The 143,626-nt window shown below is 43.8% G+C and overlaps 3 protein-coding genes across 15 annotated transcripts; 2 read left to right on the plus strand and 1 right to left on the minus strand.

The window, feature by feature from the left end:
• Positions 1 to 7,174: 7,174 nt before the first annotated feature.
• On the plus strand, positions 7,175 to 98,339 carry SPEN (spen family transcriptional repressor). Of its 5 annotated transcripts, XM_047792018.1 has the most exons (15): positions 7,175 to 7,403; positions 29,350 to 29,670; positions 33,069 to 33,545; positions 66,843 to 67,003; positions 69,721 to 69,921; positions 74,742 to 74,893; positions 77,622 to 77,747; positions 78,094 to 78,207; positions 80,483 to 80,596; positions 83,056 to 83,156; positions 86,762 to 94,892; positions 95,306 to 95,806; positions 95,961 to 96,155; positions 96,496 to 96,654; positions 97,069 to 98,339. In XM_047792018.1, exons 1-15 carry the CDS (start codon positions 7,321 to 7,323, stop codon positions 97,198 to 97,200), a joined length of 10,968 nt encoding a protein of 3,655 aa, XP_047647974.1. In that variant the 5' UTR covers positions 7,175 to 7,320; the 3' UTR covers positions 97,201 to 98,339. The 5 variants fall into 5 exon arrangements, with proteins under 5 accessions (XP_047647974.1, XP_047647976.1, XP_047647975.1 ...); XM_047792020.1 differs by lacking the exon at positions 69,721 to 69,921 and having other exon boundaries at positions 97,069 to 98,337; XM_047792019.1 differs by lacking the exon at positions 77,622 to 77,747 and having other exon boundaries at positions 7,176 to 7,403; positions 97,069 to 98,336.
• A 1,179-nt stretch (positions 98,340 to 99,518) lies between these two features.
• Positions 99,519 to 134,350, minus strand: ZBTB17 (zinc finger and BTB domain containing 17). 7 transcript variants are annotated; one of them, XM_047792023.1, is made up of 17 exons: positions 134,226 to 134,350; positions 131,747 to 131,830; positions 111,817 to 111,922; positions 105,498 to 105,704; positions 104,438 to 104,626; positions 103,674 to 103,814; positions 103,252 to 103,377; positions 102,433 to 102,671; positions 102,212 to 102,354; positions 101,821 to 102,121; positions 101,451 to 101,538; positions 101,244 to 101,360; positions 101,027 to 101,147; positions 100,716 to 100,846; positions 100,186 to 100,395; positions 99,984 to 100,073; positions 99,519 to 99,906 (listed from the first exon to the last, which is right to left on the minus strand). In XM_047792023.1, the coding sequence occupies exons 2-17, from the start codon at positions 131,825 to 131,827 to the stop codon at positions 99,623 to 99,625; spliced, it is 2,574 nt and encodes an 857-aa protein (XP_047647979.1). In that variant the 5' UTR covers positions 131,828 to 131,830; positions 134,226 to 134,350; the 3' UTR covers positions 99,519 to 99,622. The 7 variants fall into 7 exon arrangements, with proteins under 7 accessions (XP_047647979.1, XP_047647980.1, XP_047647982.1 ...); XM_047792024.1 differs by lacking the exon at positions 111,817 to 111,922; XM_047792026.1 differs by lacking the exons at positions 111,817 to 111,922; positions 131,747 to 131,830; positions 134,226 to 134,350 and adding an exon at positions 111,729 to 111,803.
• Positions 108,368 to 118,740, plus strand: LOC125133648 (uncharacterized). 3 transcript variants are annotated; one of them, XR_007136489.1, is made up of 3 exons: positions 108,368 to 109,167; positions 109,766 to 111,264; positions 118,237 to 118,740. XR_007136489.1 is itself a non-coding variant. In XM_047792032.1 (2 exons), exons 1-2 carry the CDS (start codon positions 110,634 to 110,636, stop codon positions 118,323 to 118,325), a joined length of 720 nt encoding a protein of 239 aa, XP_047647988.1. In that variant the 5' UTR covers positions 108,368 to 110,633; the 3' UTR covers positions 118,326 to 118,740. The 3 variants fall into 3 exon arrangements, 2 of the variants coding, with proteins under 2 accessions (XP_047647988.1, XP_047647987.1); XM_047792032.1 differs by having other exon boundaries at positions 108,368 to 111,264; XM_047792031.1 differs by lacking the exon at positions 118,237 to 118,740 and adding an exon at positions 112,485 to 112,729 and having other exon boundaries at positions 108,368 to 111,264.
• Positions 134,351 to 143,626: the final 9,276 nt, after the last annotated feature.

Genomic DNA, 143,626 nt, shown 5'->3' on the forward strand with positions numbered 1-143,626 from the left:
GTCCTCACATGGTTGGGTCTTTGATCATTTTAGAGCAAGTTGATAAATTTTTATATGATGCCTTTAGGGAACATCACTTATCTTTTACGTGTGTGTTTTCTCATAAAGCAGTTTACTTTTAATAGTATGGAACTTGATTTGTTATCAAATTCTTGTTAAGTATCTGGTAACTATTTTGTCCTCCTGCTTAAATGGTGATATTAATTTATCTGCCCTATTGGCTAGGTTAGCGTTCAAAACCTGAGTCTGAAGCTCAGATGCTTTCCCCAACTGGGTTTCCATTATGCATGACTGAACTCTTTGAGCATGTCTAGCATGCTGAATATAGGCACATAGTGTGAAAATAAGACCTGATTAAAAACACATCTATTTTAATTCCCTTTTGCAAGTGGCTCTGCTTTAATGTTACCTTTTTGAATTATCTTTAGTATTCAAATGAGGATATTCCCTTCACCATCATTTATTAGAGGTGAAAGAAGAGATCACACCCTACTGTTTGATCTTTTCCAATAAACATCAATTATTAATTGTTAAAATAAAATTAAAAATCAGAGAATAAGAGTGGGTTGCCTTTATGTTAAAAATACACAAAAATAAATGCTTATGAAAAAATTCTGTCCTTGTAAATATTTGTAACAAGGACAGAAAGAGAGAAAAGTTTTCCCAGTGTTTCCTGATATGTTGCCAAAAAACTTGAAAAGCATTGGGAAAACCCAGCACTTCATTTGGGGCTGTGCAAAGGGCATGTGCTTATCAGTTTTGTTGTTATTAAGAGTTTTGCAATAGAAAAAGTCAGCAAAAAAGTGCAAAGAACTTCGTATTTAATATGCAGTCTCTGCGTGTTTGTTTGACTACAAGACCTGAAACTACAAATCCTGAAAATGTTATAAATTGATAATGGTATGTTTTTAACTTCAAATGATGCTTGCTTTTCGTATTAATATGATATTAGCAATCAAATCAATAGTATTCATGACATTTTTATGCTGTGTTACTTCCAAATCCTTTTGCATGTATTCTCATTTGATACTTCTTCCAACCTTAACCAGGTAGAGAAAATCGATATTTTTATCCTCATTTTGCAGATAAGCATATTGAGACTTTGAGGATTTAATTGATTTGCCTAGGCTATATAGCCAGTGACAAAATTGGAACTGGAAATTTTTTTTTTCCAGTGACTTAAAACCACAATTATTTATTTAGCTCATGGTTCTGTGGGTTGGAAAATAGGGCTTGGTTTGACTAGATGATGATTCTTTTTTTTTTGTCTTTTTTTGCTATTTCTTGGGCCGCTCCTGCGGCATATGGAGGTTCCCAGGCTAGGGGTCCAATCGGAGCCGTAGCCACCGGCCTACGCCAGAGCCACAGCAATTCGGGATCCGAGCCGCGTCTGCAACCTATACCACAGCTCACGGCAACGCAGGATCGTTAACCCACTGAGCAAGGGCAGGGACCGAACCCGCAACCTCATGGTTCCTAGTCGGATTCGTTATCCACTGCGCCACGACGGGAACTCCTGATTCTTTTTTAAAAAAATTTATTGGAGTATAGTTGACTTACAGTGTTGTGTTAGTTTCAGGTGTGGAGCAAAGTGAATCAGTTGTACATATACGTATATCCATTCTTTTTCAGATTCTTTTCCCATATTGGTTATTACACAGTTTTGAGTAGATTTCCCTGTACTGTACAATTGGTCCTTGTTACTTATCTGTTCCACAACGTTTCCCCTTTGGTAACCATATACTTGGTTCCAAAATCTTTGAGTCCGTTTCTGTTTTGTGAATAAGTTCTTTTGTATCAAATTTTACAAGAGTCCACGTATTAGTGATCTCATATGATATTTATCTTTCTCTGCCTGAGTTAACTTCACTTAGTATGATAATTTCTAGGTCCATCCATCTTGCTGCAAATGGCATTATTTCATTCTTTCTTATGGCTGAGTAATAGTCCATTGCATGTATGTACCACATCTTTATCCATTCCTCTGTGGATGGACATTTAGGTTGCTTCCATGTCTTGGCTATTGTAAATAGTGCTGCAGTGAACATTGGGTGAATGTATCTTTTCTAGTTTTCATTTTCTCTGGATATATGCCCTTGAACTGGAATTTTTGACTCTTAACCCAGAGGTACTTCCATTATAGTATCTCTCATTCATACTGTCATAGTTTTTCAGTTTTCCCCAAAGTTCAGGTCAAGTAGTGTTATGATCAGAGATTCAGTAAGGAGCACGATCTTTTTAGGGCTGCACACCTGCCACATACGGAAATTCCCCAGCTAGGGGTCAAATTGGAGCTGCATCTGAGACCTACATTGTAGCTTGCAGCAATGCTGGATCCTTAACCACTGAGCGAGGCCAGGGATCAAACTGGCATCCTCATGGATACTAGTTGGGTTCTTAATCCGCTGAGTGGCAACAGAAATTCCAAAATATACAGATTTTTTAAAACTCAAGAAGCTGGAGTTCCCGTCATGGTGCAGTGGTTAACGAATCCGACTAGGAACCATGAGGTTGCGGGTTCGGTCCCTGCCCTTGCTCAGTGGGTTAACGATCCGGCGTTGCCGTGAGCTGTGGTGTAGGTCGCAGACGTGGCTCGGATCCCGCGTTGCTGTGGCTCTGGTGTAGGCCGGTGGCTACGGCTCCGATTGGACCCCTAGCCTGGGAACCTCCATATGCCGCGGGAGCGGCCCAAGAAATAGCAAAAAGACCAAAAAAAAAAAAAAAAAAAGAAAAAAAAAAGAAAACTCAAGAAGCTAAAATGAACACCTTGCTTGCTATTTTTGGTGCCCCTAATTCTGAAAAATATTTTGATGGAACTAGCACTTCAAAAGTATCTGAGTATGAAGTGCTATCAAATGATGTTTAATGGGACTTTGCTAGCCTTTATATTGTTAAACAGACTTTCTGCAGCTGTTAGCCTACACCACAGCCACAGCAACACCGAATCTCAGCTGCAGCTTCAACTTACACCTCAGTTTGCAGCAACACCAGATACTTAACCCACTGAATGAGGCCAGGGATCCGGCCCACATCTTCACAGACACTGTCAGTTCTTAACCCACTAGCCACAACGGGAACTCCCTCTTTGGGAGAACTTCAAGTCAACCTTGCTTTACAATTTGTATGTTACTAATTTTCCACCACAGTTTCTCTTCTACCTCCCAAAAGGTGGGGGGCTTGAAAGTATTTACAAACATCTTTGCCCATTTCAAATTGTTTTACATAAAATTACATATCTACTCTGCTTTTATTTTTTTCTACATGTTTTAGCATTTATTGGTAGAAATATATCTTCAATGCATATACTCTGCTTTTTACATGGGGAAACAAAACTGCTCTTATAAGACCTTTAGGGTAATTTAAAAGAACTACATTTAAAAAAATCTAGTTGGTAAACATGTTCCTTTTAATTTTCTTTTTTCTTTTTTTTTTCAGGGTCACACCTGTAGCATATGGAAGTTCCCAGGTCAGGGGTCACATTGGAGCTGTAGCTGCCAGCTTACACCACAGCCACAGCAACTTGGGATCAGAGCCACATCTGTGGTTTATGGCCACAGCCCACAGCGACACTGGATCCTTAACCCACTGAGCAAGGCCTTGACCTCTGTCTTCATGGATACTAGCTGAGTTCGTTACAGCTGAGCCATGACAGGAACTCCATTAATTTTCATTTAATGTCTCCTTATTCTTGTACCATGGGGAAAGTATAAATACTTCCTAATTGGTTTTGCCTATCCTTATATTGTTCTCTGGGAGTCATAGATGGATATAAAATACCACATTTAATAATGACTCTCCTTTTTTTTTTTTTTTTTTTAGGGCCACACTGTTGGCACATGGAGGTTCCCAGGCTAGGTGTCTAATGGAGCCACAGCTGCCCACCTACGCCAAACCTCAGCATCACCAGATCCGAGCTGCATCTGTGACCCCACACCACAGCTCATGGCAACGCAGGATCCGTAACCCACTGATCGAGGCCAGGAATCGAACCTGCAACCTCGTGATTCCTAGCCGGATTCGTTTCCACTGAGCCACGATGGGAACTCCCCCTAATAATGACTCTTAACTCATCTCTCTTCTAATGATTTTGCTCTAAAAGGCCCACCTTTTTTTTTTTCAGCCTTTGAATTTTTTCAGCATGATTTTAACTCAAGGCTGCATTCAAGGTGAGATATGCCCTTTACTTCTCTAATTGAAAGCTGCTGTTTTTTGAATTCTCTTTGTGGCTGGTTTTAACGTGATGAGCTGAGCCACTTCTGTTCTTCCTGGTAACACGGAGAAGATTCAATTAATTCAGGGTCTATTCAGTTTCAAATAAGTAGTTTACATGATATTTTGAAATCTGTTTCAGAGTTTCCTTATGTTGAAGCAGGTTAAGAATCCTGTGTTGTCACTGCAGTGGCTGAGGTTGTTGCTGTGGTGCAGGCTTGATCCCTGGCCCAGTAACTTCTACATGCCAAGAGTGTGGTCTAAAAAAAAAAAAAAAATCTATTTTTTTGGTTGCTAATATTGAAATTCATGCTTTGTGGAAAAATGTTGGTCAGTTCAATACTAACTGCACCCACATACATAGAACTATATAGTTCGTGAGTTTAAATAACAGTGTGCTGGCCTGATAGTCTGTATGAGATAGTTGTGACTAAGAAATGGCCAAATGTCAATGGCTAATGCTACATCTGAATATAGTTTTATTTGCTTTTACTTTTTCAGAGGAATCAATTCCACACTATTTTCAAGAGCAAAAATTTCCATATCATTTAATGACTCTGATTTACATAAAGACAAATTTAACCTCTGGGGTGGTACTTAAAAACCTTAACTGAATTATGAATGAGTGCCACTATTATGGTAGTTTGTGGTAGTGCTCTTTCTGTCTCTAACTTTTTTTTTTCTTTTTAGGGCCTCACCTGCAGCATGTGAAAGTTCCCAGGCTAGGGGTTAGAACTGTAGCTGCTGGCCACAGCCACAGTAATGCCAAATCTGAGCCTGCGACCTACACCACAGCTCGCAGCAACTCCGGATCTTTAACCCACTCAGCAAGGCCAGGGATTGAACCCCTGTCCTCATGGATACTAGTTGGATTCATTTACCACTGAGCCACAACAGGAACTCCTGTTTCTAACTTTTCTGGACCCCCTCTTTCTGTTTCTCCCTCTTACTGACTCCCCCCCATTAAAAAAAAATGTGTATTGAACGATAATATAAACACAAGCCAGAAAAATAGCAAACAAACACAAAAAACCAAACAGTTAAATTACCTGGCTCAGAATCTAGAATGTTTAGAGGTAAATTGTCAGAATTCCAAAAATAATTTCAATAGATGGTAAGGTTATCCCCTGAGCTCTGCACATCTTTGTATTATATTTGTTGCAAATGTGTAAGACAGGGGCTTGCTTAGCCTCTGACGTCCTGAGAGAGTAGGGAAGAGAAATGGTCTCAATTGATTGGACCTGCTGAGATCAAGTTTAAGTACAGTATAAACTATGAAACCAAACATGGGAAGTTGACATGACTCTCAGTTTTATACTTTCTTTGACAAGTGATTAAGAATCTTATGTTAGGAGTTTCCGTTGTGGCACAGTGGTTATCGAATCCGACTAGGAACCATGGGGTTGTGGGTTCAATCCCTGGCCTTACTCAGGGGGTTAACGATCCAGCGTTGTGGTGAGCTGTGATGTAGGTCACAGACTCGGCTCAGATCCCGCGTTGCTGTAGCTCTGGCGTAGGCCGGTGGCTATAGCTCCGATTGGACCCCTAGCCTGGGAACCTTCATATGGCGCGGGAGAGGCCCTAGAAAAGGCAAAAAGACAAAACAAACAAACAAACAAACAACTTATGTTAGACTATATGGTGGAAAAAAAAATACTTAGAGCTTTACCATCTATGGAATAAAAGAAACAATTATGCACAGGAGACCTCTGGTATTAGTGTCGTTTATTATGCTGGCCATATTTTCCAATTCACAATAGTGGTTTGATGATAAGTTGGCTTGTATTTAAAAGCACAATGAATGAAATTGAATATTTAAAATCTGGTCTTTACCTGAAGCACTATACTTCTGATGTTTTATTTCTGTAGATTAAAAATGGAAAAGAAAATTGAGTTGCTGACTGTTCTAAACAGCTCCGTTTTTCTGGACTCAATACCGTTTCCTTAATTTTGTGAGTTTTCCCCGGGATTCTGTAAACTAAAAAGTTTAACTGTAGGCTTTAAAATGTAAAAGCCCTTAGGCCTGGAAAGGCTTGAAGGAGGTCTAACTTGCTCCTCCACTTAGATATTAAATTATAGTAAATCCGCTGAGGGTAACACTATCGGACATGTAACCGTCTCATTTCAGTTCTATTCCTGGTATACCGTAGCGATCAACAAAGAGATCTTGCAAACGGTTTCACAAGATCCCATATAAAATAAAGTTGCTTAATGTTACAAGCTAATGATTCTTGGGAGGGATGGGTTTCTGAAGCCCTCACAGCTTAGCTGGGCGGTGAAAAAGGCCGGCCTTGTTCTGACACTTTCCCAAGCAGGCGCAGATCCAAATGCCCGGAAATGGCCAGAAGCTGGCCAAAGGGTGACCAGGGGAATGGGTTCTGGCTTCTCCTAGGAGTAAGTAGCCTTGACAGCCGCTTTGATACGAAGCCCTGCCAATACCAATCCTCTTTCTCTCTTTTCTTCCCCCAGGCCGGCGCCTGAGACCCCTGCTCCAGGGGCTGGAGGCTGTCTCGGCCTCCGCACGCGCGGCGCCCCAAGCCTCACGGAGTGCCAGCCCCGCGGCCGGCTCCCCGCACGGCTGCGCGCCTGCGCACCGGGACCAAGCGCGCGAGCGTTCCTTCCTGGCTCTGCGTTCTTCCCTCTTCCGCGCGCCTGCGCGCCGGCTGGGAGGAACTCGGTGACTCGGCCTCAGCCGGCGGTCGGGCGGACGCGCGCGCGCCCGCGGTGAGGGGGGCGGGCCGCGCGCGCCGGTGGGAAGCGTCCGGCTGCCACAGCGCCAGCTCCGTCGTAGTCGCTGCCGCCTGGGTCCCTCTCGCCCCTCCTCCCCGCTCCCCCGCCCGCCGCGGCCCGGGCGCATGCGCCGCCGGAGCGCGAGGGTCGGCTTCGGGTGTGTGGTGGCGGCAGAGCCGAGCTGCGAGGCCCGAGAGTCAGAACCTGGGGGAGAGGGATGGTCTCTGCACGGGGGGGAGCCGGAGGAGCCGCCGCCGCTGCCGACGCCACCGCCGCAGCCGCCGCCGCCGCCGCCTCGGCGCCCGCCTCCCGGCGCTGACGGGCTCGTACGAAGCCGGCGAGGGGGAACCCGCACCAGCGGTCGCCGGCACACCGCCCAGCATGGTCCGGGAAACCAGACACCTCTGGGTGGGCAACTTACCAGAGAATGTGCGGGAAGAGAAGATCATCGAGCACTTCAAACGGTGAGTGACACGAGGCCCCGGGCCGCGCTCTCTCCTCGGACGCCAATGCCCCTCCGGCCCGTTGCCCGCCCCTCCCCGTGCGCGGAACTGGTGAGGGCACCCGGGCCAGACCCACGGACCGGTGCGGGGAGCGCGCGGCTGCCTGGACGCCGCTCGGCCCGCGTCGCGGCGTTGGGCCTCGGCGGCGGCAGAGCGGGCCCGGCTGCCTCCGTCCCCCTTCCCGATAAGGAGGCGGCTGTGGCTCGGCCTCTGCGAAGCCGGCTCCGGGAGGGTGCCCTCAGGCTGGCGAGGCGGCGGTGGGGTCGCGTCCTTGCGCGCCGCTGCCCGGGCTCCAAGCGGCTGCCCGCGCCGGCCCGGCCAACACTGTGGAACCGAGCCGCCGGCGGGCTGGGACCCGAACCCCTACCCCGCCCCGGGCCAGGCAACTCCGGAGTCCCGCAGCAACTCTCGCTCCTCGCCCTGCGGACGCGTGGACATGTCTGACCTAGAGAGGATTTTGTGTGAGAGGAAAGGTTATGCAAAAACAGAAGTCTGGGTAGGTGATGCAGGGACATCTCGGAAGTGCTGAGACACTACTGGACTCTAGGGATCTCTCACGGAAGGTTTACAGACCTAGAAACTAATTGGAAACGGCCAATGCCAGCGTTTTGGTTTTTACCCTTGTTTTTGCGGGGTTGGGTGGAGGATGGTGTCTGAAAATAAGTTGGTGCGTCTGTTTGGGCTCTTTCGCCTGCCTTCCTCCAGCCCGCTGGGGTCTCTGGGCCAGGAGGCTGGTGGGGACTGAGTGTTCGCGCTGGAAGAGCCACCTCCTGCAGCAGGGTCCCCGCCTCGCCGGCGCTCGCCAGCCTCGCGGTCCCCGCTGCCGCGGCCGCGCGGGCGTTCACTGCGAGGAGCCTTCTTTAAAAGGACGGCGTTTCCCTCCCGCCCAGAATCCCTTAATCAGTGGTTTTAAAAATGCAAGCTAAGACTAGAAGATGTAGCTCTTTTAAAAAGCTTCTTCCCAGAATATATATATATATTCATATTTGTTCACGCGATAGTGGGAATAAGCGTTCTTGATACATTTTACCTATTTAGTAGCTTTTAGCATTGTTTTTATTTTGTGGAATCTATGTGTGCCATAGCCGATAGAGCCCTCTCTCAATGTGAAATACCGAAAACGGCGGTTTACTTACACCGGTGTAAAAGGAGAAGGACTGTAGCAAATATGTGAATGTGCTCGAAAATTACTGTTTCTTCCGATAATCAAGACCTCTGAAGGTTTTAAGTTTGGTTTACTCTTAATTCCTCTTACTATCTACTGAGTGAAGGAAACTATGGAGCGCCCTTATTAGTGAGTCACCATGGGAAAAATAGATTGCGTCGCTTGCTCTTGAGCAGCTTGGATAAGGAAATGGAAGCAGCGACAGCGGAGCTCCGCTCTTTCAAATGGAGGATCATTGATTCTGTTGGTGGTTGCTGTTACTGGGGTATTAAATCTTCACTGCTGGAGCGCGCGTCTGCGCGTGTCCGCGTGTGAAAAGGAGCCGGGAATAGTGAGGCCATTCATAACCCGCCGAAGCTGTCCTCGGCAGGGCTGGGGAGGCGCGCTCCCAGGGACTCCTGGTGTTTACTACGTTGTGCTGAGAAACCAGGGAGAGGGAAGGCAGGAGCAGAAACTCGCCTCTGTCCCCTGTGACAAAGGGAAGATCTCGAGCTCAGTGGGGAAACATATGGGAACTCTCTCTCTGGCGCTGCTCCACCCCTTATCCCATATAGGGGCCCCATATTTAAAGTGTTTCGGTGGAAAAATCATTTAGGCGCGGGTTATTGAACTGGAAAAGCCACTTAGATGTGCTCACTTTTATCTCCTTGTGGACTTTCTCTGTAGGTCTCTGCCTGGGAAATTCGTAGGCACGGACGTGCAAACACGTGCATTTCAGCATTTGCTTTGCCCCCTCAGTGTTCTGTGGCCAGACGTGTCATTTTTCCTTATGCAGATTCTAGAGACGTTGTATGCCTGTCGCGGGGAGCTTGACCCCTCTGCAAGATGCGGGGTTAGAGAGGAAAGAGGAAATCATTCGAGGGAGTTTTGGCAGGTTTTTTAAGTGGATGGTGCTGCCGTCCGGCTTGTGTGAATGACTTTCTAAAATGGCGGCCAGGAGCCACTTTATGTGGGAATCGGCAGCGCAGATCTCAGAATGCACAGAGGGAGAAGCGGGCGGAGGATGCGAGCTGCCTTGGAAAGCGGCGGTCTGGAGGAACGTTACTGTATTAAAGAGGGCTTAGCTGGCACATTGCTCACGAGTGCATTTAAAGGAGTGTGTTACCTATTGGAGAGCAGGAGCAGATGCTGTTCATAAAAGCAGATTATTTTAAAACTAAGCAGACCGAGTGTCCCTCAAAGTCCTTTATTTTAAAAGCGACTTAAAAATTTTTAAACAAGTTTTACTTAGTACTTTGAACAGATAATTCAGTCTTAGTGGTTTAAAGAGTGTAAAAAGGTTTACAGAGAAAAATGTCCCCTTTACCCCGACCCTGGGAATCCCAGTTCCCATCCTCCCCTTTCCGCCCTCAGCCCTACAGGTAATCTCTATTTTTGGCTTATTTAATCAAACGTGTTAAACGTGTACAGGAAATGTTCTTGCTGATCCAGCTGTGGAGCTAAATGGATTTTGGAAATTCAGGGTCTTTTGTCATTATTGTAGAAAATGTAAAATGTGTAATTGCTGCTGGGAGGGAAACTCAGTCTGAATAATTTAAGTGAAAGGGATAAAGAGGCAGTTGTACCAGAATGATAGCAGTGAGAAAATTTAAGAATATTCACTTCTGAGGTCTTATAGAAATCAGAATGAGAAAAACCATGCAATACCTACATTAAAACTGAGGTTAAAGTGCCTACTTTTAGTCTTTTCCCTAGCTGATTTCAACATTAACTAATAACTGTTTTACAGGATTAAGAGGTGTACACTGGGAATACATTATATAAAATGTTTTCCAAATGAATGTTCTCGGTAACAGCCATTAGGCTTTTTTAGTAAGTGTTTGGGTTTTACAAAAATGACTAAAAGAGACGGCTTTGGGTGCAGGGCAGTTTAGAGGCATTTTGGGATGGGGAATGGTGGAGCCAGTTCTTTTATTTATATTTTGATTAGTGTTTTTAGTAGAAAATAGATTGAGAGAAGCTTGCTGATTTGGCTTTTTTTTCTCTCTGTGCCATGGAAAGACCAAACCTTTAAAGTGTAATCAGAACATTTTCAAAATTTGGCTTTACCTTCTTGCAATAAGAATAATCTATTGTGTTCATTATTTTAATATCATTCAGTATGCAGATTGAAAAGAATTAAATGAGTATTTCTGAATCACATTTTAGTTAACAAAGATCCATTGCAGCGACTGAATTTGCACAATAGAGAAAGGCCTTTCCTTTGTATGGTGTGTTAGCTGGTTTGGAGGGAGAAGGGAGGAGTTATACAACAATTGGTTGCTGTCTTAGTTGTTAGAGGAAGAGAGGTATGTGCAAAGGCGATTCCCAGAATTAGAATGAGTAAACCCTTTAAAGAACATAAAATTCTCTGTATTTTATTTTCAGGTTTGAAGTCAATCACATACTCAGGTTCTTCCCATTCATTCTCTAGTTTTAGACAATAAGTCGAAGATCATGCAGAGGTTGAGCAAGGTAGCACCTCATGGAAAAATTTTGTCAAAGAATGGAACCCATTTAAAAAATTGGGGGGGGGGGCTAATTTTAAATGTCTAATCCTTGTGGTTTTCCTGAGTTTAAATAGCTGGGATATATGTATGTTATGTTACATGAATTTGGATAGCTTTTACTTCTGGGACACAATATAAAGTATTGTGGTAGAGTTTCCTTGTCCTTACAATACTCTATTGCTAGAGATATTTTTAGTCTTAAACAAATTTGACTCACCCTAGCCTGCATCACTGCTACATCGTTTATTCTTTTGAGCTGAGCCAGTGTCTATGAAAAAACACCTCTGATTTTGAATGTTATAATTTTGAATATCTATTTGTGTGGCAGGCTTTTGCACATTAAAAAATAAAATAATTTTATAGTTATCTTGAGAAATAGCATTAAAAAATTAATTCAGAATGCTTAAAATGTGTTTTACTTCCTGAGTTAGAATGCCTCTGGCAGATTGGAGGAAAACGTAGGGCTTGGTGCCAGAAAGAATGTTTGACTTGTGTAGAGGGCACCTTTTTCCAGCTACCTTTCTTGTAGACTCTTGATGGCTTAGGTGTTGTATTGTTCGGGTATGCATATAAAAAGATTTCACGTTTGATTTGGTGAACGTTTTTTAATCCTGTGAGCGCTAATGCTTTGGGAAGACTTAGGTAGAAGTTACAGAGATAGTGGCACTGTGAAAGTTTTTCCAGCTAGTCTTCCAAGTCTCACTTTCCCTTTAGTTTGAAATTTTGCCTAAATTTAAAAGAAAAAAAAAACTGAAACATTTCATGAAAACTAGCATATTCCAGTTGGGGACTATATTTTGTTTTGCTTTTACTTTTAAGGATTTCTAGGGTTTGAGATGTAGTTAACTAGTCCGCCGTATTTAGAGTAAATATTATAGTCTGAAAATACCTTGAGTGTATGTATTTATTAAAATTGTGCTCCTGAGTGTCGTTATTGGATGATTTAAAATAAATGTTGTTCATCATCTTGAAACAGATATATATTAGTCTGCTGAATAAGGAGACTAAATACAGTAACAGTAACTTTTTTCTAACCTTACTGTTTGTTTTATTTTTATTTGTTCATTATTTGTGTTATAGCTACTCATATTTTGAAATAGCATATTGTTGTGAAAACCAATTAGAATGTTTAATCAGTTTATTAGAAATTATATAATTTTGTGTGCTGTCTAATTGCTTTTAGTATGTGGAAATATGCTTTGCATTGAAAAGATGTTCTTGGGATAAGTATATTGAGATATTCAGATTTTTTTCCTCCTTCCATGTGTCTCTGTCTGCCAGGTCGAAAATTATAAACATTTTAAAAAACTCATGATGGAAGGTCTCTGTAAAACCCTAACATAAATTTACTGAATTCTTGGATTTACTTACGATTTCATTTTGAGTATGAGGATGAATTGAAATCTAGCATGTCTAAACATCTTATTATATAAGAACTATTCTACTTTTTATAGTTAAGGAATATTTGTGGGAAGATTCAATGGAAAACATTGTTATTGCTTGTATTATATACTTGGTGCTAGATTTTTAGTCCAGCATTAAACTGTAGGAGTATGTGTGTATTTTTGTATCTTTGTATTAGATGCTGAATTTCGGTTACAATGACAAAAGAAATGAAGATTTTTCTGTTTATACTGTGTGTTGATTTTGTTATATTCTTACAGTGTTCATACATAGTATATGTATTATCATGTAGAACACATTTATAGTTTTTTAAATTCTTAAAATGAACTCCGAGTGATTTTTTTTAAAAACTTTCATCCTGTCATTTTATTCCTTTGATTTAAAAACTAGGATTTTTGTAATTTACTTAAAAACATTTTTGAGCTCCCAACGAGGCCCAGTGGTAACGAATCTGACTAGTATCCATGAGGATGTGGGTTTGATCCCTGGCCTTGCTCAGTGGGTTGAGGATCCGGCATTGCCAAGAGCTGAGGTATTGCCAATTCAGCTTGGATCTGGTGTTTCTATGGCTGTAGTGTTGGCCAGCAGCTGCAGCTCTGATTCGACCCCTAGCCAGGGAACTTCCATATGCCTGCAGGTGTGCCGCCCCCCCCCCCCCCCCCCCCCGCCAAATTGTCACTTTGGATTAAAAGAAAAAAGGTTTTAAAAACTTATTATATCAAAAAGATGTTAGAATCTTCAAAGAAAACTATTACCATTTAGAATTTTGGAGGAAAAAAATAGAATTTAGGAGGAGGTACATAAAAATTTGAATAGAAAAATATATTTTTCACTAACCTCGTAACCGAATTTAGTATTTCCTTCAATTATAAGATTACAGTGTCATCGTAGTACCGGTGTGGTAGTATGAGTAGTACCTGTGATAATTTCACCATCAGCACCAATCAGATGTATTTTCATATTTCACATTACAGTCGGTGCAGATACCTTGTTTATGCTCATTACAACTTGGAAATTACAGTAGCTATTAGACCTACTGCTAAATATTTGATGCATTAATAAAGACACATATATATCATATGATCAATATGTGTTGTGGATATACTTTTAAAATTCTACCTTGGAGAACTGTGAACTTAACATAGAAGTAGAATAGTAAATGAATCCCATGTACCCAGTACTCAGCACCAGTGACCATCAACCATGGGCCTAATTCTGCCTTATGAGAAAAAATAAAGCAAAGGAGGGGATGGAGAGTAATGGGGTTGGGAGTGATGAGGAAGGCTTCTTTGAAAAGATAGCATTTGATACACAGGAAAGAAGACCTGTCCACACACCAAGATCCACTTCTTGCTATGTTTATTTTTGAAATTTATTTGAATTAGTTCAGGAAAAGTACAAAGAACTCCCACATTCCCTTCATCCAGATTCCTCAGTTGTTAATATTTTGCCATGTTTGCTTCATTACCTTCTTTTGTCTTTTTCTGGCATGATACCCTTTCACCTGAAAATTTTCTGGTGTATACCTCCCCCAAGCAAGGACACTCTCCCCCATTGCACTGTACAGTCTTCTCAGCCAGGAAATCAACATTGGTACAACACTGTTACCCAATGCATAGACCTCATTCAAATGAGGCTAACCATCCCAACAATGTCCCCCTTTCCTTTTTGGTCCAGGATCCTAGCCAGTACCATGAATTGCCTTTGGTTGTCATGTCTCATCTAATTCTCATGTGCCTGAGTAGTCTTAAAGAGCAGAGTTCTTTCATTCTGCAGGCTGACCCTTGACCCACACTGTCCAGTATGACCTCATTGCCAGATCAGGTCATACATTCTTGGCAGGAATACCACAGAAATGATACTGTGCTTTTTCAGCAGAGTATTATATAAGGAGGCACACAGTATGAATCCACCCCACCACTGGTGATGTTAATTTTGATCACCTAATCAAGTTAGTGTCTTCACCATCTCCCCCTTTTTATTTGATGAGCATTTTATGGGGAGATATTCCAATATTACACTGATAGTCTCCTCCATCATCAGCCCTAAGCCCACCAGCCTTAGCATCCATTGATAACCCTTTACTGTATTATGTACAGCTATGATAATCTATTAGTATGATTTCTTCTAAGTATATTGAAGAAGTTCCTGCTGTAGGCAGGAACTTTCCACACAGACACACATGTATACTTTTTTTTTTTTTTCAATTTATTTTCCTTTTTTGGCCATGCCTGTGCATGCAGAAGTTCCCAGGCCAGGAACTGAACCTGTGCCACAGCAGTGACCTGAGCTGCTGCAGTGACAACGTCAAATCCTTAACCCATTGTACCATGAGGGAACTCCTCAATAGGTTTTAGTCCAGGGCTTCTTTTGATACCCAAATCATTCTAGATTTGACCAGTAGGAGCTCCTTCAAACTGGCTACTCTGTCCTTTTGATATCTTTCCATTGTTCTTTTAAGCATTTCTTGATTTCTGGCACAACAGAAACTCATCCTGTATTTTTCCTTCCCCAGTCCTGGAATCAGCCATTTCTCCAACAAGCTCTGGCTCCTTGTAGTGCAGAATGGCATTTAGAAACCAAAATCTGGGTACACAGTTTGTCCATTGCTGGAGAGCAAAGATGTGTATTGTTTATGTACACATGTACATATATATGTTTACACGTATATACGTATACCTCTATATCATATATTTTATTTAATTAAAAATTAAATTATAGTTGATTAATGATGTGCCAATTTCTGCTGTACAGCAAAGTGACCCACTCACACACACACACACACGCACATATATACACACCTTCCTTTTCTTATATTATCTTCCATCATAGTCTATCCCATGAGACTGGATATAGTTCCCTGTGCTATACAGTAGGACCCCATTGCTTATCTCTAAAGTAAAGCGTGTGTGTGCATGCTTTACTTCATACATTTATTTTTTTATATAATGCTTATCATATATGTTAAAACTACATTCACAGATGTGTTAGTACATGAAGATTCTTTCTAACCTCCCCATTTCCATGTTTATAAATTCCTTCTCAGACAGTGAGAAACCTGACTCCCATTATGCTTAATATTTTTACTTATTTGTCTAGTTACATTCTCAGTGTAACTAATATTCCATCCACTCTGCCTCCCCCACCTCTGGGCACCTTGCCCCTGCCACCTCTTCATGGAATCACACCTCTTTATTCTCTTTAAACATCAATATTGGGCGATTGGAAGGCGAAGCAAGGAAAGGAAGGTGGGGCTGGAAGTGACTTGCATGTTTTGCCTTCACTTTTTTCTCTCATAGGAGACAACTTCTGGATGAATGAATTACCTGCCTCTGGTGTCACTTGTAAGCAAATTTAGAGCTGCCCTACTTGTAAAATTTTAGTTTTGGTTCTACTTCCACTGCTGACATTGTGACATGAGGTTAATCACAGGATCAGGCTGAGCTTTATTAAGTGCTGATTCACTGAGAAGAGGAGGTAGTGAGAAGGGAATTTATTTTTTAGAAATAATGCTAGGTATCATTATTGTTCCATTTATATGGGTGTCAGTCACTCATTTTGTGTTGTGTCTCAGCAAAATTTTACCCTGACCTTACTTTCCGCCAAACCTTATTGACCTCAGCCTTATTTGCTTGTTTGCTTGTTTGCTTGTTTGTTTGTTTTTTTAGAGCCACACCCTTGGCATATGGAAGTTCCCAGCCTAGGGATTGATTTGGAACTGCAGCTGCTGGCCTACACCACAACCACAGCAACTCGGCATCTGAGCTGCGTCTGTGACCTACACAACAGCTCATGGCAATGCTGGATCCTTAACCCACTGAGAAAGGCCAGGGATAGAACCTGCCTGTGTCTGCATGGATACTAGTTTGGTTCATTACCACTGGGCCATAATGGGAACTCCTCTTTTTTTGTTTTAACTTAAAAATTTTAAAATTAATTTCAAATAAGTTTTAAATTTTAGATTTTAATTAATTGAATTGTTAATTAAAGTATAATTGACATATAAGGTTTTACTGGTTTCAGGTATACAACATAATGATTCAATATTTGTATATATTGCAAAACTGACCACCATAATAAGTCTAGTTAATATTCTTTAACATGTATATTCCAAAAAAACCCATTTTTTCCCCCCTTGTGATGAGGACTTCTTTTTTGGCCACCCTTCTGCATATGGAGTTCCAAGGCCAGGGATCAGATCCGAGCTGCTATTGCAACCTATGCTGCAGCTGTGGCAATGCTGGATCCTTTAACCCACTGTGCCAGGCTGGGAATCAAACCTGTGTCCTGGCATTGCAGAGACAATGCTGATCCTATTGCACCACAGTGGGAACTCCTGTGATGAGGACTTTTAAGATGTATTCTCTTAGGAACTTTCACATATGCTATACATTATTATTAACTGTAGTCACTGTGCTGTACATTATATCCCAATAAGTTAGTTCATTTTATAACTGGAAGTGTGTATCTTTTGAGCCCTTTCCTCCCACCCATCTCCCCACCCCACTCCCAACCATCAATCTGTTCTATCAGTGAGTTTTTGTAAGATTCCACATATAGAAGTGAGATCATGTGGTATTTGTCTTTCTCTGACTTACTTCACTTAGCATAATGCCCTCAAGGTCTATGCATGTTGCAGATGGCAAGATTTCCTTCTTTTTATGCCTGAATAGTGTGCTGTTATTACACACGCACGTGCTACATGTGCTGCATCTTCTTTATCCATCAGTTGATGGACACAGATTGTTTCCATGCCTTGACTTTGATGAATAAAATGCTGCAGGGAACATGGGGATGCATATATCTTTTCAATAGTATTTTCATTTTCTTTGGTTATATACCCAGAGGTGGAATATGGTAATCCTGTTTTTAATTTTTTGAGGAATGGGAGGAACCTCCATACTGCTTTCCATGGTTGCTCTTACTAGAGTGGCTACGCTCAGCTTTCTTTTTCTCCTCCTCCTACAGTACTCTTGGCCACTGTCCAAAGGGTTCCTTAAAAAGTTAAGAACCTTTTGTTCCTTTGCACAATCCCTACAATATATGGTATTATTTTGAAGTAGATCCAAGACATCTTATTTAATCCATAAATATTTCAGTGTTGATCTCTAGAAGATAAGAACTGTTTAAAGATAGACAACAATAGTTCCCTTTGTGGCACAGCGAAAATTAATCCGACTAGGAACCATAAGGTTGTGGGTTTGATCCCTGTCCTCCATCTGTGGGTTAAGGATACAGTGTTGCTGTGGGCTGTGGTGTAGGTCGCAGACATGGCTCAGATCTGGCTTGCTGTGGATGTGGTATAGGCTGGCGGCTGTAGCTCTGATTTGACCCCTAGCCTGGGAACCTCCATATGCCGCAAGTGTGGCCCTAAAAAGCAAAAAAAAAAAAAAAAGATGGCAGTGTTGTGGCATATCCCTATTTCAAATACGCAGTCAGTACTCAAGTTTATAGTTGTTTTCCGAATTTTTTTTCCTTTCTTTCTTTTTTTTTGTCTTTTTGTCTTTTTGTCTTTTCCAGGGCTGCATCTGCAGCATATAGAGATACCAAGGCTAGGGGGTCTAATTGGAGCTACAGTTGCCGGCCTGCACCACAGCCACAGCAATGGTGGGATCTGAGCTGTGTCTGTGAACTACACCACAGCTCTCAGCAATGGTGGATCCTTAACCCACTGAGCAAGGCCAGGGATGGAACATGCAACATTATGGTTCCAAGTCGGATTCGTTAACCACTGAGCCACAATGGGAGCTACTGTTTTCAGAATTTTTTAAAACTCAGGCTCTAAATAAGGTACACAGTATGTATTTTAAACAATTTATTGAGGTATAATTTGCATACAATAAAATGTATCTATATCAGATGTTGAGTTTGTTAAATTTTGAGTAATGCAGTAGTCCTTGTAATCACTACCACCACAGTCAAGATAACCATAATTTCTTTATTTATTGGTGAACATTTAGACTATTTAAGTCTTTTTTAGTTCATAGTTTTTAATTTCTCTCTCTCCTTATAGTTTATTAGACAGGTGCTTCAACCAGCCTAAGCAATGGAACCTATCCTTACAGTTTAATTTGTTGGAAACCAGGCTGATTATTTTGTAGATTTTCTCACAGTGTTTTGCTGATTGCATTCTTGTCTGGTGGTATATATTAACATCATCTTTTTCCTCTCTATTTCCTGTATGTTCACATGTGGACTTATTTTTAAATATTTGATAATTGTATTTCAATATGATTGGTTTCTTTGTAATTCTGTACATTTTATTTTATTTAGTAATATTCTGAGAAAGGATTTATATGTTTCACCAGGCTGTCAAAGTAGTTGGGGAAACAAGTTTAAGAAACACTGGTTTAGATAAACCATTAGGGTAAGAATAGAAGGCTGGCAGTATATTTAAGTACTGATTTTAGCTTTGACATAAAAAGGTTGAGGTTAAAAAGTTAAGAATCACCAAAACACTGGCTAGAAAACAAGCAAAGATAGTGTCCTATGAATAGCTTGATTCTTTACCCCCCTCCTCATTGTAAACTTACATGATTAGAACTGCTGTTTTTCTTTCTATTTTTTGTCTTTTTAGGGCCGCTCCTGCGGCATATGGAGGTTCCCTGGCTAGGTCAAATTGGAGCTATAGCTGCCCGCCTACACCACAGCTACACCAATGCCAGATCCTTAACCCACTGAGGGAGGCCCAGGATGGAATCCACATCCTCATCGATAGGGGTCGTTAACTGCTGAGCCACGATGGGAACTCCCTAGAACTACTGTTCTTGTGGGGATTTTTTTTTTTCTGTTTTTATATCCTTCCTCCCCCTCAGTTTTATCCTAGAAATCATGAGTTGTTTAGACTTTTAAGGTTGTTCCTTTTAGTCAGCTTGAATTCTTTCAGTGAAATGAACTTCGAACATATCCAGTATTAGAATTAAATGTCATAATAGATATTGATTTCTATTATAGGCGGGTCCAGCTTTAATCAAAGAGAACAAGATTTGCAGAAATCTCACTTTATAGAGAGTGCCTAAAATTCAATTAGTTTGTGATGCTATATATAAAATAAGACAAAATAAGACACTTTTAACTCCTCAGTAACACATTATCTAAAGTGTGTACATTTATTTTCTCCCATAAATTCAATGGGTTGGAGTATAAGGTTTCTAAGATTTTTTTAGTTTGGAAATCTTGTTATAGCTGTCATCCTTCATAATGCATAAAGGTCACTGAAATGTTGTGAAGCTTTTTCAAAAAGTATAAATGTTGGATTATAAAAGAGCTTAAGAGAAATAATGTATAGCCATCATATAAAACAGTAGTGTATCAGTTCATTTCAAATGAATCATTCTGCTAGTCAGCTTTGCTCTTCAGTCAGAAATAGCCTTCCCTTCCCAAAAGAATATGGAACTTAAGTGGCATTTGTAAAGTTTCAGGTTTTTTTTTTTGTATTTGTATTTTTTTTTTTTTTTGGTATTTGTATTTGTATTTGTTTTTTTCCTTTTTGACCTCACTCAAAGCATATGGGAGTTCCTGGACCAGGGATGAATCCAAGATCCTTAACCCACTCTGTCACAGTGGTAACTCCCAAGTAGTTTTAAATTATATTGCAATTAATTTTTAAAAATGGTATATGTGCTTTGTCATACTAATCTAGTGTGTATAAGGATATACTCTAGTTTTTGTTGCACTTATACCTCTCTTTTTCTTATGAAGTCACCCTTTCTAAAGTGGTTTTGACACAGACTGTTCCTTTGCAGCCTAAGTTTGGAATGCCATTCTAAAAGTAGATGTAAAAAAGGAACTTTCATTACAGCTGGGGGTTTCTCAGGGTTATGACATTTGATCTCCTTTGTGTTGATCTTATTGGAAATCAGATTTTTTTTTTTTTTTTGTCTTTATAGGGCCGCACCCATGGCATATATATGGAGGTTCCCAGGCTAGGGATCCAATCTGAACTGTAGCCACTGGCCTACGCCAAAGCCACAGCAACGCCAGATCTGAGCCGCGCCTGCGACCTACATCACAGCTCACGGCAACGCCAGATCCTTAAATCACTGAGCGAGGTCAGGGATCGAACCCGAAACCTCACGGTTCCTAGTTGGATTCATTTCCGATGCGCCATGACAGGAACTCCCGGAAATCAGATTTTAAAACCTTTTTGCTGTAGAAAAAGCTTTTTAATTCTAAAGCCTTTAATCAAACCTAAGGTGTTGACTGGAGAAGTTTGCGTATATAATAAATTTCAGGAATGACTGGCGTAAAGAGTGGTGACTTATTTCTTAACTTGATGGGCTTGATTTCATGCCAGAGTTCTTTATTGGGAAGCATGTTTCTGTGAAAGTTTATTCCAGGAGTTCCCCTCGTGGTGCAGTGGAAACAAATCTGACTAGGAACCATGAAGTTGTGGGTTCAATCCCTGACCTCACTCAGTGGGTTAAGGATCTGTCGTTGCTGTGAGCTGTGGTGTGGGTTCCAGATGCGGCTCGAATCTGGTGTTGTTGTAGCTGTGGCACAGGCTGGCAGCTGTAGCTCTGATTCCATCCCTAACCTGGGAACCTCCATATGCTGTGGGTGCGGCCCTTAAAAAAAAAAAAAAAAAAAAATTTATTCCAGAGAGTTCCTGTTGTGGCTCAGCACTAATGAATCTTGACTAGTATCCATGAGGACATAGGTTTGATCCCTGGCCTGCCCAATGGGTTAAAGGATCCAGTGTTGCTGTGAGCCGTGATGTGGGTTGCAGATGTGGTCAGGATCCTACGTTGCTGTGGCTTAGGCCAGTGGCTACAGCTCCTATTGGACCGTTAGCCTGGGAATTTCCATACGCTGCAGATGTGGCCCTAAAAAGGCCAAAAAAAAAAACCAAAAAACCAAAAAAGCAAAAGTTACCCAGAAAAGAGAAAGGAGTTTCATGGTGGCTCATCAGGTTGAGGATACGGCATTGTCACTCCTGTGGTACAGGTTTGACCTCTGGTCCTGGAACTTCTGCATGCTGCAGGTATTGGCAAAAAAATTTGTGAAACATTGCAATGAGTAGAAAAATCTGAAGACGTTTGTATATTGAAAAGTGGTAAAGAACCATTTCCTTAATCCGGAAATAGAAGTAGTTTTTAAAGATTTTACAGGAGTTCCCGTCGTGGCTCAGTGGTTAACGAATCCGACTAGGAACCATGAGGTTGCAGGTTCAATCCCTGGCCTCAAACAGTGGGTTAAGGATCTGGCATTGATGTGAGCTGTGGTGTGGGTCGCAGAACTGCAGCTTGGATCCTGCATTGCTGTGGCTCTGGGTAGGCTGGTAGCTATAGCTCCGATTAGACCCCTAGCCTGGGAACCTCCATATGCCACAGGTGTGGCCTCAGAAAAGACAAAAAAATAAAGATGATTTTACAAAGATAGTGGTGGATGAAAAGAATATGGAACTTATGTATATTACAAAAAGATCACATTTTTGTCTTGATTCTGTTCTATCTAAGCAACCATATATTATGAAATAAGAATAAAATCTAGTCAGGTGAAATATTAGAGGGAATTTATAAATTTCTCAAAGTCTTTTTTATTTTTATTTATTTTTTTTTGTCTTTTTGCCATTTCTTGGGCCGCTCCCGCGGCATATGGAGGTTCCCAGGCTAGGGGTTGAATCAGAGCTGTAGCTGCCAGCCTACGCCAGAGCCACAGCAACGCAGGATCCGAGCCTCGTCTGCGACCTACACCACAGCTCACGGCAACGCCGGAACCTTGACCCACTGAGCAAGGGCAGGGATCGAACCCGCAACCTCATGGTTCCTAGTCTGATTCGTCAACCACTGCGCCACGACGGGAACTCCTCAAAGTCTTTTTTAAATTATTATTTTACTAAGAAGTAACTCATAGACATTAATTTCTTTCTCAGCTGTAATAAATCTAGGTAGGAAGTACATTTTCAGACCCCTTTGCATTCATACCGGGGATTGTTGATGTGGATTTTTGTTAGTTTCTTGGCTTCTGCTACTTCAACTTTGTTTTCTCCAGCCTTTCCTTTTTTTTTTTTTTCTTCTTTCTTTTTTGGCTGCCTTACGGCATATGGAGTTCCTGGGTCAAGGACCAGATCAGAGCTGAGGTTACTTACCCAAGCTGCAGCTACAGCAATACCAGATCCTCAACCCACTGTGCTGGGGTGGGGATCCAACCCTTGTTTCAGTGCTTCCAAGACACTGCTGATCCCATTGTGCCACAGCAGGAACTCTCAGGCTTTCCCTTTTGATTAAGTTGCTGTGCTCCTTTTTTCTCTATCAGTTTTATTTACTGCCATTACTTTAAAAAATGGTTCATCATGGTTATTAGCATTCTGTTTATAGTTATACTCAAGCTTTTCCTAGAAAAGTGCTATGTAATTCAGGCACATATATGAAGTTATTCATGAAGTATTGTGAGAACAGGTGTCCAAATGTTAACTTAGTGGTCATCATGATTATCTGTTTTCCTGCACTATGTATTTTGACTCTTGGAGTGTAAACTCCTCCCCCCTTGTCTGAAGAAATACCTTAGGGATTCTTTCTAAGAGTGTCTCAAAGATTCAGGCTTCCTATTTTATCCAGCCAGTGTGATCTGAAAAATCATAGAATCTTTGGAATTCTTTCTCCTTGTAATTGGCTAATCTTTCAGAGGTTTACATATCAATTGAACACTATTTTTTGGTTAAAAATCAATTTTACTTAGTAAATAGCTTCTCATTAGGTCCGTGCAAAATAATGCATTTACATATTTTTTTTTTTTTTACTGAAGTAATGGTGCCTGCAACAGTTTTGAAGAATTTTGTAATTCAAGACTTTACTGAAAATACTGCCTTTTCCCAAGAATTGTAGTTATCAAGTTTTCATGTACAGGAATCTAGGTACTCACCATGGATTCCATAAACAGCTGACTATAGTTTTGTTGGTCGAATTAAGCTTATTTTTAGTCTGTTTTCTTAACCCTTTTCTAATTAGAACCAATAAGTTGTTTTTCATATTAATCTGTTATATTCATAGCAGCATTATTCACAGTAGCCAAAAGATGGAAGCAACCCTAAGTGTTCATGACCCATGAAAGGATAAACAGAATGCGTTATAAAATATACACAATGGAGTATTATTCAGTCTTAGAAAGGAAAGAAAAATTTTTTTGTCTATCTTTTTAGGACTGCACCTGTGGCATATGGAAGTTCCCAGAGGTCAAATCAGAGCTGTAACCACCAGCCTACGCCACGAGGAATCTGAACTGTGTCTACAACCTATACCACAGCTCACGGCAACGCTGGATCCTTAACCCACTGAACAGGGCCAGGGATTCAACCCACATCCTCATGGTTACTGTTCAGGTTTCTTACCGATGAGCCACAACAGGAACGCCCTCTTTTTTTTTTTTTTTTTTTTTTAAATTCAGCTATGGTTGATTTACAGTATTATGTTAGGGAGTGAAACTGACACATGTGCAATGTGGATGAACCTTGAAGACATTCATTATGCTAAGTAAAATAAGGCAGTCACAAAAGGACAAATATTGGATGATTCTACTTATATTAGTCACCTAGAGCAGTCAGATTCACAGAGACAGTGGAGTGGTGGTTGCTTTTTTATTGTTTGAGGAGTGCTGCAGTAAGCAATCTTGTACACGGTTTGTAGACGTGCAATTATACATGCTTGAAAAATTCCTATGAACGGAATTTCTGGGGCTGTATACTTAGTTCTTAATAGATACTATAAAATTGTCTTCCTAAGAAGTTTCTCCAATTTATACTCTTGAAGACAGTGTTAGGAAAGTGTCTGTTTTCTTAGACTATAACTAATATCGAGTTATTATTAAAATTTAGGTCTTTGTGTTCCATGGTACTTTTTTAAATTTGGATTTTTGAAATTTTGTGTGAAATTGAGCTGTCTCCCCCCCCCCCCCTTTTTTAAGCTGCACCTGTGATATGGAAGTTCCCAGGCCAGGTGTTGAACCTGTGCCACATTAGTGACGGTGCCAGATCCTTAACCTGCGGAACGACCAGAGAGTGCCAGTGTTTGTCTTATTTATTTATTTGTTGCTAATTTTTAGGGCCCTGCCTGGAGCATATGTAAGTTCCCAGGCTAGGGATCAAATTAGAGCTGCAGCTGCTGACCTACATCACAGCCACAGTAACATGGGATCTGAGCTGGGTCTGTGAGCTATATACCACAGCTCACGGCAACACTGGATCCTTAACCCACTGAGCGAGGCCAGGGATTGAACCTGTGCTCTCATGCATACTAGTCCAGTTTGTTTCTGCTGAGCCACAATGGGAACTCCTATTTAATTTAGTTTAATTTATTTATTTAAGTTTTTTATTTTTTCCATTATAGTTGATTGACTATGGGAACTCCTATTTTATATAAGTAGTAAATGTTAAGTAAATGTTGAAAGGAGATCAAATATCTCAGCAAACTTGGCATTATTTTGGATAGTTTTAAAATCCTCTCTTGGAGTGCTCTTGGGGCACAGTTGGTTAAGGATCCAGCGTTGTCACTGCAGTAGCTTGGGTTGTTGCTGTGGCGTGGGTGCAGCCAAAAAAAAAAGGAAAAAAAACTCTCTTACAAAGAAGAATTGGGAGTTCCCATTGTGGCTCAGTGGGTTAAGAACCTGACATAGTGTCTGTGAGGATTTGGGTTCGATCCCTGGCCTTGCTCAGTGGGTTAAGGATCCATAGTTACTGCAAGCGGCAGCATATATCACAGATGCAGTTTGGATTCTGCATTGCTGTGGCTCTGTCGTAGGCCAGCAGTTAACAGCTCTGATCTGACCCCTAGCCCAGGAACTTCTATGTGCCGAAGGTATGGCCTTAAAATACAGAAACAAAAAACTTAGAATTATAGTGTATGTTGATGAAATTAGTATTTTTGATGGTGAATATTTTGACCAGACACCAATTAAATATTTTTTTATTGTGTTTTTGAAGACAAACCCACTAGGATATTATATACTTCAGCTTGTAGCATTGAAGCCCAATTTCTTAGTTTTATGTTCATAGTTTTAAAATATTTTGTTTCCTTGATTCTTTAAAAGTTATAGATGAGTTAACTTGTTACTATGAGCAGTGACTGTAATTTAAGAAAATGATTTTTAGGAAGTCCCTGTGGTGGCTCAGCAGTAACGAGCCCCACTAGTATCCATGAGGATGTGGGTTTGATCCCTGACTTTGCTCAGAGGATTAAGGATCCGGTGTTCCTGTGGCTGTGGCCTAGGCCAGAAGCTATAGCTTCAATTCGACCCTAGCCTGGGAACTTCTATAGGCCACAGGTGCGGCCTTAAAAAGCAAAAAAAAAAAAAAAAAAACCCCAAAACAAAAAAGATTTTTATACATATTACTGGAGAATATTCCATAGATTCTCTGAAAGCCAAGTTTTGATCTAATAGTGGTTTTATCATTTTTGTTCTCTTTTCTTTTTTAATTAGTAAATATCAGGTAGATGTTTCATCTTGAATGCTTAAAGAATACTTGAATACTATAGGAAATGTGTTGTTTTGGAAATAGTAGACAAAATCAGGATATGACATTTACATTTACCAGCTGAGTTTTCTTGAATGTGAAGAATTAAGTACTTTTTTTTTTTTCTTTTTAATTTGGGAGTTTCCAGTCTTCTCAGTAGACTGCAAGACCTGAGCAAGTTCTCCTTTGTTAAATTTGGAGATGAGTTTGTATTGTTTCCATAGTGTTCTCTCCTTATATGAAAACATTGGGTATAGTCGGGAGTTCCCTTTGTGGCTCAGAGGTGACGAATCTGCAGCATCCATGAGGATGTGGGTTTGATCCCTGGCCTGGCTCGGTGGGTTAAGGATCTGATGTTGCTGCAAGCTTCAGCGTAGGTCGCAGATGCAGCTCGGATCTGGTGTTGCTGTGGCAGTGGTATAGGCTGGCAGCTGCAGCTCAGAAACATAGCCTGAAAACTTCTATGTGCTGCAGGTCCAGCCCTTAAAAAAAAAAAAAAAAAAAAATGATGGTTACCCTTTTGAGGAAGGAGGGCCATATTTGACTTTGTTCTACATGCATAATCTATGCATTGAGTGTTTGGTCCTTCTTTCAGTATAGCTTTTAGCTCTTTGTTATTCAGGATGCAAACTTAAATATTTGTTTTCCCTGCATTATTCTTTGGGTAACTGACTTTTTTTGAGGGAGAGTTGGCTGATAACCCTCCCCCCCCTTTTTCTTCTTTTTAATAGAAAAAGCCTATGTGGCTGTGGGCTTTGCAATGTGTTGTGTTTGTGTGTGTTAAAATATACTAAATATAAAATGTATTATTTTAACTTTTTTTTTGTCCTTTTGCCATTTCTTGGGCTGCTCCCGCAGCATATGGAGGTTCTCAAGCTAGGGGTCTAATCGGAGCTGTAGCTGCCAGCCTACGCCAGAGCCACAGCAACGCGGGATCTGTGTCTGCGACCTACACCACAGCTCGTGGCAATGCCGGATCGTTAACCCACTGAGCAAGGACAGGGATCGAACCCGCAAGCAACCTCATGGTTCCTAGTCGGATTCGTTAACCACTGCGCCACGACGGGAACTCCCTATTTTAACCATTTTTGAGTGTACAGTTGAATGGCATTAAGTATAGTTACAGTGGTATGTAACAACCATCACCACTATCTATTTCTAGAATTTTGTCATCCCATATGCAAACTCTCCAAGATTAAGCAGTATCTCCCTAGCCCCTGGTAACCTATATTCTAGTTTCTATGTCTATGAATTTGCCTATCCCAGATACCTCATGTAAGTGGAATCATAAACTATTTGTCCTTTTGTGTCTGGCTTATTTCATTTAGTATTATGTTTTCAAGGTTTGTCCATGTTGTAGCATGTATCAAAACTTCATTTTTATGTCTTAATATAATATTCCATTGTATGTATATACCACATTTTGTTTATCCCTTCATCCACTGAGTTGGATAAGTTGAGTTGTTTCTATCTTTTGACTTTTGTGAATAATGATGCAGTCAACATTGGTGCACATGTATCTGTTTGAGCCTACCCAGGATTGGAATTGCTGGATCATATGGTAATCCTGTGATTAACTTTTGGAGAAAATGCCAAACTTTTCTACAGTGGCTGCACCATTTTACAGTTATACCAGCTATGCAGGAGGTTTCAAATTTCTCCATATCCTTGCCAACACTTCTGTTCTGTTCTCGTTTCTAATAGCCATACTAGAGAGTATGAAGTGATATTTTATTGTGGTTTTGTTTTGCATTTCCCTAATGACTAATGATTTTGAGCATCTTTTTCTGTGCTTATCTGCCATCTGTCTATCTTCTTCAGTGAAGTGTCCTCCCTATTTTTGAAAAATGGGTTGAGTTGTAAGATTTCTTGTATTCTAGACACAAGCCCTGTGTTATACATTGGAAGGTATTTTTTGATGTTTATATGGGAAAGAACTATTTCAGTTTCTATAATTTCTCCCCAAATTTTAAAGATCCTTTCATCAGTTAATTTACCCAGAATAAGTTCTTCACGTCTAGTTCAGTTCCCTAATGAAACTGGATTTTAGGATTATGTTTCCCTTGTAAGAGGTGATAACTTAAGTCATTCTTCAGTAGAAGTATATGAAAGAAATGTTTTGCTTTCTGATAATGTTGTTAGTTTCTTCATAGGAATTGTAAAATTATGATCTTGGATTTTCAGCAGATAAGAGTGTTATATTTGAAAGTGCTGTGCCTGCCTTTCTAATGCCAATTATAAGTACATAAAATACAGTTAACTCCTAACGAAATTTGCAGAGTTTTTGTGAATTTTAAATTTTTAGATATACTTTTTACGTATATGTTCAAAATATGAAAGGTGTCCTAAATTTTTTCTTTACATGCATAGTGAACATTTTTTGAATAAAAATGAGAACATAGTCTTTCAAAAGATTTTTTGATTTATTATATGATGAACATTTTAATTATACATAAATTATAAGTTGTACCTTTTTCTTTTAATCCTCTGGAAGAGAATTAAATAGCAAAAGATTACATTAAAAATTAGAGGAGATTTCTTGTGGCACAGCAGGTTAAGGATCTGGCATTGTCACTGCAGTGGCTTGGGTCGCTGATCTGGCGTAGGTTTGATCCCTGGCTTGGGAACTCACATCCACGGGCATGGCCAAAAACAAAAAAATTTAGATTGACACTTGGAAATGCACAGAATATTCGGGATTTATTTTGCTTTCCATCTAGTAAGAAGTGTTTGAAGTCATCTCATTTTTTCAGTAAGATCATTTTCACTTAATGAATTAAATTAAAATGAAGTAAAATAACTACTTCTAGGAATAGTTTGTCCTTTTAGGATTTATAAGTTACTTTGATTACTGTGGTTATCTTAGGTATAGTATCCTTTTTTTTTTTCTTTTTCTTTTTTAGCGCCGCACCCACAGCATATGGAAGTTCCCAGGATAGGGGTCAAATCTGAGCTACAGCTGCTCTCCTACACCACAGCTCACAGCAACACCTGATCCTTAACCCACTGAGCAAGGCCAGGGATCGAACCTGCATCCTCATGGTTCCTAGTTGGGTTCGTTAACCACTGGGCCGCAAAGGGAGCTCCCTAGTATCCTTTTTTAGAAGGCAAAAATTCCTTAAAACTTCTGATTCATTTCAGCTAAGTGTTCTAGAAATGAGGAAGGTAGTTTAGTAAATACTATATTTAAAAAGAGGGCAATAAAATAATGTAGTTAAAACATTTGTAAATATTTGCCTCAAAAAAGTAAAATGTGAGTGTAAAAGCCATTTTAAATGTCATTCTGCAACCCTTCTCCCATACGTACATAATGTAAATTGTTTAAAAGTAAGAAACATTTTCAAAAACTATTTTTGGAAAATTATTGCTATGCAACAGTAATATTCACTTTATTTTTTTCAGATATGGCCGTGTGGAAAGTGTCAAAATTCTCCCCAAGAGGGGTTCTGAAGGAGGAGTGGCTGCCTTTGTGGATTTTGTGGACATCAAAAGTGCACAGAAAGCTCACAACTCAGTCAACAAAATGGGAGATAGAGACCTACGCACGGATTATAATGAACCAGGCACCATTCCAAGTGCTGCTCGGGGATTGGATGATACAGTTTCCATAGCATCTCGTAGTAGAGAGGTTTCTGGGTTCAGAGGAGGTGGTGGGGGGCCTGCTTATGGCCCCCCACCATCACTTCATGCACGAGAAGGACGTTATGAGCGGAGACTTGATGGGTAAGTTCCAAGGTTTCTGTAGGCAGGTATTTTGTATTTGATATGGTGAGAAACAGAAACTCATATTTAGGGGCCCCAGATGGATTTAAAGTTTTGGGCATTCTCAATGTTTCCTATTTTGGGTTGGAAACGGAAGTGATTTCTATCCCAGTGGCTGGTATCTTATGGAATCATAGAGGATATTTCCTGCAGCTGGTTGGATATCTACTCCTGAGATCTAAAATGGTGGAAGATTTTGTATGGCAGCGTCTTTTTTGGAGTTACCTGTCTTCTAGAATTAATTATTCCTTCTCTTGGATAATGTTAAGGCCTTCCTTGGATATATCCCTTCTACCTGATGGAGCTACTTGGCTGCAGATTTTCTGGTTGTACTAATTGGAATATTTCTGGAATATTAGTGCCTACAGATTCTTTTAGAAGTTGATCTCTGCTTCTCAGTTTTCACTACATCAAGTGTACAAATGAATTGGATTGTCACCAAAAAACCTAGCAGACCATATGATTCAACCTCTTGGATTCTACAAACAATATTTAAACCTGGAAATATGTACTTGGATGAAGAAGAGTGAAGGCAATGCTTGATTTTTCCATTTTGGATCTACACATTTTCCATGTTGGAATTATACTCCTTGATGGAATGGGGAAAAATCGAGATGACGGACGTTCCTAAATCCTGGAATATAGCCATTCTTTTCTAATTGCTGGAATGTATGGGATGTCATACAGTCAAGATTCCATTAGCCCAGGAGAAGAGGATTATTATCTTGTTTCTTAAGCAAGTTGCTGGCTAATTAAGGTACTTTAGCTTTGAAAACATGGTGACCATCAGTTGTGGATACAGCAATCAAAACTGACTGTGCTGGATGGCTACAAAGGCGAACTCTTGGCGAGCAGCTGTGTCTTCTTCATTTGGTGGAATCGTAGAGGATGTGTCCTCTTCTGTCAGCTGCCTGATTCATACTTAGGGCTGGAAATTTTTGTGAATGTGGATCAATTTATAATTTTCTACTATCTCAAGAAAGAAGTCTGGGGGTTTGAGAGTTACAGTTTGTCTGGGACTGCTTGCTTCCAGTGGAATTATTTTATCTGGTCATTAAGATTTTTTTTCCTTGTGGTTCATCTAAATATCATTTGACACCCTTGCCCATTAAGAAGGTGGATTACCCCCATAAGAGGGGCCAAAATTGGGGAAGTTATGTTCACAATTCTCTCCCTAGATTTAATTGGGATTATAGGTCGTGTTTCCACACTTGGAAAAGGTTGGTATGTCCTGACCTGTGTATATTAGCCCCTCTCTTAACCCAAGTCAAACTTTTCTTTTTTTCCCACTAACTCTAGAATTGTTTAGTACTAATAGATGAATCAAAGAATAGCTATTAGATTTCAGCTCTGCTAGCTCTTGTGCCTGCCTTCCGTATCTTCCTAATGAATAAGAACTTGCATATTTATAAAATATCAGCTGTAGCAGTTAATTCTCCTAGAACTATTGCCTATTGCTTCTGTTATATCATTAATAACAGCTCTTACTGATTAACATTTGATAGGGTACTCATTGAATTATTTATGAAATTTTCTCTTAAGTCTGAGAAGAAACCCTGCTTGTTTGTTAGACATGGAAGTATCTATCCAAACTCCAAAAACATAGTGGATAAAAAAGAGAAAGTCATTTAATACATTTAAGTAGGAAAGCTAATACTGAATTTTTTGCCATGCCAGTTGCTTTTCATAATAGCAGCAAAAAGCAAAAACAACCTAAGGGAAGGTATAGTTGCTACTAAGTGAAATGGTAGATGAAAATGAAGGTTAGTGGAGAGATTTGGAATCTAAGCATATATTATCAACATAGTATTAGTTGTAATAGTTTGCCATATATTCTTCTTTGGAGAGATCCTAATTCTTCTATATCTTTCATGATTCCTTAATCACTTTTGATAGAAGATAGATCCAAAAGAAAGGTTGAGAAGAAACTCAATCTCAAGTTTGAGATTCAAATGAAATGGTCTTTTAGGAACTGTCTTAAGTAGAGAATTTAAGATTTCTTTATAGGATTGGGATTGATTTTTAATATTGAAACTTAATTGCATGTGTGTAATTGTACATGCAACAGTTTTTGTACTCTCAGGTTGACAAGTATTCACGCCCTAAAGAAAAAAAAATGAGTTAAACCATTGCTAATAGCAATCTTTATTTATCGTATCTTACAGTTCCCAAAGTTGCATTATTTCATCATAGGCAATTTATGAGTATAGTAAAACCCTAAGAGAATATATTTCCTGTAACTATTAAGTATATACATTAGCAAATTGAATCATGAAATAGGCATTTAAAAAATTATGTGGAATTCGATAAAAGGAAATAAAACAAGTATTATTCTTTAAGTTTATCAGAGAATAGCATGTGGCAATCCAATATTTTGATGTCTTAAGTGGTTTTTTGGTTTGATTTTTTCTTTTTAAGATTCCACCTTTATTATTCAATGTGATCATTTGGGCACAGCAGTTTACATAATTTAGTAATTTTTATAATTATCTGATAAATTGAAATTTAATAAGAAAAGCTATACTTAAATTTTTTCCATACTTAGAAAATGCCCTCCTACTGCTGGGACATGGGCATGCATTCCAATGGGGCTTTCATGTCTGTGTTTAAAATACATCATGGAGGAGTTCCCATTGTGGCGCATTGGAAACGAATCCAACTAGGAACCATGAGGTTGCGGGTTCAATCCCTGGCCTCACTCAGTGGTTTAAGGATCCGGCGTTGCTGTGAGCTGTGGTGTCGGTTGCAGATGTGGCTCGGATCCCGCGTGGCTGTGGCTGTGGTGAAGGCAGCTATAGCTCTGATTAGACCCCTAGCCTGGGAACCTCCACGTGCCTCAGGTGCGGCCCTAAAAAGCAAAAATAAATAAAAAATATATATATCTAAATGCATAAATATATATATGCATATATCTCATGGAAATTTTGCCTGAAATATATTTGCAAAGTAAATAGAGTTTGTTATATATTTTAATCAGATGAAGGTATAGAAGACTTTGATATTACAATGATAGTCTCTTCTTGTTCCACTAAATCTTAAATAAAAAGGAGATGGCGTATGTATATTTCCATATGTAAGCCAGAAAATCCCTGATAAAAAGAGCAACGGATTTTCGGAACACTAGTCATGAAAGCCCAATATACCATTACAACAGTGATTGCTCAGCTGTGAAGATAATTTTTGGAGTCAAGTAAAATGTTAAGCTTGTTAGTGTATGCTTACTAAGTAGGTTAATGCTGTTTCAAAAATGACCAGCAAAGACAAAGACAGTGCTGAAGTGAATGTTTGCATGACTTGCTTTTAGTTTTGCTTTCCCCTTTCTGATTGATTAAATGTTTTTCCCCCCCTCCTAAATGCAGGGCTTCAGATAACAGGGAGCGTGCTTATGAACATAGTGCCTATGGACACCATGAACGGGGGACGGGAGGATTTGATCGGACAAGACATTACGATCAGGATTACTATAGAGATCCTCGAGAGCGGACTTTACAACATGGGCTCTATTATACTTCTCGGAGTCGAAGTCCAAACCGTTTTGATGCTCATGACCCCCGATACGAACCTAGGGCTCGGGAGCAGTTTACACTGCCCAGTGTGGTACACAGGGATATCTACAGGGATGATATTACCCGGGAGGTACGAGGCAGAAGGCCAGAGCGGAATTACCAGCACAGCAGGAGTCGGTCACCACATTCATCCCAGTCTAGAAATCAGTCTCCTCAGAGGCTGGCTAGCCAAGCGTCTAGACCCACAAGGTCCCCTAGCGGCAGCGGCTCTAGGAGTAGATCCTCCAGTAGTGATTCAATCAGCAGCAGCAGTAGTACCAGCAGTGACAGGTAGGTTAACAGCCTTTTGTTATAACAGACAAGCTGTTGAATAAATTGTCACAAATTCACTATGATCAGTGGTACTGGTTTTTAGTATAGTAATATTTTTAAGAGAAAATAATCTTGGGTCTGCATATAATGAGTGAAGAAACTTTGATTAGCTTTGTGGCTGTTGAATTAATCATTCTGCCAAGTACCGGAAGCTAAATGATGATTTGTAAACACTGTTTTTCCTCTAGATGTTCAATATTAAAATTGCCAAAAAGGAAGAACAATGGTAACTTTACTCATGTGGAGCAAATATTGTGCCACAATGTGTGGTATTTTTTAAAAGTTCTTGATTTCTTAGGTATATGATACTGTTTCTGTTATTTTGGTTGAAAATTTATAAAAGCTGTTTGAGTAAAGATGTATTGGTGAAATATATCATTGACACTTTTATTATCAATGACTAAGTTGATTTATGTACATTTTAACTAATTTTAACATCAAGGTGGTAGTCAATTTGTAAACTCAAGTTGGAAAACTTTCTTTGGCCACCCCACGGTGTATGGAGTTTCCGGTCCTGGGATCATACCAGAGCCACAGTTGTGACCTATACCACAGCTGGAGCAATACGGGGTCCTTTAACCTGCTCTGCTGGGTCAGGGATCCAGCCTTTGTTCTGGCGCTGCAGAGACTCTGTCCATCCCGTTGTGCCACAGCCGGAACTCCAGAAAGCTTTTTTAAAATTCAGGTTGTAGCTTTGCTGTTCACTAAGGCTGAGTAAGCTAATTTCATGATTTAGGAGTTTTTCCCAAAGAGTTTTTTTCCAAAGATAAACATAATAAATTGCAAGTACCCTTAACAGCAAACAGCTTGGAAGTTATGGTTATGGGTTTTGAAGTCATAGATCAAGATAGATGGTATAGCTTACTACTTTTATAATCTCAGACAGGTTCTTTAAGCTCTCTGGGTCTCAGCTTTTTCATCTTTTATAAGAACCGTGCTTCATAAAGTTATTGTGAAGATTGAAAGGAGAAAATATGTAAAGTGCTTAGCTTGATACCCAATATGTTGAATACATACTGCTTCTAATAATTGCTAGCTATAATTATTCCTACTGCTACAGATGTTGATATTCTTTGAGTATTTCCCATTTCTAGTTATTGTTATTCAACCTTTTAATCCCAGATATTATAATTTTAAATTTATATGGTATCTACTTTATTTTATTTATTTATTTTTGGCTGCTCCACGGCATGTGGAATTCCCAGGCCAGGGATCAGATCTGAGTTGCAATTGCATCCTATGCCGCAGTTGTGGCAACACCAGATCCTTAACCCACTGTGCTGGGCTGGTTATCAAAACTGTGTTCTAGTACTGCAGAGACACTGCCAATTCTGTTGTACCACAGCTGAGAACCCTGGTGGTTTGTATTTTAAATTTATAAAATATAGGAGTTCCCCAGTGGCCTAGTGGTTAAAGATTTGGTATTGTCACAGTCTGGCTCAGGTTCATTCCCTAGCCCGGGAATTTCCGTATGCCACAGATGTGGCCAAAAGAAGAAAAAAAAAAATTACAAGATAGAAATTCTCTGACTTGATTAAAATGCTTAGGTTATTTTTCCTTTAGTCTTTTTTTTTTTTTTGGCGGAGAGGGGGGTTGGGCGCACCTGTGGCGTATGGAAGTTCCCAGGCTAGGGGTCTAATTGGAGTTACAGCTGCTGGCCTACACCACAGCCACAGCCATGTGGGATCTGAGCTGCGTGTGCAACCTATAGCATAGCTCACGGCAACTCTGATACTTAACCCACTGAGTGAGGCCAGGGATCGAACCCACAGCCTCATGGATCCTAGTTGGCTTTGTTACCACCAAGCCACGATGGGAACTCCAGTATTTTCCTTTTTTTAATTGGCTGTATCCACAGCATATGGAAGTTTCTGGGCCAGAGATTTAATCCAAGCTGCAGCTGGGGCAACACTGGATCCTTTAATCCACTGTGCCAGGCCAGGGATCAAACCCACTCATCCACAGCCACCTGAGCTGCTGCATAAACACTGTGCCAGAGTAGGAATTCTCATCCTTTAGTATTGCCTGCTTAGAATTAATTTTAAAAAAGTAAATGATCATGTAATTGATGAATGGCTCCTTTTAGGTCTCCTAAATTTTCTAATTCAAAATAATAAATGGAAACATTTTATACATCTGTCTATTTAGATATAATTCAACCATCTGGAAGATGTAGCATTGTATAATGAAATAAGCACTTAGCTTAGGAAGTCAGGAGAGTTAAGTTTTGGCTCCAGCTTTGCAGCTCTGTGACATGAATGAAATCCTTAACTTTTTTGATTTCTTTCAGTATATTGTTGATTGACAGTATTCATTTGAATTCTATAAACTGATTATAAAATCTTGTCGTGATTCACCTTTTTCTACATAGAATTGCCTAAGATACTCAAGTTTTAGTCAGTTTCCGCAAACCTACCCCACTAAAGGGATGGCACTGCATTCCATAGGATCAAAACTTTTTCAAAAGCTAACTGATTGTGTAAGTGTTGGAAGTTAAAGGAGAAACATGATTCAAGCCCTTCAGGATGGCATTGTATTTTGGTGGGAATTACAGTGTTTTGGATCTGGCCCTTGGCATTGTGGGCTCAAAAACTTGAACCCAGAGGTGATCTGATGAATTCGATGGAGGTAATCCCTGTTTACGTAATCAAAAGAAACACTTATATGCTTCTGAATATTTACGTTCTGAATGATAACTGCCACAAATGCAGGATGAGCTTGGAAAATTTACATGGGGACTAAATTACAACTGTAGAGAATATTTCCTCTTCTGTCAGCTGTCTGATTCATACTTAGGGCTGGAAATTTTTATGATTTAGGGCTATGAAGGATATGTAGGACTTCAGCAAGCCGAGATGAATTTTAGGCTAGACAGGGAACATTGTGGGCAGAAGGAACAACTTGAATAGATACAGGTGGGTGGAAGAATGTTTTGAGAACAGCAAATAATTTAGAATGACTTAACCATGCTGATGCTTTTGGGTTTTATTCTTTATGCAGAGATGAACTGTTGAAGGGTTTTGAGAAGGGAAGTAGCTTGTTGAGATCTGTGCTTTAGAGAGGCATCTGGTGCCTTAGAACAGGAAAGGCTGAGATTCCGGTTAGGAGACCATTTCAGTATCTCGGAGAAGGAAAGCTTGGACCATGAGAGTGCCTAACTTGGGACAGGTAGGAGGGACATAGTATTGAGAACCAGATTATGTTGATTTATGAACCACAGAATGAACTTTTTGAAAATATAACCAAATGATGAGCCTTTGGTGCCATCCTGTAAGAACAGGGCCAGGTCTTCCCTTGTGCACACTGAGGAGCCAGTCAAGTGTATTGCCTGTCTCCCAGTATGTCAGCGAATAGTTGAAATACTTAGATATGATTCTTAATTAACATGAAGGTTAAAGCAGAATTGATAAATAGTTAAAAGATTTGGTCATTATATTATGACTGAAGCAAGTACAGAGAAATAAAATCCTTCGGTGTTCAGAGCATATTCATTATCCCTGGGTTCATCCCTTCTTTTACCAAATGTCCTCTTTTCCTTGTTGATTTCAGAGTGTAGTATTTTGAGATGTTATATCAATTCAGAGTGTTCATTGCCCTTTTGGAAAATTAAGTTCTATTTTGTAATCTTTAAAACTTGGTTGTGGAGTGGTGACATTCCAGGTTCTTTAAAAATGTTTAAAATCAGCATATTATAGTAGACAAACTACAGCCTGGTTTTATCTATAGAAATAAGTTTCTATACTGTCTGTATGACTGACTGGGAGGTTAATCATCCACCATCCCTCTTAATTGTTACAGCTTTGGTGTAGATTCCTAGCATTGCATTTCAAATGAATGGTCATAGGATTGATGATAGTCTAGTTGCAAAATCCTTATAAATGATATATCTACTGTTTCTGCCAAACTGTTCACAATATTTAACTGGTGAGAATGGGGGCTTAATGTTACAAGCTTTCCTATATGCATCCTTGTGCTTCTGTTTGTCTCTTTCTTTCTCTGTCTTGGTCAGTTAGGGAGTCAGCTTTTATTTTTCCAAACAAAACTTTAAATACATAAATTTCACAAAAGCATTTATTTTAAAAGCCCTTGGTTGAAGATGAACATATTTTATTTCTGTAGTTTCCTATTATTGGTTCTTGTTGGTGGTGGTTTTTTCCTGTCATGTGAGAATTTTCTTTAATACAGGCTAAAGGAATTGCAGAGTTTGTTGAAATTAAATTAGTTCATAATATCCTTCCCTGCTATATTGAAGTAGTTTTTTTTTTTTTTTTTTTTTTTTGTCTTTTTAGGGCTGCACTCTCTGCATATGGTAGTTCCCAGGCTAGGGGTTGAATCGGTGCTGTAGCTGCCGGCCTATACCACAGCCACAGTAACATGGGATCTGAGCCAAGTCTGCAACCTGCACAAGAGCTCATGGCAACACTGGATCCTTAACCCACTGAGTGAGGCCAGGGATTGAACCTGCATCCTCAGGTTCCTTCCGCTGAGCCACAACATGAAGGAAGTAGTTTTAACTGAGGTTTGTTTCTCAGTTGTTTACTTTGATCACAACTAAAGATGTTTAGGCTGGCTCAGGGTCCCTGAACTTGGATGGGGGAAAAATTACATCTTTTTACTAACTTGAAACTGAATTAAGCCTTATTACCTCCCAGTATAAAAGTAGGCAACAAAAACTAGTAAATTAACAGTATGATTTACTTCGTTCTCAATATAAATACACAAGTAATTTGTTATTACTGTAGTACAGATATCTCAAAATTGGGCTTATGTTGATTATTACTGGAAAAGAGTTATTAAATTCAGTGCTAGATATTGCTATTTAATGTTACTAAAGAGACATTCCTATATCAAAAAATTAAAACATTTTAATAACTATGTCCATATAATTCATTTCCTTTTAATTCCAATTTATCTTATTTTATGCATTTAGGAACATTATTCTGAAAAGTGATCCATAGTCTCTACCAGATTGATGAAAAGGGTGGTGGCTGCCCTTAGCCCTTGATTCTGCATCCTATGAAGGTTTACAGAATCAGTGAGGGGGAAATGGAGAAAAAGGTAATGGGAGGGAGTTGAGATTTAGATAATCCAAAACCTTTTGTTCTTGCATCCCTTCCCCCATGGTTATTTTCTTACCTTTTTTTTTGTCTTTTTTGTTGTTGTTGTTGTTGTTGTTGCTATTTCTTGGGCCGCTCCCGTGGCATATGGAGGTTCCCAGGCTAGGGGTTGAATCGGAGCTGTAGCCACCGGCCTACGCCAGAGCCACAGCAACGCGGGATCCGAGCCGCATCTGCAACCTACACCACAGCTCACGGCAACGCCGGATCGTTAACCCACTGAGCAAGGGCAGGGACCGAACCCGCAACCTCATGGTTCGTAGTCGGATTCGTTAACCACTGCGCCACGACGGGAACTCCTAAGTTTAACTTTTGAGTTTATATTCACTCATCCATTTATGTAACATATCTTGCCTTTTTTTTTTTTTTTTTTGGCTGCACCTGTAGCATATGGAAGTTCCTGGCCCAGGGATCGAACCTGCGCCACAGCTGTGACAATGCTGAATTCTTAACCTGCTGCATCACAAGGGGACTCCAACAAATAGTGCTTTTTTTGTGCATCAAATTTATGAAATAAGATAGCTGGTGGTATGGAGCCCTAGGAGTAGAGCCAGTTTGGATTAGACACTGGCTATGGCTAATCCAAAACAAAATCTACATATGTGTAATTAAAAGTTAATATCTAATTAAGTTAATCTTGAATGTCCATGCCTTTTTTTCCAGCTTTACCAAAGGCAGTCCCATCTTCTGAACCCTTAAAAATACTTTGGGTGTCTCTCAGCCTTTTATATAATCTTAATTTTTTCTATCGTAGTTGATTTCTCAGCCTTTTTCTTTTTCTTTTTTATGATTTTTATTTTTTATATTGTAGTTGACTTAACCTTTTTCTTTCTTTTTTTTTTGGGGGGGGCCACACTTGTGGCATGTGGAAGCTCCCCCTCCAGGGATTGAACTTGTGCCACAGCAGTGACAGTGCTCAATCCTTAACCCACTGAGCCACAAGGGAACACCCCCCCCCCTTTTTTTTAAGGACCGAACCCACAGCACATGGAGGTTCTTAGGCTAGGGGTCTAATCAGAGATATAGCAGCCGGCCTACACCATAGCCACAGCAATGCAGGATTTGAGCCACATCTGCAACCTACACCACGGCTCATGGCAATGCTGGAACCTTAACCCCATGGGCGAGGCCAGGGATCAAACCTGCAATCTCATGGACGAACCTGCACCGCCATGATGGGAACTCCTTTCTTTTTGTTCTGCTGAATCCTTTTGGTTCGTCTGAAGAAGAGTATGTCGGGAGTTCCCATTGTGGCTCAATGGTAACGAGCCCAAATAGTATCCATGAGGATGAGGGTTTGATCCCTGGCCTTGCTCAGTGGGTCAGGGATCCGGCATTGCCGTAAGCTGTCATATAGGTCACGGACAAGGCTCAGATCTGGTGTTGCTGTGGCTGTGCTGTAGGCCAGCGCCTGCAGCTCCAATTTCAACCCTAGCCTGGAAGCTTCCATATACTGAGAATGTGACCCTAAAAAAAAAAAAAGTCCGCTAACTACAGACTTTTATTCTTTCTAATCACAAAAATAGGCATTTAGATAGAAACCCTTAAAACAAATGTAGTAATCAGAATAACTACATGAGGAGTTCCCGTTGTGGCGCAGTGGTTAACGAATCCGAGTAGGAACCTTGAGGTTTCGGGTTCGATCCCTGGCCTTGCTCAGTGCGTTAAGGATCTGGTGTTGCCTTGAGCTGTGGTGTAGGTTGCAGACTTGGCTTGGATCCCATGTTGCTATGGCTGTGGTGTAGGCCGGTAGCTGTAGCTCTGATTCTACCCCTAGCCTGGGAACCTACATATGCCGAAGGTGTGGCCCTAAAAAGCAAAAAAACCCAAAAAACCCCACAAAACTGTATGGAATGAAATTTCCTGAATTTTTCCTTGTATAGTTTATTATATTACTAGAATTTCTTTTGAATTGTCTTAGGTTGGAAGATACAAGGAAGGAGATTGGAGGATAGGAAAGGGAAGCGAAAGACACAAATGAAATCATTTCTAGATCAGGAAAACTAACATGAAGTAGCCTTTGTAGTGTTTGTTTAAAGTAACAGGAAAGGGATAAGATCTGCAAGCAATCACACTTTTCAGCTCTGACACTGTGTTAAGATATGACATGCTTTATGCTCCTCTCTTGTCCAATATATAAGATTTCTATTAGAACGATTTACTTTTTATTGAAAGGGAAATGAAAAGTATTTCATATTGCTGGTGTTATTTGTGGAACATGTTTGTTTTATTTTATTTTATTTTTTTGTCTTTTTTGCCATTTCTAGGGCCGCTCCTGCAGCATATGGAGGTTCCCAGGCTAGGGGTCTAATCGAAGCTGTAGCCACTGGCCTACACCAGAGCCACAGCAACGCGGGATCCGAGCCTCGTCTGCAACCTACACCACAGCTCACGGCAACGCCGGATCGTTAACCCACTGAGCAAGGGCAGGGACCGAACCCGCAACCTCATGGTTCCTAGTTGGGTTCGTTAACCACTGAGCCACAATGGGAACTCCAACATGTTTGTGTATTTTAAATCATTTGTTTTGAATAAAATGTATTAGAACTTCTATAACCCTATTAATTTTTTTCTTAGACAATTTAAAAATATTTTATCTGGAGTTCCTGCCATGGCTAGTGGGTTAAGAATCTGACTGCAGTGCCTTGGGTCACTGCAGAGGCATGGGTTCAGTCCCCAGGCTGGCACAGTGAGTTAAAGGATCTAGTGCTGGCTACAGCTGTGGTGTAGGTCGGCGTCTGGCTAAGATTCAGTCCCTGGCCTGGGAACTTCTATATTCCTTGAGTGCAGCCATCAAAAAAAATTTTTTTTTACCTGAATTGTAGTTAAACAGTAATCAGAATATTGAACAAATTCTGGATTTTTACAACAGATAAAGTTAAAAGGAGTGTGACACTTGTAACTAAAAAAATGTTAGCAGGAAGTCCCTAATATAACAAGCTTTTTTTTTTTTCTATAAAGAGCAGTTCTACTAGGTGCATTTTTATAGCTTTACTGAAGGCAATCCCATCTTTTCACTTTGTGAATGAATGATCTAGATGTTATGGATTACAGTTTTCTAGAGGGGTAAGATTTATTCAAATATCCTTTCATCTATGATTTCATGAGGAAGTTTTGCAGTTATTTTAGTTGGTGAGAAAGAATTTCCTTTCAAGGTCATGTAGAAACATTTTCAGAATTGCTGTTACCCTGAAACGTCCTGAAAGAACATAGATGAGGCTGAAAAGATGGTTCCCAGTGATTACTGAATATGGTGGCATTGCTTGTATTAAAATGATAGTATACTTTTTCTAAATAAGCATACTATTTAGAATGTTGATTGGGGCAAGGAATGCTCATTTCATTAACTGGCTCTATTTGTTATTATATGTGTTATGTGCTAGGAACTGTCAGATATGGCACCAGTTTTCACAAATACATACATGAAGTGTAAGAGTCGGTTTCTTAAAGGTGTTAAAGAAATTAATAATTAACAATTTCTGGGAGGGATGATGGTTGCAATACTTACTTATAAAAACACATTTGTCTTGGAGTTCCTGTTGTGGCTCAGCGGAAACAAATCTGACTAGTATCCATGAGGACACAGGTTCGATCCCTGATGTTGCTCAGTGGGTAAAGGATCTGGCATTGCTGTGAGCTGTGGTGTAGGTTGAAGACTTGGCTCAGATCCCAAGTTGCTGTGGCTGTGGCATAGGCTGGCAGCTGTAGCTCCAATTAGACCCCTAGCGTTGGAACTTCCATGTGCTGCGGGTGCAGTCCTAAAAAGACAAAAATAAAAAAAAGAAGCATTACTAGGAGTTCCTGTTGTGGCTCAGTGGAAATGAACCCAACTAGTATCCACGAGGATGCTGGTTCAATACCTGGCCTCAGTCAGTGGGTTAAGCATCCTTTGTTGCTGTGGCTATGGCATAGGCTGGCAGCCCCAGCTCTGATTCAGTCCCTGGCCTGGGAACTTCCATAGGCCCCAAGTGCAGCTTTAAAACAAAAACAAAAACAAACAAAAAAGGCATTATTAAATAGCAGTAATTTCCTATCCCGGCTCAGCCAGCAGTAACAAAGCTGACTAGTATCCGTGAGGATTCGGGTTTGATCCCTGGCCTTGCTTTGTGGGTTAAGGATCCAGCATTGCCTTGAGTTGTGGTGTAGGTTGAAGACTTGGCTCGGATCCCGAATTGCTGTGGCTGTGGTGTAGGCCGGCAGCTACACCTCTGATTTGACCCCTAGCCTGGAACCTTCCTATGCTGCAGGTGTGGCCCTGAAAAGACCCCCCCCCCCAAAAAAAAAGTCTGAAATTTTATCATCAAAAGTGATCTTATCTATGATAATGAATAGTAGACATAATTTTGGATTCAGTTGGAAACAAAATTTGTTTTGTTGCACTGTAATTCTTTATTCTCAGATATAGTTTGTATTCAGGTTTTTTTTTTTTTTTTTTTTACGAAAATCATTAAACTAAAAATGATACCTTCTTTTTCTTTTTCTTTTTGCTTTTTTTTTGCTTTTGCTTTTTTTAGGGCTGCATTTGCAGCATAAGGAAGTTTCCAGGCTAGGGGTTGAATCAGAGTTGCAGTTGTTGCCCTATGCCACAGCCACAGCAACTCAGGATCCCAGCCAATTCTGTGACCTACACCACAGCTCACAGAACACCAGATCCTTAATCCACTGAGTGAGGCCAGGGATCAAACCCATGCATACTAGTCAGATTCATTTCCACTGCACTACAATGGGAACTCCTAAAAATAATGCCTTTTAATCTCAGAAAAAATGATATAATTGAAGTAAATGGTTTTGAGGAAATTGGTGATTAGGAACCATGACCCCCACCCCCCCCCCACCCCATTCTGTTTGTAGCTGCATAGGACTGGAGTTAGAGTAGAAATTAAGCTGGTCTTGGGAGTTCTCTTGTGGCCCAATGAGTTGTTACTGCATTGCTGCTGTGGTGAGGGTTCAATTCTTGGTCCAGGAACTTCCACATTCCTCAGGTGTGGCCAAAAAAAAATTTCTTTTTAATTGGCTTATTGCCTAATACAAGCCTTTCTCCTTTTTGCTAGTCTGTTTGTATCTGTCAATTTGACATGAGCACTTAAATTGAAATGGTATTTTCGTCATGGCTCAGTGGAAGCAAATCTGACTAGTATCCATGAGGACGTAGGTTTGATCCTTGGTGTTGCTCAGTGGGTTAAGGATCTGGCATTGTTGTGAGCTGTGGTGTAGGTTGCAGACTCGGCTTGGTCTTAGACTTGGCTTGTAGGCCAGCGGCTACAGCTCTGATTCAATCCCTAGCCTGGGAACCTCCATGTGCTGCAGGTGCAGCCCTAAAAAGACAAAAAAAAAAAAAAGTATTTTTATTTTTTGAGTGTGTAAAGAGAAGATATCTGTGCTCAGAGACCATTGAAACATAAATTTAACTAAAATATGATGATCAATGATTAGATATTTATTGATTTGAGAGATAAGAAACGAAGTGTATGTTTTGGAATCAGAGGACTTTCAAGGAGCAACAGTGAAGATTTATCAAAAAGCCTTTGAAAGAAGCCAGAGTCAAGGATAACAGATATTCTCAGAAATGATGTTTCTTTATATTTTTGCCCTTAATTTTTTTATTTAAAATGAAAACATGTACTTTTTTTTTTTGCCACACCCGTGGCACATGGAAGTTCCCAGATCAGCGATCAAATCTGAGCCACACCTGTGACTTATGCCACAAGTGTCATCTCCTGTGCCACAGTGGGAACTCCTATACTCTTAAGTCTGAGTGAAATATTACATTTTAAATATTAAGTAGCTGATGTATTTCTGGATTTCACAGCCATTCTTGGCCTGTTTTATTATTTTCTTCTGCCTCATTTTTACTTTTTTTTAGATACATGAAATAATCAAAAGGGAGAATGTCTTGCCAAAAATCAGCGTTATGGATAAAATGTATTCATTACTCTGGACCTTTCCAGATATTAAATTATTTTGAAATTTTCAACTCTTATTTGTGATGAATGGCTTTATTGACTATGTGACTATTCTTTCCCCAAAATATTGGGGTATAAATTCTTTTAAAAGTTACCTTCTTGGAGTTCCCACTGTAGTGCAGTGGGTTATGGATCTGATGTCTTTTCAGTCGGCTCAGATTTGATCCCTTGCCCGGCACAGTGGGTTTAGGATCCAGTGTTGCCACAGCTGTGGTGTAGGTTGCACCTGCAGCTGGCAATTGATCGCTGGCCTGGGAACTTCCATATGCTGCTGATGCCGTGGAAAAAGAAAAAAAACCCAGAAACTTGGAGGGAGAAGGCATATTAGTATGTCTGCAATCCTGGACAAAACTATTAGATTTGAAATCCACGTTAAGGAGTTCCCACTGTTGTTTAGAGATTTAAGGACCCAATGTAGTGTCCGTGAGGCTGCGGGTTTGATCCCTGGCCTCGCTCAGTGCGGTTAAGGATCCGGCATTGCTGCAAGCTTCAGCTTGGATGTTGCTGTGGCTGTGGTGTAGGCTGGCAGTTGCAGTTCCAATTCATTCCCTAGCCCTGGAACTTCCATATGTGGCTGGTGCTGCCATAAAAAGGGAAAAAAAATCCACATTATATTTTGTCTCATTGTAAGTGGGGCTGCCTTAAGTACTTTTACTTTCCAAAAGAAGTAGCAGTTGCTCATTCCCCCCTATTAATGTAGTTTTGGGGCTGTTTAGCAGCATACAATACATGTTTAGCTTTGTGGCTTTGGAGAGAAGTACACCCACCAGTACACATTAATATATATAAATATTTTGTTTTAGTTTAATGGTAGTATTTTTTTTTTTCTATTCCCATCAGTGGCAGGCAAACTGAAGAGCCCAAATTTTGGAAACACATTCCTTTCTAGGCTACTGTATAGCTATACTTTGTTTTGGGGCTGTAAGCTACACACCTTGGTCTTTAAGGGTCATATTAACCAGCCAAGCCTTTTTTATGCCAAATATGGAAAATGGAAGTGTTTGCTTTCTAATTGCTCTGGTGGGCTTAACTTCCATTACGGATATCTAGAAATAGATCTGTCCTTTCTATTTTTCTTCTTCTGTCAAGTACAGCATTTCAGTAAGGCTTTTGAGAGGTGTAGGTGTTGCTCTCATTACTGTTCTGGGTGGAAGAGGCTTGTCTTGTCTTGGAAACAAGTGCTGAGCTGATCGTATTTGCTGTATTGGGAACCCTGCTTTGATTTAAGATCTGCTGCTGCTAGGGAAATGAGAACAAGGCAGGCTTAGCTCTGAGAGCAAATGAGGAGAGCTCATCGTGTGCCGCCTGGGCAGCCAGTGTCTCTGAATGTTGTGGGGAAAGCTAGGAACTGCTTGTTTGTGACTCAAACTAGCCTAAACTGGAATCATCCAGTTTAAGTTGGCTGCTTGCCAGCTCCCAGAGGCTTCCTTATTTTGCCAGAGTTTCTGCCCGGCCCTCAGCCCAGGGGGTGGGGCTTGCGCTCTGTGACTGGGCGGGTTACGGGGAGGGGCCGCTGTGAAGAGGAGGCGTTTCAGGTGAAGGCTTGGGGAGCGAAAAGACTATGATTGGTCTTAGCCAAAAGGCATAGAAGCAATGGGGAGCGAAGACTAGAAGCTAGTGTGAACTCTGTTTTCAATACATCTTTCCGTTATTACTCCTTTGCTTTTAAAACTGTAACTTTCTGTCTTCTGCCCCACTGAGAATCAAAACCTTTTTTTTTTTTTTTTTTTTGGGAGAATCTAAGCGTTGAAAAACAGCTTCTGCACCATCGCTGCTTAAGTACATAGTCTGCGTTTGGTGATGAATTTATTACCCCCAAATTAGTTAATTAATTAATATCCAAAGTTCCCCAGGACCCTACTTTTAGTTGTTAGTTTGTTTGAAGTAAAGACGTCTCTCTCCTATACCCCTTTTCATACTTTCCACTTGGGTTGTCCTCGGGTTTATTTTAGTTTGATTGGCTGTTAGGTGGAAGGAATGACAATAGATTTCCTGGGGTAAACTTGTGACTTGGTATCTTGTGAGTTTTAATTTAACCTTGATGTAAATTTTTAAAATGTTGCTTTAAAAATTAACAAGAAAGTAATTCAGGTCAAAGTCCTAAACAACAAACTTTAAAAATGCTATGCCAAATTGCATTTGCTTGACTTGGACCCAAACTTTTTTAAAAAAATGCTTTTTTATGTCATGGCAGCTTTGTGCCTAGTGCTCTTTTTCAGTTTGCCTCCTGACAAATAAGAGAGTTAAAGGAAATAAGAGAATTAAACATGGCCTGATTCCTCTTCAGAGAATGCTCAGAAGTCACTAAGAAATATTAAAAACACAAATAAAAGAATACATTTATTTTTGTCTTTATCACTGCCAGGGCTGTGCAAAATGTAAGTTCCTATAACCTTGCTTATGTTTTAAACTTTTGGAATGAAATTGAAACCTCTATTAGTCTTTTTTCAGTTATGATAAAAGTTCACTCAGCAGTTTTAGAGACCTTGTTCTTGTCTTTTATCCTTTTTGTGTTTTCACTTGGAAGCTGTCTATTATGGTCATTCTTAGATGCCGTGACTTAATTTTACCCTGTCGTGAGCAAAGAGATATCTATGCACACAAGTAAGGGAAAATGTGGCATTGTCATCTCACAATAAACATGAGCATTTTCTGAAGCTCAGAATTAGCTAAGATTTCATTACCCGTACCCTCTTACTAATTTTTTTTTTTTTAAAGTCTGTCTTAGAGTACAAACAATAATTGCTTTTATCTATAAAGGATACTTTTGTAATTGCTTCTCCTGTGAGAAAATGGAAAGAGTATTCTTTGAAAATTTATTTACTAAAGTTATTACTCATTAAATTAAATCTTACTAAGGTCTTCTGCTGCTAGAAACTATATAAAGTCACTTCTATGGAATATCTTCCAGTCTACCTTGTAGGATAAATCAACTTTCTCTTTCCTGGTAAACAAGATAGTAAGTGAAATATATTTTAAAATTAACTTTGCAGAACAGTTATTTTTTTCCTAAGAATCTCAATCATACTTTTCTTGATATAGAAGAAATTAGAAATATATTCAAAGATATGAGGGTAGTAAGATATTTTTAGAATCAGGTGGGAAAACATTATAATTTTGTGTGTGTGTGTGTATTTTTAGGGCCGCACATGTGGCATATGGAAGTTCCTAGGCTGGGGGTTGAATCAGAGCTATAGCTGCTGGCCTCCACCATAGCCACAGCAATGTAGGATCTGAGCCGCGTCTGTGACCTACACCACAGCTCAGGGGAACACTGGATCCTTAACCCACTGAGCGAGGCCAAGGATCAAACCTGCATCTTCAGGGGTACTAGTTGGGTTCCTTATCAGTGAACCATGATGGGAACTCCATATATAGTAAAAGAAGGCTGAACCATTTTAGAATTTGATTTAGTTAATAACCTTTCGAGTTTTTCTTAATGACGTTAAATAAAAAAAAAAGCAAACTTTTTTTTTTGGCTGAGGCATGTGGAAGTTCCTAGGCCAGGAATCAAACCTGTGCCATGACAGCAACCCAAGCCCCTGAAGTGATAAATGCCAGATCCTTAATCCTCTGTGCCACAAGGGAACTCTTAAATTTTCTTAATGGTTTTTATATATACTGTAACAGTTATTTTAAAATGTGCCAAACCTCTGAAAGTGTTACCTCCCATAAATGGGATTTCTTTAAGCACTGTACTGGCTTTAACATGGTCTCTTATTTAAGGATGGTATGTTTGTTTATTGGGGAGCATTTTGGTTCTAGAACTAGGCTGTCCAGTACTGTACCCATTAGCTACATGTGGCTGTTGAGGACTCGAAATTTGGCTAGTCTATGCACTAGTACTGATCCATACCATAACGTAGATGAAACTCAAAAAAAAAAAAAAGCTGAGTGAAAGAAGATGGTATGAAAGACCATGTATCTTATGATTCTCTTCATATGAAATGTCCAGAGTAGGTAAATTTACAGAGACAGAAAGTATACTACTGGTCACCTAGGGCCAGGGGTGGAAGAGAATGGGGAGTGCTGCTAATAGGGATGAGGTTTCTTTTGAGGGCAATGCGGAACTACCAGAGTTACATTATGGTGATGATTGTATAACTCCATAAATATACTAAAACCATTAATTGTATACTTTTATGTTTTTTAAAATTCAATAAATTTGGAGTTCCTGTCATGGTGCAGCAGAAACGAATCTGTTTTAGGAACCATGAGGTTGCGGGTTCAATCCCTCGCTCAGTGGGTTATGGATCTGGCGTTGCTGTAAGCTGTGGTGTAGGTCACAGACATGGCTTGGATCCTGCATGGCTGTGGCATAGGCCGGCAGCTGTTGCTCTGATTCAACCTGTAGCCTGGAAACCTCCACATGCCGCTAGTGTGACCCTAAAAAGCAAAAAAAAAAGGTAAAAAAAAATTCAATACATTTTATTTTTTAGAATTTTTTCCCCATTATAGCTGGTTTACACTGTTCTGTCAATTTTCTACTGTACAAGGTGACCTTGTCACACATACACATGTACATTCCTTTTTCTCACATTATCATGCTCCATCTTAAGTGACTGGATACAGTTCCCAGTGCTATACAGCAAGAGCTTATTGCTTACCCATTCTAAAGGCAATAGTTTGCATCTATTAACCCCAAATTCTGAGTCTGTCCCACTCCCTCCCCCTTCCCCCTGGCAACCACAAGCCTGTTCTCCTTGTCCATGATTTTCTTTTCTGTGGAAAGGTTCATTTGTGCCATGTATTAGATTCCAGATATAAGTGATATCAGATGGTATTTGTCTTTCTGACCTCACTCAGTATGAGAGTCTCTAGTTCCATCCATGTTGCTGCAGATGGCATTATTTTGTTCTTTTTTATGGCTGAGTAGTATTCCATTGTGTACATATACCATATCTTCTTAATCCATTCATCTGTCGATGGACATTTAGGTTGTTTCCATGTCTTGGCTATTGTGAATAGTGCTACAATGAACATATGGTGCATGTGTCTTTTTCAAGGAAAGTTTTGTCCGGATATATGCCCAGGAGTGGGATTGCTGGGTCATATGGTAGTTCTATATATAGTTTTCTAAGATACATCTATACTGTTTTCCATAGTGGTTCTACCAGTTTATATTCTCACCAACAGTGCAGGTGGGTGGAGGGTTCCCTTTTCTCCATACCCTCTCCAGCATTTATTTGCAGACTTATTAATGATGGCCATTCTGACTGGTATGAGGTGGTAGGTACCTCATAGTAGTTTTGATTTGCATTTCTCTAATAAACATGATATTGAGCATTTTTTCATGTGCTTGTTGGCCATCTGAATAGATTTTATTTATAGTTTACAACAGTTGTAACTTTTAAATGGATCACTCTTATGGTATGAAATTATATCTCAGAACTATTTTTAAAAATACAGAATTTTGAAGTTAGAGCAAAAAAGTATTTAGTTTTTATGTTCACTGCATGCTGAAATAATATTTTGAATATATTACATTAACTAAAGTATTAAATGTCACATTCTTTTCAAAGTGGCTACTTAAAAATTTTTAATTACATTTTTGGCTTCTATTAAATGTCTGTTGGACAGCACAGTTCTACAAATGAGTTCTATCACTATAGAATGTCATGAAGTAATTTGTGCATCCATTTAGTGCTTTTCATTTTGTTTAAAGAATTAGAATCCATTATTTTTATTAGTTCTCAAGACTTCAGTTCTCATTGAAATTATGGATTAATGGAAAAGGCTCTTGGGACTTTTAAGCTTAAAATATAGACGGAACTACTTGCATATTGTGTCTTTAACATATTTGGTATCAGTCAGGCTACAATATTAAAATGCATGTGGATTTTTAGAGTGGCCAAAGGAATGTTTCAGCTGTTGAAAAACTTTGCTAGGTAAACCTAAATAAATTAGTTTGATCCCCCAAGAAGAAAATCAAGTCATCTTAACCAGAGTGTTTTTTTTTTTTTTTAATTAAAGAAAACCCCAAATCATAATCTGAAGATTTTTTTTTTTTTCTTTTTATAGCCACATATGCAGCATATGGAGGTTCCCAGGGTAGGGGTTGAATCTGATCTGTAGCTGCCGGCCTACTCACAGCCACAGCAATATCAGATTCGATCCGAGTCTGTGACCTACACCACAGCTCACGGCCATGCCAATCCTTAACCCACTGAGTGAGGCCAGGGATGGAACCTGCAACCTCATGGTTCCTAGACGGATTCGTTTCTGCTGCACCATGAAGGGAATTCCTGAAGGTAGTTTTTAAGTGATGGCTAATCAATAGAAGTGTAAAATGTGTCTAATAACATGGAATTTTGGTGTTGGAATTAGAATAAGACACACATTTAATAGATACTTGTGTTGCTTCTAGGCATGATTTATGTAACCAAAACTGGGGGGGAGGGGCAGAGTTCTATGATTCTTTGAATGTTATTTTCGATTGTGGGAGGGGCAGGGAGGGCAGACTGGCCTCCTCATTGTGCTGTGTCATGGTGGTTGGAGCCATTTGAACTATAGCTTTGTGTTTGTTTCTACTGGAAGAAACTGCAGAGGAGTTGTTTAAGCAGGACTTCAAGCTGGAGTTTCTTGGTAATTTGAAGTCATTTATAAATAAACAAGTGCATCAAACAGTGGATGGCTTTAGGCTTCTAGGTGGACAGTTAGGTGCCTTTCTAGCCTCTTGAATCTGGAACTGCCTTAATAGAACAGCAAACTTCTTTTTTATTCTGTATAGGAAGAAGATGTGATTAGTACCAAAGTTAAATTGGAAAGTCTGCAAAACCCAGAGTTCATATTTACTTTTGGTTTTGGTAAAGGCTGCATACAGCATTTGGATTAAAAAAAAAAAGCAAACCCCAGAATGGTTTCACTTGATCTGAGACCGTTTATGCCATTTAGTTGTTCATATAAGAAATATATCTAGTTTTATATACTTTGTGTGGTTAAGGAAATAAGAAAACCCCACTGTTAAACAGTTTAGATTTTTCCTCAGTGTGTCCCTTGAATGAAGTGTCCCATGGGTGTTCAAAGGGCTTTGCTAACATGCAGAAGGATTTCTTCTTCCTTGGGCAGGCGTGTTGTACTTACTTATTACTTCTAGGGCACATGCATGTTTGATGCTTTTTGCTTTACTTAAGTAGCAGGTTTTCTGGATTGCCAAGAATTTGATGACTCTGCAGGCCTAGGCTCTTTGGAATTTAAGCTAAAAGCACTCTTGGCCCTAGAGTAAGGTCTGTGTTTTGGACACAGTGAGAATATGTAGAAAAATAATTTTTTCACTGTATCTACTATGAATTTTGTACTAAAACAACCACATTATTTTTTAAATGCCCAAACTTGTAAGCTTTCAATTAAAAAAAAATTGTGGTAAAATATATGTAACATAAATTACCATATTAACCATTTTTAGGTGCACAATTCAGTGGCATTGAATATATTTGCTTTGTTGTACAACTGTTACCACCAGTTATCTCCAGAACTTTTAAGTCTTCCCAAACTGAAACGTTGTAACTGTTAAACAATAACTTCCCTTTCTTCTCTTCCCCAGCCCTTGGTAGCCACCATTCTACATTCTGTCTATGAATTTGTCCATTCCAGTTACCTCATGTGAATGCAATATATGTTATTTATCCTTTTGTGTTTGGCTTATTTAACTTAACACAGTGCTTTAGAGATCCATCAGTTTTGTAACAAATGTCAGAATTTTCTTCCTTTTTAAGACTGAGTAATATTCTTTCAGGGTTTTTTTGGGGGGAGGGTAGGGACCTTTAATTATGCAGAGGTCATTTTATGGATTAACTCTTTCCATATTCCTTTTAATTTAATTCGACTCAAAATTAGTAGTAAGCTTAAAAATGTAACTTGCAGGGAGTTCCCGTCGTGGCGCAGTGGTTAACGAATCCGACTAGGAACCATGAGGTTGCGGGTTCGGTCCTTGCCCTTGCTCAGTGGGTTAACGATCCGGTGTTGCTGTGAGTTGTGGTGTAGGTTGCAGACGCGGCTCGGATCCCGAGTTGCTGTGGCTCTGGCGTAGGCCAGTGGCTACAGCTCCGATTCAACCCCTAGCCTGGGAACCTCCATATGCCACGGGAGCGGCCCAAGAAATAGCAACAACAACAACAAAAAAAAAGACAAAAGACAAAAAAAATGTAACTTGCAGCTGTAATTGCATCCCGAAGAGTTACTTGTAGTTAATTTTTTGTGATGAAGCTAACCACGCAAAGCATACTTAAGCTCAATTTTAAACAGTATTTTCTGCCGAAATAAGGTACTCTTTAAAAACCAGTCTTTAATGAGTTTCTTTTTTCTTTCATTATATAGACTTTTGGGCTTTAGAATAGGGAGAAAAGTAAAATTAGCTGGTTTTTTTTTTTAAAGCAGGAACTCCCAATTTTTTTATTATTTTTTAATTTTATTTTTTATTTTTTTACTTTTTAGAGCCGCACCCACGGCATATGGAGGTTCCCAGGCTGGGGGTTCAGTTGGAGCTACAGATGCTGGCCTACGTCACAGCAACATCAGATCCAATCTGCGTATTCAACCTATACCACAGCTCACAGCAATGCCGGATCTTTAACCTACTGATCAAGGCTGGGATTGAACCCGCAATCAATCATGGTTCCTAGTAAGGATTCATTTCCACTGGGCCACGCCGGGAACTCCAAAACTAGTTACTTTAATTACCGTGGCTGAGTTTACCACTGTAGTGACCATGAACACTAAACCTATTTAATCTACCTATCAAGTGGAGCTAGTACTTGTCTAAGGTTTAGACATGCTTGATATTTATAGATGCTCATAGGTCAAGGCTAGATGGAAACTAGAACTCAAGAAAAGTTAATTTCTGGAGTTCTTGAGGCTCAGGAGTATTGAACCCTACTAGGATCCATGAGGATGCAGGTTCAATCCCTGGCCTCGCTCTGTGGGTCCAGAATCTGACATTGCTATGAGCTGTGGTGTAAGTCACAGATGTGGCTCAGATCCAGTGTTGCTGTGGCTATGGTGTAGGCTGGCAGCTGTAGCTCCAATTCAGTGCCTCTAGCCTGGGAACTTCCATATGCTGTAGGTGCGGCCCTAAGAAGTGAAAGAAAAAGATCCAGCATTGCCATGAGCTGTGGTATATATAGATCACAGACATGGTTCAGATCTAGCATTTCTGTGGCTGTGCTTGTAGGCCAGCAGCTTCAGCTCCAATTTGACCCCTAGCCTGGGAACTTCCATGTTCTGCAAGTGTGGCCCTAAAAAACAAAAAAAAAGAGAAAAGTTAATTTTTGGAGGTCTAGATTTCCTGTTACACTTAAAAATCATTAGGAAATAAATCATTAATTTTGTTGTTGTTGTTGTCTTTTTGCCTTTTCTAGGGCCGCTCCCGCAGCTTATGGAGGTTCCCAGGCTAGGAGTCTAATCGGAGCTATAGCCGCTAGCTTATGCCAGAGCCACAGCAGCATGGGATCCAAGCCACATCTGCAACCTACACCACAGCTCATGGCAACGCTGGATCCTTAACCCACTGAGCAAGACCAGGGATCGAACCTGCAACTTCATGGTTCCTAGTCAGATTCGTTAACCACTGCGCCACGACGGGAACTCCAAATCATTAGTTTTTATATCAGCAATAAAAACTAACTTCAGTAAAAAGAAAAATTGCTGCTGGTGGGTTATGGTTCTCTTTCTGTTTCTACCTGTGTCTATTAAGAGGAAATTTCTATACACACACACACCCCCACGCACGCACACCTATGTGCTGGAATATTATCCATAAAAAAGAATGAAATAACACCACTTGCAGCAACATGGATGGCCCTAGAGATTATCATGCTAAGTGAAGTCAGACAGAGAAAGACAAATATCCTACAATATCACTTATATGTAGAATCTAAAAATGATACAGATGAACTTATTTACAAAACAGATAGACTCACAGACAGAAAACAAACTTATGGTTACAAAAGGGAAAAGGGAGGGGGAGGGATAAATTAGAGGAGTTTGGGATTAACAGATAAACAATAAGAACCTACTGAGTAGCATAGGGAACAGCATTTAATATCTTGTAATACTCTATAATGTGTCCATGAGGATTCAGGTTTGATCCCTGGCCTTTTACGTTAACTGGTTCGGAATCTCTCATCTTTTTCTAAGGAACAAAGAGAACAGTTCTTTTCGTACTTTACTTCTTAGATCATATTTGTGTGTGTGTGTGTGAATTGAAGTCACAGAATATTTGGGAGTTTCCACTGTGGCTCAGTGGGTTACGAACTCGACTAGTATCCATGCGGATGCGGGTTCGATCCCTGGCCTTGCTCAGTGGGTTAAGGATCTGGTGTTGCTGTGAGTTGTGGTGTAAAAAAAAAAAACCCATAAAATTTACCATTTTATCCATTTTTAAGTGTACAGTTTAGTGGCATTAAGTACACTCAAACCTTGTTGTGCAGCCATGATCACTCTTCATCTCTAGAACCTTTATTTAATCTTTCCATTAAACAACTTCCTGTTCTCCTCTTCCCCAGCCTCTGGCAACGCTAGCATTCTTTCTCTCTGTGAATTTGACTACTCTAGATACCTCATAAAAACTGAGTCATACAATATTTATCCTTCTGCGACTGGCTTATTTCACTTAGCATAATGTCCTCAAGATTTGCCCAAGTTTTAGCCTAAGTCAGAATTTTCTTCCTTTTAAGGGCCGAGTAATATTCCATTGTATGTAGATACAAAGTTTTGTTTATCCAGTCATCTGTTGCTAGACACTTGGGTTGCTTCCCCCTTTTGGCTATTAAATGGGCTATGAGGAGTTCCCTGGTGGTTCAGCAGGTTAAGGATCTGGCATCGTCAGTGCCCCATTAAGCTCTTTGTGCACGATAGAAGGTTTTTTGGTTTTTTTTTTTTTTGATAGGCAGGAAATGGATTTATTAAGATAGGACACTTGTGAGAGATACAAGTGGGCAGGCCTGGAAGCTCTGCCCATAAGTTTTACGAATTTCTTCTGACCATGGTAACTTTGGTGGGGAGAAGTCTAATTTTGTACTAAACTACCATTTAAGTTCCTACACTTAGGGTAAAGAAAACTATTGAGCTGAGAAGCCATTTTTGACATAAATGGAATAGTTTTCATTGATGTAAACCTTACTAGAATAATGGTAGCAATACTGTATATTTCTCCCATTTGTTTTTCATAATTATAAAAGTTTTTTCTGCAAGTATTGTAAAAAGCTATTTGGGGTTTTCATTTTTGTCATGTTTTTCAAAATTGAGTGACTTCAGCATGTTTCAAATCCCAGCTTCCTCTCAGTCTAATTTTTAGAAGTTGACCTTTTTTTTCTGTAAATTTTAGCATTATTAGAAGATTTTTATGAAGTGATATATTAGTAACAAGGAAGAACAGTCACTTTAAGGATCCCACATTTGGCTTGCAGCTTAAAATTAGCATATTGGATTTTCAGAAGATAGGAAAGCAGTTAAAGAAGTAATGTAGGCCAGGGTTTCTCAACCTTGGTACTACTTCACATTTGAGGTCGGATAGTTCTTTGTTATGGGGACTATCCTGTGCACTATAGGATGTTTAGCAGCATCCCTGGCCTCTACCCACTAAATAGCAGTAAGCTTCACCCCTATCCACAATTGCGACATCCAGAAATGTCCCTTGGAGGCCAGAATTGCCCTGAGCTGAGAGCTATATAGGTATTCACAATTACAGGGTTTATGAATGAAATAGAATCTGGACTTTGATAGATATTTAAAGCATTGTTTCGTGTGTTTTAATTATGATTGTGTTTTCATCCCAGAAAATGTTTATTTAAAAAAAATCATCTACAGGAGTTCCTGTCATGAGGTTGCAGGTTTAATCCCTGGCTTTGCTTGGTTGGTTAAGGATCTGGCGTTGCCATGAGCTGTGTTGTAGGTTACAGATGAGGCTCAGATCTGGTGTTGCTGTGGCTGTGTTGTAGCCCAGCAGCTGTGGCTCCGATTAGACCCCTAGCCTGGAACCTCCACATGCTGCGGGTTCGGCCCTAAAAAGACAAAAGACAAAGAAAAAACGAAAACAAAAAACTACAAAGTTCTAAATGACAGGATCCATGAAGAGTTTTTTTTTCATAGTTACCAGTGAATTATTTTATTTTGTTTTATTTTACTTTATTTTATTTTATGGCTGTACCTGCAGCATATGGAAGTTCCTGGGCCAGGGGTTGAACATTCCCCATAGTAGTGACTGGAGATGCCACAGTGACAATGCCAAATCCTTAACCAGCTGAGCCACAAGAGACCTACCAGTGATTTTTCAGTCAAGTTATTAATGTGTCAGAACTCTAGGATCTTGGATAGAATAGCCATTATTTTTCTTGAATAAATAATGAAACATTAAAGAAGAAACACTTTGTAGTTTCCAACAAAGTAATATTTTATCAGAAATTTTCATTTCACTCTTAGATACTGAATGTAGGTAATACCTTCATTTTATTGGGCTTGGTGTACTTTCTTAGGCATTAATTTCAGTTGCTTACATAATTCAAATCAGTATTTTCTTGGAGGCACATCCATTACTTACTGTGCATCATGCTAGGCTCTGTTTAGAAAGATGAATCCAATCTTAGACTTTCAAGAAGCTGGTAAATGAATCATAATACAGACTGAAGAGGTTCGAGGTAGACATTGTAGGCTTAAAAATACACATTAACAAACTGATGAATGCTTGGAGTTCCTCTTGTGGCTCAGCAGGTTCAGGATCCGACATTGTTTCTGTGAGGATGTGGATTTGATCCCTGGCCTTGCTCAGTGGCTTAAGGATCTAGTGGTGTCACAAGCTACGGGATAGGTCCGCAGATGAGGCTCGGATCTGTTGTGGCTGCGGCATAGGCCTACAGCTGCCTCTCTGATTGGACCCCTAGCTGGGAACATCCATATGCTACAGGTGTGGCTTGTAAAAACAGGGGAAAAAAAAGAAAAAACAGTGATTATTATGGGGTGGGGTAGGAATGTCAACAGTTGCAGAGCTGGAGGTTAACTTGGAGCTAGCTAATTCTTGAAGGCAGGGCAGGCCAGGAGGAACAGGTGTCTTCAATAAAAATGGGTATGGACAAGAGCTCTCATGATTGCTGTGTGCTAGACAGAGTGCTAAGTACTATATAATCACTAACTCATTAAATCCTCACCACAGCCCCTCACCAGTGGTATTATCACTATTTACATAAAAGAAATTGAAGGATTAGGGTTATATCTTATATCTAATAAAAAAAAAAAGGGGGATGCCCATGATTAGAAACTGGTATAATACTCAGGTAATTAGATCATTAGTGGGTAGAATAAGTGAGTGATGAGAAAATGAGCAGGAGCAACTAGAAGGTTTGTGACCAAGTTGGAAAAGGTCCCCTCTTCCTTGTTGAACAATATGGACTTTATCTTGTATGTATTTGAGAGCTGGAAAGTTTGGAGGTAGGTAGAGAGCCATAGAACTGTAGAGTTAGCAGGACCTTTGAAGGTGATGAGGTCTGGTAATCCATTAGTGAAATTAAAGTTTAGGGAGGCAAAACGAGGTAGGGTACCTTACCAGACTGAGCAGTTGAGTATGTCCTTTATGATTTTCTTATAAAAAAAAGCCAGAGTTGCCATTGTGGCTCAGCAGGTTAAGAACCTGACTAGTACCCATTTGGATGCAGCTTTGATCCCTAGCCTTGCTCATCTGTTGTTGCTGTGAGCTGAAGTATAGGTCATTCACTTGGCTCAGATCCCGTGTGCCTGTGGCATAGGCTGGCAGCTGCAGTTCCGATTCAACCCCTAGCCTGGGAATTTGCATATGCCACAGGTGAGGCCCTGAAAAAAAAAAAAAAAAAAAAGAACCAGAGGCTTAATCCAGATTGTATCAGAAGGAGAGCTGAAAATGGAATTGGAATCACATAACTAGTGGGTATTTTGCTTTTAGTTTTGTTTAAACTTTCTGGACTCAGGACCGTTTTACAATCTTAAATTATTGAGCTTTCGTTTATTTTGTCACTTGTCATATTAGAAATTTAATCTTTTAAATTGAAAATTTTATTAATTAATCTGATATAACTTTGATTTTTTTCTTTCCTTTTAAATTTCAATAGTTTATTTGAGCAAAATTCTATTTGAATTGGGCAGTGCCAAGTTGGAAATGGTTAGGAGCACTCCACCAAGAGGTGGGACATACTTTTATAGAGGAAAGACAGATGCAAAGCAGAACAATTATTTGATCAGTTATAGCTTCAGTATTTGCCTTATTTGGAAAAGACTAATTGGCTATTTGTTATTGGTTGTCCTTAGGTTTGATTTCTTAACTTTGAGGCATTTATAGGCTTAGGTTTTGATTTGCTTACAGAGGTCTCCTTGTTTATCAACTCCCCCCTTTTTGTTTTCTTCTCATACATGAGAGTTTAACTAGGAATTTGGTGTTAGTGCCGCTCTTGGTGACCATCAGCTCGTTATATTCTTTTTGTCTTGTGAAACTCATAGGTTATGTCTGGTCTGTGGAAGAATTTTTTTTGGGGGGGCTGTTCTTCATCTCATTGTTTATCTTATATCTCTCCAAGTACAGTGAAACCATCTGATGTACTGCTGAATTTAAGACCCTTAAAACATGAATTTAGGACCCTTGAGAGAACAAGCCCACCAGGGAATTATAATAATACCAATAGAAAGAGACTGATTAAGCTCCTTAGGGTTCCCTATGAACCAAACAGGTTGGTATAAGATAAATCAAAGAATGTCCTTGAAAGGACATCTACCTGTTTTAAGTCAAGTGGCGTGTTCATTAATTTCCTGTATTTGCTCCATACTGGAGGTTTTGATCCAGGTACAGTAGGAGGTATTTGCTATGGTATAGACTTAATGGCTTGTTTTGCCAGTAAGCAATCTACAGTGATCATATCATCCCAAACCCCATTGGCAAGAAATTCTAGGGACTTTGGCTATGCCTCTATGGCCTTTGTGGTAGATTTAGTGGTTTTCGCCAGAGTTAGGAGCATTGTCTTCCTGTGTATTTACAGAGAGAAAAAGCAAGTGATGAAAAGGCAAAAGGAATAAAGTTTTCATATTGAATATAAAGATCTTCATCCAAGATCTTGGAAGAGCCATCTACCTTAAGATGTTGTCTGCTTCTGGCAAGGAAGCTCCATAATCAGTTTTTTTTTTTTTTTGTCTTTTGTCTTTTTTGTTGTTGTTGTTGTTGCTATTTCTTGGGCCGCTCCTGCGGCATATGGAGGTTCCCAGGCTAGGGGTCGAATCGGAGCTGTAGCCACCGGCCTACGCCAGAGCCACAGCAATGCTGGATCCGAGCCGCATCTGCAACCTACACCACAGCTCATGGCAACGCCGGATCGTTAACCCATTGAGCAAGGGCAGGGACCGAACCCGCAACCTCATGGTTCGTAGTCGGATTCGTTAACCACTGCGCCACGACGGGAACTCCCATAATCAGTTTTAATTTTAGCTTTCTAGCTGGTGTGGTATAGCTGTCTTTTAAAACAAAAAGTAGTGAGATGAGTGGCATTGTTTATCTTTTGGCAAACTTTAATGTCTAGTTTAATGTTATAGCTAGATTCTCTGTATTTGCATTGATTATAATTTTTTTTTTGTATGTGAAGTATAATGAAGAGAATGTGGCCGCACACACATATGTAATTGAAATAGGAAGGATTTAACAGACCTCCAAAATGATCTTAGAGGCCTACCCAATTGCTCAGACCACATGTAGAGAACTGCTGCACTGTAAAGATAAGATCATCTTGAAAATTTGGACCTGTGAAAAATTGGATCTGGAGGGATTATTACCTGGTATGGTGATACATTCCATTTAAGAAATTAGATGATTTTTCCCTTTCACTTAATGGAAATGCAAAGGACACTGGGCCTATTTTGAATTGCCCAAGCCTAATGGAAAGTCTGCATTTTGCGTCTTGTCCCTCTTTACTCAAGTTTGTATATTGATTATATATAGAGAAGAAATTATTAGCTACCTAATGGAAGAGGAGAGATTGTTAGAAGATTGTCACTTGAGATATGTTTACATTTAGCAAATGGGCCCTCTTAATTCGTTTAACTGCAAAATTTTTTTAGTCACTTAAAAATTGCTCCTTTTATTATTTATTTATTTGGACGTTCCTAGGCCAAAGGTCTAATTGGAGCTGTAGCCTCTGGCCTCTGCCACAGCCACAGCAAAACCAAATTGGAGCTGGGTCTGTGACCTGCACCATAAGCTCTCGGCAGCACGGTATCCTTAGCCCGATAAGCGTGTCTGGGGATTGAACCCGCATCCTCATGGATGCTATTCAGGTTCTTAATCTACTGAAGCACAATGGGAACTCCTAAATTGCTCCTTTTTAAAAAATCTATTTTTGGAGTTACTGTTGTGGCTCAGTGTTAACAAACCCAACTAGTATCTGTGAGGATACAGGTTCAGGATCCAGCATTGCCATGAGCTGCAGTGTAGATCACAGATGTAGCTTGGATCTGGCATGGCTGTGGTGTAGGCCGGCAGATGCAGTTCTGATTTGACCCCTAGCTTGGGAAACCTCCATATGCTGCAAGTGCAGCCCTAAAAAGACCAAAAAGAGAAAAAAAGAAAAAAAAGAGTTCCCGTTGTGGCTGAGCTGAAACGAATCTTGACTAGTATCCATGAGGATGCGGATTTGATCCCTGGCCTCGCTCAGTGGGTTAAGGATCCGGTGTTGCTGTGAGCTGTGGTGTAGTTTGCAAACGTGTCTCGGATCTGGCATGGCTGTGGCATTGGCCAGCAGCTGTAGCTCCAATTCAACCCCTAGCCTGGGAACCTCCATGTGCCGTGGTTGAGGCCCTAAAAGACAAAAAAAAAAAATCTATTTATGCCACACTTTTGTTCTATCTCTCAAGTTAATTTGGTCAAATAGATGCATAATATTCATAATCAAGTGTTTACAAATAATGTAGGGATATATATGTAGAAGTCAGTTATTGGATGTTACTCTTGTGTGCAAACGTATTTAGCTTGGAGTCATCTTATAAATAGCATAGTCAGTGCCTTGATATTTTCAGTGTTAAGATTCAAATGCTCACTGTAGTTTTGTGTATAAAGTGGCTGTTTGAATGGTAATGGTTGCTTATTTGACACCATAATTTGGTTTAAGAGAATCCTGGCATCCTATTATTGTGTTTGCTTATCAAGAATCGTTATGTAACCCATTGCTTATTGTATTTCTCCATTATGGGAATTTTGATCAGATCTGCTTCTTAGTTTTCTTAGTAATCTTAATTTAAAAATTATAAGCACAGCCTTAATTGTCATACATGCTCAGGAAAAGTATAATTAGATTTCCTTTAAATTGAATTTATTTCAAGTTCTTTACCATTTAGAACTTTAAATAATGTTGAAAAAGTAATAGTGATATTCCCAGGCAAATTAATTAATTAATTTTTGTCTTTTGTATTTTTATACCACACCCATGGCATATGGCAGTTCCCAGGCTAGGGGTTGAATCAGAGCTGTAGCTGCCAGCCTATACCACAGCCACAGCAATGGGAGATCTGAGCCTCATCTGTGACCTACACCATAGCTCAGGGCAATGCCGGATCCTTAACCCACTGAGTGAGGCCTGGGATCGAACCTGCATCCTCATGGATGCTAGTAAGATTTGTTTCTACCGAGCCATGACGGGAACTCCTTTTTATTTTTATTTTAAGATGATTTCACTGGAGTGTGGTTGATTTACTATGTTTTATTAGTCTCAGGCGTACAGCAAAGTGATTCAGTTATACATATACTATACCCATTCTTTTTCAGATTCTTTTCCTATATAGGTTATGACAGAATATTGAGTAGAGTTCTCTATTCTATACAGTAGATCCTTGTTGGGTGTTTTATATATAATAGTGTGTATATGTTAATCCCAAACTCCTAAACTCTCCCCACAGTTTTCTCTTTGGTAACCATAAGTTTGTTTTCAAAATCTGTGAGTCTGTTTCTGTTGTGTAAATAAGTTCATTTGTATCATTTTTTAAAAAGATTCCACATATAAGTGATACCATATGATGTTTGTCTTTCTCTGTCTCACTTCATTTAGTATGATAATCTCTAGGTCCAGCCATGTTACTGCAGGGGCGTTATTTCTTTTTATGGCTGAATAATATTCCACTTTACATTTGTACCACATCTTCTTTATCCGTTTTTGTGACAGTGGACATTTAGGTTGCTTCCATGTCTTGGCTATTGTGAATAGTGCTGCTGTGAACATTGGGGTGTATGTATCTTTTTGAATTACAGTTTTTTTCTGGATATATGCCCAGGAGTGGGATTGTTGGATCATATGGCAATTCTGTTTTTAGTTTTCTAAGGAACCTCTATGCTGTTTTCCATAGTGGCTGCACCAGTTTACATTCCTACCAACACTGTGGGACAGTTTCCTTTTCTCCACACCCTCTCCAGCATTTATTATTTGTAGATTTTTTGATAGTGGCCATTCTGACTATTGTGACATGGTATCTCATTGTACTTTGTGGGAGTTCCCTTCGTGGCTCAGCGGTTAGCAAACCCCACTAGCATCCATGAGGATACGGGATCGATCCCTGGCCTTGCTCAGGGGATTAAGGATACAGCGTTGCCGTGAGCGGTGGTGTAGGTTGCAGATGCAGCTCAGACCTGGCGTTGCTGTGGCTCTGGCGTAGGCCAGTGACTGTAGTTCCAATTGGATCCCTAGCCTGGGAACCTCCATATGCCTCAGATGTAGCCCTAAGTGACCAAAAAAAAAAAAAAAAAGAGGTCATTGTAGTTTTTGTTTTCATTTCGCTAATAATTAGCATCTGTTCACATGCCTATTGTGGCAGGTAAATTTATCCACTTTATTAAAGTTATTAGTTGATGTACCATTACTACCACTTTAAGACAATTTAAATTAGAAAGCTTCTAATTAACTCTTTTTGGCTTTCAAAAATGAAATACTATACTGCGTAAGTTTTGATAAACTGTTACAATTCTTCAGTTTTAACAAAATTATAAAAATAATAATTTTTTGTGTGTGTCTTTTTAGAGCCACACCTGTGGCATGCAGAGGTTCCCAGCCTAGGGGTTGAATCAGAGCTTTAGCTCCCAGCCTATACCACAGGCACAGCAATGCCAGATCTGAGCCACACCCATGACCTATATCACAGCTCACAGCAATGCCGGATCCTTAGCCCACTGAATGAGGCCAGGGATCGAACCTGCGTCCTCATGAATGCTAGTCAGATTCGTTTCCGCTAAGCCACGACGGGAGCTCCTAAAAATAAGAATTTCTTAAAGTTAAATTTGAGGAGTTCCTGTTGTGGCTCAGTGGTAATGAACCCAACTAGTATCCAGGAGAATGCTGGTCGATCTCTTGCCTTGATCAGTGGGTTAAATATCTGGCATTACCATGAGCTGTGGTGTAGGTCACAGACGTGGGTCTGATCCTGCGTTGCTGTGGCTCTGGCATAGCCTGGCAGCTATAGCTCTGATTCATCCTCTAGCCTAGGAAGCTCCATGTGCCCTCAGGTGTGCCCTTAAAAAAAAAAAAAAGCATAAAGTTAAACTTGACACAGATATTCTGGGTGTTAGGGTTTTCTTTCAGTTTATAGAACTGAAAAGTTTTTGGGTGTCTCTGTACAAATGTGAATTCAAAAGTTACGTTGTTTTATCTTTTCACAACTTATTAAAACTTTCCTTTTTAGTTATCACTTCAAATATGTTAGCAGGTATTTCTGCCAGTTAAACTTTACATCTTGTTTCATAATTGATGTGCTAATAGGCCAATAGGGAATTCACCAAAAGTGTGATGGCATTTATAACAAATTTAATTCTTATCACTGTTTTGTGCCCTTTTTTTTTTTTTTTTTAAAGGGTTGCACCCGAGGCACATGGAAGTTCCTAGGCTAGGGGTGGAATCAGAGCTGTAGCTGCCGGCCTGCACCACAGCAACTCAGGATCCAAGCTGTGTCTGCAGCCTACATCACAGCTCATGGCTGCACCAGATCCTTAACCACTGAGAAAGGCCAGGGATACAAGTCCTCATGGATATTAGTCAGGTTTGTTACCACTGAGCCACGACAGGAACTCCTGTTCTTTAAAATCATTGTTGCTATTGATCTCCTTCCTCTGCATTATAAAAATAAGGCCTTAAATAGAACTTTTTTTATTAGCTCGTTATTTTAGTACCCAGAAATTCTGCTATTGCCCATATTTACTTCTTTACCCACTACTTCTAAGGAATTTTGCTGTATGTAATATTGGTAGTATTTTCCCTAATGGTTATTTTATGATTCCTTAGAATTAAATTGGTAAGTCACATGCATATTCTTACTGTTGTCATCTTGTGGCCTTGTGAATAATCTTATATTGCTTGGAGTATAACAAACATATTTTCCTTCTGTAATAAAGACAGTTAATTTTATTATCTCTAATTTGAATGAAAGTATGGTGTCATATTCACTTAGTACCAGAAACACTAATTTGTTCAATCATCTAGAAAAAAATTTATTTTTATTGATGGGAAAACTGAAACCCAGTCATTTATAGCAGGCCTGGCAGTAATGACTTGTGGTTCTCTCTTGAGGCTTTTATCCATAGTAGTTTGTATTGTGTAACCTAAATGTCTCCTTTTCTCATAGGTTTATTTTTTTATGTTTCTAACTGCAGAAAACTTTGATAATCTCAGAGTTTTTATCTTTTGCGTTATGTGAAAGTTAAAAAATGCTGTGTAAATTCTAGTTTTTATAGTATTTATTTTTTTATAAGCAGTAGCAAATTTGTCTCAGATCCTAGGTTCACTTACTCGTCTAGCTGGTTTCTAGTTTATCTTGGATGTGAGAGCTGTAGTCTGAGTGCAAATGATAAAAACCGTCGGATCCCCCACTCCCTGAATTATTTGCTTCAGGGATTAAGACTTCCACAGTAAGGAGAGTGTGAAGCAGAATTTCAGAAACTTGGGAATACCAGAACCTGTAAATAGCTTTTTATTAATATCTTTGAGAAAGCTATAAGAGAAATTAAAAACATAACAATCTTTCACATGCAGTGCTGGAAAGATCATTTTATATTTCTCACATGGTTCTTAGGCATAGTAACATTATAATGTATATTTCTCTTATTCTGACCATGTTGGTAATAATTTCTCCTTGTCTTTCCACTCAACTGTCTCCTCCTTTGAAGTTTGTATTAACTTGAAGAGAGAGGAGTTCCCATTGTGGCTCAGTGGTAATGAACCCCACTAGTATCCACAAGGACGCAGGTTCGATCCCTGGCCTTGCTCAATGGGTTAAAGGATCCGGTGTTGCTATGAGCTGTGGTATAGGTCGAAGATGTGGCTTGGATCCCACTTTGCTGTGGCTGTGGCATAGGCCAGCAGCTGCAGCTCCAATTCAACCCCTAGCCTAGGAACTTCCATATGCTGCACATGTGGCACTACAAAAAAATAAATAAATAATTGAAGAGAGAAATTCAATTTCATTGACTCTCATTTCCGTATTATTTGCAAAGAGCCTAAGCTAACAAGACTCAAGTAACTTATATTTTTTATTAGTCCTTCAACAATTTTAAAATCAAAATTACACAGGAAATTATTTGAGGTATCTACTTTTTTTCCTAAAAATTAATTTTACCCATGAGGTGCGGTAGTAGTATTAATAATAGTCACAGAGCAGGGCCCCTTCATTTATTGATTGTGGTCATATCGGAAACTCTTTAAACCTGTGGGTTATTTTATTCTTAAGGCGGTGAGATAGGTAGTATTATTATTTCCATTTTACAGGTGTAGAAACAGGCTTATTAGCAAGAGGTCAGGTGACTTGTCTAAGTATACATGGTGTATGTCTGAGCCACAATTCAAGTCAATATCTCTGAATCCAAAACCCATATATTCACTCCTCTGTTAATTGTGTTTACTAGTCTTATTTCATTTGGAAAAAAATGTTCAGATTTTGTTCAGGAGACATTTGTCTTTAGGTGGCTCTGGTGGTAAAAGATTGTTACTTTCCCTTCCACATTCTCAGCCCAGTGTTTGCTGTCTTTTGCCATGTCTGAAGGTAAGAGTGATAAAATAGATGTTGAGAAGAAGGAAGGGTGTCCAGAAGTTTCAGACCTGAAATTTAGACATTTTAATTATTGCCACTTGTTTTTAAGAAGTTTTTTATGCGACTCATTTTCTGTTTGTTTATTGTTTTCACTAAAGTTTTCTTTTCGCCCTCTGCAGTACTGATTCCAGCAGTAGTTCAAGCGATGATTCTCCAGCCCGATCAGTTCAATCTGCAGCAGTCCCGGCGCCCACTTCGCAGTTGCTTTCATCCTTGGAAAAAGATGAGCCCCGCAAAAGTTTTGGGATCAAGGTTCAGAATCTTCCAGTACGCTCCACAGGTAAAATTTTGTGTTACGGTGCTTTCCTCTCTGCTACTATTGGGGAATGTGTGACTGAGAGATTTAAATTCTATACTTTGTATAGAACTTATTTAAATATATCCCTCTCTTATTCTGACTGTTGGTAATATTTTCTCCTTGTCTTTCAACTTTGTCTCCCTTCTTTTCTTTTTGTGGTTCATTGACATTTAATGCCATGTCAGAAAAAGTAAGTGGTTATAACTTCATGTAGTTTCTAGGTTGTTATTTATGTAAAGATTGCATGTTACTTTATTTATACTTAATCATATACACATACATTTACATATATTATGCATATTATATACATATACATATACACACAAAAATTGTATATTATACAGAGAAAGCATGGTTTATTTTTTAATAAAACTGCCTTTTGGATTAAATATTTTGATACTATGGAAAATTCGGTATGATGAAATTGTGGAAATACTATTTTTAATTAGATTTATATTGGTCTGGAGTTCCTGTGGTGGCGCAGTGGTTAACAAATCCAACTAGGAACATGAGGTTGAGGGTTCGATCCCTGGCCTTGCTCAGTGGGTTAACGATCCGGCGTTGCCGTGAGCTGTGGTGTAGGTTGCAGATGTGGCTTGGATCCTACGTTGCTGTGGCTCTGGCGTAGGCTGGTGGCTACAGCTCCCATTTGACCCCTAGCCTGAGAACCTCCATGTGCTGCGGGAGCGGCCCAAAAAATGGCAAAAAAAGTCAAAAAAAAAGGAGAAAGATTTATATTGGTCTGGAATCCTTTGTGAAATAACTTGGAAATTAAAAATCATGATAAAAAATACAAAAAAATTATGTTTGGATACCTATTTCAGAATACTAACATTTGAAATGAAAGTCATGAATAATGACGTATAGTTAAAAGCTCTGCTGTAGTCTTTATTCCCAATATTTTCTTTCTTTCTTTTTTTTTTTTTGGTATGTTTGCCTTTTCTGGGGCCACTCCCTCGACATATGGAGGTTCCCAGGCTAGGGGTCTAATCGGAGGTGTTGCTGCCGCCTACACCAGAGCCACAGCAACATGGGATCCAAGCCACATCTGTGATCTACACCACAGCTCACGGCAACACTGAATCCTTAACCCACTGAGCAAGGCCAGAGATCGAACCCACAACCTCATGGTTCCTGGTTGGATTCATTAACCACTGAGACACGCCGGGAACTCTCCCAATATTTTCAATTGACAACTGCCCATAATACGTTATTTCTGCATCAAGTGTATTGAGTACTATGTGAGCAACTATTAGTAATAATAGATGGTCAGACCAACAAAGACCAAACTAAATATTTCTTACCTAAGTGTATTTCAGTAATTATTTGTATTATTTATTAAAATAGCCTATTGGAGTTCCTGTCATGGTGCAGTAGAAATGAATCCAACTAGGAACCATGAGGTTGTGGGTTCAATCCCTGGCCTCGCTTAGTGGGTTAAGGATCTGGTGTTGCTGTGAACTGTGATTGAGGTCGCAGACGCGGCTTGGATCTGGCGTTGCTGTGGCTGTGGCGTAGCCTGGTGGCTACAGCTCCGATTCAACACCTAGCCTGGGAACCTCCGTATGCCGCAGGTGTGGCATTAAAAAAGGACAACAGACAAAAAAAAAAGAGAGAGAGAGAAAATAGCCTATAAAACCTACGTGCTGGGTTTATGCATAGAGATATTGTGACATACAGGTGTTGGTGAGCTTTTAATTTAGATTACTTTGTGATTTAGGAATGGACAGGGAGTAAAATTGGCTTGTCTTTCTGTACAATTTTTATTATAATGAAGCAGTTAACACAAGACCTCCAGATGGTGTAATTCATCTCTAAAAGGCCTTAAAGTTGTTTACATATTACATGCCATTTCCCACACAGTTTTATCATTGACATGATGCTTGGAAAACTAGAAATAGGGCTTTCTTTTTCAGGTCTTTAAGTTTATATATGCATATATATGTGTGTGTGTAAAGTTTTTACCATGAAAATTTTAAATATACCCACAGTAGAGGAAATAGCAAAATGAACCCCCCTTGCACCAAACCCCAGCTTAAAAAAATCATCAATATTTTGCCATACTTGCTTTATCTGTCTCCATCTTCTTTCCTGTTCTTGTTACCTTTTTATTGTCAAGTAAATCCCTGATGTTACATTATTTCATACTGACTTAAAAGATTGTACTTTTTTTTTTTTTTTGCTATTTCTTGGGCCGCTCCCGCGGCATACGGAGGTTCCCAGGCTAGGGGTCGAATCGGAGCTGTAGCCACCGGCCTACGCCAGAGCCACAGCAACGCAGGATCCGAGCCGCGTCTGCGACCTACACCACAGCTCACGGCAACGCCGGATCGTTAACCCACTGAGCAAGGGCAGGGACCGAACCCGCAACCTCATGGTTCCTAGTCGGATTCGTTAACCACTGCGCCACGACGGGAACTCCAAAAGATTGTACTTTTGTATGTAAAACATAAGGAAATTTTTCTGCATAACCATGATATTCATTTCTCACCTAACAAATAACTAGTAATATCTTCTAACAGTTTATTTTCAGAATTGTACAGTATTCTCTAAAATGCCTTTTTAAGAGTTATTTTACTTTAAAAAGTAACATTTTAATGCTAATTAGGTCAAAAATGAAGCTAAAGATTTAGTAGCTTACATTTTGAGTTGTAACTAAATTAGAAAAATAAGCAACTTGTTTTTGTTTGGGCATTTAGATACAAGCCTTAAAGATGGGCTTTTCCATGAATTTAAGAAATTTGGAAAGGTGACTTCAGTGCAGATACATGGAACTTCAGAAGAGAGGTATGGTCTGGTATTCTTTCGGCAGCAAGAGGACCAAGAAAAAGCATTGACTGCATCAAAAGGAAAACTTTTCTTTGGCATGCAGATTGAAGTAACAGCATGGATAGGGCCAGGTAAGAGATAGGCAATTGAGTGTTAGTGTAATTTGTATTCCATTTTATGAAAGGGCAACATGTTATCCTGAATGTGGATACCATTCCAGCTCTGTTTATTAACATACTTTCAGTCTCTTCTGTTTAAAGAGTGATTACCTTTTGTTGTTTAACTTAATAAAATACATTGTTTTGGTTAGGAAGAGGTAAAGATTGTTCTCTTTCTTTCCTTTTTTTTTTCTTTTGTCTTTTTTGCCTTTTTAGGGCTGCATATGGAGGTTCCCAGTCTAGAGGTTGAATGGGAGCTATAGCTGCTGGCCACGGCCACAGCCATATAGCACTGTGGGATCCAAGCCACGTCTGCCACCTACACCACAGCTCATGGTGACTCGGGATCCTTAACCCACTGAGTGAAGCCAGGGATGGAACCCGAAACCTCATGGTTACTAGTTGGGTTCATTAGCCACTGAGCCACGATGGGAACTCCAAGATTGTTCTGTTTCTGTCGGGGAGCAATGCTAATTTGTAGGAGTCCTGAAAGGCAGAGTAGAGCCCCTTGTTGAATCCTGCCTTCTCAAAAGGACTGAAGTGATTGAAATAAGATTATAGTTCCTAGGAGAATGACAACAGAATTATCCTGAATTAGAAAACAAACTACATCAATTTGCAGGACTAGTTGAACCAGTTTTATTTCCATTGAAACTGGACAGTGGACAAATTGGATCTGTTATTCTTGCTTTCATAACCTTAGAAGACAGTGACAGAGGGGGAGGACTAAGTCTTGTAAGTGCAACTATTGAAAATTTCAAGGGGATATTATATTGCTGGAACCTACCTATAAGAGCTCTCTGTTCTAAGGCAGGAAGTCTTGTCAGGCATGACTTCGGTTAGTGTTTTTCCTGTTTCAGAACCACCTGTGGTACTTGTTTAAAATGCAGACTCTTTGATTCTACTTCAGCTTACTGGTTCAGAATTTGCATACTCAAGTTTGGGAACCCCTGATTTAAGGCAGTTTGTGAGTAAATTTTAGAGGGGTGAATAGAAATGTTAATAATATGCATTCACATTATGTAGCTGGTGCAATTGAATTTTTAAGCCTAAGATTTTGAGTATAATTTATAGGGTAAACATAGCCTGTTTTCTTGGAATATTCATTTTTTTTAACAATTAAGAAAAATAGAATTTCCTTGCGAAGAATGTGTAACTATTACTTGTACATTAAAACAGGCACAGAGTTAGTTATTAGAGTGAAGACTAAAATGTGCATACTTTTATGGTAAAACATAGGAGTTAAGGAATGTTATCTTTTCAAAAGAATTGTAGGTTATACATTCCCTACTTTGTGAAGTTTGAGATGTATTGCCGTAACTTACTGGGCTAAGAGCAAACTCAGGTTTGTTTTTTGTTTTGTTTTGTTTTTGTTTTGGTCTCTTTAGGGCTGAATCTGTGACTATGGAAGTTCTCAGGCTAGGGGTTAAATCAGAGCTATACCTCCTGGCAAACACCACACCATAGCAACTTGGGATCCTACACTATAGCTCATGGCAATGCTGGATCTTTAACCTACTGAGCAAGGCCAGGGATCAAATCTGTGTTCTCATGCATACTAATTGGGTTCATTACTGCTGAGCCACCATGGGAACTCCCAGGAATGATATTTAGGAATGTCATATAATCTATGGAAGGTTTTAGAGCCATATATAATTTTTGACTGGTGAGGATCTAATTCAGGGGCATTATCAATAGATGACCTTCTAATCTCCAGGTAATGGAGTTAGATTGAGATTGTTTCTGTAAAAAAGCATTTTTATCTAATTAGTTAGCATCCAGGGTGTTAATTGGTTTTAACTACCTGCCACTGAAGATTTTAAGATGTTTAATTTGTTCAGGCATAGGAAAATGGAAGGTAATTTTTCCATATGCAGCAGCATTGAAATAACCAGTTTTGTTTTGTTTTTGGCTGTTCCCCATGTTGAAAGCCAATGTAACTGGAAAGCAGTTTCTTTTTTCTCATTTTTTTTGGCCATGCTAGTGGCATGTGGAAGTTCCCAGGCCAGGGATTGAACCTGCACCACAGCAGCAACCCAGGCTGTTGCAGTGACATCGCTAGATTGTTAACCTCCTGTGCCACAGGAGAACTCCTGAAATAGTGGTTTAATGGTTTTTTTTTTTTTCCTTTTTAGACTGCTCCTGTTGCTTATGGAAGATCCTGGGCTAGGGGTCAAATTTGAACTGCAGCTGCAGGCCTACACCACAGCAGCACTGGATCCAAGCCACATCTGCAACCTACACTGCAGCTTGTGGCAATGACAGATCCTCGACCCACCAAGCAAAGCCAGGGATTGAACCCAACACCCTCACAGGAACAACATCAGGTCCTTAACTTACTGAGCTGCAGTGGGAACTCCAGTTTAATGGGATATTTGAAAACTGAGTATGGAGACTTCGTTGGAATTATGCTGTTGGATAGTTGTTATAAATGTTTTATATTGAAATTTATGGAGCCGATTGCTTCTTTAGGTCAAGGACCTCATGGAATTAAAAAAAGATCCAAATCCAAGAAGCCCAACTTTGCAGATAGATATGGCTCCTAAGATTGTGCTTTTTTGCTCCTGTGCACAGCATTACAGTCTCCTAAACCTGAAATTGTAGGATAAAATCGTTTTTTCTTTTTTTAAATTACTTAATGAATTTTATTACACTTATTGGTGTACAGCAATCATCACAACCAAAGGAAAACAAAACGCTTTTAGGACCTCAGAAAAATTCACTAGAAAACTAAAATTGTTTTTTCAGTGATGTGTAGACATTAAGACTTAACACTGGTCATGAAGCGTAAATAGATTATTACAGGTGGAAAAGACACCCCCCTCCCAAACTGAATTTCCAGTTTTTTACTGAGCTATTTATTCGGTGGAAATGAAGTCATTACAGATTTAAATGGTTGCAAATCATGCTTTATTGTTTTGACTTTTTTTGAAGTACAGATCTCAAGATGAGTCTTAATTATTTTTTTCTTTTTCTTCCTTTAAATGAAATATTCCTAAGTATGTACCCTCTATTAGTTTTAAGAACACCTAGTTGAGCTTAAAATGAGATAAACTCCCTTGAAATAGGCTGAAAATATGGAGACAGATGTATGAACCCTGGGAAGTTTATGGGTCCATGTTACTGAAAGTACGTACTCTTTGCTGACACAAGTAAAATTAAGCTGAAATAAACTGGAGTCAGGAGTGAGATGTATTCTGGCTGAGTTCACTCTAGAGTTCAGAAATAGAGTCTTTTTAATACCAATGTTGTCTTTGACATCAGTAATGTTTTGGTGGCGGTACTAACAGTTTGTTTCAGCCAAGTTGATTAAATATTAACTTTTTTGGATGGCTTTGTTTCTCAGTAAAAAGAGAGAGAACATACAGGCTTGATAATTTTTATTAAGAAAGTGTTGGGAGTTTTCTGGTGCCCTGGTAGTGAAGGACTTGATGTTGTCATTGCTGTGGCTCAAGTTTGATCCCTGGCCCGAGAACTTCCACATGCCATGGGCATGGCAAAAAAAAAAAAAGAAAAGGAAAGAAAAAAGAAAATGTTGAATGTCCCTGCCCTAAACCAAGTTAATTAATGGAGCTTCAGAGAACACCTATGATTGAATTAGACGTCGAACCAAGGCTTTTGATCATAAGAAATGGAAACCTTAAGAGTCGTTTAGGGACTTCCTGTCATAGCTCAGCAGTTAATGAACCCAACTGGCATCCATGAGGATGCAGGTTCGATCCCTGGCCTCACTCAGTGGGTGAAGGATCTGGCGTTGCTGTGAGCTGTGGTATAGGTCGAAGACGTCGCTCAGATCCATCACTGGTATGGCTGTGGTGTGGGCCGGCAGCTGCAGCTCTGATTTGACCCCTAGCCTGGGAACTTCCACATGCCTTGGGTTTGGCCCTAAAATGACAGGAGATCAAAAAAAAAAAAAAAAGTGTCATTTAGTTTCTTGCTGTTTGTCATTGAGTACCATACAACATCAGAAGATTTTCAGAAGTGTTACTTCAGTCAGTTTTCATACAGTTATTATTCTTGTATCTAAAAATTGCTGTGTTTAGACAATTGGGCATGACAAACAAAGTACTAAATGTTTTATAAAATGTTTAAAAGTAAATTAAACAAATAATGAAGCTGGACTATTTTTAGCTGATTTTTATGTGTATTTCAGATTATACTTTATTTTATTTATTTATTCTTTTGTCTTTTTAGGGCCGCACCTGCAGCATATGGAGATTCACAGGCTAGGGTCGAATCAGAGTTATAGCCACAGCAGTGGGGGATCTGAGTCGCATCTGCAGCCTACATCACAGCTCATAGCAACGCCAGATCCTTAACCCACTGAGTGAGGCCAGGGATCAAACCCAGGTCCTTAGGAATACTAGTCAGATTCATTACCACTGAGCCACAGTGAAATTCCCATGTTGTAGTTTTATATTCCACATTCAGAACCTGCTACATACTTTCGGAACCTAAGATTAGATTCAGATAATTACCATTTTTTTTTTCAGGGGATTAAGGTGTGTTTCTGTGTTAGTGATTCTTTTTAGAACAAATCAGTTTAGCAGATTAAAATTCAGTCTACTTTTCTATTTTAAAGATCAAAGTGTTAACTTTCCCTTAATTTCTTGGACAAGTTTCTTTAGCCTTTGTATTCCTCCTTTGCTTTGGAGCTATTTCTGATAGTGTGTATAATTTTTCAGATTAGGAATATTTAGCCCAATATTTCAGAGATTTAATTTCTTATTTGTAGATTTTTCCCATGATATATGAATACATATTAAAAAACTCTGTCCCTATCCCATTTACAGAAACAGAAAGTGAAAATGAATTTCGCCCTTTGGATGAAAGGATAGATGAATTTCACCCCAAAGCAACAAGAACCCTCTTCATTGGTAACCTTGAAAAAACCACTACTTATCATGATCTTCGCAACATCTTCCAGCGCTTTGGAGAAATTGTGGTATGTGTTTTTTTTTTTTTTGTCATAAAACATAAAGCATAGTACAGATTATATATTGGAAAAATGATATTTAGATGGTGTAATGAATATTTTTCTCACTTGCCCTTAACTCCTACTAAAACGTGATCTGGAAAAACCCACTGCTTTATGTGTGTATTTAAAAATATATAATAGGAGTTCCCATTGTGGCTCCGTGGGTAAAGAATCCAACTAGTATCCAAGAGGATGGGGGTTCGATCCCTGGCCTCACTGATCATCACAATGTTGCCAAAAGTCACAGATGGAGTTCCCGTCGTGGCGCAGTGGTTAACGAATCCGACTGGGAACCATGAGGTTTCGGGTTCGGTCCCTGCCCTTGCTCAGTGGGTTAACGATCTGGCGTTGCCGTGAGCTGTGGTGTAGGTTGCAGACGTGGCTTGGATCCTGCATTGCTGTGGCTCTGGCCATAGGCCAGTGGCTCCAGCTCTGATTAGACCCCTAGCCTGGGAACCTCCATGTGCTGCGGGAGCGGCCCAAGAAAAGACAAAAAATAAAATAAAATTAAAAATTAATAAATAATTGTCTTTATTTTGTTTTCATATATTTTTCTTGCCGTTTTTCTTATCTTTGCGCTTCGGGTGCTATATTAATACTGTCTTCAGTTGTGTGGATTGAAAGGAAAATCTGGAGAGAAAACATGTTTGTAAGAAAGAAACAGAAGATTAATGTATGATTATTTATCAGAATGCACATCAGAAGTATCTTGGGGATTACTAGAATGTGGATGCCATGCTGGAAACCCATCTCTATTTTGAAATTTTAATTAGAATCGTTTTTTTTAAATTATGCAAGTCACTGTTAAAGAATAAAAGGATTTTTCTATTCCCCATGACTTAAAAAACTCGAATCCGTTTATAGTGGAAGTAGTTTGGTTGCAGCTTTGTACCCTTAAGATATATACTGTTTTGTTGTATGTTTGAAAAAATAGGGAAATTAGTTTTTGTTTTCCTAGATTTTCTCTGTATTACTGACAATGAAGAAGGTACTGTAGTGTATTGGACTTTAGAGACTAAAAAAAATGTTTTGGGTAGAAATAGTTATTGTTAATCTTTTAGTGTGTGTGTGTGTGTGTGTGTGATGTCTATTTGTCCATCCATTTATCCATCCTTATTTATACACTAATGCTCTAAGCAAAAGATCCTATTTGTCCATCCATTTGTGCTTTTGGCTGATCTAAACTTCATCTTAGAGAGGCTGGGAGCAAGAGATTGAAGTGGTTGGTAGAAGTGAAGAAAAAACAGAGAAGCTATATGTTTAGAGAAATATACCAGCAAAACATTCATCTTTCTTTTTCAGTTATTTTGATTTTTCTGAGTTATCTTGTTTTTATGAGAATACTTTCAATCGTACTTTTATTTGAATGTAGCTGCTACTGTAAATTTTAGAGGAGTATAAAGAGTTGTATTTGGGCACATGGATACATTTTCTTCACCAATGTTCCTATAAATGGGATGATTTTTATGTTCTAAGGGCTATGCCTGTCAGTAAGGTGGACATGTCAGTATTCTGTTTGAAAACCGTAATCTTACTATGTATGCAGTTGTTCATGGGGGTCACTATTTTGATGACATACAAATTTTGGGAACATGGTCTCCTGCTTATCGATAACAGATTTTGCTAGAACCAGAAGAACCTATTTAGTGAGTCTACCCACCAGTATTCTTTGGAAACATTTCTCTCAAATGGAGTTATCCTGGGTTATCACATTCTATGTAATGATGAAAACAGCTCCTATTTACCATTACTTAGAAGCATTTGGCATATAATGTTTTTTAAAGGACCCATCAAACAGCTCTTTAAATGCATTACTCATTTTGCTGTGTTTCAGGTTTTGATTATTGACTTGTGACCTTTAAGGAGGTTTAGATAATCACAATACATAATCTGCATTATATGGCCCAGCTCATTATTGTTTAAATACAAGTTTTGCCATCCAAGTGTCTGGTTTCTCTGGACCATTTTCATGTGTAAGCCAGGTTTTTTTCACTACCTCCTCTAAGTAGGCAGGACTGGAGTATCAGATGTGGCTACAGGTTTTGAGCATTCCAAAGAGACGGAGGTATCCCTTCGTAGAGCGTTTCTTTACTCCAGGGATGGTATTCTGATGGATCTTCACAAAATAATTCGCATATTCATGTAATCCATTTATTCTAGGTAAGAGAGATTATTACCAAACTAGGCTTAATTCAGTTAAATATACTGGTAAAATGAGTCTTCAATATAGGATTGAATATTTTAAATCACCTTTGAAAACTTGATTTCTTTATCAATCTTACTCTTCCCAGATACTATATTTTAAATGGTTTGCTCCTCATAAGGACTTTAAGTATTGCAGAAGGGAATTATTTCTTAGGTTTTTGTTAAACAGGCTACCTTTTTTTCATAACATAAATTTCTCTTATCACAGGTATTGTGGATTTAATTTGAGTTTTGAGTTGCATTGCAGTTGCTCTTCTGCAAGGAGCTTCTTCACATGAGAAGGGTTTCGTGGTTTGTGACAACAAATGCTGTGAATGGTTTTTTTATACTATTAATCTACAGTTGCATTAAGAATATATAATTGTAACTAAGAAAATGGTTTTCACGAATAAAACTGTTTTGAGAAATATATAGCTCCTATGGACTTGGTTTATTCTGATTTATTTCCTTATTGGCATATCACCAAGTGGTATACATTGGCTTTTTTCAGGATATTGATATTAAGAAAGTAAATGGAGTTCCTCAGTATGCATTCTTGCAATACTGTGATATTGCCAGTGTTTGTAAGGCTATTAAGAAGATGGATGGGGAATACCTTGGAAATAACCGCCTCAAGGTAAAGGAACTCACATAAGTTATTGTGCCATTGTTAATACTTGCCTTTTTTTAAGATTTGGAGTTATTTGTGCATATATCTGATTAGTTCACATTTTAATAGTATAGTTAGATAACTTCATGGTGATAAATTTCCCTGCATCCTCATCCTGTTATACTATATCTGAATTAATACTCGCTTAGCCAGGCAGGATAACCTCTGTGTACATTTCTGTTTGATTTTACGTGATGGTTTCCACTTACGATGTTGGTTTGATAAGGTTCCTACAGAAGACAAGTTTTCTGAGAATTTTGTTGTTGAATAATTGGTGACTTAACTAATAGATGTTTTTACCTTTCATATTCAGCTGGGTTTTGGAAAGAGCATGCCCACAAACTGTGTGTGGTTAGATGGGCTTTCTTCAAATGTGTCAGATCAGTATTTAACACGACATTTCTGCCGTTATGGACCTGTGGTAAAGGTAGGTGGAAGGTTTAAAGTTATCTCTGGCTCTCTTTCTTGGTATTTTGTCTTTTCAGTCTCAATTTCTAGTGCTGACTTTTTCCTTAGTAACTCATACATTAAAATTCTCTTTTCCAAAGTTTGGTGTTGAAGAGCATTTGCATCTCTTAGCTTATGATATGACTGAATATTTTGAAAAACTATCTAGAACCGACCGAGATGATTAATTTTGGAACTAATCTGCATAATGCTGTTAAGTAGAATGTTTCTTAGGGATTGCTATAATTTTATCTCACGTTAAAATTAGACTGTCTAAAAAAACTAGACAGTCTAATTATGTAATTATTCACGTTCACACTAATATGTAATATGATTTGATTTTAAAAAAAAAAATGGCGATGACTTTAAAGGGACACTCACACAATAGATTATTCATCTAAACAATGTTTGTTGTGTAATACACTTACAAACATAACAGCAAAAGGGTCTCTGTACCCCATTCCATGATGTGAAGGTCAAGTTTTTAACGTTTTGAAACTAGATTTACACTGTGGTGTGTTGCGTAACTGACGTTACCTTCTTTTCTTTTTTTTTAAATAGCCCCACCCACGGCATATGGAAGTTCTCAGGCTAGGGACTGAATCTAAGCCACAGCTGCGACTTGAGCCACAGCTGTGGCAACAATGCCAGATCCTTTCACCCACCAGGGATTGAACTCACACCTCTGCTGCAGTCGGATTCTTAATCCAGTATGCCACAGGGGAAGCTCTGACATTTCTTAAATGTAGCTTCTGTTGTTTGGAGAAACACATCTTAAAGGCTCTTAGTATATGGAGTTCCTGTTGTGGCACATCAGAAATGAATCTGACTGGTATCCATGAGGATGTGGGTTCAATCTCTGGCCTTGCTCAGTGGGTTAAGGATCTGGCTTTGCTGTGATCTGATCCCTGGTGTAGGTTGCAGATCCCGCGTAGCTGTGGCTGTGGTGTAGACCGGTGCTGTAGCTCTCATTTGACCCCTATCCTGGGAACTTCCTTATGCTGTGGGTGCGGTCCTAAAAAACAAAACAAAACAAAAAGGCTATTAGTATAAGTTAAAAAATCTAGCAGCTTTAAGACATAGTGCTATTCATAACCAAAATTCACCAAAAAAAATTTTTTTTTTTTTGGCTGCACATATGGCATGTGGAAATTCTTGGGCCAGGGATCAAACCTGCACCACAACAGCAACCCAAGCAATGACCGCACAGGATCCTTTAACTCATTATGCCTGCCACAGGAGAACTCCAAAACTTTTTTCTTTTTTTTCCTTTGCTATAGTATAGTTTTTTTCTTTTTTTCTTTTTTTTGTCTTTTGTCCTTTTTTGTCTTTTAGGGCCACACTGCTGGCATGTGGAGGTTCCCAGGCTAGGGGTCTAATCCGAGCTACAGCTGCCGGCCTACGCCAGAGCCACAGCAACACCAGATCCAGGCTGCATCTGCGACTTACACCACAGCTTGCAGCAACGCCGGATCGTTAACCCACTGAGCGAGGTCAGGGATCGAACCCGAAACCTCATGGTTCCTAGTCAGATTCATTTCCACTGAGCCACAATGGGAACTCCTAGTTTTTTCTTTAAAAAAATTTTTTTTTTGTCTTCTAGGGCCACACTGCTGGCATGTGGAGGTTCCCAGGCTAGGGGTTGAATCGGAGCTGTAGCCACAAGCCTGTGCCAGAGCCACAACAATGCAAGATCTGAGCTGTGTCTGCTACCTACACCACAGTTCATGGCAACGCCAGATCCTTAGCTCACTGAGCGAGGCCAGGATTGAACCCGCATCCTCATGGATGCTAGTCAGGTCTGTTAATCACTGAGCCAGTGGGAACTGGCTTTTTAAAAGTTTTTAATTCAAGTATAGTTGACATACAGTATGAAATTTACTGTTCATTAAGTACTCTTTACATTTTTTCCCTCTCTTTCAAGGGTATTGGTTTTTTTTGAGCCATAACTAGAAGAGTGCGTACTTAAATACAGTACAGCACTCAGTCAACATGGAAAATAAAGTAAAATGCTAAAACAAGATAAAGGCATAATATACTTCAAGCTACAATATTCACAATTCTAAACAGTCCCTACACATTTTATTGTGTTTTCACTATAACGTGCATCATCAGGGAAAGCTTTAAACATTTTCTAGAATAAAAAAAATTTTTTTTGGTCAGTGTATTTATGACTTAGGATTTTATTAGGACCGATGCTAAGTCTAGTGGATGAGGCTCTTATGGTTTTTTGTTTTGTGTTTTGTTTTTTACAGGTGGTATTTGATCGATTAAAAGGCATGGCCTTGGTTCTCTACAATGAAATTGAATATGCACAAGCAGCTGTAAAAGAGACCAAGGGGAGGAAAATTGGTGGGAATAAAATTAAGGTATGCAGCATGACTTTAAACAGAAGCAAAACAAAATCATGTTCAGATCCCAACTTCTTGATAATCAGTGTTTTGTTTGTTTACAGGACATGCAGCATATATCCTCATTTTTTAAGGGGGATATTGTAGTTTGTATATTTGGCTACTTAAGGGCACAGGATGTTCTAAACCATTGGCTATAGAACTTTCCCCCCAAATCCTCTCATTCAAGGAAGTGTGCTTCTCTACATCCCGGGTACCCGGTACTCACATGTAGCCCACAATCACCTGTGGGTATGTGCACACCCACTAGCTCCAAGTGTCAGTCAGTCCAGCTTTTGGAATGATCCTCTCTTTTATCTTCTTTCCTCCTCATGATCTTTTGTCTGATATTTTCCTTTAAACACTTTTGTTCATGGTAGTTCAAAGGAATTTGTGTACTTAGTAACTAGATTGAAATCAGTCTTTCAGTATATTGATAGAAAATGGGTATTATGCTTTAGTGACTGAGGCCTGGCTGTGAATAAGGTTTGTGTTCTTCCATATTTTATTTTATGTCCTAACTGTGGTTCCAGCAAATTTATGCACAGCAGATTACTGGATTTAGTTGGTCTTATCTAATTGACAACTGCCAGTTATCTAATTGACAACCTAGAATCCTAATAGGTATGTTCCAGTTTTCCATTTTGCTTTTTCTACTTCTTCAGGATTGTGTTCTGGAACTTTAGCCTGTAGTTTTCTTTTTTGGTAGTATCTTGTCTGGTTTTAGTATCAGGGTAATGATGATTCTTTATACATAGAATATCTTTGGGAGTGTTCCTTCCTTCTTCAGTCTTTTGAAAGAGTTTGAGAAGGATCAGTTTAAGTTCTTTGTATGTTTGGTAGAATTCCCCAGTGAAACCATCAGGTCTTATACTTTTGTTTGTATGGAGGGATTTTTTTTTTTGTGCCTTTATTAACTTTCTTTCTTTTTCCTTTTTTTTTGTCTTTTTGCTATTTCTTGGGCCATTCCCGCGGCATATGGAGGTTCCCAGGCTAGGGGTCGAATCGGAGCTGTAGCCACCGGTCTACACCAGAGCCACAGCAACGCGGGATCCGAGCCACGTCTGCAACCTACACCTCAGCTCATGGCAACACCGGATCGTCAACCCACTGAGCAAGGGCAGGGACCGAACCCTAGTCGGATTCGTTAACCACTGCGCCACGACGGGAACTCCTTTTTTTTTTTTTTTTAATCAACTTTCTTTCCTTCCTCTCTTTCTTCCTTCCTCCCTTCCTTTCTCTCTAAAGTGTAGTTGATTTACAATGGTATGCCAATTTCTGCTGTACAGCACAGTGACTCAAACATGCGTAGTTATACATTCTCTTTTTTTAAAATATTTTCCATTATGGCCTGTGCCAGGAAATTGGTATAGCCCTGTGCTACACAGGAGGACCTGATTGTCTGTCCATTCTAAATCTAATAGTTTGCATCTATTAACATCAGACTCCCAATCCATCTCACTCCCTTCCCCTTGGCAACCACACGTCTGTTCTGTAGGAGTTCTTTAATTTCAGACTTCTATTTCACTTCTAGTGATTGTTCAAGTTATCTATTTCCTCCTGATTCATTTTAGGTGGGCTGTATGTTTTTAGAACGTTGTTCATTTCTTCTAGGTTTTGAATTTGTTGGCACATAATCATTTGTAGTATTCTCTCTCTCTTTTTTTTTTTTTTTTGCTTTTTAGGGCCATACCTTCTGCATATGGAGGTTCTCAGGCTAGTGGTCCAGTCAGAGCTACAGCTGCCTGCCTATGCCACAGCCACAGCAACGCAGGATCTGAGCTGCATCTTCGACCTCACAGCAACGCCTGATCCTTAACTCACTGAGCGAGGCCAGGGATCGAACCTGCAACTTCATGGTTCCTAGTCAGATTTGTTTCCCCTGCACCACGATGGGAACTCCTCTTATTTTTTTATTTATTTAATTTTTGGCCGCACCTATGGCATGTGGAAGTTCCCACGTCAGGGATTTAATGTGCACCACAGCAGTGACCCAAGCCACAGCAGTGACAGTGCTGGATCCTTAACCTCTAGGCCGTCAGGGAACTCCTGGTTTTTTAGTAGCATGTTGTTTGGTCTCCATGTGATCTTTTTTTCCCCCTCATTTCTTTTTCTTTGGCTTATTTCTAGTTTCATGGTGTTGTGGTCAGTAAAGATGCTTGAAATAATTTCTCTACTCTTAAATTTGTTGAGGCTTGGGACTTTAAATTACCATTATCAAGATTTCTGTAGAACTTGAGAGCAATTTGATGTTAACAAAATACAGTTTTAGTTATGTAGACTGTTTTCCTTAAATGAGATAAGTTACTCTTTCTTGAAATTTATCCAGAAGGCTATATTGGGAAGATTGGGATTATCAGATTTTCAAATTTGATAACATTTTTCATCATTAAAGCATGAAACTTGCATTAAACAACCGCTATTTTTTTTTTTTTAAGGTGGATTTTGCAAATCGGGAAAGTCAGCTGGCATTTTATCACTGTATGGAAAAATCTGGTCAAGATATCAGAGATTTTTATGAAATGTTAGCAGAAAGAAGGTATGTATTTTAAACATATTAGCATAGCTTGATTTTAAAATTTCTAATACATAAAATTTAGAAACTGTTAAATGCCCTGTATATTTAGTAATGACAACATCCACGTTGTCATCATGCATGAGGCCATAGAATGAATTTGAAAAAATAAACCTTTCAAAAGACTATCAAGAGCTTTATTTAAATTGTTATCTCAGGAGTTCCCGTCGTGGCTCAGCAGAAACCTGTATCTATGAGGACGCAGGTTAGATCCCAGGCCTCGCTCAGTGGGTCAGGGATCTAGCATTGCCATGAGCTGTGGTGTAGGTCACAGACGCGGCTCGAATCTGGTGTTGCTGTGGCATAGGTCAGCAGCTGTGGCTCTGATTAGACCCCTAGCCTGGAAACCTCCGTATGCTGTGTGTATGGCCCTAAAAAATTGTGAATGAGTAAGCCAAAGTTTATATAAATTGGTAACTTTAGCTGTGTAAAAAGGAAACCTTCTCCATGTTAATATTTTCATTGTAATGAAGTATTTGATATTTTTTCTGCTACTTGTGTGAAACATTACAGTTCAAAATCATTTAAGGTCTCACGATCTTAAGCTATCTCTATAGTGTAAGATTCCCCCAAACTGTTAATTGATTCTTTTTTAGACCAAATATATTAAAACATCCTGGCAATGTCACCAGTTGATCACATTTGAAAATGGAATATGATGAAGCTCTTTGTCCAAAGCTTCAGCGTATGATGAAGCTGTTTGTCCAAATGTCCCTCTGTGTTTAAGTCTCCTGGAACGTTACCACTAGATCTCCACCCCTGTATATGTGTGTTAGACAGAAGACTTTTGAAAAATGCCTTTAGACTCTCAAATTCAAGTATGAAAGGGCTCTATTACAAGGATGAGCCAAATCCTGATCGTGAAATCTATTGAATGCATTTCCTTTTTACTGCCTCTTCTTACCACTTCATTTTTGTTTAAATCACAGAAGGTATATATTTCTTTTTCATTTTTCCATGGAGCATTGTGTACTGATCATTGAATATTTGGGAGATTCTTTTAATGAAAAAGGTCCCCTACAGCCAAATTTCTAAAAGCTTGAACTTCTAAGGTTTTAATGGTTTTTCACCAGTGGATTGAAATCCACCTTCTGAATTTTTCTGTTACTTGTGTGTATGGGTGAGGGAGCGAGACGGAGAGACAAAGAGAATGAGCATGTAAGAGAATGTCTGTTTCTTTAGGGAGGGTTTTCCATCCTGGCTTCCCCCCACATAGCAATCTGAAGTCATTGTTAATATTTTAAATGCTTATAGGACTTCTTACCCATAAGTGAATGGAAAGTGTGTTGATGGTGTAATGGCACTTAAGACAAAAATTCCATTAAAATCCTCTGTGCTTATGTTAAATATTTTTCAAAGAACAGTAACTTGTGAGGGTTGGATAATGCAATGTGGGTGTTAATTTTTGTACATTATCACTTATATTCATTCATTTCACTGATGATCTGGCTCTGGCTTTGTTCTTTGGTTCTTGCCTGTGGTTATTTAACCCTGTTAAATGGTGTTCATCTCCTAAAGTAGGAAGAGGAGGATGTGGAACTTCATTGGCTTGTCCCATTTGGTTTCAGATGGCAGTGCTTCTGAAATGCATTTCCTGCAATAGAATTTGAGGACCTTTGCCCTTTCCATACAGTGGAAGGAAGTCATCCTGCTGAATAGATAATGAATAAATGAAAAAAACAAAAAGAAACAACAGAAAAGCCACTTTACCCCTAAAGATAGTTCAGCTCAGGAATGCAAATGATGACCCATTTACAAAGGGCTTTTGCAACTTAAAAGTAGTATTTCTTGGAGTTCCTGTTGTGGCTCAATGGTTAGCGAATCCAACTAAGAACCATGAGTTTGAGAGTTCAATCCCTGGCCTCGCTCAGTGGGTTAAGGATCCGGTGTTGCCATGAGCTGTGGTGTAGTTTGCATATGTGGCACAGATCCCATGTTTCTGTGGCTCTGGCATAGGCCAGTGGCTACAGCTCCAGTTAGACCCCTACCCTGGGAACCTCCATATGCCACAGGTGTGGCCCTATAAAAAGACAAAAAGACTAAAAATAAAAAAATAAAAGTAGTATTTCTTTTATTCCCTTAAATACTGCGTCAGGATTATAGAGCCAGGACTCTTGTCAGGTGTTACTTATGGTGGGATCTGAAGATCAGATGACTTTTATAAGGTTATAGGCTTCTAAGCAGCTGGGCTGGGGATAAACTCAGGGCCCCTACCTGCTAGTGCATTGAGCCATATACTTTACCAAAGTGATTCTCAAGGTGAATTTATAGGGTCACATTATGCTTTAAATGAATTTCCCACCTACTTATGGTAGTTTGGCTATTATGCAGTCATGGAAACAGAGTTCTCAAAACCTGAGCTTTAAGAGGAAAATTTATTTTACAAGTAAGGAGACCCAGCCCAGGGAGACTGGCCCCTAGTGTTTTTTTTTTTTTTTTTTAAATCCGTATCGTACAGGTACAGGTTGCATAGTTGGGAAGATTTTAGTTACATTGCTATCTGTCTATTCAGACAGTACCTTTGTTTCCCAAATTGTAGTAAGAATATCTTTTGGCAAAAAAAGTAATTATGGGAGACTTAGAAATGTGGGATGTTAGGAGTTCCCATTGTGACAGCAGTAATGAACCTGAATACTATCTATGAGGACTCAGGTTCGATCCCTGGCTTTGCCCAGTGGGTTAAGGATCCAGCATTGCCATGAGCTATGGTGTAGGTCGCAGAAGTGGCTGGGATCCCATATTGCTGTGGCTGTGGCGTAGGCTGGCAGCTGTAGTTCTGATTCAGCCTCTAGACCAAGAACCTCCATATGCTGCAGGTACAGCCCTAAAAAAAGACCAAAAAAAAAAAAATGTGGGATGTGATACTATTTAATACTAGTGCTCATTGTAAGTCATGAAAACTGATAACAAAAGAATAAAAAGGGGGTGAAGTACTGCCATCCAAGTCCAATAGAAGTGTTATGCAAGCTGCATATGTGGTTTTACATTTTCTGGCTTAAAAAGGTTGAAATTGGAGTTCCCCTTGTGCAGCGGAAACAATCCAACTAGGAACCATGAGGTTGCAGGTTCAATCCCTGGCCTCGCTCAGTGGGTTAAAGATCAGGTGTTGCCATGGGCTGTGGTGTAGGTCACAGACACAGCTCAGGTCTGGTGTGGCTGTGGCATAGGCTGGCAGCTGTAGCTCCGATTGGACCCCTAGCCTGGGAACCTCTATATGCCGCCAGTGTAGCCCTAAAAAAAAAGTTGAAATTAATTTTATTCAACTCAGTATATCTAAAATATTGTTTCAGCATATAATCAAAATAAATTATTGAGGTATTTATTTTTTTTTAAACTAAATCTACCAAATCCAGTGTGTATTTACACTCACATCTCAACTTAGACTAGCCAAATTTCAGGTTCTTAGTAGCAACATGTGGCTTATAGCTATGGCATTGGACAGTGTAGGTCTAATGATGAAATAATGCAAAGATTTTTAGAAGCGAGACTTTGTAATCTCGTTTGTATGATTAATGTGTAAGTGACAAGAAAACAAAAAACTAATATATTGTTTTTTTGTCTGTTGGCAGAGAAGAACGAAGGGGATCCTATGACTACAGCCAAGAGCGTACATATTATGAGAGTGTTCGTACTCCAGGCACATATCCTGAGGATTCTAGACGAGACTATCCAGCTCGAGGGAGAGAATTTTATTCAGAATGGGAAACCTACCAAGCAGACTACTATGAATCACGATATTATGATGATCCCCGGGAATATAGGGATTACAGAAATGATCCTTATGAACAAGATATTCGAGAATACAGTTACAGGCAAAGGGAACGAGAAAGGGAACGTGAAAGATTTGAGTCTGACCGGGACAGAGACCACGAGAGGAGGCCCATCGAACGCAGTCAGAGTCCAGTGCACTTGCGACGCCCACAGAGTCCTGGAGCATCACCCTCACAGTCAGAGAGATTGCCTAGTGATTCCGAGAGGAGGGTTTACAGCCGATCCTCAGACCGGAGCGGAAGCTGTAGCTCACTTTCCCCTCCAAGATATGATAAACTTGAAAAACCTCGTTTGGAGCGGTATACAAAAAATGAAAAGACAGATAAAGAACGAACTTTTGATCCTGAAAGAGTGGAAAGAGAGAGACGCTTAATAAGGAAGGAGAAGGTGGAAAAGGACAAAACTGACAAGCAGAAACGAAAAGGGAAAGTTCATTCCCCTAGTTCTCAGTCTTCAGAAACAGACCAAGAAAACGAGAGAGAGCAGAGCCCTGAAAAATTAAGAAGTTCTAATAAACTGGGCAGGGAGAAAGCTGACAAAGAAGGAATAGCAAAAAACCGCTTGGAACTCATGCCTTGTGTGGTTTTGACTCGAGTGAAAGAAAAAGAGGGGAGAGTTATTGACCACACTCCTTTGGAAAAGCTGAAAGCCAAGCTTGATAATGACAGCATCAAATCTTCTGCCCTAGATCAGAAACTTCAGGTCTCTCAGACTGAGCCTGCAAAATCTGAGTTGTCTAAACTAGAGTCTGTTAGAATGAAAGTAGCAAAGGAAAGGGGGCTTTCAAGCCACATAGAAGTGGTAGATAAGGAAGGCAGGCCTAAACCCAGGAAGCACCTAAAACCTGAGCAGAGTGCTGACAGCGTAAGCGCTGTGGATCTGGAGAAGCTGGAAGCAAGAAAAAGACGTTTTGCAGATTCCACTTTGAAAGTAGAAAGACAAAAATCAGAAGTCAAGAAAAGTAGTCCAGAGATGGAAGATGCTCGAGTGCTTTTAAAGAAGCAGCCTGACTTATCATCTAGAGATGTCATTCTGCTGAGGGAAGGGGAGTCTGAAAAAAAGCCTATGAGGAAAGAAATTCTTAAAAGAGAATCCAAAAAAATCAAACTAGACAGACTTAATGCTGTTCCCAGCCCCAAAGACTGTCAGGAGCTTGCCAGTATTTCTGTTGGGACTGGCTCAAAGCCCAACTCAGACCTCCAAGCAAGGCTGGGAGAACCAGTAGGTGAATCTGTGGAAAATCAAGAAATCCAGTCCAAAAAACCCACTCCCTCAAAACCGCAACTCAAACAGCTGCAGCTATTAGATGATCAAGGACCAGAGAGAGAAGATAATAGGAAAAACTATTGTAGTCTTCGTGATGAAACACTTGAATGTAAAACGGGCCAAGATAAACCACATCCAGCAAATGCTGAAGAAAAAATTGGCATTGATATTGATCACACACAGAGTTACCGAAAACAAATGGAACAGAGTCGTAGAAAACAGCAGATGGAGATGGAAATAGCCAAGTCTGAAAAGTTTGGCAGTCCAAAAAAAGATGTGGATGAATATGAAAGACGTAGTCTTGTTCACGAGGTAGGCAAACCCCCTCAGGATGTCACCGACGACTCTCCTCCCAGCAAAAAGAAAAGGATGGACCATGTTGATTTTGACGTCTGCACCAAGAGAGAGAGGAACTATAGAAGTTCACGCCAAATCAGTGAAGATTCGGAAAGGACTGGTGGTTCTCCCAGCGTCCGACATGGTTCCTTCCATGAAGAAGACGACCCCATTGGCTCTCCTAGGCTGATGTCAATAAAAGGGTCTCCCAAAGTAGATGAAAAAGGTCTCCCCTATTCTAATATAATAGTCAGAGAAGAGTCCTTGAAATTTAATCCTTACGATTCTAGTAGGAGAGAACAGATGGCGGACATTGCCAAAATAAAGTTATCTGTCTTGAATCCTGAAGAGGAATTAAATCGGTGGGACTCTCAAATGAAACAAGATGCCAGCAGGTTTGATGTGAGTTTCCCAAACAGCATAATTAAGAGAGACAGCCTTCGAAAGAGGTCTGTGCGTGACTTGGAACCTGGTGAGGTGCCTTCTGATTCTGATGAAGATGGTGAACACAAATCGCACTCACCCAGAGCCTCTGGATTGTATGAGAGTTCCCGGTTGTCTTTTTTATTGAGGGACAGAGAAGACAAACTACGTGAGAGAGATGAAAGACTCTCCAGTTCTTTAGAAAGGAACAAATTTTATTCCTTTGCATTGGATAAGACAATCACACCGGACACTAAGGCTTTGCTTGAAAGAGCTAAATCCCTCTCTTCCTCTCGAGAGGAAAACTGGTCTTTTCTCGATTGGGATTCCCGATTTGCTAATTTTCGGAACAACAAAGATAAAGAAAAGGTAGACTCTGCTCCAAGACCTATTCCATCCTGGTACATGAAAAAGAAGAAAATTCGGACTGATTCAGAAGGAAAAATGGATGATAAAAAAGATGACCATAAAGAAGAAGAACAGGAAAGACAAGAGTTATTTGCTTCCCGTTTTTTACACAGCTCAATCTTTGAACAAGATTCCAAGCGACTGCAGCATCTAGAAAGAAAAGATGAAGAATCCGACTTTGTTTCTGGCAGGTTGTACGGGAGGCAGACATCTGATGGAGTGAATAGCACGAGTGATTTCATTCAAGAGCCAGTAGTTCTTTTCCACAGCAGGTTTGTAGAACTCACACGAATGCAACAGAAAGAAAAAGAAAAAGACCAAAAACCCAAAGAGATGGAGAAGCAAGATGATACAGAGGATCATCCCAAGACCCCCGAATCTGCTTCTGAGAATAAAGAGTTGGAACCGAAAACTCCGTCTTCGATTGGACCTCCTAGTGTCACGGTTGTAGCTCCAGAGTCAGCATCATCATCACTGGAGAAGACAGCTGCTGAAAAAACAGGGGAAGTGCCCTCAGTGACAGAAGAGAAGACCACGGAGCCAGCCTCTGTCTCGGAAGAAGCAAAACCCGTCTCTGAACCGGCTCCCATCGCTGTGGAACAACAGCCTGAACAAGTGGACTCACCTCCAGGAGGGGACACCAGGAAAGATGTTGCTGAGACTCCTTTAGCTGTTGAGGAAAGTTCATCAGTTGATCAGCTGCCTTATCTGGATGCCAAGCCTCCAACTCCCGGGGCCTCATTTTCCCAGGTAGAGCTCAGTGTAGATCAAGAACCTGGCAAAACCCAAACACCTTCAAAACCGATTCAGAAGCCCGAGGAAGCCGATGAGCCAAAAGTGGAGAAGCCAGACTCAGCTGCTAATGTTGAACCTAGTGCAAATCCAACAGCTGAAGTTGTTCCTGAAGTTCTGCCTCCGGCTACTGAAGATGTAGAGGTGGATCCTCCAGTGGCTGCAAAAGATAAAAAGCCGAACAAAAGTAAACGTTCCAAGACCCCCGTTCAGGCAGCTGCAGCAGGCATCGTGGAGAAGCCAGTCACAAGGAAGAGTGAGCGGATAGACCGTGAAAAGCTTAAGCGGTCCAGTTCTCCTCGGGGAGAGGCACAGAAGCTTTTAGAATTGAAGATGGAGGCAGAGAAGATTACCAGAACTGCCTCTAAAAACTCAGCCGCAGACCATGAACACCCTGAGCCAAGCTTGCCCCTCAGCCGAACCAGGCGCCGGAATGTAAGGAGTGTCTACGCAACCATGGGTGACCATGAGAGCCGCTCTCCAGTCAAGGAGCCTGTTGAGCAACCCCGAGTGACCAGGAAGAGACTGGAGCGGGAGCTTCAGGAGGCGGCAGCAGCTCCCACAACCCCTAGGAGGGGGAGGCCTCCGAAAACACGCCGTCGAGCTGACGAAGATGACGAGACCGAGGCAAAAGAACCAGTGGAGACAGTCAAACCAGCCGAGGGATGGCGATCTCCACGGTCCCAAAAAGTAGCTGCTGGTGGCCAGCAAGGGAAAAAGGGGAAAAATGAACCGAAAGTTGATGCCGAACGTCCTGAGGCCACCAGTGAGGTGAGTCCCCAAGTAAATGTGAAAGAAAATAACACGAGATCCAAGGCTGATAAAGAAGAAGCAGGAAGTGAACAGAAACGTGACAGAAAAGAAGTAAGCACAGACAGAAATCCACCCGAAGCCCCCCCAGTTGAAATGGTGGAGAAGAAAACAGCCCCTGAGAAAAACTCCAAGTCAAAGAGAGGAAGATCTCGAAACTCTAGGTCAGCGGTGGACAAATCTGCAAATCTGAAAAATGTGGAAGCCACTGTAAGTCCCACTGTGGTGGCCAGCCCTGTGGGGCTGCCCGTGGAGAAGGAGGCTGGGGTCGTGGGAGTCTCCTCTGAGAAGAGCGAGAGCCCTCAGAAGGAGGGTAGTTCATCATCACTGTTGAGCAGGGAGCCTGCCGAGCCCAACAAGGAGCCAGAGAGGGAAGATGTGTCTGCCTCTAAGGCATCGCCGGAAGCCAATCAGTTAGCCAAGCAGATGGAGCTGGAGCAAGCAGTGGAGAACATCGAGAAGCTCACAGAGACCTCCGCCCCCTCGGCTTTCAAGGCGGCAGCTGCAGATGCCTCAGAGGGCCTCTCTGCAGGGGACAGGGACAAGCCTGCACACCAAGCCAGCGAAACAGAGCTGGCTGCGGCCATCGGTTCCATCATCAATGACTTTTCTGGAGAACCAGAAAACTTCCCAGCACCGCCCCCTTACCCTACAGAATCTCAGACAGCCCTGCAGCCTCCTGAGGAAGGACTGGAGCCTGAGATGCATGAGGCTGTGTCTGGCATCTTGGAGACTGAGGCTGCTACAGAATCTTCTAAGCCACCAGGCAGTGTGCCTGACTCCTCAGCAGGCCTAGCAGATGCCAAGGAAGCCAGAGGAAACAGTAGTGAAACCTCCCATTCAGTGCCAGAAGCCAAAGGATCAAAAGAAGCAGAAGTTACTCTTGCTCGGAAAGACAAAGGGCGCCAGAAGATAACTCGATCGCGTCGCAAAAGGAACGCAAACAAGAAAACAGGGAGCACTACAGAGAACCATGTCTCTGAAGCTGACCAAGTTCAAAGCAAGAGCCCTGCAACAGATGAGGGAACAATAATACAAGCCCCAGAAACTCCACAGGAGGAAAAGCAGAGTGACAAGCCCCAGTCCACTCCCCCTGAGTCATGTGCTTCTGACCCAAGCAAGACTCCACCCCAGGAGACTTTGTCCCAAGAAAGCAGTGTTGAGGAAAAGACTCCAGCCAAAGCGACTGTGCTCCCAGACCTTCTCCCTCCCTCACAGCCAGCCCCCTCAGATGAGGAGCCTCAAGCCAGATTCAAGGTGCATTCCATCATAGAGAGTGACCCAGTGACCCCGCCCAGTGACTCAAGCATGCCCACACCCCCCATTCCTTCTGTCACTATAGCAAAACTCCCAGCCCCTGTCACTACTGCGGGGATCCCACACCAGAGCCCCCCAGCCAAGGTGACAGAGTGGATCACGAGGCAGGAGGAGCCTCGGGCACAGTCCACGCCATCTCCGGCCCTTCCCCCAGACACAAAGGCCTCTGACATAGACACCAGCTCCAGTACACTGCGGAAGATCCTCATGGACCCGAAATACGTATCTGCCACGGGTGTCACTTCCACAAGTGTCACAACGGCCATTGCAGAGCCTGTCAGTGCCACCCCTTGCCTGCATGAGGCATTGCCCCCTCCAATTGAATCCAAAAAGCCTCTTTTAGAAGAAAAACCGGCAGCTCCAGTAACTAACACCACTGACACACAGGCCTCAGAGGTTCCAGTGGCCGCAGACAAAGAAAAGGTGACTCCAGTCATTGCTCCCAAAATTACTTCTGTTATTAGCAGGATGCCTGTCAGCATTGATTTGGAAAATTCCCAAAAGATAACTCTGGCCAAACCAGCTCCTCAAACCCTGACTGGCCTGGTGAGTGCCCTGACCGGCCTGGTGAATGTCTCCTTGGTCCCAGTGAATGCTCTGACTGGCCCGGTGACTGCCCTGAAAGGCCCCGGGAAGGGCCCAGTGGCCACGCTGAAGGGCTTGGTGAACACTCCTGCTGGCCCCGTGAATGTCCTGAAGGGACCCGTGAACGTTCTCACGGGCCCTGTGAACGTTCTCACCACTCCAGTGAACGCCACCGTGGGCACAGTGAGCGCTGCCACTGGCGTGGTGAGTGCCACCCCAGGCACAGTGACAGTCACAGCAGGCGCCGTGACTGCTGCCTCTGGGGCTGTGACTGCCGCAACAACAGGTGCTGTGACTGTGGCAGGTGCAGTGATCGCACCTTCAACAAAGTGCAAACAGAGATCCAGCTCTAATGACAACAGTCGGTTCCACCCAGGGTCTATGTCGGTGATTGACGACCGCCCGGCAGACGCGGCCTCTGGCACTGGGCTGCGTGTGAACACTTCAGAAGGGGTTGTACTCCTGAGCTATTCGGGTCAGAAGACGGAAGGCCCGCAGCGGATCAGCGCCAAGATTAGCCAGATCCCCCCAGCAAGTGCAATGGACATTGAGTTCCAACAGTCAGTGTCCAAATCCCAGGTCAAACCTGACTCCGTCCCGCCATCGCAGCCTCCACCCAAAGGCCCTCAGGCTCCTTCGGGCTATGCAAACGTGGCCACGCATTCGACCCTGGTACTGACTGCCCAGACGTATAACGCATCTCCCGTGATTTCATCTGTCAAGGCCGACCGGCCGTCCTTGGAGAAGCCTGAGCCCATCCACCTCTCTGTGTCCACACCTGTCACCCAGGGCGGCACAGTGAAGGTCCTCACCCAGGGCATAAACACACCCCCGGTGCTGGTGCACAACCAGCTGGTCCTCACCCCAAGCATAGTCACCACTAACAAAAAGCTCGCTGACCCCGTCACCCTCAAAATAGAGACCAAGGTCCTTCAACCAGCGAACCTGGGCTCCACTCTTACTCCCCACCACCCTCCTGCGCTGCCCAGCAAACTGCCTGCGGAAGTGAACCATGTCTCTTCGGGGCCCAGCACCCCGACAGATCGAACTGTCTCCCATTTGGCGGCCACAAAGCCAGATGCTCATTCCCCTCGACCTAGCGGGCCAGCTCCGACCCCGTTCCCCAGGGCGTGCCACCCCAGCAGCACCACGTCCACCGCGCTCTCCACCAATGCCACAGTCATGCTGGCTGCAGGCATCCCTGTGCCTCAGTTCATCTCTAGCATACACCCAGAGCAGTCTGTCATCATGCCGCCCCACAGCATCACCCAGACTGTATCCCTCGGCCACCTGTCGCAGGGCGAGGTGAGGATGAGCACGCCCACGTTGCCCAGCATCACCTACAGCATCCGGCCAGAGACGCTTCACTCTCCTCGGGCCCCCCTGCAGCCCCAGCAGGTAGAGGTCCGGGCCCCGCAGCGTGCAGGCACCCCCCAGCCAGCCCCGGCCGGTGTGCCCGCCCTGGCCTCCCAGCACCCTCCTGAGGAAGAGGTGCATTATCATCTCCCTGTTGCTCGAGCTGCAGCCCCTGTGCAGTCGGAGGTGCTGGTCATGCAGTCTGAGTACCGACTGCATCCATACACCGTGCCGCGGGATGTGAGGATCATGGTGCACCCTCACGTGACGGCGGTCAGCGAGCAGCCCCGGGCAGCAGATGGGGTGGTGAAGGTGCCCCCAGCCAGCAAGGCCCCTCAGCAGCCAGTGAAAGATGCTGCCAAGACGGCAGATGCCAAAGCTGCCCCCGCCCCAGCCTCTCACGGTGAGGCCCGCATCCTCACAGTCACCCCCAGCAACCAGCTCCAGGGACTGCCCCTGACCCCGCCCGTGGTGGTGACCCACGGGGTGCAGATCGTGCACTCCAGCGGGGAGCTGTTTCAGGAGTACAGGTACGGAGACATCCGCACCTACCACGGCCCGGCGCAGCTCACACACACGCAGTTTCCAGCTGCTGCCTCCATCGGCCTGCCTCCCCGGACCAAGGCTCCCACTCAGGTGAGCGTGCCCGAGATCTGTCTTCCGGTCCAGATGGTGGAGGTGCCAGCAAGGTCCCTGACGTGTGTTGTTCTTGTGGATTTAAAGAGGAGCGTTCTCAGTGTGGGGCTGAAGGGATCAGATCACAGCTTGGAGAGCCCAGGGAGTGGGTGGAGTGCTGGCTTTTGCCTGCATGGGTGAGAAGGAAGGGAAGAGGTGACTGTCTTGGGGGACAGGACTGGGGAGAGGTGATCTCTTACCAGAATCCTCAATCCTGAATGCCCACGGGCACCGCCCATCATGTTAAAGCTCCTTCTGGGGGGCCTGGCGACAGGAGATGGCCCTGCAGCTGACCGGCCCAGGGGTTGGGGGCAAGATGTTGTTTGTGCATAACAGGCTCTGACTCCGACCCTTTCTCTCCCCCCACCCCCCAGGGTGCCCCTCCTGAAGGCGAGCCCTTACAGCCCACTCAGCCTGCGCAGTCTTCCCAGCCTCTCCAGCCTGTGCAGTCTGTCCAGCCTGCCCAGCCCACTCAGCCCGCCCAGCTCAGCCAGCCAGGCCAGCCACCAAGCAGCAAGATGCCTCCAGTCTCCCAGGAGGCCAAGGGGACCCAGACAGGAGTAGAACAGCCGCGCCTCTCCAGTGTACCTGCAAGCAGGCCAGCTGAGGCCCATGGCCAGGTCCAGAGGGCGCAGGCGGAAACGAGCCAGACCTCCTATCCCTCCCCTGTGTCTGTCTCCATGAAGCCTGACCTCCCGGCCCCTCTCCCCACTCAGGCTGCCCCAAAGCAGCCACTGTTTGTCCCCACAACCTCAGGCCCCAGCACCCCTCCAGGACTGGCTCTGCCACATACTGAAGCCCAGCCAGCCCCCAAACAAGATTCCTCTCCGCACTTGACTTCCCAGAGGCCCGTGGATATGGTCCAGCTTCTGAAGGTAAGCCTGGGGAGAGGGGCTCCCCTACCACCCTCCAGGCACTTGTGCTTGTTTGGTGTCCTAAGATCCCTGCTTGACTGCTGCCTAGGGCCGTGGCCAGCATGGCTGTGTTCTCCAGCCTCGAGCTCACTTGTCTTTGTTTCCTTATGAGCAGAAGTACCCCATCGTGTGGCAGGGCCTGCTGGCCCTCAAGAACGACACAGCTGCTGTGCAGCTCCACTTCGTCTCTGGCAACAATGTCCTGGCCCACCGTTCCCTGCCCCTCTCTGAAGGCGGGCCCCCTCTGAGGATCGCCCAGCGGATGCGGCTGGAGGCCTCACAGCTGGAGGGGGTTGCCCGAAGGATGACGGTAAGACTCGGGGCCCAGGCGAGCAGCTGCCCCACCCACCGGGAGGGAAGGCACGGGTGGCCCCACTGCCTGTGTCTCAGGCTTGCCATGGGGCGAGGTCGTGGCATTCTCGGAGTGGGTGATGAAGAGCATGTTCTGTCTCCACTGGGGATGTAACGTGCCCCTAGACCCAGAGATGAGGCTTTTTTCATTCAACAAACAGAGGGATGGGCTTCAAGGTCATCTCAGAAGTGGGGGCTTTTGTGGATCTAGGGGTCGAATCCCTCTGTCGGAAGGGCCTCTGCTGGGGCTGCTGTTTTGTGAGATGAGTCCTGATCACTGCCGGCTGTCTCTTCCTCAGGTGGAGACAGATTACTGTCTGCTGCTGGCTCTGCCCTGTGGCCGTGACCAAGAAGACGTTGTGAGCCAGACTGAGTCCCTCAAGGCTGCCTTCATCACGTATCTGCAGGCCAAGCAGGCGGCAGGGATCATCAACGTTCCCAACCCTGGCTCCAATCAGGTCAGCCCGGGGTCCTTCCTCGGCAAACACACACGTCTCATCTGGTGACGTATGGCTGCCAGTGCCAGCTAGAGGAGTCCAGGGAAGTTTCCCAGAGGAGGTGGACAAAGGGACAGGCAGAGTGCATGGGTGGGTCTGCCACTGCCCATCCTGGAGTCAAGCAGTGGCCAGCCAGACAGCAGAGGTTTTTCTTTAGCTAAACAATATAGAAGAGGTGTGTAGCGGTTCGTTTTCACTGGGTTTTCTTCTGGCAACGTCTCAGAGGCACTGGCTGGTTGGGAGACTGACTCAACCTGGCTCTCTGTTGGGCCTTTAGGGCCCCCAGTTGGAAATGTTTAAGGGAAGAAGGGTAGTGTGTGTGTGAGGGGGTGAGGTGAAGATGGGGTCCCATTTTTCTCTTGTCCCCTTTTCCAGCCCGCCTACGTGCTCCAGATCTTCCCGCCCTGCGAGTTCTCTGAGAGTCACCTGTCCCGTCTGGCCCCCGACCTCCTGGCCAGCATCTCCAACATCTCTCCCCACCTCATGATTGTCATCGCCTCTGTGTGAGCCACTGAATGGTCGCCACGTGGTGTATCTTCCTGAGGCTCTGCAGCAAAAATAAACACAGGACAGCCCAGCCAAGTGGAGGAAGAAGCTGCCGAGGGGGACAGACTCCACTGCCTGACGGCCAGCCTCGCCTTCCTGCCCGCCCGCCCGCCCTCCCGGCTCAGTCGGACAGACCCCTCTGGGCAGTGGTGCTGCTACTTGTATGTTTACATGACATTTAGCCCAAGGACAGACCACCAACCGATGGACTTGCAGACACCTTGAGGCTGGGTTTCTCTTTTTGGAGAAAAGGAACAGGGCAGTGGAATTAATTTTTTTGTTGTTTTTGTTTTTAAGAAACAAAACAGAACTGCCTTTGCACTAAATTAGTGACTTGGACTTTTGCACAGTGAAGACAGGCTGTGACACTCTGGATGTCTTGGTGTATGTAAACACACATCGCAGACTCTCACGCAGGACTCTGTGAACTCTGCTGAAATCTTGGGGTCAAGGAACATTTCATTGGGTTGTTTCGTCCCCACTCCTTCCCTTCCCTTCCCCTTGCTCATTTGGATGTGTCACCTTTCTTAATTCTCCTGCTGCCACCATCTTTGATTCACCCAGGATGTACAGTTTACAATCAAAAAAGAGCAAACGGAAGGATTTTCTTTCTTGGTGGAATATACAGAACTTGGGATGTGTGTATATATAAATATATAATATATATAAATATATATAATACTAAAAAAAAAATCAAATTCCCCGACATACATTTTTTTTAATCTGTGCCAAAAATGTGTTTTCAGAGAAGATCTTATTTTCATACTCAGACTTTGTATTGTCACTCATTTGTATAAGTGCGCTTCGTTACAGCACGGGCCCTGCCCCCGCAATTTGGAAGTGTCACACACACACACACAAGACTGTACAAAAAGACTGGCTTCCCTTCCTATGACCTTGACCTCTCCCCCAACTTCCTAACACTTATTAATTTATGAAACTTTTTCTCAGCGCAGTTTTGTTTTGTGTGTCCATTGGATTACAAACTTTATTAAAAAATACAAAACACGTCAAGTGTGGATGTGATTGTCACTTGGATGGGAGAACCAAGGGTCCTTGGCTTATGGGAACAGCTAGTCCTTATCCCACTCCCACCAAACCTACATGGGACCTATTGCCTTTCTGCCACAAATCTTCCCGAAAGATAATTGTATCTTGTATGCAAGTTTTTCATTTTTTGAACCATTTTTCAGTGCTGTGGTGTAGATTGGACACTTCGAATTCCCCAATTGGTTCCTGGGTAAACATCAAAGGCACTTCAGATTTAGATAAAGAATAAAGCCACCTCCCACTCAAATTCAGAAACAGTGTAAATGGGCTTTGGGGTCCTGTCTCTTGCCCCTGCCTCCTCCAGGTGTGGCGCAGGCTGGCCCTGCAGCGACAGAGGCACAGCCTGGCCTCAGGTGCTCCGGAGAGAATGGGATGAGTGGGCCAAGCTTCCCCTGCGGCTGGGGAGGTGGGCATAGGGGGACGGAGACACACAAGGCCTGGAAGGTTGGTCTCACTTGCAGGATCCCTGGGGCTCTTCCAAACAGACCTACGTACGCTGTGCACGGAGACGGTACCGTCTGCAAGGGAGGGAGTCCAGCTGCTGGAAGCGAGCTGCGCGGAAAAGCAGCCGCAGTGGCAGCTTGCGTCTCCTTACTGACAGGAGTGAAAGTGAGCTGCGTTACTGTCCTGATGGCTGATTCCGAGCAAGTAAGCGTCCCCAGAAGATGACACCAGCTTGGCCGTGATCTTCCGGCCAAGGTAACCACGAAGTGGATGTGGAGCTCTCCCACTTTCCTAAGCCCACTAGAAGCGGGCTTGTGGCCTGCTGGCTCTGGTGCTGTGCCTACCCTGCTACTCTGACTGCACGGGCCCCTGTGCTGGGCTCTGTATGGGTGGCCTGGATCCTGTGGCGATGCTCTGCGGGCCCAGCTCTCAGTCCCTGGGGAGAGGGAGCAAGGTCACAGCTGTGCTCCATGGCAGAGAGACGGAGAGGGGAGGTCCGGTCCCCAGGCCGAGTGGACGGGAAGCCTCACGAGGAGAGCAGGTGAGGGGATGGGGCTCGTGGAGCCGAGCTTCTCCGGCCTCGAGCATGCTACCCCGGCTCCGACTCCTCAGGCAAAGCATCCTAGACAGCTCCCGGGCCTCCAGGCCCACTCTGCAAAGGGACAGCCCAGCCTTCCCAAGAAGTGGGTCTCTGCCAGCTGGTCCCTGGGTGGAGCAACCCTTTCCGTGGCACCAGCCACAGCTGCCAGCTCCCCACCCCACCCCCCAGGGAGCTGTAGGCAGCATTAGAAAATAATCAAATTTATTCTCTCTACGGAATGGGGCCACCCCTCTCAGTTCTAGGGTGCCATCCATCCTTAAATAAACAGTCAGGAGGAGGGGTGCCTGCTCACTCAGCAGGCGGTGGACATTCAGGGGCCGTGGGGGGTGTCTCTGCCAGGGCAGGCTGCCCATCAGCCCCGTCCCGAGGGCGGAAGACCAGCTCCCCAGCCTGCAACACCTGCCCGGCCGGCCACGTGCTGCCGGGCCCGTACTGCTGGTAGAAGTCCGCGTCCGTCTGGAACATGACCAGTGCCTGGGCGGTGTGGATGCGCACGTGCTGGGCCAGGCTGTTGGCATCCAGGAACTTATCCCCACAGGAGTCGCAGGCGTAAAGGATGTGGGTGTTGGGATCTGTGGGAAGTGGGGTTGCAGTCAGAAGAGGAAGGGCCCCGGGCCCACCAGCTTTCCCGGCAGGGAGCCCCTCTCACCTTCTTCCTGCACTTGCTTCACAGCTTTGCTGATCTCGGCTTTAAGTACTTCTGTCTCATCGGCGGTCACGGCGGCCCCCACGGGCACCACTGTGGGCAGAATCGCAGGGCCTGAGGTCAAAGTCACCTGCTCCTCTGCCACCCAGAGGCAACCCCTCCTGTAACCACCCCCTGCTGCCCGGTGGGCTGTGACGGCCCCCACCTGTGAGCTGAGTGACAGCCGTTGCCGCGAGTGCCTCTGTGGCCAGCGTGACCATGTCATCGACGGTGACCACGCTGACCTCACCGCCCTCCTCTGGCTCCAGGATTTTGATGCCTGCCTTGCCCTGGTGCACGGTCTTCACGTGGGAACGCAGGTTGTCCACCCGGTTAAAGCCGCGACCGCACTTGTCACACAGGTAAGGCTTCTCTCCTGGGGGGGGAGGCAAGGTTCTCTCCTGCCATTGGGGGGGTGCAGGGGGGAGGACCTCAGTGGCCTCCAGTTTCCCCAGCAGCCCTGTCTTCCAGTAGGAAGCGCTCTGAGGTGGGCCACCTGAGCCACAAAGACGCCTCCAGTGGCCCCCGCCCCTCCTGGAAACTGAGAAACTGGGGCCTGCATTTTGGAGTTGAACTGCTTCCAAGGCCACCTCCGGCAAGTGCCAGCACCCAAGGCGGGGGTCTGGGGCTCCTCCCACTCCACCACCTGCCCCAGAGTCAGGGCTTGGGACGGGGAGGCGAGGGGCACCCACTCACCAGTGTGGATGATGATGTGCTTGGACAGGTCGCCCACGTTGACGAAGGCCTTGCTGCACACGCTGCACTTGTGGGGGCGGATGTTGTCATGGTGGCGGATGTGATTGGCCAACTGGCTGGACTGGACGAATCTGCAGAGAGAGAAGCTTGCACCAAACAGCCCGGGCCTCCGCCGAAGCCTCCGCCTCCGCGTCCCGATGGGAGGAGCCCTGGGACCAGCGCCTGGGCTGGACGGCAGGCGGCCCGACTCCCAGCCGGCCCCAGGCTGGTCCCTGACCCGCTCCCTCCACAGCAGGGGGCGGGGGCAGGACCTCTTGCCGCAGCGCTCGCAGACGTAGGGCTTCTCCCCGGTGTGCTGGCGCACGTGGGCGATGAGGGAGCTGGCCTGAGTGAAGGCCTTGCCGCACATCACACACTGGCACGGTTTCTCACCTGGGCAGGGAGACAAGGGACGCAGGAGGAGGCGGTGCCCCCTCTCCTCCGGCGTGCCCGTCCCACCCGCCCCTGGCTCCCGGGCGGCTCACCCACCCGTGTGGATGCGGACGTGCCGCTGCAGGGCGCCGGGGTCCGCGAACTGCCGCTGGCAGTGGACGCACACGTACGGTTTCTCCCCGCTGTGAATCCGAAGGTGCCGCTTCAGGTTCCCTGTGGCGAGACCGAGGTGGGGCCGGGCCCACGCGCCGTGACGGGGGACAGGGGCGGGGACGGGACGGGGACAGGGCGGCCTGGCCCTACCTGACGTGGTGAACTGCTTCCCACACTCCCGGCACTTGAGGGGCCCGTCGGCGATGTGGATCTTCAGATGGGCCTTCAAGTTCCCCACCTGCGCCAGGCGGGGCGTCAGCGACACCCCGGGAACCCGCTCTCAGCCCCACAGCAGCACCTCCCGCAGGGGCCAAGCCGATTTTCCCAGCCCCCAGCCCCGGCCTTCCTCCAGGCCGGCGGAAGAGGGCGACCCCCGCGCCCCGGCCCACGCCGTGAACCTGCCCCCGCCCTCCGCCCCCAGCTTCCTCAGCACAGCGGCCAAGAGCCCCTGTCCCCACCCGGCCCGTCCCTCGTGGGCCTCAGTCCCCGGGGCGGAAGCGGCCGGCGCCGGGTCCCCGACCTGGTTGAACTTCTTGTCGCAGTGAGGGCACTTGTGCTCCTTATCGGTGTCGTGGGTCTCCAGGTGGCGCATCTTAGACGTGGGGTCGGAGAAGGAGCGGCCGCAGTAGTCGCACTGGTAGGGCTTCTCGCCACTGTGCACCAGCTGGTGCCGCTTGAGGTTGCCTGACGTGGTGAAGAGCTTGCCGCAGTCCTCGCAGCGGTAGCGCGCCTCGCCCGAGTGCCGCTTCTTGTGCAGGTTCAGCAGGCTGATGAGCCGGTAGCTCTTGCCGCACTCCTCGCAGCCGTAGGGCTTCAGCGGGCTGCGGCGGCAGGCGAGAGCGGGCTCGCGGGGTGGGCGGGCGGACGGACCGACGGACGGACGGACCGCGGGCGGGCGGGGCGGGGCCTACCTGTGGGTCTTCTCGTGGGCCTTGCACGCAGCCGGGTCGGAGAAGGCCTTGCTGCACTCCCGGCACGAGAAGGGCTTCTCGCCCGTGTGGATGCGGATGTGCCGCTTGAAGTTGCCCGTGTGCGTGAACTCCTTGCCGCAGTCCTGTGGGCCGGCGGGCGGGCTGTCAGAACCGGTCCGCCCCCGCCACCCCCCAATCGCCCCCCGATCGCCCACGCGCACCTCGCACTTGTGGATGACCGAGCCGTAGGCCTTGGACTCCGTGCGGTCGCCGTAGGTGCCGGAGCGCAGGCCCCGCGCCTCGGCGCCCAGCTCCTGGCCCGAGTCCGTGCTGGCCGACTCCTCGCTCTCCTCGGGGGCCTCTCCCTTCTCCAGCGGCGGCCCCTCCTCCTTGACGGCAGCGGGCGCGGCGTCCTCCTCGTCCCGCTCCTCTCCCTTCCTGGCCGGCTCCACCTCCATTTCTGCGCAAGAAGGGCCGGCCCTGAGGCGCCTGGGAGGGCGAGAGGGGCCTCCAAAGGGACACGACCTCGGGGCCAAGCGAGCGCCAGGAAGCGCCCCCGGGCGTCTGCTCACCGCCGCAGGGTCTGGTGGCCACAGGTACGTGGTCCCCAGCAGCGGCCAGGGGACGCACAGGGGACACCGCTGACCCAGACATTTGCTGCTCGGAGGATGCGGATGGGCCTCTGGCCACCACCGTGGGCCCCAGGCTGGTGACACGGTGGCAAGGGTGCCATCAGCCAACAAGCAGTGGAGCGCAGGGAGTGGGGTGAGGTGGGGTCGGCCCTGGGCTGCAAGACTCCCCCAGGTGCTGAGCCTGGGGAAAAGCAGCAGGGCCACTGCTGGGCCGGGACCTTTCTGTGCTAATGGGAGACACGGCCAGGGTGCACAACCAAGAAACTGATAACCAGTTCAAGAATGAGAAAAGATGATGTAGGTTCAAGAGCTGAGATCAAAGAGTGACTCAGAGTGAGACTGGCTGAGGCAGGAGGGAGAGGCTGTGTGCAGGGGACGCGTGCTGGCTGGCCCGGCTGCCAAGGGTACCTTGCTCCGAGCTCTCTGACAAGGCAGCCTCAGCCTCAGCAGCAGCCATGCCACTCGTGGGGTCAGGCTTGAGCTCCACCGGTGGTGGCTCCCGAGGGGCATCGGCCTTCTCCGTCTGCTCTGCACCTAGGGTAGGGGCGTGGGGGCAGCGGAGGCTGGATTGGGACCCTCTGTCTGAAGGCCAGAGGGCTCCCCTGGACCAGGTCCCTGGAAGCAGCTGTGGCCTGGGGCGGGGGACATGCCTCTGAGCTCAGGCTGCTTGTGCTCCTGGAACAGGCGCCCCAGAACCAATAATAGGCTGGTCAAGGGGGGCAGCTGCCTGTACCTCCCTCCCACCCTCCCTCCCCCAGGAGCCTCCTGGGTAGGGCCTGCACTGCTGGCAGGTGAGGGACCGCCAGCCAGGTCCTAGCATCACAACGCACCGCTGGCCATGCTCTCGGCCTGGCCGCCTCGCTCCTCTTTGGGCTCCCTGCCTGGGCCCGTGGGTGGACTGCTTCTGGCCGGGTCCAGCTCACTCAGCGTGGAGGCAGCAGCCTTCTCCTCTTTGGCTCTCTTGTCCCCCACTGGAGATAGAACAAGACAGACCTGCCATTTCCCATCAAGTGCCCACTGTTTGGAGGGGGGGAGGTGGCCCAGAACTTGCCAGCTCTTCCAGACCCTCCCTGGGGACACAACTAAGTAGTGGTTATCAGTCTGCCCATTCACCAGATTACTGACTCCCCGCCAGGCTGTTGGCTGGGCCTGGGGTGCAGCAGTCCTGGCTGCTGCTCCCATGGGGCTTGCGACTGGTTGGGGGACAGACCTCACAAAAGAAATGACACTGATCAGAGATCTACACTTATAAGGAGAGCGTGGCACTCAGAAAGTGCCACAGGAACCTGGCCCACCCGGGGCATCAGGGGGCCTTCCTGAAGCGGTATGGGGAGCAGGAGGAAGGACGTGGGAGAGGAGAGCTGCCGAGGAGCGAAGCCCTGTGCAAAGGCCTTGAGCCCGGCACTGCTGCCTGGTGCCCTCGTGCAGCGGAGCACAAGGGAGATGCAGGCCAGAAGGGCCCTTCTGAGGGGCCCCTCCTCAACAGCTCCCCACAACACAGAGGAGGACCCTGACAGAGAGAGGTGACACAGAGGCAGGGGCAGAGCTCCCATCGAAAGTCACCTGCTCAGGAACAGCCTGCCGAGGATCTTACCCTCCACTGCCGAGGCCTCCACACTCTCCCCCGGGCTGGTGGCTGGCTCGGCCAGTGACTTGAGGGCATGGCAGGCGGTGATGATCTCCTGCATCTGCAGGAAGCTGGCCACAGCCAGAACATCGTCCACGTTCTCAGAGCTCAGGCTCAGCTTGGCTGTGTACATAAACTCCAGCACTTGTGCCAAGCCTGCCAAGGACATAGACAGCCATCACAGACCACCCTCAAGGCCTGGCACCAGCAGCCTGTCCAGCCACTCTACTCGGTGGCAGGATCCAGGGATTTGTGGAAAGCTGAGTGGCAGGCCACCATCTTGCCAAGTCCTGTGCCAGCAGAGGTGGACAACCTGGGGCTTCTTGGCCCAGACATCAAGCCGTCTCCAAAGAGAAGTCCACCCGGAGAGGGCAGGGGGTGGGACGCCCACCTGGAGCACTCTGCCCAGCTGCTACGCTCCGCCACTGGAGGACAGAGTGCGTCACCCCTGGTTCCCATCAGGGCTATACCACAAACTATCTGACCTCCAGGCCAGTCACCTGACCTCTTGGGGTCTCAGTTTCCACATCTGTAAAACGAAGGACCAACACCTTGCCCGAGTTTCTGGCGGCATGTCACACCATTCTGGGTTGGGAACCCGAATCTAGGACCAGTTAGTTCCTTCCTCATTACGAAGAAGACCTTCCTGACACCCCGGCTGACCATCCCCATCAAGGCTGGCACCGGTGTATGGGGTTCGGGACTGACGCAGCAAGGGAAAGGGTCCAGCCTCCGAGTCCACCTGCTCTGTGGCCCTCCTGATGAGCTTGTCCTGTGTTCACTCTGGCCTAGACCTTATCACGAGTCGTTCCTGCCAGCTCTCCCCTCACCACCCTGTTCCCAGTAGTGACAGGCCAAGGTGGTAGGAGTGTGGTGCCCACCCACTCGTGGCCTGTGTCCTGTGCACCCCATGGCTGGCAGGTGCTGCTCACAGGACGGCAGGGGCTGTGTCAGGAGGGGCTGGCATGGCACGGGGCCACCACAGCTTATGCCCCTCCGCAAGTCGGCCCTGGACCCAGCGGGGTACCTGCCGCGTTACTGATGTCCAGGTGCACCACATCCTTCTGGTCCACGAAGAGCATCTTGAAGTACTCGCTGCAGGCTGCCAGCACGGCTTTATGAGCCTTAAAGTCAACACCGTCCACCACAAAAGTGCAGTCACACAAAAGCCCCAGTTGCCGCTGCTGGTTCAACTGCTCCAAGACGTGCTGGCTGTGCTGGGGAAAATCCATGGCTGGGGAGAGCCAAAGGGCCTTCGTGTTAGCACAAGGGAGGACCCACAGGCCCCGACAGCAGCCCCAACATGCCCAGATGAGAAGTGGGGAGATGGGGAGGACGAAAACAAATCCACAGAGGACAGAGGCGCCAGGTGCCTCTGCAAGCCCGGACCAAACTGGAGCTTCTAGATTCCTGGGCTAACCGGCCAGGAGAGCTCCCAAACCTCCAAAGGTGTGGAGGGACCAACACAAGACACTGACTACTATTAGCATTTCAAAAAAAGAAAGACAGAGTCACTAAACAGCTTTTACAAAAAGCATGCATAACACATCTTAGAATAAAGGACAGATCCTTCAACTGGATACATGTGGTTTTATGAAACCCTTCTGTTTTTATTTTTCTCTGTGTCTCTGTTTTTATTTTTCTCTGTGAAATACGCGCTTGGTTCATCTTCCGGCATTTCAGGAAGCGGCCCCTCTCCCATGGCACCCACAGGGCTCTGGGCAAGCTCCCTGTCCTTGGCAGAGCCTGGCCCTGGGGGGCGAGGAGCCCTCTCTCCCCCTCCCCGATTCATGGGCGCAGGAAATTACAGAAGGTTGATGAGCCCTCTGCTTCCAGAAACTTCTCCAGGCTGTGCCCGGAGGAAGAATGAACTCTGATCCTGACCCCAACAGCTGCTGGCCTGGCTGCTGTTTCTCTATCAAAGGCGTCACTTACTGCCTGGAAATCCCACAACTGCCTCAAGTCAAAAATGCTCACAAAATCTCCACGACCTGATGCCGACCTGATGCGAATCATCCTGAATTGCACAAGCCATGTCTAAATCGGTATCTAAAAACAGCTCTCCCGCCCCCACAGCACCACACCAGAGTTCGTCTCAAGATGAGCATTTTCTAGGGAAAAGAAACCACTTTCCAAGTCAACATCAACGCCCACTCCCGGACCACGTGACAAAGACCCCTGCAGGGCTGGGCTGTCACGCCCTGGCCCAGAATCAGATAGATGGCAGTGGTTTCCTTTTGCAGCTCTCCCAGAACCCCCCTCTGAGGCCTGGGTCGGCTCTGAGCCGCTCCAGGCTGTTGCTGGGAGAGAGGGAGGGCGGGTGAGACGGACACGTGCTTTCAGCCTCAGGTCTCAGCAGCCCCTCACAGGCTTCGGCTCTTCCCCGGTTACATCAGCCTCTTGGGGCTGAGTCACCGCTGCAGCTCTGCAGCCACAGTGACCATGTATGGCTGTGTGGCTGTGATGAGACACCACCAAAGCCACACCCCCATGCACGTGGCTCAGCCAGCACAGAGCAGCTTTGAAGGACGCAAAGCCCACCCACCCTGTGGTGTCTGGAATCTTTACCAAAAAAGTGGGGGGATATATTTGCTAAACTGGGGGAAGTCACCGAGTAGATGGGCGGGGCTCCACCAAGTAAGTGGCAACAAGCTGTGTGCCATGGGGTGCCAGTCCCTGAGCCAGTGAGTGCACAGTCGCTGCTACTGGAGACTGGAAGACACCCTTTCGTTTCCTCCAGTCTCCCCGGCATGCCCCTTTGACTCCAGCCTCCACACACAAGCTCCCAGCCAGAGGCACGGCTTCTTGGATCTCTCAGATCATAAGTGCCTGTGGCTCACCCTCTTAAGTGTGAGCAGCAAAGAGCTGGAAGCTGGTCCTGGAGTCAGGAGGTCAGGCATGGGGCAGCTGGCCCTTCTGCGTCTGCTGAACAAACTGCTCAGCACCAAACCAGCCGGCACAGCACGGAGCCACCAGAGCAAAGGCTGCTATATGAAGGCATCCTTCTCCCGGTGTTCCAGCCCTGGAAAATTCCATTCGTGACCTAGAGGAGTGCAAGGGAGAAGCTGGCCTGTTCTGTTCCTGAGCAGGTCGGAGCTAAATCAGGGACGTTTTGGAGGACATGGAAGAGAACCAACCCATGGGCTGAAACCCCAGGCCGGGGCCCTTAGGCCCGGGACCTAAAGCGGGTACACACCAGGCAAGATGTAAATGGAACCAAAGGGAGGTGGCAAGCAGGGGCCTGGGCCAAACCAGCCTCTGAGCTGTCTTCTCTCTGCCGTGAAGGCCGTGTGAGCTGACCCGGGTGTGTGTGGGGGGGTGCGCATGTGAGCACATTCACCTCCTGTCCTCAGGAGCTCTGGGTGAAATGCCTCCCAAGCATAGAAAGGGAGGGCCCACCAGGGCCTCCTCAGTCAGCTGCGGCACAATGGCCTTCAGAATCAGGCCCAAACCTTTCCCTCCTGGCAGTGGGCCTGGGCCCCTCACCTTCACCAGGAGCCAACCAGAAAACCGAGCTGGGAGGAAGTCTCTCCCAGGCTTCGAAATGACTGGGGAGCCTCAGCTGAACACCTCCCCCACCCCGAGCTACAGAGCTGTTTGCAGGCCCCTGGGCTGGAGCCTGCTGCAAGCAGGGCCCTCTAGCCAGAAAGCGATCTGACTTGCTGGGAAGATAAACGTGAGAAAAGACTCCTGGCCAACAGGGTGGAGGGGACCTGCCAGCTCAAAGGTCAGGTGATTACTGGCCTTGCCTGGAGCCAAGGCCGCAGCAAGGCCTTGTGTGGCCACACCCCCAACGCTCCCAGGGAAAGGCAGCCAAGCCCAGGTCTCCTGGGTGGACACGCGGGGGCTGGGGGGAGCTCATCTCCAGAGGCTGGGGGGTGGGGGGAGTGGGTAAAGGTCCCTGGAGAGCCTGGATGGTGGCGGTACCTCCAGGCCCCCACCCGCCCCTAGCACGGGGAGCAGCTGTGAGCCATGAGCAATGTTTTCCACCCGAAGTTAACTGCAGTTTTCCGTGCGAGATGCCCGCCCAGAAGTGGGCTCCTCCCCAAATGTGGGTGTCGGGAGGAGAACACCAGAGGCTTCTGGAATCCCTCTGAGGCAGCCTCTGAAGCTGTTCCAACAGAGAAACAGCCCTAAAAGAGCATCTGTTCTGACAAAATCAAAGAATGGATAGAGAGAAAACGGGAAAGGACCCAGGGAGGGAGAAGCGGGGAGCAGTCAGAGGGCTGGGAGGAAGGAAGAGAAGAGGGGGCATCTCCACACACAGATTGGCAGCACTAAACTCTGCTCACAAGCCCATCCTGTGACCGCCTTGCAGTGCGAGCGCCCGAGGGGCCTGCAAGTGCTAAACGGCCCGTCTGTCTGTGGGCAGCGCTGTGGCTCTTCTGATGGCTCACCCCCAGGGCCAGGCGGGGCGCAGGGCCCCAGGCTGTCTTCACCCACTCCCATCCACCAGCAGGCTGCCTGCTAGAAAGCTCCAACAGCCCCTCTCTCCCCAGGGCGATGTGGTGAACGGGTGAGGGGCCTGCTGGCGGGTCCTCCCCTCCGAAAGGCTGGGCAGGAGCTGGGCGGCCCCATCTCCAGACCTGGTGAACGGCTCTTGCGTGACGTGCAGGCCTCTGGCCGCCTCTTCCACACGCCACACTGAAAGGACCCTGCCAAGATCTGGCCGAGCTTAGAGGGGACCAGGACAAGAGGTGAGTGTGGGGCAGGAGGCACCTGCCTGGACCACACCGAGGGACACGGGGACGCCAGAGGCGGGCCGTTAAGTGGGAGCTGCCCATTCTGAGGAGACGTTAAACACAAAAATAAGATCAGCAGCCAGTAGACTTCTGGTTACCCAGGCTGGGGATCAAGTGGCAGCCCGCCCATGGTTGCAGGGCCCGTCACTAAGCACAACTGGGGGGAATCTTCCCCCTCATTTCATCTTGCTTCAAGGGCACTATGCGTGGGCCTTAGTTAAAGCTGCTTCTGGGAGTTCCCTGGTGGCCTAGCAGTTAAGGATCTGGTGTCTCGTCACTGCTGTGGCACGGGTTTGATCTCTGGACCGGAAACTTCCATATGCTGTGACCATGGCCAAAAATAACTCCAAAAGCTGCTTCTAAGAAAAATCCTAAAATCTTAGCATGACAGAAAATGCAAACAGAACAAGACCTCAGAGCCCACAGAGCCCACAGAGCCTACAGCCCTCATGTTAGGGGCTTGCCCACAAGGAGCCCGGCATGGCCTTCTGACCAACTCTCTCTCTCTTTTTTTCTGTTTTTGGCTGCCTGATCAACTCTTGCCTGCGAGCAGGCACCCTCTGTCACACTGCCACCTGCTTGGTCAACTTCCCTGATGAACGGGGCAGACCTCGGTGTCAGAGCTGGGATGCTCTCGTGAGGACCAGTGGCCTGGGCGGACACAAGCCCTGGCAGACCTCGCAAGGAATTCACTTGGGAATGGAAACATGAGGGACCTGGGGAAGCCCCACAGCGACACGGACACGGATGGCATGGGCACAGTCTCCGAGGACAGCCGCCGACCATCCTTCCCATCGGACTGCACCTGCCATCGGATCCAGCTGAATCTGGGTGGCCCTGTGATGACTCTGCCCAACAGGAGGCAGTGACTGTCCAAGCCTGGCCCTTTAGAGGTCTGGAAGATTCTGCTTTGCTCTCTTGGAACCAACCCAGACACCCTGCTGCAGAGATGTTCAGGCACTCCTGCGGGGCAGAGAGGACACACGGAGGGGCCCTGGAGGAGACGTCACTGTGCCCAGGCCACGCGAGGAAGAGCTGAGAGACCCCAGCCGATAGCACCGAGGCTTCAGCCCAGGCACCGGCTCAAAGCTGGCCCGTGAATGACCTCAACACCTCGTGGAACAAAAACAACTGCCTGGTCCACCCACAAAATGGGGAGAAAGAATAAACTGCTGATGGTCGAAGCCACGAAGTTTTGTGGTAGCTTCCTTCAGCCAGAGATACAGACGGTAAACCGTAAAGAAAAGGGAATATTAGCAACAACCACCACCTCAGGATAACGTTTTCTCTGGATACAGAAGGCAGCACAATCAGGGGCTTCGAAGACCGAGGCGTGCTCTGTTTCTTTATTCAGACACACACAAGATCTACTATTTAAACACATGCTTTTCCTATATTTTAATATGTGAACTTTTTTCAAAATGAGCAAAATCTGTAATAGGAAGAAAGTGAGGTACAGGTGCCACACTCAATCCAGGCAGAGAAAGAGTCGCTTTCAACTGTGCTCCTGGCACCATCACCGGCACTGTCCTGAGGAGCAGAAAGAGCCACAGAGGCTGACTGGAGTGGGACTGGGGGAAGGGGGGCTGCTGCAAAAACAACGCAATCCCTCTCAATTTGCCTTTCGGTTCCAAAACACCCACAAAGAGACCACCGACGTGAGAAAGGGTTCTCCTTGGATTGTGAAATCCACTCTGATCAGTTCAACAAAACCTGAATCCCAGTCCCCTCCAGCAACAACAAAATGGCATTTACGGAGTGTCTTCGACATGCCAAGTGGCACGGTGCCAGGCGTGGGACAGCCCAATCTCCTGCCAACCAAGGGCACAGCTGTACCGGGCACCAAGTCCGACACTGCTGCCTCTAAGACTCAGGGACTTGAGAGGCAGTTCAGCACCACGGAGGCAGCAGAACCTCTGGGGCCAAGTCCGGAAGGGCCCATATCCAGGTCCCGCCACCTACCACACCCGCAGGTGACCTCCAGCAAAGTTCCTCTTTGGCAGAATGGGGCTGCCAGGACTGCTGCCCATGTTCGTTACAGGATTAAGCTAGGTAATGGGGGCAGAGGGCCTGTCCAGGGGGTGGCACGTGGTGAGCCCTCAGCAAACGACTGTTACCAGGAAGCAGAGAGGCAGACTTTTTTTTTTTTAAGCCAAAGACCACATCAGATGGTTTCTACACAGCTTTTTCTCCTGGGCACCTCGGGTGTACTCAATAACTATTTGGTGACTTGAACCTTGTTTAGACGTTGTAATCATAACCCATTATTCCTTCTAAATGCCATCTGGAAAAATCCCAGAGCCCAATTAACATTAGGAGAAGGAGGGGCACTGGGCAAAAACCACTCAGGGCAATTTTCTCTGCTGGAGAAGCACTTTATATTGAACAACTGTTCTGTAAACCCCGTGAGTGCTCCCGGCTGAAGGCTGGAGAGCCTGCCCAGAGCTCTAAGTGGGTCCACAGAGTGCCGCTCCATCTCAAAGTCAAATGGGCACCTGTCAAACATGAAATATTACCCAGGTTATTAGCAGGCACTATACTGCAGCCATGGTTTCCACACTGCTGCACAGAGGGAAGCTATTAAGTCAGGAAACAACTGGCTACCAGCAGGAGACGCTGATCTTGACAAACAGCCGCGCCGGTTCCCAGAATGTGCTGCGCCAGCTGCAGGACAGGACAACGACACAGCCAGCCAGGGGCCTTGAGGCACCTGAGAGCAAGAGACAGGGATCACCATTTGGTTTCTAGTCACTCAGCATTCCTGGTGGCTGCTACACACAAGCCAGTACACACACACTCAGGCCAAGGAAACGGGAGTTTGCAGCAGGCCAGCCCTGCAAACATGAAACCTACTTGCTCAACCCCACCAACCTACCCGGTGTGACAACCCTGTCCCTTTCCAGTGTAATGTGGCAGGGACACAGATATTAACAAAACCAGCCCTTCCGGCACTTTCCTCCTTGCCCAGCAAACACAGCTCTTCTATTAAGCTTGTGTTTCTCAAACTTATAAAATCAATTTTCCTGGAAGCTGCTGTTGTGGCTCAGTGGTAACGAACCCAACTAGTATCCGTGAGGACTCGGGCTCCATCTCTGCCTTCGTCCAGTGGGTTGGGGATCCAGCATTGCAGTGAGCTAGGATCCTGCATTGCTGTGGCTATGGTGTAAGCTGGCAGCTACAGTTCTGATTCAACGCTAGCCTAGGAACTTCCATGTGCTGTGGGTGCGGCCCTAAAAAAAATAATAATAAAATAAAATCAATTTCCCTTTCAGATAAACATACAAACCTGACTCAGCCCTTCCCAGCAGCCCCAAATGCTGATACTTCATCTTCTAGCGGATTGCAGCCCCACCCTGAAAATCACTGCTTCCCTCTACATAATCCTTCCAGCCAAGATTTGGTAACATTTTCTTTGCTGAAGTGTATGTTATAAAAACACTGATTTTTTTTAAATCTAAAAATAATGTCTAAATATAAAATTAAATTGTGATACTGACTTTGCTTTTCAAACTCTACAACTTCCACTATCTCTAAGATAGAACCATACTTTTTTTTTTTGGCTTTTTAGGGCTGCATGTGTGGCATATGGAAGTTCCCAGGCTAGGGGTTGAATCAGAGGTGCAGCCTCTGGCCACAGCCACAGCCACAGCTACAGCAACACAGGATCAGAGCCAAATGTGCAGCCTACACCACGGCTCATGGCAACCAACGCCAGATCCTCAACACACTGAGCAAGGCCAGGGATCGGAACCTGTGTCCTCATGGAACCTAGTTGGGTTTGTTATCACTGAGCCATGGAGAGAACTCCCCTCCAGAACCACACTTCAGAAGAGGGAGCGGGCATCCTGTAGACCCCTGATGGAGCCCGCTGCTCGAAGAACGTGGCTGAGTGGGAAGGCTGCATGGCCCTGAAGAAGCTGTGTCTTGTGTCCCAGCACCTGTGCCAGTTTTGAATGCATTAGGCCAGTACTTGTTCTGGGGACTCTTGAAACTTGATGCAGGGTAATTAATTAAATTAAATTAAGGGCCTTGCTACCAGAGACAGAATCAGAGCATGTGGGGTTTTGCGTGAAGTCTAATCATTCTCCCAACATTCCCCCTGTTCCCCTGGCCCAATATTCCCTGAGCAGTGGTGGCATACTGCCACAGCCTGAAATGACACTGGCAGGTGGCCTTCCCTACCAAGTTTAATAAGCTCATTGCTGGGTGGGACTACATCTGTCTGCTTCCTTCCAGCTGTTTATAGCACCTACCCCAGGACCTTGCTGTCAAATCAAGTTGGGGAATAGGTGGTATAAGGTGGACTCCTGGCCTTGTTGAATATGACTAAGTCAAGGTCAAAATATTCTGTGGACTTTTACAAAACGATCACTGTACTTCTGGTGCTTGTTTGTTTTTTGTTTTTGCCTCCACCTGTAGCATACAAAAGTTCCTGGACCAGGGAAGAAAAATGCACCACAGCAGTGACAGTGCCATATCCTTAATGGATAGGCCACCAAGGAACTCTTAGTTCTTGTTAGTTAAAAAAATAATAAAAACCACTACAGAAAATGAATTTCTAGGAGTTCCCTTGTGGCACAGCGGGTTAAGGATCCACCACTGTCACTGCAGTGACTCAGGTTGCTGTTGTGGCGTGGGTTTGATCCCTGGCCCGGGAACTTATGCATGCTGTGAGCATGGCCACGAAAATAAGAGAAAAAGAATTGCCAGTCTATATCAATCACAACAGCATCTCTATGTATTTGAGAAACAATATTCAAGAATGAGACTCTCCCCAACATAGAGAAGCAACAGCTCCGTGGTGTGACACAGGTGCACAACTACTCCACGGACCGTGTTCCCCTCTCGGGGTCCTCGATCCACAAACCAAGAAACAGATAATAAAACAGAGACCAAAGAATTTCACAAACATTGAAAGAGCATCTACTCTGTGCTTGCCTTAGGTACAATATTAGTGCTTTGAGCCCAGTGGGGAAGACGAGTAATAAATCCATATGATACATAATGTCACATGCTAAGTGCTGAGAAGAAAATCAAACTAAGCTGAGGCAGAGGCTATTTACTATCTAAGAAGAGGGTCAAGGAGGACCTCTCTGAGGAGGTGACATTTAAGCAAAGACCTGAATGAAGTGAGGAGCAAGCCATGCCACCATAAGCCCAGGGACCATAACAGACACAAGGAAGAGCAAATGCAAAGGCCTGAGGCAGGTGTGACCCTGGCAAAGGGGCCACTTAGGGCAGCAGCAGAGGCTGAGATCACTCCAGGTCTTAAGAGGCAAGTTAGGCTTTAAGAGTTTCTTCTAAGCATTCTGGGATGCCCTGGGAGGGCTGAGAGCAGAAGAGTGACTGCAAGGGGACCAGAGTGGACATAGGAACACCAGGAGAAAAGCAAAAGATGAAAGCGGTCTCTACAAAGGTGGAGGCAGAAGTAGTCAGATATGTTTTGGTGGAGCCAACATAACTGGCTGGTCAAGCAGATGTGGGTTGTGAGAAAAGAAAGGAGTCAGGATGACATGAAAATGTGAAGCCTGATAACTGTCCTTCAACAGATGAATGGATTAAGAAGATATGGTACATATATACACAACAGAATACTACTCAGCCATAAAAAAGAACAAAATAAGGCCATTTGCAGCAACATGGATGGAACTAGAGACTCTCATATTAAGTGAAGTCAGTCAGAAAGAGGCAGAAAAATACCATATGATATCACTTATATCTGGAATCTAATATATGGCACAAATGAATCTACCTACAGAAAAGAAACAAATTCAAGGACATGGAGAACAGACTTGTGGTGGCCAAGGGGAAGGGGGAGGGAGTGGGATGGACTAGGAGTCTGGGGTTAGTAGAGACAAACTATTGCAGTTGGAGGCATAAGCAACGAGATCCTGTGTATAGCACAGGGACCTACATCTAATAGCACAGTGAACTATATCTGATCACTTGTGATAGAAGATGATGGAGGACAATGTGAGAAAAATAATCTATACATTTGTATAACTGGGTCACTTTACTGTATAGCAATTGACAGAACATTGTAAGTCAACTATAATTTAAAAAAAGAAAGAAAGAAAGAAAATGTTTAGCTGAGAAACTGGCCAAGTGGTGATGCCACTTACTGAGGTGAGGAATGATGGTGGGAGCAAAGGTTTAGTTGGGGGAAAGCGAGAGTTCTGTTTTGGCCAATTACAGTTGAGATGCCTACAGCAGGGATGGGGATTAAAGTCACAAGAAGGAACGGACCTCCATGGGATGAATTACTGGAGAAAGGAGAGAGAAGACCAATGGACTCAGACACAAGGGACATGCAAGTGAATCCTGGCTCCAATCTTTCCAGGGGCGGGAGGTCCTCAGGCAAGCTTCTCTGAGTTACAGACTGCTCATTCATGCAACTGGAGAACCATCACATACACAGTGACTGCGAGGATTAAAGAAGGTAAATAACAGGAGGTTCCCAGGCTAGGGGTCCAACTGGATCTATAGCTGCCGGCCTGCACCATGGCCACAGCAACGCGGGACCCAAGCCACGTCTGTGACGTACTCCATAGCTCACGTACACCACAACTCCCAATAACAGGAAGTACTGCACGAATACTGGCAAAAGTAGAATTAGATATTATTTCTCTGAAACAAGTCTGACTGGTACACAGTTAAACAAAAAAGAAAAACATGAATTAAAACACTCACTAAAATTAAACTAAGACTAGTTGTAGTGAACTAGTGAACTCCCTTTACCAGTGAATCACATGGCTCCTCTGGGACAAGGCAGCTGATCAAGCCTCAGGAAGGCAGTTGGAGAACAAAGGAGTCAAAGCCTGGTCCAAAGTGACAAAAAAAGCACATGGGACTTTTGTTCCCATTTGGCTTCAAACTTCTGCTGTCAGGCCTTTGTTAGCGTGCAACTCAGGGCAGAAAGCCTGAGCAGACGCATGCACTCGGGTTAAATACAAACGGGCTTAGGGTCCACCCTTTGCATGCGGTGGACTGAGGGGACTGTGCAGTGGACAGTACCTCAGTCATCTGTAGAGCACTACCTAGCACGGGCGCCCTGCTGGCAGCTGGTGGCTCCAAGGGGAAGAAGGCCAGGACCGTCTGGGGACCCACCCTCTAGAACCTTCTTCGGAATGGCCCAAACTCTGTCACTACTGACTGATGAGTGCTGAAAGGGCGCCACCAAATGCCACCCTGGAAGGATGTGGTGTGCAGCACAGCTACAAAGACACATGAACAAAGGCAGGAAGGACGTCCAAGGAGAGGTCAGCACAAGCAACGGTCTGGGTGTGTGACAAGGAACGGTGTGCATGCCTGGGGACCGGGCTGGGGGAGAACTGCACACTTCGGCATGACGAGAGCAACGAGTGAGTGGAGAGTGAGGTGAGAAATGCAGCTGCAGGGACAGGCTGGAGGCCTCCCCCATCACCCCAGGACCTGGCTTGCAGCCCTAGCCCACGTGAATCATGCCAGGGGTTTAAGCAAAAGAGGGCCACGATTGGACTCCCATTTCCGAAAGGCTGCTCTGGCTCATGAGTAAGAATAGGCTGAAAGAGGGAGAGGAGACGCAGAAAAACAACTGAAGAAGTCTTACAGAGCTGGACCCCCAGGATGCAAAGAAGGTGACACTGTCACCACCCCCCACAACTGCCAGCGCGGGAAGGGTTTGGCTGGTGCCCAGAATCCAACCTTTCTGAGCAGCCTGTGCAAGGGGCCCTCCTGCTGATTATTATAACATCCTTCGGAAGTTTTAAGCACTTCTTCTTCGAGCGGCTCAATGTCCTTAACATTTAGCACCCGATCCTTCCTGGGAGAAGCTGGGCCATGCTGTTGGTCCGAAACCACAAGAATTCCTATCTCTCACTCACATTTAAAAGAAAAATGCTCACGTCTCTGGAGGGATATAGAAGAAACTGTATGGGGGTGCCCTCAGGGCAGCAGGGGAAGGGAGGAAAGGAGTTACACTTTCCACGCTATATTCTTTCTGGGTTTCTGGGCTTTGTTGGATCATTTGTAAATGTTTTCTATTAAAATACTACAACTGAGAAAGCAGGAGCTCCCTTGTGGTGCAGTGGGTTAAGGATCCCGTGTTATCACTGATGTGGTGTGGGCTTGATCCCTGCCCCATATGCTAAGGGCATGGCCGGGGCAAGGGCGGCCAGAAAACTGAGAAAGTAAAACAAAGAGAGAAGGGAAGAAAGAAGAAAGAAAACGTCGGCAAAGTCAGAGCTTCTTTGTTTCTACTCACCATAAAACCTTTCAGACATTTTCCATAAGACCTAGTGACTAAAAACTTCTCAACAGGAAAAAATTTCTCATAAGGGAAATGGAACATGATGGTAATTTGCACAAAGAATGTGTCACTCGGGAAATCTTGATGAGCAAAAATTCCTTAAGGGGTCAAAACTGAAAATCCCCTAGAAGAGCAGCTGGGAGCCTTTTCCAGACCCAGATGAACCACCTCCGCAGCACGACGGCGATGAAGGCCTCTCCAGGGAGCGTCTCACATACACAGTTCTGCAAGCGACTCCCCAGACCCAGTTAAATCTCTTGCCTTGGAATCCAGTCAAAGGTAGCTAAGTCCCTTGGGCAAGAGTACTTAAATCCCTGGGCCTCTATGTCCTTTCTGTAAAACAGGAGTGATAATAAAAGTTCCCACTTCAGAAGTCCCCATTGTGGCGCTGCGGTAACGAGCCCGACTAGTATCCATGAGGACACGGGTTTGATCCCTGGCTTTGCTTAATGGGTGGGGGATCCGGCACTGCCGTGAGCTGTAGTGTAGGTCGAAGACGTGGCTTGGATCCCACATTGCTGTGGCTGTGGTGTAGGCTGCCCGCTGTAGCTCCAATTCAATCCCTAGCCTGGGAACTTCCCTATGCCACAGGTGCGGCCCCAAAGAGCCAAAAAAAAAAAAAAGTTCCCACTTCACAAAGTTGCTGTCAGCCACCATCATTCTTATTACATATAAACCCTCACCAGCAACAATGATCTAACACAATGCTTTCCTCTCTGCCCCTCTCTTCTCATCAGTATCCAAGCACCCAAGACAGATACAGCTTCGACCAGGAAAAAGACCAGGAAAAGGCCCTGCAAACTGCAATGCTTCCACTCAACAGTAACTGGAAGACAAGCCTCATATGTGACAGCAAAAGCTACCTTCTGTCTACAAAGAACACGACGACTGTGGAGGAGTAACGAGGCTTCCACTGAGAAAAAACAGACCGTGGCAATTTCAAAGGATGGATTAGCTGCCCCATGGAACTAAGATCAAGAATCCAAACCAAAAGAAAAAAGTAGGTTGAATACTAATTATTTGGAACTGGATTATGTGGACTTCAATGCAGCACGTGCTATTCACGTGACTGACTTCTTCTAGGTTTGTTTCCTCATTAGGATTAGTGACTGCCAAGGGCCCTTCTACCACTAAGATTTGATAAATGTTGAGTAAATGATTTCATTAATAAGACTGCCAGATTACAAATGCATATATTTGAAGTATAACAGATACCCTGTGAATGACAATAAAGTGAGATATTTCCCTAGCATTCAGCAGATGTTTTTTTCAATCTAAAACTTCCCCTATGTTGGAAATAGTTCACGGCCATGAACTCTATAGGACGTGAACATCAACTATGAAAGATATATGAATATATATAAACTACATAAGCCAGCATCAAATTGTATATTTACTATTCCAAAGAGGATTAAACCAAAGTTAATATTTTGTAAAACTTGACTGAGAAAAACTAAATTAGTAAGAGGATATTTCAGGGGACTATTTTGAGAGACCTCAAAAACTTAAGGTACATCTGGATAAAAAAGTCAAGAATTCAATGTCTCGATTTCCAATGATTTCTTAAAACTCCTGGCCTCATCAAATCCAAGTGCTGAGGGTTGCTCCAGAATGGAGTTTTTGGACAGCAGTCCCGGGAGGATTAGAAGCAGCTCAGGGAATTCCCATTGTGGTGATGCGAAATGACTGACTAGTATTCATGAAGATGTAGGTTCAATCCCTGGCCTTGCTCAGTGGGTTAAAGGATCTGGCATTGCTGTGAGCTGTGCTGTAGGTCACAGATGCGGCTTGGATCCTGCATTGCTGTGGCTGTGGTGTAGGCCGGGGGCTGTAGCTCCGATTCCAGAATGGGGAACTTCCATATGCCACTGGTGAGGCCCTAAAAAGCAAACAAAAGAAAGCAGCAGCAGCAACAGCAGCAGCTCAGGCCCCAGCGCTGGCCCTTGAAGAAACAGTGCTACTGACCTCCAGCCCCTGAACCCCCAACCTGCAGCAGCGTGAATCAGCAAAGCTGCTGGAAGCCTTTTAACGGAAGACTTGCAATGCTGGCGGGTTTTCAGCCAGCCACTTTGAAGTGCGAGCTTCTGAGAGAAACTTGGAAACCACCCCAAGTGCTGCCTGGTTTGTGGCCCAAAGGCAAGCAGGCTGAGTGAGAGACAGAGACACAGAGAAAGACAGGGAGCAGGAAGCAGACCAACCTCAAGGGGCCTGCTTATAGGGGCCACGGTGGGAAGTGAGGGCACACGATCTTAATTCTTAGGGATATGAAAGACTGGTCAGAAATCTGAATGTTCTGTTCCATTCACATCTCTACCCGTATCTTCTCAGTTTCTCAAATGCAAATATAAACTGGGGGAAAATATTTACAGCCTATATGGAAAGTAAGTGCTAATAGTTCTGATACATAAAAGGCTCTTAAAATTAATCAACAGTGAAAACATACAGCCACATAAGGCTTGCAGATGAATGTTTACTTATTCATAAGTCAAAAGGTCAAAACAGCCCAAATATCCATCAGCTAATGAGTGGATAAATAAAATGTGGCATATCCATAAAATGGAGTATTATTTGACAATAAGAAAGTACTAATAACGCGCTACAACCTGAACAAAGCTTGAAAATACTGTGCTACGTGAAAGAAGCCAGCCACAAATTGCATGGTTCCATTTATATGAAACGCCCAGACTCCACAATGATAGAAAGTGGCTGCCTAGGGCTTGGGGGATAGAGATAAATAAGAAGTGACTGCTAACGGGTGATGGGTTTCTTCTGGGGATAATGAAAATGTTTTGGTGATGACAGTTGCACAGCTCTGTGAATAAACTAAAAGCTATGGAACTGTACACCTAAAACAGGTGAATTGTATGGTATGCGACTATCTCAATGAAGCAGTTGTTAAAAATTAATCAACAAGAAAAAAATCTTCCAACAGAAAAATGAGTCAGAGTAATGAACAGGCAATTCACAAAATAAATAATCAGTGGTCTGGGAGTCCCTGTCGTGGCCCAGCAGAAACGAATCCGACTAGGAACCATGAGGTTTCAGGTTTGATCCCTGGCCTCGCTCAGTGGGTTAAGGATCCAGCATTACCGTGAGCTGTGGTGAAGGTCACAGATGAGGCTTGGGTCCTGAATTGCTGTGGCTGTGGTGCAGGCCGGTAACTATAGCTCTAATTCGACCCCTAGCCTGGGAACCTCCATGTGCCGCAGGTGTGGTCCTAAAAAAAAAAAAGAAGACAAAAATATCAGTGGTCAATATACTCTATATAGAAAACAGATGTTCAACCTCACTAACAAGCAAGGAAATATGAATAAGCACAAGTTACCACTTCCAGTTTCAAGCTGGCAAATATTAGAAAGACAGTTTCCACTGTGGGCGAAAATATGTCCCCAGTGAGCAGGAGCACAAGGGGGTATTCTGTGTCGGAAGGAAGGCAGGCTGTAAATACCATGCAAATTCTTTTTTTTAATTTTTTTTACTTTTTGGCAGTGACAACATTGAATCCTTAACCACAAGGTCACCAGGGAACCTCGATACCCTGAAAATTCTAACTGCACTCACTGTTCAGGCACAAAGTCATGCTTGGATGTGAGTAGCTGATTGGAGAGCTCACCATACAGAGGTCTGACTGGTATCCCACTGAGCTGTGAGGAAACCATGGATCCTAGGGAAGGTCTGTGGGTGGAACTGTGTCCAGAGAAAACACAGCCTTTCCAATAATAAGATCCACCATCCTAAACACTTGAGGGAGGTGGCGGGCATGAGAAATAGAAGGCTTGTCGTTGCCCAAGGGCAGCAGCACATGGGGAGCACACCTCTGATACAGGCCACCAAGAGGTGACTGGAATCACTGCTGTGACAACCTCCATATTCATGCCACCTCATCGACACCCACAATAATCCCCTGGGTGAGTTTTAGTACCATCGCTCCTGTTGTGCCAATGAGCAAAATACAGCTCAGAGGGGCGGTCACCTGACCCAGGTCTCACCAACATGCCCAGATTCAAGGCCAAAGTCTACTTCACTCTATAAGGTGTGCTCTTTTCATTATAAACAAGGACAAAACTCCCACAGACAGACATGGAATTCTGGGTTCACCAGATCCTTAGTCTGTCCCAAAAGGGCAAATTCTGTCATTAATTGGCATTTATCAACTCCCTTTCTTTATATTAATGAGTGTTACGAAATATGTTATAGGAGTTCCTGTCATGGCTCAGTGGTTAATGAATCTGACTAGCATCCATGAGGATGCAGGTTCAATCCCTGGCCTTGCTCAGTGGGTTAAGGATCTTTCATTGCTATGAGCTGTGGTGTAGGTTGAAGAGGTGGCTCGGATCCTGCCTTGCTGTGGCTGTGGTGTAGGCCAGTGGCTACAGCTCCGATTTGACCCCTAGCCTGGGAACCTCCATATGCCACAGGTGCGGGTCCAAAAAGCAAAAAAAAAAAGTTATTAAAAAAAAGCCAGAAATAAACATTACTAAGACTTAGTTCTAACCTTCAGAGTCTGCTGCTGCCAAATGAAGCACAAAACTGTAACTGAAAAGAAATTGAAGCATCTTAATTTCTGGAAGCATGGTACACCAGGTACCCTGGCTGACGCTCACTATACACAGCTATAAATGCTGAGAAAAATTGTAGGACAACTTTTTTTTTTTTGGCTGCACTCGCAGCACGTGGGAGTTCCGAGGCCAGGGATCAAATCCGCACTATAGCGGAGCCCAGCAGTGACAAGGCCAGATCCTTAAGCCACTGAGCCACCAGGGAAATCCCTGTAGGACATCTTTTAAAATGAATCAACTACTATTCAACATAGTGTTGGAAGTCTTAGCCACAGCAATCAGAGAAGTAAAAGAGATAAAAGGAATCCCAATTGGAAAGGAAGAAGTAAAACTATCACTATTTGCAGATGACATGATACTATACCTAGAGAATCCTAGAGACGCTACCAGAAAACTGTTAGAGCTCATCCAGGAATTTGGCAAAGTCACAGGATACAAAATTAATACACAGAAATCAACGGCATTTCTATATACTAACAATGAAAGATGAGAAAGAGAAATTAGGGAAGCAATCCCATTTACCATCACATCCGAAAGAATAAAATACCTAGGAGTAAACCTACCTAAAGAGACAAAAGACCTGTACTCTGAAAACTGTAAGACACTGATGAAAGAAATAAAAGATGACACAAATAGATGGAAAGACATACCATGCTGTTGGATTGGAAGAGTTAATATTATCAAAATGACTATACTACCCAAGGCAATCTACAGATTCAATGCAATCCTTATCAATTTACCAAGGACATTTTTCACAGAACTCGAACAAAATATTTTAAAGTTTATCTGGAAGCACAAAAAAACCAGAAAAGCCAAAGATATCCTGAAAAAGAAAAAGGGAGCTGGAGGAATCAGGCTCCCTGACTTAAGACTATACTACAAAGCAACAATCATCAAAACTGTATGGTACTGGCACAAAGACAGAAATATAGATCAGTGGAACAGGACAGAAAGCCCAGGAGTTCCCATTGTGGCTCAGTGGTTAACGAATCCAACTAGGAACCATGAGGTTGCAGGTTTGATCCCTGGCCTTGCTCAGTGGGTTAAGGATCCGGCGTTGCTGTGAGCTGTGGTGTAGGTTGCACATGCGGCTCGGATCCCTCATTGCTGTGGCTCTGGCATAGGCCAGTGGCTACGGCTCAGATTAGACTCCTAACCTGGGACCCTCCATATGCCATGGGTGTGGCCCTAGAAAAAGGCAAAAAGACAAAAAAAAAAAAAAAGCCCAGAATTAAACCCACACACCTACAGCCAACTAATCTATGACAAAGGAGCCAAGAATATACAATGCAGAAAAGACAGCCTGTTCAATAAGTGGTGTTGGGAAAACTGGACAGCCACATGGAAAAGAATGAAATTAGAACACTCCCTAACACCATACACAAAAATAAATGCAAAATGGATTAAAGACCTAGATATAAGACCAGACATTATAAAACTCTTAGAGGAAAACATAGGCCAAACACTCTCTGACATAAACGACAGCAACATCTTCTCAGATCCTCTTAGAGTAATGACAGTAAAAACAAAAATAAACAAATGGGACCTAATTAAACTTAAAAGTTTCTGCACAGCAAAGGAAACCCTAAACAAAACAAAAAGACAACCCATAGAATGGGAGAAAATCTTTGCAAATGAATCGACTGACAAGGGATTAATCTCCAAAATTTATAAACACCTTCTGCAGCTCAATACCAAAAAACCAAACAACTCTATCAAAAAATGGGCAGAAGATCTAAACAGATAATTCTCCAAAGAAGACCTACAGATGGCCAAAAAACACATGAAAAGATGTTCAACGTCACTCATGATTAGAGAAATGCAAATCAAAACCACTATGAGGTTCCACCTTACACCGGCCAGAATGGCCATCATCAAAAAGTCTACAAACAATAAGTGCTGGAGATGGTGTGAAGAAAAAGGAACCCTATTACACTCTTGGTGGGATTGCAAATTGGTGCAACCCCTGTGGAAAACAGTATGGAGATTCCTCAGAAAACTAAAAATAGAACTCCATTTGATCCAGCAATCCCACTCCTGGGCATCTATCCAGAGAAAACCATAACTCGAAAAGACACAGGTACTCCACTGTTCACTGCAGCACTATTTGCAATAGCCAAGACATGGAAACAACCTAAATGTCCATTGACAGAGGAGTGGATCAAGAAAATGTGGTGCATATACACAATGGAATATTACTCAGCCAGTAAAAGGAACGAAATACTGGTATTTTTAGCAACACGGGTGCACCTTGAAATTATCATGCTGAGTGAAGTCAGTCATACAATGAGACACCAACATCAAATGTTTTCACTGACATGTGGAATCTAAAAAAAGGACAGAATGAACTTCTTTGCAAAACAGATACTGACTCACAGACTTTGAAATACTTACGGTTTCCAAAGGAGACAGTTTGGGGGGTGGGGGAATGCGCTGGGGTTGTGGGATGGAAATCCTATAAAATTGGATTGTGATGATCATTGTACAACTATAAAAATAATAAATTCATTGAGTAATAAAAAATAAAAAATAAATTAAAAAATGAATCAAAGGACTGACAAATCAGTAAGGAATACTGACAGATCAAACAAATACAAGTGAAGGCTGGAATCCACAGAGCAAGCAAAGCTTTGAGGGTGGGCAGCGAGGGCATCTGCAAAACTCAGCAAGCTGGAGTTCTCCCCATCCCCCCAAGGCAGGAAGTCTCTTGGGAGGGCCTTCCAGAATAAAACTGGGCCGCAAAGGGTCAGATCTTAATGGAAAGAAGGCCACACAAAAAACAGCTCATATCATATCTTGGCACCAAAGAGAGCAGTGTAAAATCCCCCTGAGAATCCAAACCATTAGATGGCCTCAACTGGACCAGAGCCCAAATTCGCACACTATAAAAGATACAGTTCAGGGAGTTTTCCTGTGGCTCAGAGAGTTAAGGATATCGCATTGTCACTGCAGCCACTCAGGTTTCTGCTGTGGCACAGGTTTGATCCCTGGCCCAGGAATGTCCACATGCTGCAGGCATGGCCAAAAAAATTTAAAAAAATGAACTTATCTATGAAACAGAAAGAGACTCAGACATAGAGAACAAACTTGTGGTTGCCAAGTGGGAGGGGTGTTGGGGAAGGATGGATTGGGAGTTTGGGATTAGCAGATGCAAATTATTATATATAGAATGGACAAACAATGAGGTCCTGCTGTATAGCACAGGGAACTATATTCAGTATCCTGTGAGAAACCATAATGGAACAGAATGTGAAAAAGATGTGTATGTACATATATAACCGAATCACTCTGCTGTACAGCAGAAATTAACACATAATTGTAAATCAACTATACTTCAATAGAATAAATTTATTTTATTTATTTATTTATTTATTTATTGTCTTTTTGCCTTTTCTAGAGCCACTCCCGCAGCATATGGAGGTTCCCAGGCTAGGGGTCCAATTGGAGCTGTAGCCGCTGGCCTACACCAGAGCTACAGCAACACGGGATCCGAGCTGCATCTGTGACCTACACCACAGCTCACGGCAACGCCAGATCCTTAACCCACTGAGCAAGGCCAGGGATCAAACCTGCAACCTCATGGTTCCTAGTTGAATTCGTTAACCACTGAGCCACAATGGGAACTCCAATAGAATAAATTTAAAATAAATGAATAAATAAAAATAAAATAAAATTATAGAAAAGCAAAGGGCCAAAGTCTTACCAGATACCCAGAGTTGTTACATAAAAATTTAGAAACTAAGTCAGCGTGAGGCTGGCACGCAGACAGAGAACAGATAGTAAAGAGCCCAGAAATAAACCCCATACATTTGTGGACACTTGATGTATGATAATGGTTACTCTTGGCCATAGCCAAATGAAAGAGAGGTCTTTTTTTCAATATATAGTACTGGGACAATCTGATGTGCTTATTTTTAAAATGGAAAATAAATAAGCTCTTTATCTCACACCATATATAAAATTAACTATAAACAGATTAAAGACATTAACGTAAAAGGCAAAATCATAAGACGTTTGGAAGACAATATATGAGGGACTATCTTTATAAATGCAAAGTAGGAAGGAAGTTTTTTCTTTTCTTTTTTTTTTTTTAGGGCCGCACCAGCAGCATGTGGAGGTTCCCAGGTTAGGGGTTGAACAGGAGCTATAGCTGCCAGCCTACACCACAGCCACAGCAACACAGACTATGAGCAGCACCTGCGACCTACACCACAGCTCACGGCAACACCAGATCCTTAACCCACTGAGCGAGGCCAGGGACTGAACCTGCATCCTCATGGATACTAGTCAGATTTTGTTTCCACTGAGCCATAATGGGAACTCCAGGAAGGAAGTTCTTAAAAAAAAAAAATTGCCAACTATATATTGAAAAAAATTGATACATGACATTAAAATTAAGAATTTCTATTCATTAAAAAAAAAACAAACCCTAAAATGACAAGCCACAAACTGGAAGTGGGTGGTTACAACATATATGATGGATTAGTATCAAAACAAAAAACAAGGAGATCCCGTCATGGCTCGGCAGTTAACAAACCCGACTAGCACCCAAAAGGACTCGGGCTCGATCCCTGGCCTTGCTCAGTGGGTTAAGGATCCAGCATCGCCATGAGCTGTGGTGTAGGTTGAAGACTTGGTTCGGATCCTGAATTGCTGTGGCTCTGCTGTAGGCCACAGCTCCTACTGGACACCTAGCCTGGAAACTCCATGTGCCTCGGGTGCAGCCCTAAAAAGGAAAAAACTAACAAACAAACAGGGAAAAAGGTCTACATGTAATAAAAAAGACAAACAGGAGTTCCCACTGTGCAGCAGAAATGAATCTGACTAGTAATCATGAGGTTTCGGGTTTGATCCCTGGTCTCACTCAGTGGGTTAAGGATCTGGCATTGCCGTGAGCTGTGGTATAGGTCACAGACGTGGTTCGACTCGCATCCTGCATTGTGTGGCTGTGGTGAAGGCCAGCAGCTGTAGCTCAGATTTGACCCCCAGCCTGGGAACCTCCCTATGCCACAAGCAGCCCTAAAAAGCAAAAAAAAAAAAAAAAAAAAGACAAACAGTGCAATACAAAAGTGAACTAAGGCAGCTCCCACTGTGGTGCAACGGGATCAGCAGTGTCTATGGAGCACTAGGACGCAGGTTCGATCCCTAGCCAGGCACAGTGGGTTAAGGATCTAGCATTGCCACAGCTGTGGCATATGTCATAACTGCGGCTTGGGTCTACTCCCTGGCCCGGGAACTCCATATGCCACGAGGCAGCCAAAAAAAGAAAAAAGAACTAAAGATTTAAGCAGTTGTTTCATAGAAGCTGAAACCTGAATGATCAATTAGGTTCAACCCACTAAGATGGTCAACCCACTAATAAACATGAAAATGCAAATCAAAACCATGTGAAGTATCACAGAACTTCCATCAGATTAGTAAAAAATTTTAAATTTGATAATACCATTGTTTGGAGGATATGAAGCAAACAGAATTGTCAGCTGAAGTGTGAACTGGGGAAACCGCTTTGGAGCCAGTTTGGTATCATATGGTGAAAGTGAAGATGCAGACACCCTGTGATTCTGGGAAGTAGCCTGGAGAGGCTATAACCGGAGGCCCCAGGGGGGGTCACTGCAGCACTGTCTGTCTCAGCAAAACACTGGAAACGAAGCAAAGGTCCCCAACAATAGAAAGGATAAATAAATGCTCGTACAATGGAACACTATTCATCAGTGAAAATGAAATACACCTATACACAACACAGATCAAGAATCTATGTTAAGTAAGAAACTTAAATCATTGAAAACAAAGTGATTTGTGAAGCTCAAAAACAAACAAAATTAAACAATACATTGTTTAGCAATACAAACACATGTGGTAAAACTATAATGAAAAGCAAGAGAAGGATAAAAACCAAATTCAGTGCTCACTTGGGGCAGGAATGGGACAGGATACGGGGAGGGCCGCTCCAAAGGTAACAGTAACATTCAGTTTTATAAATTGGGTGACAGGTACAGGAGCCTTCCTTACAGTCTTATCTTTGATTCCACACATATTCTTTTGTATCTACTCAGTATTTAAGAAAACAATTTACAAAAGTACACAATGTTCCTTCTGACTTCAAACAATGAAGCATTAACCTGGACAGCTGACTGTACGGTAAACCAGGAAAGTCCCTGACAGGGGCCCTGGAGGCCCTGAGACTACAGAAAGGAGACGTGCTTCACCAACCTCGCTTCTGAGCTGGAGAGAGACAACTTCCCACTGGGCCCTGGAGCCTTCCATTCAGGACAGGAAAGTTACTGCCGAGACTACTCGCCCGTGCAGGAAGTGGTGCGGGTGGGGTAGGGAGAACAGGTTCTACTTGCCTGTTTAAGACCAGAAGCTGAACAGACTTCTGACGTGACAATGAACCCACCCAGCCTGTTTTCCGGCCTAGACCCTACTCTGGGCTGGAATCGGCACCTCTGCAGACTGCCGTTTAGACATGAGTGAACAACTCTCAATTCTAACCATGCCCTTTGCTTTCCCTCCCTTGAAGGTCAAGGCTCAACTCTCCAATTTACCACAAGCAGGTCTGAGTCTAAAAGCCCATGCCCTGGTTTTCTGTTTATCTGTGACCACACTACTGAGGTCAACCTTAACTGGCCCTTGGACTCTAGAGGTACTGATATCCACGAGGACCTTAGGAGTGCCAGACTCCGATGCCAGCACTCAGGCACATGCTGCACATCTGCAGCACATGCTGAAATCAGTTGGTGCTAAAATGCTTACTCTTTATGACTGCCAGCAAAAGAAGGAGAGTACGGTCTCCACAATATGCTTTGTGGGGGAGTTCCCTTTGTGGCTCAGTGGTTAAGGATCCCAACTAGGATACATGAGGTTGCGGGTTCGATCCCTGGCCTTGCTCAGTGGGTTAAGGATCTGGCGTTGCCATGAGCTGTGGTGTAGGCCGACAGCTGCGGCTCAGATCTGGCATTGCTGTGGCTATGGTGTAGCTCCAATTAGACCCCCTGGCCTGGGAACCTCTATATGGCTCAGGTGCGGCCCTAAAAAGCCAAAAAAAAAAAAAAAAAAGCTTTGTGGGCAAAATGTATTGGGAATTTTTCGTTTCCTCTAAGGCTGGGATCCCTCCCTTTTGTGGTGTCTGTCACCCTGCCAGACACCATGTCTGCCGACCTCCGTGTCGCCCACGCGGCACCATCCTTGGGGGAATTCCAGGACAGTAGAGAGTGGCCCACCTGGTCTTTTTTGGTGGCAAACTGTTAAACCTGAAGCCCTGCCCACAGAAGATGCCCCGAAACGGAGGGCTCAGTATATCTGCAACAAAATCAGGCCATTCAACTCTTAAAAATGACGGCCCTCATCTACACGTTCAGACGTGCGTTGGCGCGGAAGAGCCGCAAAGGACACACAGGTGCTGTTAGCAGTTATCTGGGAGGGGCCCACGTCAGGTGTGGGAGGGTGACTTACTCTCCGCAGCACTTTCTCTAGAACCTTCTGACTTCTGCACCTCGTGCATGTATCCCTATTTTTTTCTGCCTCCTGCATATTTTCTTTCCTGACCTTCTGAAGGGCCATCCTCTCCTAAGACACACACAATAATGCTAGTTACCAACTAAGGAATCAAGGACTTGGCTAAGCATTTTCTGGGTTACCTCATTAACAATTCCACCCAGTAAAGTTAGTGTGAGGCATCATTACCCCCAGGAAATGGAGGTGCAGAGAGATCAAGCACTTTGCCCAAAGGCACACGGCTAGTAAGTACAGAACCAAGGTGGTCCTCTCTTCCGGCAACAGCAAGCCAAACCCTCATCACGCTGGAGGACCTCCAGCCTGATCATCTATTCATCCAACAACATTTACTGAGCACCAGCTACGTGCCAGAAAATGACCCACATGGTGAGAATACCAGGAGAAACAAGACCTGTCCCTGATGCTGGCACCACAGGGAGACAGGCAAGGAGAGCCATGACCATCACAGGGGGGGAAGCACGAATTGTGAGACCAGTGCAAGATGCTAAGAAATCACAGGGAGGGGCTCCAAACTCAGCTGTGGTGGCAGAGGGCTGGGCAGGGCTGGCAAAAGGCTTCCCAGAAGCATCCGAGATTGAAGGACTTAAAAAGGCAGAGGGAATCCTTCCCTTCCCAATGGACCCCTCGGCACAATTCTATGAAGTAGATACTGTTACCCCTATTTTACAGATGAGGAAACTGAGGTGTAGCAATGAAGTAACTGGCCCTCAGGACAAAGAGCCACTAACCAGGGAAGAAGACATTCATACCTGACTCCAGAGTCTCTGCAGCCTCTATCCAAAGGGAGCTTTACGGTTACCAATCCAAAACATGTCATGTAGGAGTTCTCGTCGTGGCTCAGCAATTAACGAACCCGACTAGTATCCATGAAGATTCGGGTTCAATCCCTGGCCTTGTGCAGTGGGTTATGGATCCAGCGTGGTTGTGGCTGTGGCTCCAATTGGACCCCTAGCCTGGGAACCTCCATATGCTGTGGGTGTGGCCCTTAAAAAAAAAAAAAAAAAAGCCAAAACATGTCATGTACTCGAAGTCTTTACCCCCTCAGTAGAACCTTCCAACGACAGTCATCCTCTGGCCCTCTGTGCACCACATTTTTTTTTACTCTCATTTTTTTGGCCATCACATGCAGTAGCTTGATGTGACCAGGGACTGAACCCAGGCCGCAGAGGGGAAAGCACCAAATCCTAACCACTAGACCACCAGGGAACTCCCACACCACACCTTTCTGAACAGACTCTATGGTGTTTCTTTCACTGTATTATGATTATCTGTACGGCTAAGAGCTCCTTGCTCCTGGGATCCAGTCTCACTCACCTCCACATCCGCAGCCCCCATCACAGTGTTCGACATGTTTGCACAGAAAACACTGACTGCATAAACAAACCTGGACTCCTTGGGCCCAAGCAACACAAACGATCCAAGGCCAGAACAGCCTGCCTTGGGGAGCCAGGCCCCGCCCTCTTTCACCAACGCAGTGGACCTCCCCCCAGGCTGAGTCCAACCCCCAAGCCAGCAAGCCAGTCACACTGGGGAGAAAGCAGGTTCTCTCAGCTGGCTTTCCCTCCAGCATTGGAACAGTGGTGACTCCTTCTTTGGTTGTACACCAGATGTTTATGTTTGGGGACATGTTGTACACAAATATGTATTTTTAAACATTAGACCCTTAAAAGGAACGAGCATGTGCTCCCCACTCTGTCTTCCCCTTTCTGCCAGATGGAGTGTATATATGATGGCAGGAGCTAGAGCAGCCAGCTTAGTCCATGAAGATGGAAGCCTGGGAGAGCCACATGATCAATGGAACCCCGTTCCTGGATGACTTCACAGAACAGAGTGAGCTGCCCTAGAAGCTCGGGGCTGCCTACTTCCAAACTTAAGGGGCGAAGTAAACTTCTATTTCCTTCCAGCCGCTGTACTTTGGGATTGCTTTGTTAGCGCATTTTAGATTTTACTTAACTAAAACAAGGTGTGAACAATGCCCAGGGATCAACCTAGCCTGATCTTTGTTGGTAAAACGACAATATTACCAACCATCTCCCAACCAAATTAACTAGGATTTTGTCATTACTATTTTAAAGAAAAAGCTATCTTAAAAGGGTGATTTGAATCTCGCTGAGCCTAGAGAAGGACAAAATGACCTCCTGGTTTGTTTCACCTTTGAGTATTACAGACATACCTCAGATTTCCAAGTAGCCCAGGCTACTCTTTTCTGGCAGTTTAGCGTAAACTCCAGCTTGACTCTCCTCCTCCAGCTCATTACCTAAATTAAAGACCAAATGGAAAATCTGATGAGAACCTGAAGGGTACCTGCTCCCTAAGACATGCCCTTTCATTCATCCATCAAATAAAGGCAAATGCAGAGCACTGTGCAGAGCCTGGCACAAAGTAAGTGCTCAATAAATGTTAAATTGGATTGTTACTGCCTGATGCATGCCAGTCACTGTGCAAGACCTGGAACACAAAGATGAATGAAGCCCATCCCAATCCCTCCACTCAGGAAGGCCTGCTGACCGAAAGACATAACACAAGGTTGATAAGCAAAAGCAACGAGGCTGTGCCCAAGTATCATTATAGCATGGGCATTCCTCTGGCATGTCTCAGACACTGTGCTTCCCATTCCAGATCCTAACCCTAGTTGACGAATCCCTTCCCACGACTTTAGTGACCTTTGATGGATGACAACTGCTAGATCACCTCTGGACAGCTCCACTTGAATGTATTACAGACACCTACTTGTACCAATGTTCAAAACGAAATTTATCTTCTCTCCTCAAACCTGCTCCCCATCCTGTTCCCTGTCCCACTGAGCAGCTTCACCACCTACCAGTCAAAAACTTGGAGTCAGCCCTCACCCCACCCCCCCATCTCTAATACACTCATCTAAGTAATAAACAACTTGGTCAATTCTACCGCAAAAACAACTCTCTCCACCTTCTGCCTCTTTTCTAACACAAGGCCACTCTCATTTATCACCAGGATAGTTCTAGTCGCCTCTCAATTGGCCTCCAGGCCCACTCCCTTCAATATATTCTTCACATAGCTAGAGTGGATACATCTAAAATCAGATTCTTTTTTTTTTTTTTTTGCTTTTTAGGGCCACACTGGGGGCACATGGAAGTTCCCAGGCTAGCTAGGGGTCGAACTGGAGCCATAGCTGCTGGCCACAGCCACTTGGGATCCGAGCTGCATCTACAACCCACACCGCAGCTCATGGCAATACCAGATCCCTGACCCACTGAGCAAGGCCAGGGATCAAACCTGCAACCTCATGGATACTAGTTGGATTCGTTTGCACTTTGCCACAATGGGAACCCCTAATTCTTTTATTTATTTATTTATTTTTTTGCTGAACCCGTCGGATGTGGAAGTTCCCAGGCTAGGGACTGAACCCACACCACAGCAGCAACTCCAGCTGCTGCAGTGACAACACTGGATCCTTAACTCGCTGTGCCACAAGGGAACTCCTAAAATCAGATTCTTAAATGCCCTTCCATTAATCTTAAAATTTCAAGCCCACAGCTAGGTTTAAAAGGCCCCCTGGGAACAGACCACAGACTGCTTCTTTAGTCTTACCTTTTATCTCTGTCTCTAGGCAGAGAACTTAATTATCACAGTGCTCCCCTAGCTTGCTCACCAGTTCTATCTTCAACTTTCCTGCCTGCACTCCCCAAGCATTCTTCGGGTCTCGGCTTCCTGGGGGCAGAAACCTCCCTGGATTCACCTAGACTGAGAGAGGTGCCTCCTCTACTCAATGTTTCCAAAGCAAGAACGTCTCTGCTTTTCTTCCGTTGTATTAGAATTGCCTACGCATCTCTGTGTCACCCACATGAGCCTCTGAGCTCTGGGGGATGATGGTGATCTGAAAAATAACGGCCACGAACACATGGAGCATTTGCTTTGTGCCAGGAAGCGGTCTCAGCACTTTATACCTATTACCTCATTTAATCTTTATAAGCATTTTAGAAGGCAGAGCTTACTCTCATCTCTGCTTTAAAGATGAGAAAACCGAGGCGGAGAGCAAGAAACTACCGTGTCCCAGGACAGTTGGCAAGCACAGAGTTAGTATTCAAACCCCAGGTGCCGGGCTCCACAGTTAACTTTTTAACCACGACTCGAGACTAGATCACTTGCTCTAGCCTCACAACCACCGTCAGGAGAACGAATGAATGAATGAAATAATCTTGTGAGGGGCAGTGGCGGCCTCCTGCTCAGCCAGCTCCTCCTAGGCCCTTGTGCCCTTCCGCCCCGCCTGCCAAAGTGAGCTGCCCCCACACCCCATCACCTCGCGGCAGAACGCCCACCCGCCGCGGCGCGCGGGGTCAAGGGGCGGTGACAGCCGAGCGGCGGGGGCGGAGATGCTACCAGCTGGGGTGTCACCTAGCCTAAAGGCAACTCGCGCTCCCTTCTCCGGGACTGAGGGTCCAGTACGCCTGCCCATTCCCTGCCCGTCTGCCAGGCTCGCCCCCACCCCCCCCCGCCCATGTGCCCTGCACCATCCTGCCCTGCGGGGTCTCCTCAGTCCAGATTCCCTTCCCAGTCCACTTTCCTCCCCTCCCCCCACACAACCGTACCCAGCGTCCTGTCGCGCCCCAACCTCCGCCGCCTCCACCCGACTCCTGAGACTCCCCCGGCCCCGGGTGCTTGCTGACCCTCACCTGCCATGTCCCGGACCCCACCACAGAGGGAGGTGCATCACGGCCGCGAGAAGGCCGGGGACGGCACTCCAGAGCAGACAAAGGGCGCCGCCATGTTAGAGTCGGGCGGAACCGACCTCGCTGGCTTCCCGGCTGCAACTTCCGGCGCATGCGCAGCGGCCACGCTAGCCGAAGCTCGCAGGCAGCGCAGGCGCGTAGTTATCCAGAAGTTCTGTAATACAGTACTTCGGGGCTTAGAATTGTCCTTATTGTAACCCTTCTTTGGCTTGCTATTCCAAGTATAACAGTAACAGCTTCTATGTGTTCAGCGATTATTGTGTGGCTGGCACTGTGTTAAGCGCCTTGCGTGCATTACCTCGTTAAATCCTCTTACCAGCATAGGATTTTTTTCTCCCCCTTTTGAACAAGGGAAAACGGGGTCTTAGGGTGAGATGCGCCCGTCCTTCCGCATCTTTCAAGTGGTGGAGCAGAGATGTGAACCTAGTTGTGGCATCAAAGCCGAAGAACCCCGATTATATTTTTCTACTTCTGAGCCAGCAGCCAACCCCGATTATATTTTTCTACTTTTGAGCCCCTTCCCTATCTAGAGGTGGTCCAGGATTAGCCTGGGGGTGAAGAAGGGTGCCAGGAAACAAAAGTTTGCCTGCGGACTTGACCAGCCCCTCTGCGGCCTGTTTCCAACTTTTCAGCACCTCCAGGCCTTTGACAGTTCTAACAGTTCCTGGGCTTTCTCCTTTCTTCACTTCTGATCCTATTTATTTTTCATGATCTATAATTTTTTTTCAGCATAGCTGGTTTACAGTGTTCTGTCAACTTTCTGCTGTACAGCATGGTGACCCGATTACACATACAGGTAGATTCTTTTTTCTCACATGATCATACTCCATCACAAGTGACCCGACATAGTTCCCAGTACAATACAGCAAGTGAGCCATAATTTTGACAACACTCTTGCCACATCCTAAACTCATTTTTGCCCTCTTGTCTTTTTGTCACATGGATTTGGTAAGAGTTTCAGCCTTGGGTGAATCCAACTGCTCCTTTTCCCTTTGCTGGCACCCAAAAAGCCAAACACAAGTGGAGAAGGTACACAATGGAACAGACTGTTTCCTGCAAATTCATGACTGCCAGCTTTAAGTGGAATTTCAACAGATGTCAGTCTGGCCAATTTACTACTCCCTTCACAATAACTAGAGAAACTAGAAAACTCTGCAGTACTTGACTTCACCCTTTCATTATAGGAAAGTAGTAGCAAATCTGATAGGAACCCTCCTGTTCTCCCAATACTAAGCATGCAAATCTACCTCTGAGTCCATCTGTGTTGGACGTAGTTAATGGAGACTCAGTATCCATTCCTTCCAGAAATTAAAAGAGTTAAAATTTTAGGGTTTTCTTGGTGGCTCAGTGGGTTAAGTATCCAGTGTTGTCACTGCTGTGGCATGGGTTCGACCCCTGGCCCTGGGAACTTCCATGTGCCATGTGTGTGGCAAAAAAAGTTAGGATTTTATTTCCCAGACTCAGCAGCAGTTAAATTCCCAGATACAGATGGGTTCTTAACAGTAGTTAAGATTTGGAAGGTGGAAGAGAAGGAGTAGCCATTGGCCTGCTGATGTTAGCTGATTTCTACTGGCAAGAAAGATCATGCAAATGTGGGGGGTTACGGCAGTGCGTCGGGGCCAGTCTCCAGCTTCATGAGTGTTCAGAAGCATCTGTCAGACGCTCTGAATGGGAGAACTCGGCATCCTACTGCCTGGGAACCAGCTTCTCGTCCCACATCTATATCCATGGAGCCCTGCTGTGGTGACATGTTCTTGAATGCAATAATCCCAGTGTTGGCCTCCATTCTCTATCTTCCTGATTGTTCCAGAAGTCATAGCTCCTAATTGGTGAGATCTATGGTATTCTAGGTGTCAGAAGTACTAGAAGCCTAGTCTAGACACCATTCTTTGAGCCCCTGCAGTTGTGGGCTCTTTTGTTTTGTGGTTTTGTTTTGTTTTGTTTTGTTTTTTGCTTTTTAGGGCCACACCTGTGGCATATGGGGGTCAAATCGGAGCTGCAGCTGCTGGCCTATGCCACAGCCACAGCAATGCCAGATCCGAGCTGCGTCTGCAACCTACACCACAGCTCATGGCAGGCCCAGATCCCCAACCCACTGAGTGAGGCCAGGGATCGAACCTGCATCCTCATGGATACTGGTCAGATTTGTTTTCGCTAAGCCACGATGGGAACTCCTCCCTGCAGTAATTTTATAACACCTAATTCTCTGTATTAAATCCATTTCTAGTTACAATAATCCTAGAAACAACATGAGGGATCCTCGCAGTGATGGAAATATTCTGTACCTTGATTGCATCAATGTAAATATCCTGGTTGGGAAATTGTACTGTAGTTTCATAAGATGTTACCATTGGGGAAAACCGGGTAAAGGAAGGGGCGGGGAGGTGGAATTGCTCTGTATTGTTTCTTACAGTTGTACGTGAACCTACATTATTTCAAAATAAACAGGTTAATTAAAGAGAAACTCTAGGAGTTCTTTTGTGGCACAGCGGGATGAGGATTTGATGTTGTCACTGCGGTGGCGCGGTTCGATCCCTGGCCTGGAAACGTCCCCATGCTCTCGGGCATGGCCAAAAAAAAAATGAGAAAGTCTAGGAGTTCCTTGGTGGCTCATCGGGTTAAGGATCCAGCACTGTCACTGCTGTGGCTTGGATCCAGTGCTGTGGCGCTGGTTTGATCTCTGGCCCTGGGAAGCTAGAAGGACTATGTGGTGGGCTGGCTATACTGACACTGAAGATTTTCAAAAAAAGAAATATATAGGATTTAAATTCTCTCTCAGGACAGCCAGAGAACCAGAGGCTACTCTACACTACTCTAAATATGTTTTCTTATTTCTTGTAGCCACAGGGCTTGTGTAGCTGAAAACTGGACAGAGCTGATCCTGTGGGTTGCTAAATTGTAATGTAATTGCCATATAAGTTGCAATATAATTGCAGTACAATTGCAGCTGGCCAGGTGTGTTGAATGGGAACAAATGGCACTTAGGAATCAAAATGGAATGTTTGGGTGGATGCAGATGACTGAGTTCCCTGACTCCCAGCGTCCAAAATTCAATGGAATTCCTTTGTCGACAGAAGCAGCCCCTCCTTCCATCTAATCAGGTCAATCCTGCTTCCCCCTGAGAGCAGGTAATAGTTCATATGAGGAAGTTATTTTGCAACAAGATGCTGGTTCCTCTAAGAGACCACTCCATCACACTTTATGTGTCACCAGACCTATAAACAGAGTCCAGTTCCAAAATGCCCCAGGGAACTAGAACACAGTCTGACCATAGAGGTGGCTTATACACAAGACAGGAAAAAGGGAGGAAGGGAGGGAGGAAAGGAAAAGGAAGGAAGGAAGAGTTCCCTTGTGGCTCAGCAGGTTAAGGATCTGGTGTTGTCACTGTTCTGGCTTGGGTTCGATTCCTGGCCCAGGAACTTCCAAATGCTGCAGGTGTGGCCAAAGAAAGAAAGAAAGAAAAGAAAGGAGAGAGAAGGAGGAAGGAAGAGAAAGAGAGAGAGGGAAGAAGAAAGAGAGAGTCTTAGCTAATAAATAAACTGAAACCTAGGGAATATAGGTGTAACTGGATTCTAAAGGTGCTAGGACTAGGAGTTCCCTTGTGTCTCCGTGGGGTAAGCATCTGGCATTGTCACTGTTGTGGCTCTGATTACAGCTGTGGCGTGGGTTCCATCCTTGCCCTGGGAACTTCTATATATCACAGGCGCAGCCAAAAAAAAAAAAAAAAAAGGTGCCAGGTCTAGGAGGAAAAAAGATTACATTAGGTTTAGCTGAATGTATCAACACAAATCCACACTACAGAGATTTTGTTTTGTTTTCTTTTCTTTTCTTTTTTGGCCACTCCTGTTTCATATGGAAGTTTGAGGCCAGATCCTTAACCCACTGTGCCAGGCTGGGGATTGAACTAGCAACACCACAGAGATGAGCTGGATCATTAACCCACTACACCACAGCGGGAACGCCGAGAGATTTGGGTGTTTCTGTTTGTATGTTTGCCTTCTTTAGAGCCACACCCACAGCATATGGAAGTTCCCAGGCTCGGGGTCGAATTGGAGCTACAGCTGCCGGCCTACGCCACAGCCACACAAACTCAGGATCTGAGCTGTGTTGGCAACCTGCACTCCAGCTCCCAACAACACCAGATCCTTAACCCACTGAGTGGGGCCAGGGATCAAATTCACGTCCTCATGGATACTAGTCAGGTTCGTTACAGCTGGGCCACAACAGAAACTCCAGAGTTGGGTGTTTTAATGTTCCTGCTGAGAATGGTTCTAACTGATCAGTTGGTTGAATGAATTCTGGACAGCTATCGAGGGGTTGAGATGCCAGAAACTCCTTAGAGACATAGAGAGGAAGAAATCCCCAAATTTGGGCTAGGTAGTTGAGACAGGGCAGGACCTAAGTATCCATGCATTGATTGAGTGAAGGATTGTCTTGCTTGGTTTCTTATTAAGGGCTATTGCTCCAGTGTATTACTAACCAGCTCCCTCACCCCTGATTTTCTCTTCCAATCCCCTACCCCTTCGCTGCCCAGACAGGGCCCTTCACCATTTCTGGAGTCTCCAGCCTAAATCTCATCCTCTCCCTTCCCTAAAGTCTTCCCAAAGCTCTGTCATTATTCACATGTGGACCTCCTTGCCTTTTCCCAATAAGGAGAATTCTTGAGCTTGTGGCTATAAACTTGAAGCCCTGTAGATAAACTGACAAATGGGGAGTTCCTGTCGTGGCACAGTGGTTAAGGAATCCGACTAGGAACCATGAGGTTGAGGGTTCGGTCCCTGCCCTTGCTCAGTGGGTTAACGGTCCGGCGTTGCCGTGAGCTGTGGTGTAGGTTGCAGACTTGGCTCGGATCTCGCGTTGCTGTGGCTCTGGCATAGGCTGGCGGCTACAGCTCCGATTCCACCCCTAGCCTGGGAACCTCCATATGCCGCGGGAGCGGCCCAAGAAATAGCTAAAAAGACAAAAAATAAGTAAATAAATAAACTGACAAATGCCTATTTGTACAATTCAGTTTATCAGTTTGATTACAAACATCTTGAAAATCATGTACTAACAGTGTATTAATTTATAAATGCTACTTTTTTCCCCTCTGCTCACTTGTCATGCATTAGGTTTCTTAACTTCACAGACATTCTTGGCCCGTATCCTTGATATGCATTTTAAAATTCCTTTCCATTTTGAAAACTTTGTAAAGTATATAAGAATAGCTAAAGCAGTATTTTCAAGAGTTCCTGCAGTGGCTCAACGGGATCGGTGGCTTCTCTGGAATGCTGAGACACAGGTTCAACCCCCAGCCCGGCACAGTGGGTTAAGGATCAGGATCCGGTTTTGCTGCAGCTGGATGACCTCTGCTCAAATTGAATTCCTGGTCCAGAAACTCCATATGCCGCAGGGCAGCCAAAAAAAAAAAATATTTTCGTTACACCTATTACCCAGATTCAATAGTTAACTTTTGCTAAATGTGCTTAAGATAGCCTTCCTTTCTTTTTGTTTTTTTAAAATTTGTTTTGGAGTTCCCATTGTGGTTCAGCAGAAACTAATCCAGCTAGTATCCATTGAGGATGCAGGTTTGATCACTGGCTCTGTTCGGTGGGTTAAGGATCCCGTGTTACTGTGGCTGTGAAGTAGGTCAGCAGCTGCAGCTCCGATTGGACCCCTGGCCTTGGAACTTCCATATGTAGTGGGTGCAGCCCTAAAAAGCATAAATAAATAAAATTTGTTTTGTGTTTTTGACTACTTCCTTATCATGAGGAAGTTCCTGGACTAGGGATTGAACCTGCAGTACAGCAGTGGCAAAGCCAGATCCTTAACTACTAGGCCACCAGGGAACTCCTATGGGTTTTTTTTTTTTTTTTTGGTTTGGGTTTTTGTTTTTGTGCGGAGTTTTTTGGTCTTTTTAGGGCCAAACCTGAAGCGTATGGAAGTTCCCAGGCCAGGGGTCGAATGGAGCTGTAGCTGCCGGCCTACACCACAGCCACAACAATGCAGGATCTGAGCTGCATTGGCAACCTACACCATAGCTCATGGCAACACTGGATCCTTAGCCGACTGAGCAGGGACAGAGATCGAACCCGCAATGTCATGATTCCTAGTCGGATTCGTTAACCACTGAGCCACAATGGGAACTCCTGTAGTCGGATTCTTAACCCAGTGCAGCACAGCAGGAACTCCTGATTTTGTTTTTGTGGGGGTTTTTTGTTTGTTTGTTTTTTTGTTTTAGCATATCCTTCCTTCCTTTCTTTTTTTTTTTAAATTGCCAGCATGTTTTAAAGTAAACCACAGAAATCGTCATTCCATATTTCAGTATGCAATTCTCTCTCTCTCTCTTTTTTTTTTTTGTCTTAATAGGGCCTCACCTGCAGCATATGGAGGTTCCCAGGCTAGGGGTCGAAGTAGATCTAGAGCTGAGCTACAGCTGCCAGCCTACACCACAGCCACAGCAACATGGGATCTGAGCCGCATCTTCGACCTACACCATAGCTCATGGCAACTGCATGTCCTTAACCCAATGAGCAAGGCCAGGGATCGAACCCGAATCCTCATGGATGCCAGTCAGATTCGTTTTCCACTGAGCCACGACGGGCACAGGCTGCAATTCTTAAAAAATGACCTTACATTTCTACAAAGCCCTGATCAGGCCTAGCAAAATTAAGAGTATTATTTGGAATCATTTATGAGTCAACAATTAAATTTCCCTGTCTTGAAATGTCTTTTTATGATTGCTTTGCTCCAATCAGGATTTATACCAGGTCTTCTCACTGCGGTCACAACTGGGTGGGTTTTTTGTTTTGCTTTTGAATCAGTATATTCCAAAATAATCCTTTCCTCTTGTTTTTTGTTTTTTCTCTTTGTTTTTGTTTTAGGGTTTTGGTTTTGGGTTTTTTTTTTTTTTGGTTCATTTGTTTTAGTTCATTGCCTTATTGCAGACATGGTGTCACTTGTCCTATAGATTGTCCCACATTCTGGATTTCTCTATTTGCTTCCTTGTGCTGTCATGTGACTAGCTGATTTGCCCCCTATTGCCTATAAAATTGTTGTAGAGGCCTGAACAGATTTGGGTCCAACTTTTTCGGTAAGAACACATCATATGTGCCCCGAGGGCTAAAGACCCCTCTGGTGATGGTTTTGGGTGGCAGCAGCCTGACCCCTCCTTTGGAAAATTCCTCATCAACTTTCCATCTAATAGTTTCTTCCTTTGAGGATGAGTAATTTCATTAGAGATTGTAAAATGATGCATTTCTGATCCTATCATTCTTTCCACATTTATTATCTGGAATTCTTCTGTAAACAAGAACTTTCCCTCATCAACCAGGGGGCCAGATAGTTACCTAAAAAATAATTCTTTCAGGGAAGACAAGATAGAGCTCATTTTTTAAAATAACAGCTTGGAGTTCCCTGTTGGTTCAGTAGGTTAAGAATCTGGCATTGTCACTGCTGTGGTACGGGTTCCATTCCTGGCCCCAGAACTTGTGCATGCCACAGAAGAGGCCAAAGAAAGCACACAAAAAGAAAAACAGCTTTCTTGAAATATAATTCACATACCATACAAATTTCTCCTTTAAAGTATATGATTCAGGAGTCCCCATCGTGGCACAGTGGAAATGAATCCAACCAGGAACCATGAGGTTTCAGTTCGACCCCTGGTCTTGCTCAGTGGGTTGAGGATCCGGTGTTGTCATGAGTGGTGGTGTAGGCCACAGACGCAGCTCGGATCCCGTGTTGCTGTGGTTGTGGCGTAGGCTGGGAAGGTTAGACCCCTAGCCTGGGAACCTCCATATGATGCAGGTGCAGCCCCAGAAGGCAAAAAAAAAAAAAAAAAGCATAAATTTCAGGAGTTGCCTGGTGGCACTGTGGGTTAAGGATCCAATGTTGTCACTGCTTCAGCTGGGGTTACTGCTGTGGTGTGGGTTTGAGGAATTTTGTATGCTGTAGGTGCAGCAAAAAGAATAAATAAAGTATACAATTCAACTGGTATTATTATGGACACAATTGTGCAACCATCACTGCTATCTAATTACAGAGTATTTTCATCACTCCAAAGAGAAACCCCATCTTAACCCTGTTGGGCATCCTTGCCTTCCCCTGGGCCCTGGCAACCACTAATCTACTTTTGGTCTTAATGACTTTGCCTGTTCTGGATGTTTTATAAAACAGAATCATACAACATGTGGTCTTTAGTGACTGGCTCACTCCTTCCCTTTCCTTTTCTTTTTTTAGTCTTTTTTAGGGTCACACCCACGGCATATGGAAGTTCCCAGGCCAGGGGTCGAATCAGAGCTGCAGTTGTTGGCCTACACCACAGCCACAGCAATGCCAGATCTGAGCTGCATCTGCAGCTTACACCACAGCTTGCAGCAAGGCCCAACGCTTAACCCATTGAGCAGGGCCAGAGATCAAACCCACATCTTCATGGATACTAGTCAGGTTCTCAACCTGCTGAGCCACAGTGGGAACTCCCAGACTGGCTTCTTTCATTTAGGTTTTATTTTTTATTTATTTGTTTATTTTTGTCTTTTTGCTATTTCTTAGGCCGCTCCCGCAGCATATGGTGATTCCCAGGCTAGGGGTCTAATCGGAGCCATAGCCACCGGCCTACGCCAGAGCCACAGCAACACAGGATCCAAGCCGCATCTGCAACCTACACCACAGCTCACGGCAACGCTGGATCGTTAACCCACTGAGCAAGGGCAGGGACCTAACTTGCAACCTCATGGTTCCTAGTCGGATTCGTTAACCACTGAGCCACGATGGGAACTCCTCATTTAGGTTTTAAACTTCATTCATGTTGTAACATGTATCAGTCCTTCACTCTATTTTATGGTCAAATAATATTTCATTGTATAAATATACCATATTTTGTTTATCCATTTATCAGTGGATGGACATTTGAATCGTTTCCACTTTGCTGTTACAAAAAAATGATATTATGAACATGTGCGTACAAGTTTTGTATGGACATATATTTTCACTCTTGGGTATATATCTAAGAATGAAATTGCTGGGTCTTAGGATAAATTTAACATTTTGAAGAACTGCCAAAGTGTTTCGCAAAGTGACTGCACTTTTTTAATAGAATATAGTTGATTTACAATGTTTTAGGTGTACAGAAAAGAGATTCAATTATACATACATATGTGTATATATCCATTTTCAGAGTCTTTTCCGTAAAAATTATTACAAGTTATTGAATATAGTCCTCAGTGCTATATAGTAGGTCCTGTTTATCTGTTTTTATATAGTAGTGTGTATCTATTAATCCCAAATTCCCAGTTTATCCCTCCTCTCCACCTTCAAAGTGACTGCATCTTTTAACAATCCTACCAGTAATCTGAGAGTTCCAATTT

The sequence above is a fragment of the Phacochoerus africanus genome, chromosome 8 (assembly GCF_016906955.1).
Source record: "Phacochoerus africanus isolate WHEZ1 chromosome 8, ROS_Pafr_v1, whole genome shotgun sequence".
Taxonomy (NCBI): Eukaryota; Metazoa; Chordata; class Mammalia; order Artiodactyla; family Suidae; genus Phacochoerus; species Phacochoerus africanus.

Bases quoted from the DNA above. Each gene is read 5' to 3' on its own strand.
- SPEN (XM_047792018.1), top strand. From the start codon at position 7,321: ATGGTCCGGGAAACCAGACACCTCTGGGTGGGCAACTTACCAGAGAAT. The intron at 78,208-80,482 runs GTAGGTGGAAGG...TGTTTTTTACAG, and splicing joins GTTATGGACCTGTGGTAAAG to GTGGTATTTGATCGATTAAA. The intron at 94,893-95,305 runs GTGAGCGTGCCC...CCCACCCCCCAG, and splicing joins GGACCAAGGCTCCCACTCAG to GGTGCCCCTCCTGAAGGCGA.
- LOC125133648 (XM_047792031.1), top strand. From the start codon at position 110,634: ATGAGCAAAATCTGTAATAGGAAGAAAGTGAGGTACAGGTGCCACACT. The intron at 111,265-112,484 runs GTAATGGGGGCA...TTTCCCTTTCAG, and splicing joins TCGTTACAGGATTAAGCTAG to ATAAACATACAAACCTGACT.
- ZBTB17 (XM_047792023.1), bottom strand. From the start codon at position 131,827: ATGAGCTGGAGGAGGAGAGTCAAGCTGGAGTTTACGCTAAACTGCCAG. The intron at 105,705-111,816 runs GTAGCCAGTTGT...GGCTCTCCCCAG, and splicing joins AAGATCAGCGTCTCCTGCTG to CCATGGATTTTCCCCAGCAC. The intron at 99,907-99,983 runs GTGAGAGGGGCT...CACTTCCCACAG, and splicing joins GAAGCAAGTGCAGGAAGAAG to ATCCCAACACCCACATCCTT.